Source organism: Hippopotamus amphibius, chromosome 5 (assembly GCF_030028045.1).
Source record: "Hippopotamus amphibius kiboko isolate mHipAmp2 chromosome 5, mHipAmp2.hap2, whole genome shotgun sequence".
Taxonomy (NCBI): domain Eukaryota; kingdom Metazoa; phylum Chordata; class Mammalia; order Artiodactyla; family Hippopotamidae; genus Hippopotamus; species Hippopotamus amphibius.
In genome coordinates, this window is record NC_080190.1 from 66694793 (window position 1) to 66826702 (window position 131910).

A 131910-nucleotide genomic window follows, 5' to 3' on the forward strand; every position below is an offset into this window, starting at 1 on the left:
TGGTGACTGCAGGAATGGCACATCTGTCCCAGTCCCCTGCAGACTCCCAAGCCTCCCAGAGAGAAATCGAGACCAGGCTGGCCCAGCCCCCAGGGCTCTGCCCTAGAAGGAAGAAAGTAAGGTGGGGGTGGGGAGGGAGGCAATGCCCTGCCCTGGGGGGTAAAAGGAAGCCAGTTTCCTGGTACAAGGGAGCAAGCCCTGCAAGGTTGGGTAGAGATTTGGAACCAGGAACTGCTGAGGGTCACCTTCAAATGAATAACCGGGGACTAAGAAGGCATCCTACCTCAAGGTTAGAAGCTGTCCTTTCTGTCCGTTAAGGAGGAAGAAAGTAACTCTACCCTTCTTTGCAGGACCGCCTTCCCCCACTAGCCTCACAGAGCCAGGCTTACACCCGCTCTTTGAGGTGCTCACCCCCAACCCGAGGAGGGCTAGCTCAGCGCCTTGCCCTCAGAGGGGCTGTCTGTCTCCCTCTCCCTGGCAATTAACCTCCGAGCCTCCTTCCCCACTCGGGTTTTCTTTCTGTTGTCCCCGCCTTAGTCCTGGCCTCTCTAGCTAGCTGCACTCTCTCCTCTTTCCAATCTTCCCTAGTGACACGCACACATCTGAGCGGTCCCTCTCAGCTCTCCCTGAGACCCTATGCCCCGCAGAGGGAGTGTGGAGCTCTCTGGGGCTAGCACAGCCTTTTCCGGGCTCCTGAGCAACTCTGCTGCCCCTCCCCATCCCCAACCCCAACCTGACCCCAAGCACTATGGGCGGCTCCTCAGCCACATTTGCAAACACTGAAATCTCAGAAGAAGTAATGACCTATTTTCAATTTTTCTCTCCTTTTGCCAGGAACTCTGGGCTGGGGGTCAGCAGGCCTGGTGCCAGGCCTGGCTTTGCCATTAACTTGGTTAGAATAGGTGGCATACATAGTATGACACACAGGTGTGAGGGTGACCCTGGCTGCAGTTTAGAACCACACGGTGAGCTTTAAATGTATCCTGATATCCAAGCCGCATCCCCGTCCAGTTAAGTCAGAATCTCCACCAACGGGGACCTGGGAATCAGTATTGTTGTAAAGGTCCCAGGTAATTTCTAAAGTGCAGAGATGTTTGAGTATCACCAGTCTAGAGGTAGTCATGAGTGTGAAGTGGTCAGCCAGAATTTTATCAGAAAGGTCACACTCCAGAGGGCACTCAGCTCTCCACTGGCGTGCTGGTCAATCTTTAATAACTGGCTCTCTGGTTGGGGGAGTGGGCAGACGGACCCAGTTGCCACCTTTCGGAGTGTAAATACTTCCACCATGTCTGAGATGTGCACACCCAATCAACCCAGCCCAGCCCTGCAGCTCTCCCCACCTCATCCTCATTAGCACAGAGAGCACCATAATGAATGCATCCGTGGAATTCATGGCTTATTAATTAGCACCACAGGTATGAGAAATAAGCTATGCTTTGGTGAAATTACTGCCAGCATACCTAAGGGATATTGTGGGTTGGGTTCCAGACCACTACACTAAAGCCAAAATTGCAATAGAGTGACGTGAATTTTTGTTTCCCAATGCATATAAAAGATATGTTTATACTACTAACACATATATGTGGAATATAGAAAAATGGTACAGATCAACCAGTTTGCAAGGCAGAAATAGAGACACAGATGTAGAGAACAAACATATGGACACCAAGTGGGAAAGCGGGGCAGGGGGGTGGGGAGTGGGTTGCTGTGGGATGAACTGGGAGATTGGGATTACCATATATACATTACTAATAAGAAAAAAATATTAAATTGTACACTTTAAATATATGCAGTTTACTGTATGTCAATTATATCTCAATAAAAGTTCTAAAAATAAATAACAAAAAAGATATGTTTATACTATACAATTGCCTATTAAGTATGCAACAGCATTATGTCTAAAAAAGCAATGTATATATCTCATTTAAAAATACTTCATTGCTAGAAAATGCTAATCATCATCTGAGCCTTCATCAAGTCATAATCTTTCTGCAATAGTAGCCTCAAAGATCACTGATCACCATAATAAATATAATAATGAAAAGTTTGAAATATTGTGAGAATTACCAAAATGTGACCCAGAGAGGTGAAGTGAGCAAATGCTGCTGGACTTGACAAAGGGCTCCCACAAACCAATTTGTAAAAAAACACGGTATCTTCAAAGCGCAACGAAGGGAAGTGCAATAAAACAAGGTGTGCCTCTAGCATTCAAGATGTGTAAACTGGCTAAATGACTGGGGGCACCACCCATTCCTTCTTCAGAGTAAAAAAAAATAAAATCTCACTTAACGATGATGCCCTGGGCTAAATCCTTGAGGAATCCCAAATTCTGAGGGATTCTGGTTGCCTGATGTGACCATTGTCTAGCTGAATCCTGTCTCTAGAATGTTGTATCTTTCTTGAGTGGACCCTTTATGCAAGGTGACAGGGCAACTAAAAGGACAGAGGGCTGAGCCTTCACTGACTTTACAGAACAGACTGTATAAACCAGCTTTGTGGTTATTTGCTAGTAAATACTTGTTGTATAGATATTTGTATGGGTAGCAGAATTTATTCTGAGATCTATTATCATGATAACCTGGCAGGGAGATTGTAGAGGGAAATAACTAGCGTCACCTTTAGTGGCTACTACTTCTTATGAAAAAGAAACCTACAGGTTGTGCACAAGCCACTTGGCTCACCTAAGTTTGCATCTGTACCTCCGCTTCCCCATCTGTGAAACCATAAGGCTGGACTGTTTCTCTTCTAGTTCTAGCAATCTTAGCTATAGTCCTCACAGACAAATCAGTCAGCAAATGTGCACTGAGCTTCTCCTATGACTCAGGCCCTGCCCCAGGCTCTGGAGAAATAGCTGTAAACAAGATAGACAAGAGCTTCTATTCTATTCTATCGGGGCATGGGAAGGGGTGGGGGAAGGGACATGCAACATGCATGACAACTACAACATGAAAAGGGTAATTTCAGGTACTGATATGTGCTAAAGATGCAGGAGAAGAGCTTCTAAATGGAAGAAGCAGCAGGTACAAAGGCTGTGAGAGAAGCAGCAGCTTTGAGAGGGTCCATGTGGCTCATGCAGGGACCCCGGGAGAGTAGAATGGGGCGAGATCAGAGGCATAGAAAGAAGCCTCACAGCTTTCATAAACAGTTTAGATTTATTTCCAGTTTTAGTGAGGGCCACTGGTAGGTTTTAAGCAGGGACATGATACTGAATCTGATTTAAGCTTTAGAAGGTTGTATCTGGGAACTTCCTGGCGGTCCACTGGTTAAGACTCTGAGCTTCCACTGCAGGGGGTGTGGGTTTGATCCCTGATCAGGGAACTAAGATCCCATATACTGCGTGATGCGGCCAAAAAAAAAACGTAAATTAATTTAAAAAATAAAGAAAGAAAGCTTTCCTTTAAAAAAAAATCAATTACTTTGGCCATTTAATTTTTTGAGCTATCTTTTCAAAATCCAGATGGAGTTGTCCAGGGAACTCAGAGATGAGGTTTAAGCTGGATGATATAAATTTAAGAGTCATCAGATCAATTTAAATCATGGGCCTATGTGAGATCATCTAGGGAGAAAATGTAGCAAGAGAACAGAGACAAAGACAGATCCTGGGGCCCTTACCTTTGAGATGAAGAGAGGTTGGCAAAGAAAACAGAAAGGGTACAGTAGAAGGAAAATGAGTCCGGAAAGGTAATAGGGATGCCCAGAGAAGAAAGGGCTTCAAGAAGTTAAGAGATGCTCAACAGGACTCAGTGTCCTGGGAACCCCCCTTAATATGCTGAAGCTTCAACTATGTCCTGGGGGGTGGGGGGGGGGCAGTGCAGAGAACTGACCATCAACTTTGCAAGATGTGGGTCACTGGTGACTTTGATAAGAGCCCTTTCGATGGTACAATGGGGACAGAATCCCAATTGGAGTGAACAGTGGAGAGAAAGAAAGGAAGAGAAGAAATGCAGAAGGCAAATGCAGACAACATGGGGAAGCAAACACTCGCAGACAAGTGTATGAAGCCATTCACATGGGCATGCATATGTGGACTTCTTCCCAACCCGCCAAACAGCCTCCCAGGCCAAATATACAAGAGTTAGCCCCAGTGTGGAAGAGTTTCAATGGTCATGAATTCCAGCAACTTCTCCATCAAGAGGTAGAATCTATTTCCTCACCTCTTGAATTTTTGCTGGCATTCTGACTTGCTTTCACCAACAGAATGTGTCAAAAGTGAGGTTGGTTGAGTTCCAAGCCTAGGAATCAAGAGCCTTGCAGCTTCTGCTTTGGTCCCTCTTGGAATGCTGCTACCACGGGAACAAGTCTGAGCTAGCCTGTTGGAGAAGCCACATGAGATAGAAACAAGGTTCCTGGCTGGCAGTCACCAACCACCAGACATGTGTGTGAAACCATCTCACACCATCCAGTCCATCCCCTGCCCACCACAGCTGATATATCTATATGAATGAGTCCAGGCACGAGCAGCTGAACCCAGCTGAAATGTGCAAACTTTGAGAACCTAGAGATTGTTGTTTTAAGGCACTAAATTCTGGGGTGGTTTGTTATACAGCAGAAGCTAACTGGTACATTCTTAGAGCCAAAATTTTTTTAAAAAACACAAACTCAAATACCCATCTCCTTTTTTCCTCTTCCTCCAATTCTTCCCTCAACATACTGCACTTTTGAGCCTATATATTTCTTCTTGAGGAGAGACTTTAGTTGTCCTTCAGGTTTTCCTTGACTGCTTTTAGTGCCATCCCGTGGTTCAGAATTCAGGCCACTTCTCCTTCCCATCCCAACTTAACTCTCAAGGATCTCCATTTATTCTCAACCAGTTATTTATTTAGTATCAGGCACTGAGCTGTGGGCTTTCACATAATTACCTCTTAATTCCTCACTACCAATGGAATTTGATGTGACGAATCCCTCTACAGAGGAGGAAACTGAGGTTCAGAGAAGTAAACTGATTTTTCTACAGTGGGAAGTTCAAATGCTCTGTGAGCCAGCAAATTATGTGCTTTCTACCAAATGCAGTTGTGGCCCCAGCTACACTAGAATGAAATGAGTTTATGTGGCTTAAAAAGCAACTAGAAACAATATACAACAGCTCAAATATGAAGAGTTCAATACTAGTTAGAGTTGAAATTTTGCATAGCATTATTGTGTCTTACTGCAAGATAGTAGTTCTGTGAGATTTTAAGTGTTTCCTTAAAAAAGATCTATCAAATAAGTCTGGGAAATGCTGCAGGACTTTTTCATAGCCTTTAGCATGAGAATGGATATTGTTTCTCTCCAGGAGGAAAGAAGGGGATGCAGCTTTTCCCAACTATATTTGACTGCCCAACCCCATTTTCCCCAGACACCAGCTGTTAACACCTCAATAACTAGCATCTATCGGTGGCTTGGGGCACGTGGCACATTCAGTTTTAAAACTGGGACAGTGCCTAGAAACTGCAACAGTTCACCTGGGACTGAGGGGTTTGCTGGGATCTAGGAGTTTTGGTGTTGAAAGCAGAAAAATCTATGCAAAACCAGGACAAGTTGGTCACCCCATTTCTTTCCACCCTTCCCATCAACTCACAGATGTTCAGAAGGGAGTGGCCAGTGGTAAGAGGACTTCAGACTGTGCCCTCAGAGAAAAAGTCAGAGAAAGAGGAAGGGAAGACTCGGGGGATAGGACCACTGTCTTCACTCTCTGAAGGTTGTCCTGAGGGAAAGAAAAAAGTCATTCTAAGGGATCCCTTGGGATAGGAGTGGGACGAAGGGGACCTGCTGAGGGTAATCAAGCTCCCTGAAGCAGCACAGCTTTGTGAAAAACACTTGATTCAGAGTCGAGGGGCGGGTCACATGTCAGACCTGCTGTGTGCAAGCCAACTCTGAATGAAGACACTGGGAACCTTAGTTACCGTCTTGGGACACCAATGCCATCTGTGAAATGAGACCCGTCAAGGTAATGGAATGAAATTATCAAGCACTGTACCTAGGACAAAGCAAGTCCTAAAGAACTGAGTCAAATCTGCCCACAGTTGGCCTGCCTCTCTCCAGTTCAATGGGGACCAGTAGACACAGAGGGGGCCAGACCTCGGAGACCACCAGAACCCCTTCCTTCTCCTCACAGCCCAGGTGCTGGCCCTGAGCCTGGCATCCACCCTCCCAGGACAGCTATCCTCTGGCTGGTTTTCTCCTTCAAAATTTTTGGAGCCACCTGTCAGCTCCGGGAGGTAGGCTAGGCAGGTGTTTGTATGCCCGGTTATAAATGATAAAAGAGTGAGGTTAGGATATTTCCCCCCGGTCTCAGAGGGAATTAGCAGTAAACCAAGGATGACAGTGGTGATTCAAGGAGTACCTGACCTGGGAAGATTTTCAGATATCATTTGGTCCACACCTCCCCCCCCCACAATGCATAAATGGACAGAGGAACTCAAGCTAAAAGAAGGCCAGCATCCTGCTCGCAGTTGTCTGCTTATGTTGTATGCCCTTTTCTATGTGCTATATTACACAATAGAAATGTTTTCTAAAAAGAAAAATGTTTGTAAATTTGCATATCCCTGATGATTAGTGAGGTCAAGTGTATTTTTACATGTTGACCAGCCATTTGTAGTTTTATAAATTTTCTGGTTTCATCCTTTGTATTTTTTTTCTTTTTTTCTTTTTTTTTTTTTTTTGCTGCTGCACTGTGAGGCATGTAGGATCTTAGTTCCCTGACCAGGGATCAAACCCGTGCCCCCTGCAGTGGAAGCGCAGAGTCTTAAGCACTGGACCACCAGAGAAGTCCCCTTTGCCTCTTTGTACATTTTAAAATTAAGTAATAGATTCTTTTAAGTGGGCAATGCCAAGGGCTGACAGGCTGAGAAAATACCATTCCCACCTCTTCTTCCCATAGGGGAGGGGCCCTTCTGGAGGAGATTCCAAGCTGGCCTCAGAGAGTTTTGACAGAGGCGGGGTCTCAGAGCCGGCCACCTGCAGGGGTTGGCCTTAGTGGGGCCCAGCCAGGCGTTCCGGGAAAGCAGCCTGGGAACACTGGCTGCTGGGCAAGGCCTGCATGACTCACGAGGAATGGCGGGTACCCAGGCATCATGGCTGCAGCAGTAGCTCCACCTGTCAGTCAGGAGAGGACATCTGCTTCTGGAAGGTTGGGTGCTACTGGGGGAGGGGCACCTCAGAGGAGGTGGCTGGGCCCCCAGAGCGGTCAGAAGGTACCAAGAATGGGCCTTGGGGGACACAGAAGTGGGGTCTGGACTTGATCTTATAGCTATTGAGGAAGGGGTATAAGACTTTCACACTCAGAGAACATACATGGATCTGCTGGTCTATGCCGGGAAGGTTAATAGGCCATAGCACCCTGCCCTGTGCTGGTTGCTAGGGGACCCCTTTAAGGGTAGACTGCCCAGTTTACAGCTGACAAAGTGCTTTCACCCACATATTAGAGCTCTCACCACTCCCAGATTTACTCAGCTATCACCCGCCTTTTCCACTGGGTTGTCGGCACCATGAGGCAAGGACCATCTCACCACCTGGTATCTGGGGGCTGGTGGGGTGCTGGGCACACGCAGCTGTCCATTCAACATGGAAGCCACAGGACAGCTCTCCCCTGCCACGTGGGCCGGCTCTGCCTGCAGCCCCATTCAGACTGCAGGTTCTGTCCTTCCCCGGGGCTTCCACCAGAAAGCAAGTCACACAGACATTTGATGAAATACTTGTCCTGGGAGGAGCCAGTTCTCTTCTCCCAGGCTTGCTGACTCCTTTCTCCTACTTCCCATATTTTCCCTCAGGCCATTTCAACTTCCTCTTTCCTGTTTGCTGAGCAAAGTCACATCAGCTGCAGCACCTACTTTCTGGCTTATGTTCCTAAATCCCTCACTCCCGGCTCAGAGAAAACAAAAGGGCTTCCATTAGCAAAATGCCCTTCTCCGTTACAAACGTGTTGACTGAAATGTTTTTTCCTTTTTCTGAGGGTCATCAGAACAGCTTTGTGTGGGAAACCAAACAAAGGGGGTTCTTCTTGCTTCACTCACAAGGAGACACAGTCTCGGAGCGTGCGCGCCAAATCACACAGCCCTTCGGGGTCCGTGGGGGGACTAGGACCTGAGGCTGGTTTCCACCTCCTGCTCAGCTGCCTCAAGCTTCCCTCCAAACGCTGGAGCAATGCTGGCTCCCTCTCTGCTGGGGTAAACGCCCCAAGCATTTCATGAGGACCTCAGAGAAAGAAGGCTAGCCTGCCTTCTGGAGGGTCAGGTTGGGGCTAGGGAAAGAACACTCTGAGTTTGGGCTGCTAAATAGTAGTGAGTTCTAGTGCATCATAAGTGCCATAGGAACCTGTGGGGGTTTTTTTGTGTTTTTTTGTTTTTGGTTTGTTTTGTTTGTTTTAACATTAGGAACCTGTGTTTAAAGTCAGCTGGGGTGGAGGGCGTCATGGAATTCTTCTAGTAAAGGATCTAATCCTCTTCTAATTTTATTCTCCTGTGAAGCCAAAACAACTCCCCGCAGAACATCCTCCAATTCAACACTGCTTATACATCTTTTTTGGGCTGCGCCATGAGGCTTATGGGATCTTAGTTCCCGGATCAGGGACCGAACCCAGGCCACAGCAGTGAAAGCAAGGAGTCCTAACCACTGGACTGCCAAGGAATTCCCCTGCTTACGCTTCTTTTTTAACATGACCCAGAACTGTATTCTACATTACAGCCCAATGTACACACAAAACACACAACTGAGCAAAAGCATGAAACAACCTCACCCTTGCCGCAGGGTGCATTCTTACATTTTCTATCCTATCCCTTTCAACACTAGTCATAACCCACTGTTTGAAATCACTAATTCAAACTGCTGACAAAATGCCTCCAGAGTAGCCCTACCAGGCCTGTGTTCGCAAACAGGTGAGTCACACCTGGACTGATACCATTTGTTTGTACAGAAAAGTACCCATTCAGCAAAAGCCAAACCTTTATCAAGTTGGCTCCAGTGAACCCTGGAATTGCCTTGCCTGAGCGCTGATTGCACATCCCTTCCCGCTTCCCCTGCCCGCCACTCAAGCCACTCACTCTCTGGGTGACATAACCAGGAAGCCAGGAAGGAGCACCTGAGGCTGCAGGGAGCCCCTGCATCTCCAAGAACAAGAGCAGGTTTGGGGGTCCACCCTCCTGTGCAGCTGAAGGACCACGGGTGGGAGAAGAGGCACAGCCTCCTTTCGCCAGCAGGTAGAAGGGAATTTCTGGTTCCCGGAGGTGACGCGCCGCCCCAACGCCGGCCCTCCCCCCCCCCCCCCCCCCCCAGTGGAAGCCTAACTCTTCTCAGGGAAGGGCTGCTTCTGCCTGCAGGTTGTGTGTGGTCCTGGGGGCCTGCCCCACCCAGCTGACTACCACGGGCCAGAGGGAACTGCCCTAGTGGACTGACGGATCCCAGGTGGCCACCGAGCATCTGGGGGTGCGTAGGGTGGAGAGCAGTGAAGGAGAGACTGTTTGCCAGAGAGCAGAAACTGCTGTGTCTTCCACCACTTACTGGCTTAGCCCTGCTCTAGACATGTCAACAGCCTGACCTCCAAGGGGACCAGGGGGAAAAAAGATGAGCAAGTAAAGAAAAATCACAGCTGTTTAAAAGGACTCAGTAACATAAGGGAGGAAGCCCTAGGTGAACGCAGAAATTAGAACTAGCAAGAAAGACAGAGAGGACTTCAAAGAAAGAAGAAAAGGTTATGGGAAGATGTAGTTGCAGCACACACACAAAGATTCCTGCAAACTTAAACATATGACTTTCAAATATAACAATTCAGGGAATTCGCGGGCTGCCTAGTGGTTAGGACTCGACACTTTCACTGCTGTGGCCTGGGTTCGATCCCTAGTGGGGGAACTAAGATCCCACAAGCTGAGTGGCGCAGCCAATAAATAAATAAATAAATAAATAAATAAATAAAATAGTTCAATAGAGACAGTCCATGCTGGTAATTGAGTCAGTGGTCTGGAAGACAAAGAGAGAGAATTATCTCAGAATTCAGAGGAAAAACACAAAGAGGTGGAAATCAGAAGAAAAAGACAAGAGATGTGGAGATCAGATCCAGGATGAAGAAATGTGACAGATGCCGCTGGCTGACTAACCCAACACCATTCCCAATCTCCTCCTCCCTTCTCTGACTCCACTATGGAGGCTGGACATGTGAAATACCTTTATTACCAGCTTCCCTTGCTTTACGATACCGTTCTGGCCCATGAGACATAAGCTTCCGGAAAGATTTTTGTCTTTCCTGATATAAAATGCATATGCAATTAGTGCTGCACTTTTTTCTCCTTTCTTCCTACCTTGACTGCAAACATGGTGCCTGGACCTGCAGCAACCTTCCTGTGACCACAAGAAAGAGGCCAAGAGAATTGAGATACCAGCCCAAACCTTGTCATCAAATGACAGAACCCAAGCCAGCAGCTGCCTACCCAGGGCCTTGTGAAGTGAGGAAAATATGCACCTATTTATTCAAGTCATTTTTTTTCTTTTTTGGCCATGTCATGTGGCATGTGGGATCTCAGTTCCCCAACCAGGGATCAAACCCAGGCCCCCTGCATTGGGAGTGTGGAGTCTTAACCACTGGACCACCAGGGAATTTCTCAAGTCATTCTTTACTCAAATGTTCTGCTACTTACACCTGAAAACATTCTTACATAATATGAGAAGAAATAAACTATAGAAGAAAATTTCCCTGTGAAGAAAAACTTGTTTTCAAACTGAAAGGACTCAGTGCCATATTAAAACTGATACTCTTTTATACACATGGTAAAAACTGGCAAAGAGAAAAAGCTACACTCTTCCAGCAGAGAGAGCAGGTTCCTTAAAAGAGTATCAAACAAACATTAGATTTTTCATTTTAAGCTCTTGAATCTGGACGACAGAGAAGCAACATTAATAGATGATTGAGAGGAAATAACCATACTCTACAAATCAATTTTAAATACGGTATTAAAAACGGGGTGTGTTCCACAGTCTCAAGGTCCCTGGCTAATTATTAGCCAAAGCTTCGGAATTTCAAACAGAAAACAGGTAAAAACAGGTTTTAAGTACTAAGAACAGACATCTAACACCTTTATATCTATATCCACATTTAAAGAGAAAATGTTTTCTTTTATGCTTCAAACACTGTAAACACATAAACTTCAAAAATAAAAACCTGGGGCAATATTCAAAATCATAAGATTAATAAAACTTACCTCTCATGTGAGGATTAGTACCATTCCTGTTCCCAGGGGAGGTTGTGAGGAAGGGGAGGTTGGCGGGGGTGGGAGGGAGAAGGCAGACATCTGAGAAAGCAGTACTAACACAATGGTAACGGTCAACAATGGGGAGGAGAAGCTGCTTGGATCTGTGTGTTCCAGGAAGGCTTCCAGGAGGCAGTGATGTTAGAGACAGTCCTGCCAGATTAAGTGGAAGTTGCCCAAGAGAAAGGGTGTGGAAGAGGGTCTCAGAACAAGGGAAGAGTAGTTCCCAAGCTTGGCTGCAAACTGGCACCACCTGGGGATCTTTAACAGTGCCTGGCTCCCACCCCCATACCTCCTGCCTTAATTGGTCTGAGGTGTAACATGGCATCAGGCGTTTCCAAAGCTCCCCAGCTGATTCTAATATGCAGTCAAGTTTGGGAACCACTGGTCTACACCAAGGCTTGAGGCAAGAGCCTGTGGCTCTCTGTAGACTGAACGGGGAATTAGAGGGGGAGGACAAGCAGTGGGAACGGAGAGAAGTGGATGGGTTGAGATTTAGGATGTAGAACGTACAGGAGTAGGTGATAGTGGGGGGGGGGGGCGGGGAGCGAGGGCAGAAATTGCTGATGGTGATGCCCAGGTTTCAGACTTGGGTAACTGGGTGGATGTGGTCCATTTTCTGGAATGCAGGAGAAAGTGGTGTGTGCGGGAAGACCTGCTGATTAGAGATGCTGCACACTTATTACAAGGAGGTTTGGCTCAATAAATCTTAACCTTGTCCGTCATTCACCATCACCATCACCACCAACACCATCATCAGAGATTGAGAGGCTGCTTGAACCCCTTGTGGTCACGAGGATTAAAGCAATGATGTCGCCCTCTAGTGTCGCCATCTGTGTATGGCACTCAGGCAGCCACTGACACACATGCAGGGGATGGACCCAGGACCTGGGCCCAGGTAGGAACAGGGGGTGGAGGTGAGAGACCAGAGATGATCTCTCTTAGTGCTCAGGCCAGGACCTCTCAGGGATCCCCGTGCTCACCCCAACTTGAATGAGGGTTTCATTTGGATGAGCCGCTGTCTCTGCAAAGTGCTCACATCATGCAGGGAGCCCTGAGCAGAGAAAAGGGCACTGGATGGGGAGTTTGGAGGCTGGAGCTCCAGGCACAGCTCTACTAGTACTGGCTGTCTGACCTGGAGTGAGTGCTTTACCTGGGCATCAGTGTCCTTACCAGGACTAGGTGCCCCTGGAGGGCTAAGATTGTATCTGCATTGATGACCACAACAGTGGCCAAGACTGACATTCTCTGCCCTCCGAGGAAGAGACAAGGGGCAGCTGTCACATTCTCCAGAAAGGCTGCCATGCGCCAGTAGTAGGCAAGTGTCCAGGGAGGCTAGCGTTCCATCTGGGCCCTAAAGGGATTAATACACAGTGTCTGTGGCAAGAGACCTCATGCTTGGGACATTCAGGAGAAACGTCACCTCAGAGAAGCCCTGTGGTAGGAGAAGAAAGGGTGTGGGCTCTGGAGTCAGAGAGATCAGGCTTTGACTGTCAGCTCCCCCAACTGCATGACCTTGGGCAAGTTCTTTAACCTCTCTGAGCATATAGTCCCACGTGTGAAATGGGGATATAATGAAATAACAACAGCAAACTCTTATTTGGCCCTATGGGCCAGGTACTGTTCTAAGCACTTTGCATGTATTAACTAATTTAATCCTCACAACAATCTTATGAGATAGGACAACTCGTCCCATTTGACAAATGAGGAAGATGAGGCACGAAGAGGTTATATAACGTGTTTAGTCACCAGGCACATGGGCCCGTGGTTGGTGCAGAGCTACTGCTGTGACCACAGAGATGACAGATGGTCAGTGGATTGTACTGGAACAGAAGAGCTCATTGGCAGAGCTCAGTCTCCTGGGCAGGCCAGTGTCCAGGAGAGAATTTCAAGAGATAGAAAGTGACATTCTCCAGCAAGCATTAAGGACATTGTGTGATTTGTGACCACATCATGATACCCCATGGTCTCTAGGACTTCCCAAATGGGACCACCTGGGTAAGGAAAAGGCAAGAGCTCTTAGAACTGGCTTCTTCCCACCAGCCCCAGTGAGTCCTACAGTGCCAAAACCCAGCTGGGTCTTGAAGAAGGAAGACATTTCCTCTCCCAATTTCCCATGTAGCTAAGGGTGGTCATGTGGTTTTGTTCTGGTCAATAATGTATAAGGGACATCTACTGGGAGCGTCCCTGGAAAGCTTTCCCTCCCTGACAAAAGAGAAAGACCTGGAAGGGGAGTTCTTTTCCTTCTTGCTCCCTTCCTGGGATGGGAATGCTGTCATGTAAGCATGTGATATTTGGAGCTACTGCAGCCATCTTGCAGCCATGAGGCAAAGGCCAAGAAAAATCAAAATTCCCAAAGAGCTTTGAAACCACTGAGTTGTTTAGCATGGAATCACTGACCTCCAGACTTCTGGTTAAGTGAGAAAAATAAGCCCCCATTTGTTTAAGTCACTGTTGCTTATAGCAAAAAGTATTCCTAATATTACACCCATGCTGTCTCATTGTATTCATTCACTTGCCCAATCATTTATTTAATCGCCAAATACCACTGAGTGTATACAATGTGCCAATCACAATGGAGGGAAGGGAAGATATGGCCATAATCAAGACAGACATGATTCCTGGCCTCAAGAATTTCTTAGCTTGGCAGAGAAAACACACTCTGAACAGATACGATGGGTCAGGGTGTTAACAAGAAGGAAAGCACAGAAATGCTACTGGAGTATAGAGTAAAGATAGTTAACCTGAGTAAGTATCAAGGAAGTTCTTGAAGGACAGTGTATTACGAAGGGTTAAGTGCTATAATACAGCCCAAATGCAGTGCCTTAAATATAAGAGAAGTTTGTTTTGTTTTCTTTTTCTTTTTCATGTAACAGCCCTGGGCTCTGCCAGCCATTAAGAGGGGGCTGCCCTCTCTGGATTCAGGATGGCAGCTCCTGTTGTTACCATTTCCCAACCAGTAGAAAGAGGGGAGCAGGAGTGAAGAGCAACCAGCTCCCTCTTTAAAGATGAGACCTTGAAGTTGTATGTATACATGTATAAATCACTCCTGCCCATTTCCTATTGGCCAGATCTTAATCATGTGACCACATCTGGCTTGGAAGGGAGGCTTAGAAATGTAATCATTAGCTGGGCAGCCAGATGACAGGTAACACTTGGGGAGGTTCTGATGCTAAAAGAAACAAGGGTAAAGTGGTCCGAGGGAGAGTCAGCAGTAACACCTGGTGAAGGAATGGGGCTATTTTCCTCTTAACCCAGAGTGCAACGGGGAGTCATTGAAGGGTTTCAAGCAGGCAGTGCTGATTTGTGTTTTTAGAAGATCTCGGTGGGGATTTCGCTAGTGGTAAGTGGTAAAGCATCTGCTTGCCAATGCAGAGGACACGGGTTCGACCCCTGGGCCGGGAAGATCCCACATGCCTCAGAGCAACTAAGCCCGCACACCTAGAGCCCATGCTCCGCAACAAGAGAAGCCACCGCACTAAGTAGCCCGTGCACCACAATGAAGAGTAGTCCCCGCTTGCCACAACTAGAGAAAGCCCACATGCAGCAACAAAGACCCAACGCAGCCAAAAATAAACAAATTAGTAAAATAAATTAATCTTTTAAATAAATAAATAAAAGATCTCAGTGGCAGAGGATGGAGTGGAGGGAGACAGATAATACAGGAGGTCGTGAGGAGACTATTGTAGGAAATTTAATGCTAATAGTGACCTGGACCCAGTGGAGATGGACAGAAGGGCACACGGATCCAGGCACATACTTGGCCAAGTGAGAATTTTTTTATAACAAAGTATGACAAGGACTAGATGAAATTCCAACATGAGTTGAAGGCACATAACACCTTTATTCATCCCTGTTTTCCATTGGTCATGGGGTCTTCTGACTCTCCTAGCCTCATGATGTAATTTTACTGGAACTAAACCTGAGTAACCCAAGTTGATATCAGGAGGGCCTGTCAGCTGTAATTTCTGGTAAAGCCAAGCCTGTAACAGGGTCAGGCTCTGCTCCCTTGCTATGAAGTGGGTGGGGGAAATATATTTTGCAAAACTGGGCTAATCATTGGACCACCTGCCTTGTTGAGAGACTCACTACAGGGTCCAGGACTCAGGCCTTTCAGCAGAAGCCCTGACCCTTTGTCACCCCCTCTTTCCTCACCTCATCCCCCCTTTTTGCAAATCTCAGGGTCAAAATCAATGGTCAAAAAGGCCATTTGGCCCAAAGAGCACATGCAGACGTATCCTCAAGGCCCTTGAGGGGTCCTTGAAGGACTGGTAGGGTGACTTCAGACAAGGTGTCCCTGAAAGGACATGCAAGGCTCTCCCCGTCAGCCTCCACTCTCCCTTTCTAGCCTCATCTCTAGAACAGGAGATCAATATTCCAATGGTTTTAATATGGAAACCTAGCTTTATTTTCTCCTACCTTTCTTTGCACACTTGGATGGAAAGCCAGTATTTTCTTCACTTCCTAGGAAGGTCAGAAGATTAAAGGTCCCCATGCCCTCGGGGAAAGCAGAATGGTTTTTTGGTTGTTAGTGTTATCAAAGACTCCATGAAGGAGCATGAAGGATGACGCAGTTTGGAAGAAGAGGCTGAGATTTTACAGAAGCAGGACTTCCTTGAGAGTGTTGGGAGGAGAGAGTACTGCAGAGCCAGAAGTGAGTATTCAGTCCCTCTCCCTGGCAGGGCCCTGGGAGGAATGACCATGATGGGAGGATGGGGGTGGGGTGGGCGGACTCTGGAAAGATGGATCTCTAGGAGCCCATTCTCCAGCTGAGCCCACAATTTCCAGATCCCAGAGACAATAGTCCCCTAACTTCAAGAACCTTGCAGAAGCAGGGAGAATTGGTACCACTGCAATGACCTGTAGGGATTAATGGCCAGTAAAGGCCCCACCCCAGATGCCTTGGCACCATGAACAGCCTGGGGTGGGCAGTGGGGCCCCAGAAGTAATAAGGTTGGATTGCCCTACCAGCTCAACGAGATGGGGACGCTGAGTCAAGATGAAGTTGATTTTTAGAGAATAAGGAAATGGGACCTTTGTTGCACTCCTGGGTTTGTGAACTGAGATCTATACTTGCTCCATCTCCCGTTCCTTTCCTGCAGGAACCCTCGGCTCCAGCCAGGCTGGTCTGATCTTTCTGTCAGGACCAGGGCTCATTCCCATGTTGCCTCCTCCATCACTTTCAGGAGCCATTCAAGTGGCAGCCACCCCCACTCCCTGCACCCCAAAAGGCCTCTCCCTCCCCCCTCTGAAGCCATGATGTCACCTATTCGACAAATAGGTATGGTGACTTCTCTCTGCAGTGCCAGGACCCAGCTCCCCAGCTTGGCTGGGAGCTTCATTCTTCTAACTCTGGCCTGATCATCGGACCACCTGCCTTGTCGAGACACTGACTGCAGGGCCCAGGACTCAGGCCTTTCAGCAGAAGCCCCGACCTTCTGTCACCCCCGCTTTCCCCACCTCATCCCCCCTTTCCTCACCGCAGCACTTGGGCCACATTTGCCAGCATCCAGGGCAGACACCAAGTCTGCTCTGTCTGCAACACCCAGGCTGCCTCTGAGATGACCCCAGGCATCCAACCAGCAAGCGGGTGTTGGGGTGCCCCCTCCGAGGGCCCACTTCCTCCTCTGCCTGCCATAGATGGGCAGATGTTGCAGAAGCCTGATGTTGGGAAATGAACTCATTTTGTGCTAAGAGCTTCTGAGCTCTGTGTACACCAGGACCACGGCAGATGTAAACACTCGCGGCCTCTCTTCTCCAGCTACATAAACTTCAGGCTTTCACGGGGAGGCATGGCCCCAGCACACTCACAGTGTTTAAAAAAGGTGTCAGCTGCAGCCCATGCTCTTGGCAGACAGCAGCTCTCCCTCTCCCAGTTGAAGTCCCAGATTCTGGGCCACTGATGCTCGGGCCAGTGGGCAGGGGGCCCAGAGCTGATCGCCTAGAGGGCACCGCCTGGGACCCTCTAGTTTGTAGACAAGTGGGGCTATCTGTGAGGAATAAATCCTGGAATGCTGCAGAGACCCTAACATCCTCCAAAAGCTCTGCCCGACCTATACAGACATTTTCTTTCAGTTTAAGTTTTAGATCCTGTGAAAATAAGAATGCTACTCCCATCACCCCTAACAGGGTGATGTTTCAAACTTTATCCATTATTTGTTACTCATGTATTCACCTAATATTTATTAAGCACCTACTGTATGCCAGTGTGCTAGGCTTTATACTGCCCTGCCCAAAGGTCTCCAAAATTCCACCACTAGTGCCAGTCCCATTAGTTTAAGGCTTTCATATCTATCTATCTGTCTGTCTATCTATAGATAGATAGATACATATGATATATATGGTATATACAACTTACCATCCCTCACCCGTGAGTCATATTTTAAATTTGATTCACCATTTTTATTCAATCAACATTTATAGGGCACCTGTGATATGCTGGCTACTCTCCTAGACACCAGACATAAACAAGACACAATCCAGGCCCTGAGGAGCTCTTGCCTGTGTGACAGGGAGGTAGCTTTGATGGGCCTCCAGAGAACAGAGGCAGGCAAAACAGTGCAGGCTGTGCAGGACAAAGGAAGCCATCCAGAAGTGGCCCCCCTCATGGGCCAGAGGCCCCAGAGCCAGCCTTCCCCTCTCAGGGCTCCTCCACATCTTCTCCAAATGAGGAACTAGATCAGGAACTTTGAATTTTATGGACCAATAAATTATCAAAAACCTAACTGAGGGAACCATACAGCTCACCAGCATGTTATTATTCCACTGGGTAAGGAATATTAGAGAAAAAAAAAGCAGGAAAACAACTACCGCCTGCCATCACCATTACTTCATGAGAGAAAGGACACTTTAACCCAAAAAGCAAGAAGGGCATAGTCTCAGAATGAAGTCTGATCCTTCAAACAGGATTCATTTACCCGAATAACAAGCTCAGTGCGTTGTCCTTGTCCTCATCTGCCCAGCCCAGGTGAACTTCGTGGTGACAAGATGACCCGCAGCTGCACGTGACCTGCCGAAGCCATGATCAAGCGGCCCAAGCCCAGCCAGAGACACGGTCAGGTGACTTCCAAAGGCGTCTCTGGGACACTGTTGGGGGGCACCCAGACCACAATGCTTCCCAGAGCCCCTGTTCTCTCCCAGCCCTCACCCCTGCAACGGCTCCCACCTTCTCTTCCAAACTCCCTGAGACACAATTCCTCTCCAGCTCTAGTCTTCAGGACTCTTGCCTGGAGGTCACAATAGCACAAACCATGGGGGTAGCTCTAATGGGCCATTCTAGCTCAGAGTGACCTGACCCGGAGCTGTCCAAGACCGCTGTCTCACCATCACGGCTCTACTTCCTCCTCTGCCCACCCCTGCTTCTTTCCCCTCCCTTCCCCAGGGGCTGATCCGATGAGCTCCTTAATAAACATCTTGCACTGTAAAGTCTGAACCAGAGTCACCCCCAGGGGTACCCAACCTGCACCATCAGCTCAGCCCATCCAGCCAGAACCAACGGGCAGCCTTCCCCTCCACTTCCTGGTGGAGGGAATTTCCCATACACATCCTCGAAGAGCAAACTGGAGACGTGATGTGTCCGCAGGAGCCAAAAGAATTCAGAATGCTTTTCTATTTTCACAGGGACCAGCCTTTAAGGCCATTGTCTAGCGATGGACTCAACAGGCCAGCTCTGAGTGCAAGGCTGATTGGTAACCCTTCTGTCCAGGGTGGCCCCCATACTCTCCTTCCACAAGGCCACGAGCACATAGTTGAAAAGCCGCAAGAGCACAAGATTTAAGGGGGAAATAAAACTCTTAGATTTCACAGCTCCACAACATAATCCTCACATATACAATGGAGGTGGCGGGACGCTGGGGGAGGAATGGGTACTGTTTTGGGCTTCTATGACAGGTGACACAGTCCTGGGTGTCCCAGCCCTGCACTGTGCTTACACCTGAATCTCAACAAATGCTGGCTGCCTGGAGTAGGAGGCAGAACCACAAACAGAGAAGGTTGCCTGCACTTACATCCTTATTTCTATACATTCTGCCTCCAAGACCCTGGTCAATGGGACATGAGACAGGCCCTAAAGTTGAGTGGCTGCTGCTGCTGCTGCGAACAAGACTTCAAAGGCAGAGGCCCTTCAGCAAAGAGCAGATACTCCAAACAGAGGCTGGTGGCCCGATCCAGACGGGGAACAGGCCTCTGCCCCACAGCCTGCTGAGGGCTGCAGCCAGTTGTGTCTGAAGCTGACTCCGGGAGGGCGGGAGGGCGGGAGGCCCGGGGCCCCACGGCACACACACCCACGAGAGCAGCAGGGGCCCCCACAAGCAGCCTCGCCTCAAGGAACCGGGCTGGATTGCCAGGACACCATGCACACACACCGTGCAGCAGCCCAGCAGGGCCACCGATGCTGGTGACTGAGAGCCCTCCTCAGCTTTAATGAGGGACACGCCCTGCCCTCCTGAGCCTGCCCGGCCTTGCACGAGTGTGCGTGTGCTTCCACACATCTGTCACACACACAGTCACTCAGACACAGCGCCGCAGCTTCAGGCAGCGCCCGACACACAGGTACACAGTCAATGACGAGAGCAGAGTCTGTGGGCAGCCGCTCGGGGTTTTCTGGAGCTCACGGGAGAGGCAGCGAGCCCTGTCCTTGTCCTAAGACAGTGGTTCTCAAAGTGAGGTCCCTGGACCAGCAGAGCAGCATCAGCAGCACCTGAGAACGTGCTACAAGTGCTTTGCATTCTGTCGTGGCCGGTGGAGCCCTGAGCTGTCTGGGGGCCTCCCACTGGGCTACAACTCTCTGTCACGCTTTTCTGTGTGTCAGCTCCTGTGCTAAATAGACTTCGTCTACATTATCTCATTAAAACTCAGCAACAGACTGTGAGATGCGCACCGCAGTGTGCCTGTGGTTTTCAGATGGGGAAGCCGAGGCTGGGAAAGGTTAGGAGACTTGCCTGGAGTCCCCGGGGCTCCCAAGCCCGTGCCCATAACCACGTTCTAGATGCAGCTCTGGCCCCGCTGAATGTAAACACCCTACCAAGGACTGTGCCCCCCATGCCAGGCCCCACCGCTGCCGCCCCCCGCTCCCCCCGGGTCTCTCCCTGCCTCAGCAGACACTGCTAAATCTTTCCTCAAGAGACAAGGCCAGACCATCCACGCAGGGGGTGGGACGAGGGGCGGGAGGCAAAGCCCCACCTCGTGAGCAGAAGGCACCTCTGCCAAGGCCCTCACCACCCAGCTCACCCCGCCCGGAGAGCACCGGGGAGGCAACCACAGGCCAGCCGCCCGGCCTGCACCCAACGCCTGGAGGCTGCTGCGCGACTGACCTGTGGACTCCAAAGACGTCGGCGGGGCACGCGTCGGATTCAGAATGTTCCCTGAATTGCATGAGGAGGGACCTGGGTTTGAGTCCTGACTTATCACCAATTTACTGTGTGACCTGGGCTGGTCCCCTCTTGGAATCTGTTTTTCCATTTCTGCAGCGAAGGGGCTGACTTATGATTTATAAGGATGTTTCCTGCTCTGAAAGCGTGTCTTGGATTCTGGATGTCCACGTGACATTGGAGAAGTCTGGCCAGGACATGGGAATCTGAAATGCCAATGGCTCTGGACCCGGCTCTCTGCTCAGCCTAACTCATCTTTGCTTGAGACTTGGGAGTGACCCCCAGCTCCCTGGACGTGCCTGGCTTTGCACCTACTCCTCTCACTGCCCCATACTCACGCACCAAAGAGGATCTGTCTTCTACAGCATACCCTGCAGAGCACCAGAGCACCAGAAAGAGCCAAGGAGCTAGACCTGTTGTCCCTGACCCAGAGGCAGCCATGGGGGCCTGTGCCATGGTGGCTGATGCCAACAGCTCATCTGGCCTTGAGAGCAACACCACGGGCATCACGGCCTTCTCCATGCCCGGTTGGCAGCTGGCCCTGTGGGCCGCAGCCTACCTGGCCCTGGTGCTGGTGGCCGTGATGGGCAATGCCACGGTTATCTGGATCATCCTGGCCCATCAGAGGATGCGCACGGTCACCAACTACTTCATCGTCAACCTGGCCCTGGCCGACCTCTGCATGGCCGCCTTCAACGCCTCCTTCAACTTCGTCTACGCCAGCCACAACATCTGGTACTTTGGCCGTGCCTTCTGCTACTTCCAGAACCTCTTCCCCATCACAGCCATGTTCGTCAGCATCTACTCCATGACTGCCATCGCGGCCGACAGGCAAGAGGGGGCAGCGGGGTAGTGGGGCAGCTGGGGGGAGCCAGCTCACTTTGCTGGGTTCAGACAGGGCTGGTAACTTGCCCGCAGTCACACAGCAAGTGGAGGGTAGAACCCAGGGAATTAACTGCCTCCTAACCTGATCATGACCCTAATCTATGCATCTGGAAGACAGGGCACTGTGGCACTGAAGCAGATAAGGTTAAGGTTAGACACAGGGAAGAACTTTGCACTAGATGGTTGTTCGAGGCTATAGGGAAAGAGCAACGGTGTTTTAGGGACCTTCTGGAGCGTTTTCCTCTGGAGCTGACCTTTGTTGTGTTGTCTTTTTTTACTAAAAGGAACTTGCTTATATTGTTTTCCTATTCCTAGATAGATTACATGAGGGGAAAATTTAACACGGCATGCAGTTACCATGTAATTACAAGGAGGCCAGTTACTTCCCTGATGCTGCTGTCTGGGGCCGCAGACTGTGATCCGCTGTGGGGGATGGAGGGGGCAGGAGAGGTGGAGGAGTGACCAGTCGGCAGATCTGAAAGTCCCCTAAGACCTTCTTTTCATTCGCTCAACTAGTACTTGAGGCACTGTTTCAGGTACTGTGGAATATACACCAGTGGCTAAAGAGTCCTGAAATCATGGTCTCATGGAACTGCCATTTTAAAGACTAGGTGGGAGCTGGATAGTATGGACTGTAGAGCGTAGGGTGGGAGCCAGGAGACCAGGCAGGAGGCTGTCGAACAACAACCCAGGTGAGGGAGGATGGTGGCTCAGGTCAGGATGGTAATAACGGAGACTCGTCCATTCATTTCTTCATTCATTCTTATGTTCAATGCCTATTATATACAGAAACTGTTCTGGGCATTAAGGGAAAAATAAGATGCCCGCCCTGGTGGGAATTTAAATAATAAACACGAGACTAAATAATTATATACTGTATTTTGAGGTCATGAAGTGCTATGGAAAAACATTAGGAAAGGGAAAGGGGATCCGAGGCACTAGGGTATGTGTGATGGGGTGGGGCAGGCTGTAGTGTTAGGTAGGGTGTCAGGATCAGCTTTATTGTGAGGGTGGGATTTGAGCTGTGTCCTATTGTCCTGGCCTTGTCTCAAGGTTCAGATTAATCCCAGGGAGGAAGGCCCGGGGGTCATCTAGGACCAAAGTCGTTTCTGCACATATAGGGCACTTCCTCCACTGCAGAAAGCTGGTGGGCAGCTGCTTTGGACTTTGTCCAGGAGACTGTTGGGCTCTGCTAAGGTTTCTGAACAGAAGACAGGCTGTGTGGCTGAGGAACTCATGAGCTTCAGGACAATGCCCCAGGTGGACTTCTGGTGTGGCCACAGCGCTCTCTTGTGGCCATCCGAGGGCACGTCCACGCTCAGAGGGAGGCAATGTGGTGGGGGGTGGGGGCAGACTGGGGTTTAGGGCTCTAGTGTTCTGTGTCGCTGTGGGAGAGTCACCAGCCCAGCTGGCTCTCTGCAGGTCACCAGCAGGGTGTGGGGAATGGGACCAGCGGGTCTGGGCCTGGAGTGGGAAGAGGGGATGGGGGCTAGTCTGATGGGAGGGCACCCACCACTCACACCACCCTCTGCTCACAGGTACATGGCCATCGTCCACCCCTTCCAGCCACGGCTCTCGGCCCTGGGCACCAGAGCGGTAATTGCTGGCATCTGGCTGGTGGCCCTGGCCCTCGCCTTCCCCCAGTGCTTCTACTCCACTATCACCACGGACCAGGGCGCCACCAAGTGTGTGGTGGCCTGGCCCGAAGACAGCGGTGGCAAGATGCTCCTTTTGTAAGGCCTTGGGGGTGGGGGTGCATGGTGTGCGCGCATGTGCGTGAGCACACGCATACGTGTGAGTACAAAATGGGTGTGCACATGTGTGCATGAACTGGGGATCATGTGAGTACAGTACCAACTAAATGAACACTTGGCACTTACTAAACATCAGGTTTGGTCTAAGCACTTTAGATATATGAACCCACTGGGTTCCCCTAACGACATGAGTATGTACGTATTATTATTCCCAATTTTCAGATGAGGAAACTGAGGTACTAAGAAAACTAAGTAAGGGGCCTAAAACCACACTGCTAGTACACGGTACATCAAAGATTTACATCCAGGCAGTCCTGCTTCAGAGCCCAATCTCCTCACCACTCTTACTTAAACAAGGGACATGTCAGGGCACCGAGGTAGAACGAAAGGGCAGGTACCAGAGCCTGGGATGTTTTCATGAGGAGTCTGAAGTGGGCTCGGCCTTGAGCTGAGGGGTGGGGGAAGAAAGCAGAACTCAGGCATGGTGCCGCTGCTGTGTGACCCCGGGGAAGTCCTTTCCCTTTCTGGGCCTCAGGCTGCCCAGTTCTCGCGGCGTGGCTTTGTCCCCAAGCACGGCGCGAGCTGGTAGCAGAGGATAAAGCACTGGCTGAGGTTCCGGAGACAGCAGCCAGGTTCGGAGTCCTGCTCTGGCCCCTGCTGGCCGGAGGACCCTTTGTAGTCACCTAACCTCTCTGACCCTTTGGCTCCTTCTCTCTCAGAGAGGGTTAGTAAGAGACCCCTGCCCCGGGGGGCTGTGAGCATACGTGAGAAAACGTACCTGACGCACTTAGCACGGTGCCTGGCACAGAACCGGTGCCCAGGGTGTGACAGTTTAAACGGCGAACGAACGAAAACAAACCTGGCAGAACTAGTCCAAGGAAAGCCCAGCTGCCCGAGCAGAGGGTGTGCTCGCTCTGAGCCCAGAGCCGCCGGGCCACCGCGACAACTCAGCCCCCTCCCCCGCCTCCTTTAACACCCCTCCCCCAACGCCCGCCCCTACCTGGCCTCCTCCCGTGCCGGGCCCGGGCCAGAAGAGCGCCACGCTGTGGCCTTCGGGGAAGGCGCCATTCCTCCGAAAAGCTGTTTCCAGGGCAGACCTGCTCAGGGTTGCTGCCCCCATCCTGCGCCCCACGTTTTCTCCAAGGGCGGAGTCCGCAGAGGGACGCGCCCCCCTTCCTGGCTCAGGGAATTGGTGGAGAGCGGAACATTTCGTGACTGGCCACTGGGGGGCGGTGTTTCTCCACCTTAATATGGAGGTTTTCTCCCTGAGGCCGGGAACTCAGGGTACCAAGAATCACCTTTCTGGGGATGGTGATTTCCGACCCTGATTCAGGCAAAAGGGGAAAACAGGAGGGCAGAAGTGGGCTAGGAAGGCTATACTTTGGTGTTACTTCGAATTCTGAGAGGATTGGGGGAAAGCCTGGTTTCTCGTGTGAGAATATATTATTCGTTCTGGGATTGGGGAGCTTCTGAGATTTCGATTGGGGGCTCCATTCTTACAGGCTCACATCCTGTGTGTGCAGGAATCTGATGAAATGATAGATGCCCTCTCCAGGAAAATTCACATGTGCTCCCAAAATCAAAATATGAAAAAGGCAGTCCAGGCTGTGAGAGGAGGCATCCCTGATTCTGGCAAGTCCTAGAAGATGGTCCCCAAAGCTCCTTGGCACTCCCCTCTGTGTGGAAACCTAGCTCAGAGTGAATTCCTATCCTGCACCGACCCAAGGAAAGAACGAGGCAACGGAGAGGCATCACTCATACTTGGAAAGGATAGTAGAGATTATCTCCTTGCTTTACAAATGGGAAAACTGAAGCTGAGGGAGAGCTCTGACCTGCCAAAGGTCATGCTTTAAATTAGAGGTTGGGTTTTAAATTAGAGCCCAGTTCTTCTGACTCCACAGGGCTGACCCTCAGTGAAAAGGAAATCATTTGGGTGTGAAGTCTGTATAGAGCTGTTTCACAGAACACAGACTTCTGTGCCTCTCTGAGCCTCAGTTTCCCACTCTGGATGCTGAGGCAGGTGGCCCTGCTGATCCTCAAGGTCTATCTAGCTTAGACACTCTGTGATTTCACAACGAAGGTAAGGTGAAAAGGGGCCTGGCACTCACTGCTCTTCCCCCCTTACCTGCTTCACAGTAGGACAGATGACGATCAGGGTGTCTAGGAGCCCCCAAACCTTTTGTAATTAGCATGTTTGCCAAAAGGGCAAGCAAACTGAATTCTAAACTCAGGCTTTAGGGGAGACATTAGCTGGAGCCACCTGCTCCCCTCCCTCCAGGTGTCACCACCTCTTGAAAGGGGCAAAGCTGGCACATGGGGAGGAGAGGAGGGGCTTGGGAATACCTCCGTTCTCCTAGAAAAAGCTCACATGACAGGGCCAAGGGTCTTGGGCCCATTCACCAGATGCTCCCGCCTAGGCTTTGTTGGAGAGAGACTGCAGCATCACTCAGAAACCAGAATAGGCAGCACGCATGTGCTTTATACCATCTTTCCAAAAGGAAATAAAAGGGCCTCAACAGAGCCCCGGGTGTCCTCCCCCTGGGAGACTGGATGAGTGCCATCAGTGCTGTTCTGAGCCACTTCCTCAAAGGTGGTGTGAAAGTGTCTGCTGATGTGAGCTATGTTCTCAACCAAATCCTCATGGTCAGGAAGAGGTGCCCCAATAACGTGTATAGTGTGGCCCGTCTCCACTGCCCCACTCCCTGCTAGGGATATTGGCGCAGGATCGAACCATATCAACTCCAGGAAGTCTATCCAGACAGACAGACAGATGCAGATATAGAAGATATACATAGTCTAGCTAACCCATATGTGCATATATATATACACACACATATAAACATGATTCTGCAAGGAAATATACCAAATCATTAATAGTGGTGGGGGTGAGATACAGAATTTTACTTCCACCTTTGTGCTTAATGGCATTTTTAATTTTAAACAAATGTATTACTTGGTTAACTTTCTTGTTCCTATTTATTTCCTTGTTTGGTAACTTGTCTGTCACTTGGAAGGACTCAGAGCTAATAGTGGTGTCCTTCTGCGGCACGCAAAGCTCTCATTGGGCATATATGCTAGCCAGTTTGCCTTTTTTTTTTTAAATTAAACCAAGGCCTTGGGAGGTGGCCCAGAGTGGCCTGCCAGGGACAGCTCAGGGGCGTCCGTAAGGTCCTGGGGACTGAGTGCTGGCGGATGCTGGAGTCGCCCCCAGGTCTCCGTGTGCCCACGCCCTTGACTCCCCTTCCAGCTACCACCTCGCAGTGATCGCCCTCATTTACTTGCTGCCTCTCGTGGTGATGTTCGTCGCCTACAGTGTCATCGGCCTCACGCTCTGGAGACGCACTGTCCCGGTGCACCAGGCGCATGGCGCCAGCTTGCGCCGCCTGCAGGCCAAGAAGAAGGTGAACTCTGGGGGCGGGGGCGGGGCGGGGGAGGAGAGGGGCGGGGCGGGGCCATAAGTTTAGGGGACAGCCATTCCGGGCCCGCCCGGGGGAGGGCGCCGCGGAGTCTAGACTGCACATGTAACTTGCTCTTGTCCCAAGTCCCAGGCCAGAGCCTTCATTCCTTCTTCCCGGGCGGGCGGACTTGCTTTGGTCCTTGGACTGTGGCAGACACAGACTGCAGGGGGAGGGGGACCTGGGAGCCTATAGCTGACATGGTCTCCCCTCAGGGTGGGGTTAGGAGTGAGAGCTCAAACACTCTCCAGGGAAGGGAGCTGCCCTGCTCTAAATGGGATCCGGGACGCCTTTTAAAGGTGATGGCCGTTGAGCTGGGCTTTGAGGAGCAAGGACTTCAAAGAAAAGACAGAAGTGTGGGCAGAGGACCCAGCCTGAGCAAAAGCCCAGAGGTGGAGGGCCCAGGAGTGTCTGGGTAGCAGAAGCTCTAGGGGACTGAGGCTGTGGAGGTAGACAGGGTCTGCTTATTGAGGGCTTCTCAGGCTGGCATGAGGGGCACTCTCATTCTTCCCCTCCAGAAGACTGGGGCTTGGGACTTCCAGGCTGAGGAGTGACCTGAGTCTCTCTGGACTAGTTCGTGAAGACCATGGTGCTGGTGGTGGTGACGTTTGCCATCTGCTGGCTGCCCTACCACCTCTACTTCATCCTGGGCAGCTTCCAGGAGGACATCTACTGCCACAAGTTCATCCAGCAGGTCTACCTGGTGCTCTTCTGGCTGGCCATGAGTTCCACCATGTACAATCCCATCATCTATTGCTGCCTCAACCACAGGTGAGCCCTCACCCCAGCCCCTCTCCTCAGCCTGGCTCCATCTGGACTGCCCTGCACAGCTTGAGCCTGTGCCCTGCCATCCCCCGCCACTGCCGCCTACCCCCCCGCCCCGCCATGGGATTGCCATCCTCACAGGGAGCCCCCAGCACAGTCCTCCCTCTGGTCCGGGCCTAGCTCAAGCCCCATCTCCTCCCCAAAGCTTTGCCCCAGTGCCCAGATCACAGCTCTCACGTCTGCCTGCTCCTGCTTTTTCTTCTGGGGGCTGCATCTGGGACAAGGAGAAGAAAGGAGGGAGGGACAGAGAGATGGAGGGAGGGGGAGAGAGGCAGAAGGACTGCCCGAGAGGGCAGAAGGAAGGAACCAGGTAGAGGAGGGAGGGACTGATGGTTTTAAGAGCATCCTACTCTGAGGAAGAGCTGAGGACTGTCCCTGGGTGAGGAGAACAGCACCAACCCCAGCAGAATGAAGCACTCAACCTGAGGCCTGGGGCCAAGACTGGAGGGGAAGCAGGTTGCTCCCCGGAGTATCACAGGAGGGGCTTTCAGGGCAGCTAGGAAGTGACCTTGGCAGAGACTGCCAGAAAGGAAGGAGCCAATTTCTCACTCCACCCCACCCCCCCAGCGCCCCAGTCTTTGTACTTCTAGACCAGAAGTGTAGTCCCAGAGATGGGCTGGCCTTTGCTCCGGGGCACTTGCAGAGGTGGGAGGTTCTGGGCCAGGAAGGAGCCCCAGCACCCAGGAGTCCTGCTTGCAGAGCAGGCCATTCAGCCTCAGAAAACCTTGATGGTGGGGCCAGGTAAGAGGGTGGACGCTGAGTCCTGGCCTTAACAAGGCAGTGATGTGGGTGAGGTTGGCCCTGGTTCTCTTTTATCAACTCGCTGTCTACATGTCCAGGCCACTCGCAATGCCAGTGTTGCTCAGACATCCCATTCACCTGTGGCCGGAAGGAAGTGAGAGACTGATTTTGTGTGTGTGTGTGTGTTTAATGGGTGCCAGAACCCTCCCTTGTCTCCTGAGAGGCAAGTATATGATGGGAAGGAGGTGTTATCCCCATTTTAGCCTCAGAAAGGAAGACTCTCCTAAACTCATAGAGCAAGAATTCCACGTGTCTCTGAGGCCTGTAATCTCATCCCTGCATCACACATTTCTCTTCATGCAGTTGTAGAAGTGAGAACTTGGAGACAGGGAAGGGCCCCCAGCCCTCTATGTCTGTGTGTTGGTTACCCTCCCATTACCCAGCGACACAGTCCCTGGGAGTCTGAACACCCCAAGGTGCTACAACTTCTGAATCATTTGGTATTTGATGACACCAGCTCTGAAGTAGGACTGATGGAAGAATATTCTCCTGGCAGAATATTTATTCTTCTGGAAAATGTTCACCAAGTGGCTCTGTGTGCCCGGTACTATTCCAGGCACTTGGGGTACCCCCGTGAACAAAAACAGTGAACCCTTTCCTCAGGGAGCTGACCTTCTAGTGGGGACGTGGAGATAGACAATAAGCAAGCATAATCAGTAAATGCATCACATTGTGTAGCAGGTGATAAATCCTATAGAAAAAAAGAAAAACTAGAGCTGGGTAAGGGAGGACAGGAAGTGCTGGGGGAGGTAATGGGCAAAAGGGCTGCAATTTTACAGGATGGTCAGGGTAGGCCTTACTGAGGGCTGTTTTGAGCAAAGACTTGAGGATTGAGTGGGCCCTGAGGCTGTCTGGACAGGAGCTCCAGGCAGAGGGAACAGCCAAGGCAAGGGCCCTGAGGTCAAGGTAAGGGCTTGGGCTGGTTCTGACATGAGGAGCCCTGTGGGGCTCTGAGCAGGGGAGACACATGCTCTGATTCCCTTTTAAAAGAATGTCTCACAGCCGTGTTGGAACTGGACCACAGTGGGGGAAGGGGAGAAGCAGGGAGATGGTCAGGCAGATGCAGTAATCCAGGTGAGAGATGGTGGGTTTAGAGTCTGGAGATTGCTAAGTAGAGCCAACAGAATTTGATAGAGGGGAAGTCAGTGATGACTCCAGGTTCTTGGCCTGAACTAGTGGAAGGACAGAATGGTCCATTGTCGGGAACTGAGACAAGGATGATGGTGGGGGGTGTGGGGGGAAGATGATGAGGAGCTGGGGTTTGGACATACTGAGTGTGGGCAGAGGCCATGAAGCCCCCATAATAAAGGGATTTATGGGGCTGCACCGTGGAACCTTTAGAGCCACAGGGAGAGGAACCAAAGTCGGGCCTGCTCTCCTGAAACAAAGAACCCTGCATCTCCTGGGAACAGGCCATACAGTTCTTTCCCTCCCTCCACATCACTCAGGGTCTCATCTATTTCTGCTCCTGGCAGGCCAGTGCCCTCTTTCTGGCAGCTCTTTCTCATTTCTTCCACTCGCTCTCTGCTTCCTCTGGTCCCTAATTTACATGTGGGCCCTCTGTGCTGCCATGGGAAAAGTTCACTTACTTTTTAAGCAAATGTAACAAAACTTAGTGGTTCCATGTGTATATTTTCTTTCAAAGCAGTCCCCTTGGGGCAGCACCCTTATTCTACCCAACATTGCCAAAGCTCCAAGTTTTTAAGACTTCTTTGCATACTCCTTTAGAAGCCAATTAACAAATCAAACAAGAAAATCTGTTGTGTCTTTGTATTTGGTTTATTTTTGTTTGTAATAACAAATGGTCTCATTCAGCTTAATCAGCCACTTCAATCCTTGGACTTAGTTCCAGATTACTTCTGGCTGTTTCCAAAAACCAGATCCACTAAAGAACGTGTCTCTCCAGAGACCCTGCACTCTTAGAAGCAAGGCAGTGACTTTCCTCTGGAGGAGAGATCGGCTCCTGGAGGTGGGGGCAGCCACAGAACGGTTTCCATAACTGTCACCCTCACTCCGTTGCTCGATGACCCTCCTTCCCCCAGGTTTCGCTCTGGATTCCGGCTCGCTTTCCGTTGCTGCCCATGGGTCACGCCAACCGAGGAGGACAAGATTGAGCTGACTCACACTCCATCCCTCTCCATGAGGGTCAACAGATGTCACACTAAAGAGACTTTGTTCATGGCTGGGGATGTGGCCCCCTCTGGGGCTGCCAATAGGCAGTCTGGAAGTCTCCAAGCTGGAGTGTCTGCTGAACCCTGAAGCCTTCTGCCTGGCTGCAAGGGGAGGCTTAGCACCCTGCCAATTGAGAGGAACACATCTGAAAGTTTGGCCCATGCTTCACCCTTCAATACATCAACGGAAAAACAAGATGGGGCCAGGAACTCTGCAGTGGGTGCTGACTCTCCCAGCCAGCCCTCTCAGACAGTGCTTCAGGGGATAAGACAGTATGAGCTAACACTTATCGAATCCAGGAGTTGCAAGTTCAAATGCCTTCCTGGGACATACAACATAATGAGTAAACTGAATCCAGTATAAGAGAAAAACTATAGAGATAATGATAAAAGGTAACTGACTTCCAGTGTTGGGGCAACAGGGAATGGTGGGGACTGTGGCAAACTGGAGGGCATAGGAATCCGAAGGGGACAGCAGCTGATCAGCTCTGGACAAACGCTGCCACGTCGCTGGGGGCACATTGTTGCCAGATCCTCTAAATCTTTCAAGAGAAGCCAGCGATCCAAATTTGCGAAACTTCCACGCTTGTTAAATTTGGCTCACATTTTTATAAATGTTGCAGAAACCGAACAGAACACACCTGTGGGCAGCACCCAACCATGACACTGACTCATTATCAGGCTAAAGACACAAGGAAAGAAGCTTCTTATTCGGCAAAGCCCCTAACCTGTGTGCCAATCTGGGACTTCTCTGCCTTAGCATCTCAGAACCCAGATCCACCCCAGTGCAGATGGCGGTTAAGAGTCAAAAGGAGCCTGCTGGGTGACCTCAGACAAGTCACAGTGACCTTCAGCCCCTTCCTCTTTCAACGGCAAAACTATCTCACAGGGATGCTGTGAGGATGATGGGAGTGATGTCTATAAACTGACAGGCCCAACACAGGTTAAGTGCTTCATAAACAGCATCTGTGACTTTTATTACTACCATGCCAGCCGTCACACGAATGCCTCCTGACATGAGGGCTCCAACACAGCCCTCTACTTCTGCTCACGAGGGTGGCAGGCAGAGAACACCAACTGTCCCATCTCCCAGAAAACTCCAGGCCCGGCCCAGTGCACAGCTCACCCTGCTCACTGACTCCCCCCACCCACCCAAGAACCACATAACACTGTAAATGCACACCTAGAGTTCAATGTCGTCTGTGTTCTCCACAAGATCACTGTGTCACAGGCACAGTGCCAAATAAAGAGACCCTGGTCTTACCAATCCAAGTGTGCATGAATCAGTCCTGGGGAAAGCCATCCAGAGGTGGGCACGGCCTGGGAGACCCACGGGGCACCCCAGTCACAGGGCACCAGAATGTGGACTGATGTGGGGCCCACTGACAGGCCGGGGGAGAAGCCAAAACGGCAGCCACAGAGTGGAACAGCACCCTCGAGGCTGTGGTGGGACAGGGATGAAAGGGTCGGACAAGGGCCAGTTTCCCGCTGAAGGGGTTCGTTCACACCGGGGCGGGGAGGGGGCGGATGGACAGACAGCAAGCCTGCTACCTTCAGGGCTTCATCTGGGCTGCTGCAAGGCTTCGTCTGCTTAGGGCAGGGGGTCTCTACTTCCACTGTCCTGGAGTTGGCGGAGAGGGTGATGAGCACAGGACCTGCTCGGGGATGGCAGGAGGGAGGGCCGGTGTTGCCCTGTCCTCTCGTGGGGCTTCCAACAGCCCCTGCAAGCCAAGCTGACTTTCTCTTTGTTCCAACTACAAGTAGGGAAGCCAGGCTATAGGAAGACAGAGGCCTTCCATCCCTTTACCTTCTGAAAGGTGTTGAGGTGGGGGCTGCAGGAGTCCCTCCCTGGGGTAGACCCCTAGGGCTGGAACAGGGAACCAGGAGGGCAGGTGCTAGCAAAGGGAGAGGCTAGTTCTTGACCCTCTGCAGGGAGAGTACAGAAGTCCTCAAGCCAAAAGAAGGCTATGCGCTGAAGAACACAGCCTTCAATTCAAGCTCTGCCCCTAACCTGGAAGCCACAAAACCCCCCAGGGTTTGGTTTTTGCCACATCCCCTTATGTCCTCCCCACTCCCCAGCCATTAAGCATCACTCGGGTCTTCAGATTGGTACAAAGTTTACTAGGTCATACAACATGGCTCACAAAAGCGATGGGAAATTCCAATGAGCGAACTGTTTCTTGATTGGTTCTTTTACCCGAATGGAGCCAAGACACTTTCCCGCAGGACTGCCCACCTCCCCTTCCCAAGACAGACAGAATGCAAGACTGTCACAACGTGGCTGTGACCAGTTCCATGGACACACAATTCAGTGGCATTGACACGCCCCGATGGGACACCAGACAGCAGTGGGTGCGGGGCCGGGAGGAAGCAGCGGCGGATGCACCCGTGGGAGGAGGAGTCCCGGCAGTGTCTGCTGGTGATAATACATTGCACACGGGGGACGCGTCCCCTAGGACGGGCTGCAGAGGCCCATAAGGCCTGTCAGATGGTGTGACTTTTCATCTTGGGCCAATAAATAACTGTTGGACGAATGCATAAATTAGAAACGGACACCACTAAACTTCACACGTGGGGAACGTACGACCGGGTTGAAATCGAATCATGCAGAGTGGCAGGGCAGGTAAGGAGGGATCTGGAGGTCAGGGAGGTTATCAACAGCACACACTCTATTTTGTACCCTACGTTATGCGCCATTAGTTGGCTTCTGTTTTCCTCCCCGCAGTGGTGCAGGAGGGCTCTGGCGCCGGTGTCTCTCAGCACAGCTCGCTGGGCAGAACAGGGGGTTCGCTGCTTGAAGAGAGAAGTGCTGGAAGGGCAGCAGGCTGCGGGTCCAAGACTCTTAGCTGCTCGTTTCTTGCCGGAGCCGAACGCCCACTGCCGTGATGAGGGCGGCTCCCTTGCCGCTACCGTCTTCGGATAAGAGGAAGGACACATTACACTTTGGTGACAGTTCCTTCACGGTTTGGTGCATGATTCTGGAGAAGCTAAAATGGACAAAAAACAGAGAAGCGTAGGTAGAGGAATATGAGGAGACATGCCGGACCCACCTGAAGACGCTGAAGCACCCCAACTATAAGGAGGGACGTGAGCTGGGAGGGCTGCTTGGAAGCAGCTGAGGCGTGCTGACAATGGCTGGGAGGAAAGTGGTTTTACAGCCAGTCCTGTTACAATTTGCAGCAGGGAGACACAACGGAAAATCCAAAACAAGCTACTCTGTACAGCTTCTGAGGGCTATGGCATGAGTGACACACCCAGACAGCTCCTATCCTCAAAGCCTGAGGCTCCTAGGGGACCGAAAACCAAGAAGGGGTGCTGGGACCTGGGTGTGGACCACTGAGGCGGGCCAAGCTGGTCCAACACTAGGTCAGCTCAGCAGGCTGCATGGAAACGAACATCACCCACCCGCAGCTGCGGGCCTCTGAGACCCCAGCCCGTCAGCACCTGAAGCTTAGAGAGGGAGCCTCCCCACCCCACAGTGAGGCATAATCTCTAAATGACAGATGATCTGGGTTCTTGCATTTTGTGCTGAAAATGAGAGAGGGCCAGGCTGAGGATGCTCAGGGCAGTGGGGCTCCTAGAGGTAACACTGACTGCCCTTTGTTGAGTATCTACTAGGTGTCCCACACTTTATATATGTACGATTCGTCCTGCCAGTGCTTATTATCCCATGAAGAAGAGGAGACTTGGCAGACACAAAGCAACTGCAGCTTCTAAATGGTGATGCCAGGGTTAAATCCAAGCGTGTCCACGTTTGGCTCCAAAGACTAGCTCTAAACCACAGTGACAACGAGGATGGCTGTGGAGGTGGACAGACAGAGGTGGGGATGGAGCCGGACAGACGGTTCCATCCCAAACCACAGCCACGAAGTAAGCAGGCAATGCCTACGCTGAGTTGGGTGAGACTGCTTTTAAGTAGAGTGGCATTATGGTCCGGTTTACCAGTGACAGTCCCAGTGTAATTTTTAGTAGCACTCTCTTGACTATCAGAAGTACCTCTGTTTCAACAATAATATGGTCACTCTATTCATATAAAGAGCCAAGCTTTGGGCCATGCAGTGGATCAAAGAGCAGATGGGCCCACCTATTGTCCAGCAGGGGGTGTCAGACACCTGACCAAAAGGAGGTGACATCCCACCCTGCTCCCTGCTACAAAGCCCAGGGCTCAAACTGCCATTGCCTCCCAAGGCTCTTGACAAACTGATTTAGCAGGTCCTCTTCCCCTTTCCTTCACTCCCTCTCCCTGCCTACCAAACACATGGCCAGGCTGATGGGTAAGTCCACGCCCACCCTTACCTCCTTTCCTGGATAAGAGGGGCCCAGGAGGAGTGGGAAGCAGGAAATGCCAGGCCGCTAGTGTGAGTTGGCCAACTGAAGTCACTTCTCCACACCCTCCCAGGCATCCCAGGTAAACTTCAGAGCAGCTCATTTCCTCATCCCAGACAAGCCTTGCCCTGACCATACAGCCAGCATGCTGGTTGTGTCCTGGAGAGGAACGTTCCCGGTGGGAATCACATCCTGATGTCCCATAACCATAAAGGGGCCTCGCCCGCCCAGGAAGCTCTGCCCATCCCCACCGGAAGCCCCACTTACTGCGGATGAAGCTTGTAGAGCGTTCCGTCCACACCCACAGTCACGTTGAGGTGGTCCAGTCCTCTGTTCTCGCGGATCTTATCCACCACGGCAGCCATGCCCGCGCCACACAGCTGCGCAGCCCTCTTGGACACCACCCCACACACGGTCTTCACAAGGATGCTGTCGTCGCAGGTGCTGTTCAGGCCCAGCTGCTGGAGGATGGCACGGACCTGCAGCAGCGCTAATCGGTCGCTGTAGGGGACGAAAGCCAGGAGGCTGCATGAAGCAGGACCCACGAGAGCAGCGACTCCAAAGGAGCCGGCCCCAAACCAGTGCACTTATCCACGAAAAGGGTCGTGGTGTTTTCTCTCCCCTTCAAAGCAACATTTATTTGTCTATTTTTTTAATGAGCTCCAAAGTATTACATGCTAATTTGTAGGAAAACAGGTAAATCTAGAAAAATAAAAATTGGAAAATTACAACTATAATCCCAACACTGGGAAAAATGCTATTAATGTTTAAATACATTTCCTTCCAATCTATTTTTCTTGATATCATTGAACAATGTCTCTTTTCTGATATGCAGATAGGCTTGTCCTTTATTTATTCTAAAATTTTTATTTTATATTGGAGTATAGTTGATTAACAATGTTGTGGGCTTCTCCTTTATATATGGTTTTCTTTCTTGCTTTTTTCATACTTCATACGTCTCAGCAAGTTCCCACCCCCTATCTGAGACCAGGATTGGAAAAGGCTGCCATACTACTCCATCCTGGGGATGACCATCATTTATTTAGACAGTTTAGAGAAAATTAAGTTGTTTGCAATTTTCTAGTACTATAAAGTAACACTCTGATGAAGTTCCTGTTTATAAGTCTTTGTGTGCAACTCAGATTTTTCCCTTAGGATACATTTCCGGGTCAAAGGGTTTTTGATACATGTTGCCAAGTGCCTTTGAGAATGCTGTATCAATTTACTCTCTCTCTCTCTAACTGAGCATTTGGCCTTATTTGTCCCCAGCGGAAAGGATCACTTCTAAAAACACTGGACAATTTGGTAAGACTGGCATCACACTGGTTTAATCCATACTCCTATTAGTGAGGTTGACTTTTTTGGTTTTGGTTTTTTCACTGGCCGTATGAGCTACCTATCATACCAAGACTCGTGTTCTCCCAGGATATTTGTCTCCTTCTCATTGAACTGAAAAAGTTGACAGTGACTGATGAGGAAGACGACAGTGCTGAGAGCAGTCAGCCTTTTCTGAGGACTTACTATGTGACAGGCACTTTACATACATCACCTCATTCCTCCTCCTAACAGCCAACTTGTCCACGTATGATTATTCCCATTTTAAAGATGGCGACGCTGAGGCCGGGAGAGATTAACTCACCCAAAGCTCACAGCCAGTGGGGTAGAGGAGGCCTCAAGACTAGACCTGCCAAAGCTCTCACCCACCCACCGTGCCATGCTCTGCATCTTGTCATATATAATGCAAATGTTTTCCTTAGTTTGCTGTTTGACTTTTAAGCTTGATGACTGATTTTCTTTTTAACTTGCAGAAACTATGCAGCCAAATTTGGCAATTTTTGCTTAATGATTTCTCTCTTTGCTATTACACTTGAAAAGACCTTCCCCAGCACTTCACACCCATCAGGATGGTTATTATTAAAAGAAAAACAAAAACAGAAAATAGCAAGTGTTGGTGAGGGTGTGGAGACGTTGGATCCCTTGTGATACTCTGCTTGTGGGAGGTAAAAATGGTACAGCCACTGTGGAAAACAGTATTGTAGCTCCTCCCCCCAAATAAAGAAACAAATAAAATAATTACGTGATTCAGCAATTCCACTTCTGGGTACACACCCAAAAGAATCGAAAGCAGGGACCCGATCGTGTATTTGCACACTCGTGTCCACAGCAGCATTATTCACAACAGCCAAGAGGTGGAAGCCACCCAAGCGTCCGCGGATGGAGGAATGGATAAACAAAATGTGGTATACACATACAAGCAATTATTCAGCCTTAAAAAGGAGGGAAATTTTGACACATGCTACAACATGGATGAACCCTGAAGACATTACGCTAAGTACAAAAAGCCAGATGTGAAAGGACAAGTGCTACATGATTCCACGTACATGAAGTCACCAGAGGAGTCAAATTCATAGACACAGAAGGTATCTATGAATATGCCAGGGGCTGGGGGAAGGGGAGTTGGGGAGTTAGTGTTTCATGGGTACAGAATTTCAGTTTGGGATGATGAAAAAGTTCTGAAGGTGGATGCTGGTGATGGCTGAACAACACTGTGAATGTACTTAATGCCACTGAACTGTCCACTTTCCAAAATGGTAACCATGGTAAATGTAATGTTACATATATCTACACAATTAAAAAAGGTTAGGACATATTCACTGATGTTTTCTTCTCATTCTTTTCTGGCTCCTATTTTCCACATTTGGCTTTTGGGTGAAATTAGAATGAGGAGAGAAAGAAGTAGGGAACCTGGTTCCCCATTACGGTGCCCCCTTCCCCACGGCTATGAAACGCCAACACTGCGCGCGCTCGAGCCCTCCAGGCTCGGCGCTGCGGGGCTCTGTCTGCAGCCAGCACTTCACCATGTGGATTCTGGTGGGGCAGTGAGTTTTACCTGAAGGTTACAGACCCAGGCCTGGGGGAAGGCGAGGAGCAGGCCCCAGCTGAGCCATCATCAGTGCTGCTATCATGACCTTTCTAAAATGAAGGTGGCTTTTGCACAAGCGCTTTTGCTGAGCACTCTTCCACCTTCTCTCACAGCTCACTGTGGAAGATGACAAAGGCACAGGTGAAATGTTCACTCCCCATGAGAAAAACAGGAGGAAGACAGAAAGCTCGCTGCGGGGCACGGTGGGTGGTCAGCTACGCAGCCCAGGCTGCCTTTCAGAGGAAAAGAGGGTGAGGCCAAACCAGCGGTGCTTGGCTCTTTTGAACTCAATGCTCCTTCAATATAAGCATCTGTGATATCCCTCTCCTATCCTGAAATGTAACCTACTTACACACAGGATGATTTAAACAAACCAATATAATGCCCTAACATACAGGATGAATAAAAGCAAATGATTTATAGTAAAATTATGGAACTTCAACATGCAACTGCTCAGGGCCTACTGCTCCAGAGGAAGAAGAAAACCCTCACGAATGGCCAAAACGTCCCCTTGGTTGCCTACCGCCCCCATCCCAGCCCCCATCCCACCTCTAACAGGGAAGGCCCTGCCCACTCACCTCTCGATCTGAGAGAGATACTTGGTCTGAAAGATGCCCCGAGTCTTCAGCGGCTCAGAGATCTGCCCTCGGAAGAGGAATCCCCTCTTGGTGAAGTCGATCAAGATGTTGCGGACGATTTCACCCAGGTACATGCCGCTGATCATCTTCTCATACCTGAAACCAGAGGAAGGGGCTGGGCGTCTATATGAAGCCTTCGGTCTCACAGTAACCCCAGGCACCTTACTGTGACTCACAGGCATCACCAACCCAGGCACCCAGCCCTCTGCTCCCCAGCAGAGGCAGAGCTCAAGACCGGGAAGGACTGAGGAATCCCCAACACTCCTGGGATCAGAAACGATGCCACCCGCACTCTGTCTTACTGCTGGAGCGTCCTCTTCCTCACCCGACTCCCTGCCTTTGCCTGGCAAAATCCCACTCCAGCTCTCAGTTCTCCACTCACCCGGCACTGCTCCAAGAGGCCTGTCCTCCTCCTGCCTAACTCAGCTCCCATGCACCCTCCCTTCTTCACAGCACACACAGGTCCTCCACCTCTCGGCATCCCTGCGGCGAAAGCCTGTCTTGCTCAGCTTTGAGTCCCAGGGCCCAGCATCGCACAGAGCTGCTCTCAGTCAAGTGCTCAATAAATACCTGTAGAACCCACACACAGCTTAAAGGGACAAGACAACAGGGGGGAAGTTCCCACTGGGTTTTTGGAAGGTTTTGCCAAAACCCAGAGTGCTGGTTAAGCACTCACAGAGTGATAAAACCACACAGGCTGGAGGACCCAGGCAGTCAACATACCCCTGAAGGTCACTTATTCTTGAGGCTCTTAATTCCTGCCCTCTCAAGAAATGACAAGGGATTTAAATGCTTCCATGCACACACCCCATCCCAGTGTCCCCAGACTGGGAAGACTCCACTGGAATAAGGATACTCCAGAAGATTTCAGGTGTGCACAGGAAAAACACAAAATAGCACCACTATCATCAATTCCCATCCAGTCCTTTTCGTTCCATGAAGGAGACATATCTCCTTGGCGCTGATAAGTCTGGTGCTGAGATGGCTCTAACTCCGTCCAACCTCTACTGATCTCCCTTTTAACAAAGGGGGTCTTCCTGTAGAGACTTTGATACGCACAGTAGCTAGGACTGAAATAACACTGTTCTTCACTATATCCATTTTATGGTAATATTGGTTTTCCTCCCTCATTAAATTTAAGAATACAAGCTGATTTAAAGAAAAACATTAAGCACAGGTGGTATTTGGAAAAGACAAACATCTTGAGGTTAGCTGGAGAATCACTGATGTTTGGGAGGTACTACCCCCAGCTCCTGGGGAAACGGCTTAGACCACCTTGTCTTGGCTATGGCAGAGGACAGCCCGATCCCTGGGAGCTTGAGACAAGGGGTCATTTGTCTCTACGCTGGCAAGGGTGGACACTGCCACCTCGGGGAGGGTCCCTGACACCCGAGCTGCAAAGCTCCAAGCAGCCACTAGGTGGTGCAGGAGGTCTGCCGTGGGAGGGATGAATGACGGCGGCAGCCGGCCTTTGCCTCACCAGTGACTGAGAACTCCCCGCTTCCATCCCCACTTCCACGGGCAACATCCTCATTTCCCTTGCCCTTTAACAACTGCAGGTGAAGGGTCTTCTACTTCCACTATACAAGGCAAAATCCTGCTGACCAAGAGCTTTCTATTAGTCTGACGGGGAAGAAACACAGAGCATTGGGAAGGCCAGAATATTCCAGGACAAATACGGTCACGGAAGGGAGTGGTGTGGCCGCTGCCACCCTGTCCCCAGAGGAGGCACCTGCACAGAACATCAACCCTGGGCCATCTTGTACCACGTGCTGCTGCCACCCCCGCCCCCACTCCCAAGTCCTCTGCCTTCCTTGGGCCAAAAGCCAAGGTCAGGGGTGAACCTGAGGGACCACAGTCTCCAGGCTCTGTGCAGACCCCACTCCTACTAGAAACTTCTCCCACTGTAACAGGCAGGATGCACCCACATGCCTCCCGTTCTGTCTCCTCCACCAGGCGGAATTACCTTTGCTTCCCAGCGTTTAGAGAATACTCATCCACCAGTTTGTCATAGATTGTTCTGATATCATCCAGACACCCGTTGTCCCCAAAGGCACCCCACTCCATGTTGATACACATCTGCCCCTCGTTTCCTTCTAGCGTCTCGATGTTCTTCATTTCTTCCATGTAGCAGGCATTGCTGCCAGTCCCTGAAATACACGAGGGGGGAGTGAATGGCCATGCCACCATGCTTAGTGGGGAAGGGGATTGCAACTAGGCCTGGGGCCCCACAGAGAGGGGTAGACGTCTGAGATGAACAAAGTAATAGCTTCACTTTCCCAATGTCTTCCAGGAAAATCTCAAAATATAATGGCAAAGTCAGAGTTAAAACTGCCCAGAGCATTTGATTAACTTACATTATACTAAGACATCAATACCAAGAGCCTCGTGTGTTTACCTGTCCACGCAGAGCTATGTTTCTTTTAATACAAGATGGTCTTATAACAGAGGGATGTATCTTCAATGGTGGAAGTTTAGGCAGCATCCAGATTAGAAGGATATTTCTCTATTTCTCTCTCCTTCTCTCTCTACACATATACATACATACACACACATACTACACACACACACACACACACACACACACACACACACACAAAATATCACACGGAGGGGTTGTCTACTATCCCACCATGCATGTCCACTTATCTTTGCTTATCAAACTTGGTCATGGGCTCTGCCTGAATAAACTCTCCGGGGTGCTCCACAACGAGGCCCGCAGTTAGTTCAGGGGAGGACAGTGTCCTGAGCCCCTCGAGGGTGCCCTTCTAAAGCAATGGTTCTTCACCATTTTCGTATCACAAATCTCTTTGAAATTCTGATGGCTCTCCTGAAAGAAGGGACATTTCCCTGGGTGCACCCACACACTGTGTACACACAACCTGACAAATGGCTTCCACGGGATCAGGAGCCTCCAATTTCCATCCCCGACCTCCCTAGGGCAGGGCTACTCAGACTGTGGCCCCCCCCCCCAAGGACTAGGGCTGGATTTCACCCAGGTTTTCATCCAGGAGGAGTCAGGGACAGATGTTGAAAGGAAGTGTTCTAAAACTTCCACAGCAGTTTTAACTGCCAGATATCCAAATTTGTGGTCACTGGCCTTCTCTCAGTGACTGGATGGGAAATTTAAAAACCAACCAACTACCAAGGAGTCCCTCACGCAGATATTTTAATATATACCGGAACCCCTGAGGAGCTGTTAAGATGGATATTCTGATTCAGGAGGTCTGGGGTGAGGCCTAAGACCCTGCATTTCCGACATGCTCACAGGTGGTGCTGGGGCTGCTACCCCAGGAGCACCATGGACCCACCCTGGGTGGCAGGCAGAGGCAGACGGGTTTTCCACATCACTAAGGGACACAAGGACACTGCTACCCGCTAGACAAGTCGGCTCTGGTTGTTTTACGCCCTTTGCAGAAACTTAAGTAGAATGCGCAGATGCTTCTGTCTGCGTAGCTGTAAGCAGATAGGGTGGGAGGTCCCCAGAGAAAGACAAATAGGCATGACTTTCTTGACATAAGAGGAACCATTTTGGCCTAAGCTATTTTGTGATCTAAGCCTGGCCACGTTGCTTGCTCTTGAACAGGTCTCAGTCCTAATGATCTTAAGGCAAGAGAAGTAACAATAGCACAGATAATAAACGAGTTGTCAAGACTCCTAGTTCTGTTTCAGTGGTAAAGATTAGCCTGAAGCACTTTCCTGAGCTGCTGTGCAGAATTTAAACCCCCTTGGGGCACTCAACCACCAGATCCACTGGAACCTAAGGGATGAGGATGTTGACCTTTTCTGACCCTTGTGACTTAAATTCACTGAAGCCTGAACTCTGTCGACCTTTGCCTCAATTCTATACTGAATTCTCCTCTGCCCAAGCCCCTTCATGAATATGCACATACCCTTACCTTAAAACTTCCCCAATTTTTCTGTTCCAGGAGACACTGCTTTGGGAAAGATCCCCACTGTTCTCTTTACTTGCTGCAAGTAATAAATCCTTCCTGATCTTTGGTTTTGAAATAGGAGGGAAGAGGGCAGGGCACAACTCTTGAAAGAATGACATAGCCCGAGGACATGACATAAACTGAGCAGAACCAGATGGGTCCAAGATGGTGGACAAGTCGACTTCCACTAGACCTTGAGCCTCAGTACAGGCTCATTGTAGCACATCAGCAGCTAAGTGACACCCCCACAGTCGCCATGACAGTTCCAAGGGTGACCACAAGGATCAAAAAGTGGGCAGTGGCTCAATTCCTGGAAATCCCCACTCCTTCCCAAAATAGCTGGAATACTCCCCCCACTCATTAGCCTATGAAATTACCCGCCGCTATAAAAACTGACAACCCTATACCCTGGTGCCTTCCTCACCTCCTGAGATGGCCCTCACTCTTCTCTCTAAATAAATCCACTTCTTACCTATCACTTCGTCTCTTACTGAGTTCTTTCTGTGATGAGACACCAAGAACCTGAGCCTCAGTAAGTCCAGACACCAGGTGAGTGACTCTAAATTAAAAGACTGTGGGTCCAAGTCCTAGCCGTGTGGGTTCGAGTCCCAGTCTGGGTTTAGGCTGGGTTCAAGTCCTGAACTGAGGCGAATGCTCTCAGTTTGGTTGCGTCTTTTGGCTTGACACCCATCAAGAAGCCAAGCCAGTTTTGGGGTAACATAACTGGATTATTTTTGTTTTCTCAGCTCCCTTTCACCCAAAGTGTAAAACAGAGAAGGAGCCCCAGAAATGGAAGGGGTACAAAGAAAGCCAAAACATGTAAACCATACTTCTTGCTCATGCGAGTTCTGAGCACCGAACAGTTGATGGCAGAAGGAAAGAGTGACTTTAAAGACAGCAGGAGAATCCCCCTACTCTCACCCCCCACCCCGCCCCTGCATTTGCAGGCCTGACCTCTAGGCAGGAAGCTGAGGTCAGGCCAAAGCAGAGAAAGTGTTGTGTCACTCCAGCTTTGCATTTCACACCAAAGTCCATTCATTAGCAGGAAGAGGGAGGGACCGGGTGGAGAAAGTGAGCTTTGCAAAAGAAAGGAAGAAACAGAGGGCCTCAGAGCTAGGCCCCACACAACCTTGCCCCGGAGCTGCTCCCCAGCTTTTTAAATTTCCACAGGAGCCAAAAGTGGTTTAACAAATGAAAAGGTCTTCCAGGCACAAGGAAGGCAGCCTGCTGGGGCCTTCTCCCAATCTCTCAGGTCCACGCAGCAGGGTGCTGAGTTAGCTAAGAAATCGGACCTTTTCCCAGCATCCCAGACACTAGGAGCAGGATCAGTTAGACAAATGGTTTTCTCGCAGCCTAAATCACGATGCTTCTGGAATTTTGTGCTTTCAAGGCCCAGACCCCTATTGTATGTGGATTATAAGGAAACAACCTGCAAAGCCAGCAGACAATCCCTCTGCCTGTAACCGAGCAGGACCCTATGGGGCCTTCTGGGGACAGGCCGCTCTCCCACATCCTCTGCTTTAGCTCTTTAGTACCTCCAGGTACTGATAATATCTAGGTATTATCAATACCTAGATAATAGTGTCTGATGCACTTTTCCTGAGTTGTTTTACAGATGGTAAAACCCCCACCAAATGGAAGCCGTTAACTACTTGATGACCTTGAGAACACAGCTCCCAGGCCTGCTGAAGTCTAAGGACTGATAATGCTAACCCCTGTGACACCACCCTGTTACCTGTGATTGACCAATAAGAACTGTGTATGAGCTCATCCCATACCCTGGGACTCCCCTCCCTCACCTGGCCTTTAAAAAGGCTTTGCTGAACCGGATTGGGGAGTCTGGGCTTTTTAAGCATTGGCTGTCCTGGACTCCTTGTATGATGCTTTACAATAAACTTTTCCTTCACCACAACCCAGTGTCAGTAGATTGGCTTTACTGTGCGTGAGCAAGCGGACCCTGATTTTGGTTCAGTAACATGCCTCCCACTTCAGCAGCTGGGACCACTGGTGCTGAAGGCAAAATGGCACCCAGGCTGCCCTCTGGCCCTTCTCCACAGTCAGGAGAGGAGGAGGCTCTGCTTTCTTCCCAGCCACAGGTCCTGGCCCTGCAACACCTGCCGGAGTCCCTCTCTACAAGCCCTATGAGTTGCCCTGCTAACCAGGCCGGCTCCAGGCACTCCCGCCCTGTCCACCAGGGCTGTGTAAGCCACCTGGGGGCCTCGCTCCTGGAAAGCTCCATTCCTAACAGTCTTCGCACAGTCAACGCAAGGCCTCGTGGGATGGGTGTTGGGAGGGGAAACCCCTGGAGAGCCCTGCAGCTCTCGGTGCACGATGAAACTCTGGAGCTGGTTAAGGGGACAGTGCTGACAGATACACTGTCTCACCCCGAAGGCTGAGCTGCTGGCTCAGGGCCCCACAAAACAGGAAAACCCAGCCTTTCCTGCCCCAGAAAAAGAACCTCCAGGACACTCACCTACGATGAGTCCAACCTCGCAGGTGGGCTCCTCATAAGCACAGGTCATCATGGTGCCCACCGTATCGTTGACCACAGCCACCACGTCCAGGTCAAATTCCTTTGGAAAGAAAGAGACACGGGTTTAGTTTTGGGGGTGGGGGGTGGGGGTGGGGGCGGGGAACGGCGTTGCCCAGCTTGAGTTCTGCAGGTTCACTCTGCAGTCACAAAGCTGCTGGTGCATCATCTGAAATATTTTCCTTACCAGCCTGTGAAAGGTAATGAAATGCTCCTTCACTAAACATCTACTACTAATGATGTACTTGAAGCTTGAGCTCTGAAGAAAGGAAGTATTTTACCCACTTCACAGATGGCACTGAGTACCAGAGAGGCAGCCCAGAGGGCGCTGAGGAATGGAGAAAAGGCAAGGGACAACGGCCAAGTAGCTCTTTCTCCTGGCAGTTTACTAAAGTACTACAGCCTTTCGGGGGCAACATGGAAGTACCAAATCTACATCTCAGAATCTGTCCTTTGGAGACAGACACGTAGGTATACAAAGGCACATACAGGGTATTTAGTGTATGACTTCTGTGAACCAGAAGGAGAAACAACTCAAATCTAGATCAAAAGGGGCTCTGTAAGGCCCAGTTTAGGCAAACCCTGGAATCCTATACAGCCAAGCAAGTGAATGAGTTTGGCCTCTATGTAGTCACATGAAAGACTCCTGTTTCATATTAAACAAAAGAAGCCAGCTGTAATATAGTATATATGGTATGACTTAAAAACGTGTGTATGTTGGTATATATACATTAAAGCACATTGGAAGAACACTCAACGTTGTGAAGTGGGCAAAAAGAGGTCATCGGGTTTCATTTCAATGAAATGTTAGCTCTTGTCCAGGACACTCTTCCAGGAATAACTGACCCCTCTTCCACCCATTCATTTCAGCCTTCCTGACTGCCTGTGTATTTATCTGCTCTTCTCAACTGAAGACATTTGAACAGGCTTTTTCTTTTCTTTTCTTTTTTAAATAAACCTCTTGCTGATTCCCTCGTTCATTAATGAGTTAAATAGAAACTTCAGCATCTTTCATTTTATATTCTGTCAGTGTCCTCCAGCCAAAGACCACCAGAAACACACCCGCAGTGGGCAAAGCTGGGTCTCCTGATTGGTTGGCTGCAACACAGGCAAACACATCCCATGGGGAGGCTCCGAAAGTGTTAGAAAGCACAGTTGTAGGATTTGAGCCTGTGCCAGTGGTTTCAGCAAGGGTTCTAGGAAGTGGGGTTTTGCTCTGGACTGGATGCTGTCAGGAAGCAGGGCCACCTCTGAGCGTGTGCCAAGTTCTGCCGTGACGACAGAGTGCTCTCTCTCTCGTCTGACTCCATCATGGTCGTGGAGTGGGGGCTGTGATGACAGCTGTGCTCTGTGGCGGTGCCAGGCTGTGCCCAGTGGTCAGGGGCTGCTTTTCCCTTTTTCAAGCTGGAGGAGAGCCATGATTTTACATGCCTTAAACTATCTTTGAAGAACACAAAACTGTGATGATGGGTGATGACTTAGAAGGGCTGGGATAGGGAGGGTGTCGAGGGAGGGAGGGGATATGGGGATGGATGTATAAATACAGCTGATTCACTTTGTTGTACAGCAAAAACTGGCACAACAGTGTAAAGCAATTATATTCCAATAAAGAGCTTAAATAAAATAAAATAAAATAAAATAAAATAAAATAAAATAAAATAAAATAAAATAAAATAAAAATAAAATGTCTAACAAGAACACAAAACTGTCCTGCTCTCTTTTATTGCCATCAGTGGGGGGACGTTAATACCCTTGTCACATGCTTCTGTGTCGTTTGAATTCTTTACAATAAGCAAGTACAATTTTTTTTTTTTGGCTGCCGAGTGGCACGTGGAATCTTTGTTTCCCAACCAGGGATTGAACCTGTGCCCCTTGCAGTGGAAGCTCGGAGCCCTAACCACGGCACCGCCAGGGAATTCTTGAGCAGTACAATTTTTATAACTGGAGAAAAACAGCAAAGATTTTTAAAAACATCCTTTTAATAGTTACCTCTCTCCTTTTTACTGCATCCCTCAGTAAGGTTGCTACGTCCTGCCCCACGCAGTCGGTTGCCTTAAAACCTTTCGTCCAGGTGATCAAGATTCCCTGCAACAGGAAGGGCAGCAGGAGAGTCCTGTGTCATTAATCCTTCTGGGCAGAATACAAAATCTCACCCCCTCCCTCCAGAGTAAATACGTGCTAAGAATTTACAGTGAGACGATGCTGGAATATCTGAGGAACAAACCAATAAAATACAAAGAGTCCTTGGCAGCCTGTCCCCTCTCACCGTCCTCATAGCAGTCTGGCTTATAATCCCCACTTCACAGATGGAGAAACTGAGGCATAGAAAGTTAATGGTGCCACCCGTGGTATAACCAACTAGTTCCCCCGAAGAATAATTTGCCAACAATGTAAGTGGAGAATTGCAAATTTTTGATAACACTGTTACTACCTAAAGTAAACTTTAGGTCTGATTGGACTGTTTATACACTTGCTGGGTGTGTACTCACTATGATGACGGTATAAGTGAACTGCTTTTAAAAATCACCAGACCTGGCAGAGGACTCAAATCAATAAAATTAGAAATGAAACAGAAGTTACAACGGACACCACAGAAATAAAAAGCACCATAAGAGATTACTACGAGCAACTATATGCCAATAAAATGGACAACCTGGATGAAATGGACAGATTCTTAGAACCTTATAACCTTCCAAGACTGAATCAGGAAGACATAGAAAATATGAACAGACCAATCACAAGTAATGAAATTGAAACTGTGATTAAAACTCTCTCAACAAACAAAAGTCTAGGACCAGATGGATTCACAGGTGAATTTTATCAAACATTTAGAGAAGAGCTAACACCCATCCTTCTCAAACTCTTCCAAAAAACTGCAGAGGAAGGAACACTTCCAAACTCATTTTATGAAGCCACCATCATCCTGATACCAAAATCAGACAAAGATACTACAAAAAAAGAAAACTACAGACCAATATCACTGATGAATTTAGATGCAAAAATCCTCAACAAAATACTAGCCAACAGAATCCAACAACACATTAAAAGGATCATACACCATGGTCAAGTGGGGTTTATCCCTGGAATGCAAGGATTCTTCAATATAGGCAAATCAATCAATGTGATACACCACATTAACAAACTGAAGGATAAAAACCACATGATCATCTCAATAGATGCAGAAAAAGCTTTTGACAAAATTCAACACCCATTTATGATAAAAACTCTCCAGAAGGTGGGCATAGAGGGAACCTACCTCAACATAATAAAAAATCACCAGGCCTTTAAAAATGGCAAAAACCAAGTTTACATGGATCCACCTGTTGAGATCCAGAAGAGTTTAAGAGGGAAAAAGCCCTGAGTCAGCACTGTGACTGGATTAACTGGCTTCCAGGGGCAGGTGGCCCTACCCAGCTTCCCAAGTGCTGCCAATCATATGCCTCAAACCCTGGCCTAAGGCCCCGTGTGACGTGATGCCAACATCAGGGCCTCCTCCCTGGCCATACCTCTACCTGTAAAACACAGAGGATGGGTCTTGCCTACGTGACTCTGCACAATCGGTTCCTTCCACATGGATATCCCCCCGCCCTGCCAATACCCCTAAGTGTGGTGCTGGAGCTGCTGGTGTAAGGACTGGGATGCTCCACTAGACTGAGGGCTCCCTGAGGGCAGGAACGGTATGCCCAGCTCTTAGTCCTCAGCAGGTGACCTTGAACCCTGTTTCATTCCATTTATTGAATAAACATTTATTAAGCATCTTCTCTGACAGCACACTGTGCTAGGGCCTGTGGTGAACACAGGTTCTTGGCTCAAGGAGCATACGACATCGCAGAAAAGACAGCAAAGATAACTAAAAACTGTGTAAAAAGTGCTATAACCAGGTAACATTAGAATGAACAGGGAACACTGAGGAGGGTGAGATTCTTTTTGCCTGGAGGACCAGAAAGCTTCCCAGAAGAGGTGAATGCTTTAAATGATAAAAGAAGAGTAGAGAAGAGTCTTAAGATGTACTGGAGGGTGTGACGTAAGGCCTGGGTCAACCCACTATGACAGCTAAGCTGTCCCAGAATCGAGGGATGACACAGAGGCTGGAGGAGGCTTCAAAGAGCTGACCCACACCGGCCAAGGGACAGTCAGCACTGCCCAATGTCTGATGCCTGGGAAAAGGAGACTCACCGCATCCAAGCTCGTCTGCTTGCAAGGAAATGAAAACGTGAAGCCCAGAGGCATTCTGGGGCCCTTGATGCCCATGTAGTCCAGGAAGTCAGAGATGCAGGAAACGATGTGGTCAAACAGCTTTAGGAGAAAAGAAGCGATTACTCATGCACCCTTCTGTTTCACACCCTCAGTGCACATGTACAAGTACACATGCACACACGCACACACTCTGACACATTCAGAGCAGCTCCCCTCCCTAGGATTGTCACAGCCCCCTGAGCATCCTAAGCCCAGCATGGCTGAACGTACCTGATGCTTTCAGGCCACACGGACACAACTGCACAGTGGCATGTATCACATGCAGATTCTGGGGCCCAACAATGCCACTGCCAGGTGTGTGACAGACACACATGCCACGGCAGTGTAAAAGCAAAACTGTCTCACCTCTTCCCCAGTGCCCTGCATGATTTCAGTGGGAATGGCATAGATCTTGTTGTGCATTTCCACAGTTCTCTTTTTCCCACTACGAATTTTCACCAGCAGGACACGGAAATTCGTTCCTCCAAGATCAAGGGCCAAGAAGTCACCGTGCTCTGTTGTGGTCAAGAACATAAAGAAGATCAAAGAAGAGTTGGTTTTACCTCCTGGCAGCCAGTAACCCCGAGACTTCAGACTTCCCAGGGAGGAAGCCCCATATTAAATACAGGGGAGAAGCTGTTAAGTCTTCCCTCAGTGCACAGCCCGGGCTCAAAGAGGGTGGGCACTACCTCATGACCACCACAGCCTCTGAGCCACACTAGAAGGACAAAAGGCCCCACGGATGAACCATTTGCCACAATAAACAAACTTTACCAGGCTACTAAAAAGCTTGGCAATAATGACCTGATCTTAGGGAACCTCATATAAAAATTAATAACGTATGTCAATGTGTAGAGTGTTTGCAAAAATGGCCACAATCATTCCTCCCCGTACGCACGCTTCTTTGCAAAGTGACTTTGCAGTTCTTCCCATCAAAAAATGGAATCTATTTCCTCCTCCCCTTGGATCTGGCCTGGCCTTATAACTTGCTTTGGCCAACAGAGTGTGGCAAAAGCAGAGCTGAGCCAGCCCCAGCCTAGGCCTCCAAGAGGGTTTGAGATCTCCCTCTCCCTCGTGGACCCTGCTGTTACCATGTGAACAAACCCGCGGCCCGCTGGAGGATGAGCCACATGGCCAGGCACTCCTGCACCCCAGCTGACAGACAAACGCTGGACATGTGAGGGAGGGCCCCCCAGGGACCGCAGAGGCAAGAAGAGTCCCGCGAAGACCAGCCGAGCCCGGCCCAGAGGAGCAACAACAAGCTGCTGACTCAGGGACCCGTGAGCAATGATAAATGGTTGCTGTTTAAAGCCACTAAGTTGAGGGTGGTTTGCAATGCAGGAGTAAGTAGCTTACACGTAGGACATACTCATATCACAAACAGTCATCAGCCTCCCCACAGTGGTCAGCTCCAACAGGACCAGCAAGGTCAGCAGTGCAGGTTGGATGCTGGGTTCCAATCTGCCCAGGTGTGAAATTCCCCAGGCCTCTGTGTGCCTCTCACAATCCACCAGGACCTAGGAAGGGGGTGTTGAGTGTTTATCCTTCTTCTGCTTTCCTGTGTTTATCAAAGGCCCTACAGCAATCTCAGGGCTTCGGGATCTGCCCCTCTGTTCTCTTAAAATCGCTTTCTAATTCAGAATAGGGCCGTGGTTTTAGAGACAGCGCCTGCCTGGGAGGCCGGACCAGGGGAAGCCAACTGCCTTGAGTCACACACGCAGCAAGTCGGTGGTAAAAATGGAAGAGAGAGGGGACTTCCCTGGTGGGGCAGTGGTAAAGGATCCATCTTCCACTGCAGGGGATGCAGGTTTGATCCCTGGTCAGGGAACTAGGATCCCACGTGCCTCAAAGCAACTAAGCCTGTGTGCCACAACTACTGAGCTCTTGCGCCTCCACTAGAGAGCCCACACGCCACAAAGTGCAAAGCCCAGGTGCTCTGGAACCCATGCGCCACTAACAGAGAAAAGAAAACCCACATGCCACAACTAGAGAGAACCCTGTGTGCCGCAACAAAAGATCCTGCATGCCTCAACAAAGATCCCTCATGCTGCAACTAAGACCCGATGCAGCCAAAAATAAAATAAAATAAATTTTTTTTTAAAAAATGGAAGAGAAAAAAAATTAATTAAAAAAAAAATGGCAGAGAGAGGTCTGAATTTCTAGCTCTTGTCAAAATCATGCCACCCCAGTATAAATGCGCCCACTGTAGAAGCCAACCTCCCGGCAGCCCCACAGTGACTGGGTCACTGGTAGGAGAAGCAGGAGGGGCGCGTCAGCCCCCAGCAGAGGTCCTCACCGGTGCCATCGGGAGTGCTCCGGACGAAGGACGGCAGCATCTTGACGACGGCCCTGTCGTGTGTCTGCTTGCCCAGCCCCAATTCCATCTCGGCCCGCATCCTCCTTTTCACCTCCAGCAGCATATCCTTGGTGAGGCGGAAGTGGGCCAGGGTCTCCTCTATCTGCCGGTGCTGCTCAGCCAGGCGGTAGGCCACCGCGGTCACCATGGCAGCCCCCTTGCCGCTGCCACTCTCCGAGAGGAGGAAACGTACATCGCAGTCGGGCACCAGGCGCCTCAGAGTCTTATGGAAACGCCGGGAATACCTGGGGTGGGGGTGGGGGGAAAATAGCCAGCCTGAGGCCAGACTGTAGGGACCTCCAGGACCCCTTTCTTTTTCCACACTTTAATTCCATTTTCTACACCTGCTTTTCTCATTGCTCCAGTCACACAACACATCCACTGCAGACAAGTTAGCAAATGCAGACAGGTAAAAAGGGAAAACTGAACTCACCCACAGTCACACATAAAAAGAGAGGGCTCTCGTTATTCCATGACTATCAAGGGACTTCCTAGGCAGTCCAGTGGTTAGGACTCCGCACGTCTACTGCAGAGGACATGGGTTTGATCCGTGGTGGGGGAACCCTATCCCACATGCCATGAGGCCAAAAAAAAAAAGAATATCGAATACAGAAAATTCAGGGTCCAAAAAACTGTTGCTGTCCACCATGACAAAGAGACAATACAGCACAGTGGTCCAGAAAGAGCCTAGCGTTTAAAAGTCAGACCAGGAGACAAGGGTGAGCACCCCCACCTTCCACACCACGGGACCTTAACCTTGGAGTCAACGCAGATGGCAGCATCTGGCTGACGGTGACGTATGTGGTGGGAACTCAGTGAGTTCATCAAATGCTTCGATGAATGACTGGAGCTGAGCAAGAGCTCAATCAAGAATCGCTCTTGTTTTTCATTTTCACTTGGCCCTTTCCCGTAGCCCCCAAGAGGCGGGGTATTTTTTAGTGGTTAGAAGAGGCCTTTAGGACAGGACTCAGTGAGAAACAGAACTTTCTCCAGGTTTGTGGCCTGCTGTAAGTATGGAAGGCTGCCTGCCAAAGGAAACTGGGAAACCGGAACCCCAAAATGTTAACATGGGTCAACTCCAGGGGATGGGATTAAAAATGCCTTCTATTCTCTTTGTAATTTTTTGAACTATCTCAAGTTTCTATACCAAAAATATGTTCCTTCTGAAATAATCAGTATTTAATCAAAGTTATGTTTTAAAATGTGATGTTCAGATAAAGAGTTGGAGATGATGGTGACGTGGTGATAGCTGCACAGCAGTGTGAATGTACTTAAATGTACTGAACTGTACACTCAAATAATGGCTAAGATGGTAAATTTTATGTGTATTTTACTACAAGTAGAAAATATTTTAATGTGATGTAAATCCCTAAGCTTTCTTGTCCAAAAATTAGCCAAGAAATTTTTTTAAAAAATAGCTAATTGCATTATCAATAATTTTACAAATACTCTAAGAATACAAAGAAGTAAAATTATGAACCTGGCAGATAATAACAGCTAACTAGCTCAAACCCTATCCCCTCAGCAATAGTGAACTATTTCAGTTTAAGTTAATCTTCATTTAATTGTTACTAGAACTGGGTATGAAGGCACAGTATCTGCAAGGCCACTTCACATGCACATTATATATACAATGGGAAAAATATCTAAGATCCTGTACAAAAAAATCACATCACAGGCAGTTATTGTTAAAACTCGATATATAAAGACTTAGAATTCACCTTTAGCCTTTTAAAAAGGTACAAGCCATGTTCTTAGTGGCCACAGAAGGCTTTTGATGCTAAGGTGTCCAATAGATAAGAAGGCAGCATGGGTGGGGACCACTTACAACTTAATCTCTCTCTGGCTCTCAGATGCAAAGCATCAATAAGTTGCCCATTTTTAAAAAGTACTCTCTGAGTGTTTGGGGGTGCTTTAGAAACCCACAGGAGCTTCTAAAACAGGAATGTGGGCACTACACCTATGACCCGAGCTACAGTGACAATGAAGGTCCCTGATGAAAAGCAGACAAGCAAGAGAATTCAAGATACAGACACATTCCACCCAGTGCTCCTGGCAGCTACAGAAATCTCTAACAAGACTTATGAAGTGAGGAGAGATGACAGTGCAGTGCAGAAGCAACACCAGCGGGAATCAGCTGAGGGCTGGATACCTTCCCAGGTGGGCAACTCTGACCCTTCTGTCCAGAACTAGATATTGTCTTGTCTGCCAGAAACCTTCACTGGGTGCAAAAGTCTGCCCTCTGGAAAAGGTCCTTAGCCCAGGCAGAAACTGAGTGCCAATTATAGCAAAGGGCAGACTCACTGTGGGTGCGTCTTGTAAAGAGACCCGTCGACACCAACCGTGGTCCGCAGCCTGGTTGTGCCCTTGTTATCTCGAAGGCGATTCAAGATGGCGCCCAGCGTGGCGGCCACCAGGTTGGCGGAGCGGAAGGAAATGATGGTGCACACGTGCTGGACCGAAATACAGTCGTCATCAGATGGCTCCACTCCCAGGCGGGTCAGGATTTCTTTGGCATTGTGGAGACCTTCCTTATTCCTGTGAGGTCAGAGGCCAACATTCGTGAGTTAAGGACCACAGCAGGCAGTGCAAAGCACTGAGGCTGGAAGGTCCTGGAGAGGTGAACTCATCATTCACCATTGTGTACAGCACAGGATGAAGGCAGTCAAATGCCTGAGAAAGGAGTCTCCTCCAGCAGAAGTCAGGAGGCAGCAGGAGGAAAAACTGCACTAGACTGGGTCATGACCCGTCAGGCACAGAGAGACGAGGAGAGGCCAGACCACGCGGGCTCTGGGCAGGTGGAGAAATAGCTGCTTTCACCCCAGGGCTCAGTGCCCAGGAGGCCTGGGGGAATCTCCTGCCCTTTGGGTCTGCTGAGTTGCCCCTGGATTCTTACACATTCTCCCTTGATGTTTTTCAGTCAAATTTTAATTTGATGCATATATGCTTTGTACATCTTTTGCTGGATTCATTCCAGGATACAGTTTTATTACTATTGTAGATGCTGATTTTTAAAAAAAAAAAAAGAACATAAATATATATAAGAAAAAGAACATATATATTCTTTTTCTTATGTGTGTGTATCTATACGCACACATATATATTTTAAATGTATCATATTAAGGTAAAATGCTAACAGTGGGGAAAACTGGGTGATGGATAGGTACTATGTTTGCAATTTTTTTGTAAATCTAAAAATATTCTAAAATAAAAGATTTTAAAATATATACATATTTTAATTATTGTCAATATACAGAAATATAATAAAGCTGTGTATCTTATCCCCAGACATCTTCCAAAACTCTCCTGTTATTCTCCTCACTTGTCTAGATATTTTTTAGTGTTCTATACAGACAAATACTATCTGCAAATAATGACAGTTTTACTTTCTCTTTTTCTGATTCTTATACCTTTAATTTCTTTTCTTTTTTTCTTTCCTAAAAAAAATTTGACTAAGGCTCCAGGACAACGCTGACAAGGAACAGGTGATACTGTCTTGCTCCTGATTTTAAAGTGAATGCTTCCAACATCTGCACTGGTAAGATGTTTTTTAACAGGTTTTTTTTTTGAGATAGCCTTTATTATAAGATAGATGCCTTCTTGAGCTAGTTCAAGTGGGTTTTGTTTCTCGGTAACCAAAGAACCAACACCAGAAATAGGCCCAGAGGAATGCAGGCACTTCCTGACTTTGTCAATGATTCTGAAGACAAGCCATGAGCCTCCTGCTCCCTCCCCTCCCAACAGCTGACCAGGAGACGTGAGAAGAGAGATAGTCTGAAACAGTACTGTGGCTCCCTACTGACTGTAGCGATGCGACCAATTGCCCCTGAAGGAGAGATCCTAGGACAAATGCCAGGACTCGGGTGGGAAATAAGAGTAAGTTCAGATAAACCCCTTTCCACTTATATCAGCATCTCTTTCCAGGAGTCAGAGCTATGATGCCACTGGCTCTGAATTTCTAGGACAACAGCAGGGGCAGGGGGATGACCACCTCATGCAGAGAGGAAAAGGCATTTCTAGTATCAAACTAGCCCTTATCCTTAAGCAGGTGGCCTCACACAGCTACCTGGAGTCTTCTGAACCAAGAATAGAACCTGGTGGCACACGGAACCAGCCACAGGACAGGAGCCCTTCAGACGTGGAGCCACCTGACTACATCAAACTGCCTGGCATCAAGTTCACCCAAGGCCTGAAAGTAACCGTCGAGACAGGGAAGTCTGGGTTTCTTATGTTGAGGCCAAAAGGTAACAGCCAGGTTGCTGGCTGGACTCTGTCCTTCTGTGCCTATCTGTCCTATCTCGTCTATTAACAGTGCTTTTCAAACGTGTGCTAGGAGACACGTGTGGCTGTGAACAAGTGAGGGAATGGTGGTGGGGGCAGGGGGACAAAGCAGGGAGTGGCGGGTGGCAGATGGAGGAGGGTGTTTCAGGCACAAATCAATCTGGAGAAATGACCAGTTAACCAAAGTGAACTGGGTTTTCTTTAATATGCTAATAAACACTTTACTTCTCTAAATATTTTCCAATCCTATTGTCCAAAGAACCCTCTTTTCAGGGAACACCTAATGATCTTGAGGTCACTAGGGTTTCCTGGAACATCGTCTGGAGAAGGTCCTTACATTCCAAGGGGGAATTAACCCAGGCCCGGGCTTGGTCGGCTCTTTAATGAGCTTCCACCAGGTGCCCGCAGAGAGAGCAGCCCAGGATGGGTGAGCTAAGGGAGAGGGGAGACGGCCCAGAAAGCCCTGACACTCTTGAGGACAAGCCCAGCAAACCAGGACTCAAGTGGTAACGAGGGACCCATCGTTCTTCTCTGCCCCATGCCCCCCCAGAAAGCCTTGAGGGTAGGCACCTACTTTTCGATGGCTGACACGTCACTGGTGTTAAACTTCCCTCTGGTGAGCAGCTCTGGGGTGATCCGCCCTTCAAATAAGAGGCCCTCCTTGGCCATCTTGACCAGGATCAGACGGACCAGCTCGCCCATGTACATGCCACTAACCATCTTCTCAAACCTGCAGGAGAAAAGTGCCCGGGCACTTGTCAGTCCCTCCTACGTACCCACCACGGGGGCAACTCATGAAGGGTGGGAGAGACACAAAAGCAGAGGAAGGCACAGCATCACCCCCCTCAAGTTTACAGTCTCACGGGCAGGCAAGACCACGCACGTGTGTGAATAAACAACAAGCAGACAGTGGGCGGGTGGGGGTCAACCAGACCCCACACCCACCCCCAGGGGAGGAAACAGGAGGAGAGCACCAAGGGATAGGAGCAGGCAGGGAAGGCTGCCTGGAGGCGGGGAAAACACAGGGATTTAGATTGGGGTTGACGAAAAGGCCCCCAGACAGAAATGAGCAGAATATGGTCATCTCTTACAAAACGTTCTGCCTTACATTTTATTTTATTTTATTTGGCCAGTCTGCATGGCTTGGGGGATCTTAGTTCCCTTGCCAGGGATCGAACCCGGGCCCCGGTGGTGTAAGCGCAGCATCCTAACCACTGGACCACCAGGGAATTCCCAATGCTGTACTTTTTAAACGGTTTCATCTTTATCCCCCTATCAGGGAGCTCTCCAGTTCCTGTGGGAAGGTGGCCAGGAAGTATTCTCTCCATTTCCCAGCTCAGAAAGGGAAAATGTCTTCCCCAAGGGAAGATGACAGGGCTGAAATGCAGCCTTTCCCCACAGGACCTGTCGTTGGTCACCTCCTGGCATCCATGTTCTCCTTGTCCAGCCAAAAGGACCAAGAATGTGCTTTGGGGAACTCACTCCTTCCCCCACGGACCTGCCCCTATCCTCCAGGAGAGCGCTCTGAGCAGCTTAAACCCAACCTGCTCATCCTACTGCTCCGGCCACATCCAGCCACAGGCCACTCACAGTGAGTGCGTTCTCCTGCCTCTCCTGGGAGGTGTGGTGGGCGGTGTGCTCTCTGACTGCAGCAGCATGTTAAGCCCAACACTGCAGAGGAGACGCCGCCAGGAACTGGGGCCCAATGTCATATCTGAGCCAGATCCAGGTCCCAGATCCTGGCTGACCAGGGGCCAGGAGGAAGGAAGCCCTGAGCAGGACAGATCGGAGGCAGGTCCACATCCAGGCGGCCAGCCTCTCCTCTGAGGGAGCTCAGCTGGCACACCTAGAGCTGGCTGTGACACAGCAAAACAATCTGTTCCATTCAGAGCCAGGCCCAGGAGCCAGGGATGCTGCTGGGACCTGAGCACGCGGCCCTCCCTCGCCCCAAAACAAGGTGCAGAGAAACACCAGTTCTCACTGTTCTGCTCCGGACAGGACCAGACAGGACTGCCCCAGCCACGCCTGTGCTGAGGAACCCTGGCAGGCGAGTGCCCTTCTGAGTCCTAGCTGCCCCGCCCAGCTGCTGGCTCAAACACCTGTGGGAACAGCCTCCGTGCAGCCCGATCTGGAGTCTCAAAGCAGGCAGGAGCCAGACTGCCTGGGCTTAACCCCAGCCCTGCCACTTCCTGTGCTCCTTACCTCTCTGGGCCTCAGTTTCTTTACCTGCATAATGGGGATTATGGCAGGGCCTACCTGAGGATAGGGGTTGATACAGGTAAAGTGCTAAGTGCCTGGCTAATGAGTGCTGTGGCCCCGGCTATGTGTCTCATACTTAACTAAGCACTTTATATGTATCAACTTATTTCACCCTCGTTACAACCCTGTGAGATAGACATTATCATTATCCCCATTCCACCGATGAGAAAACTGAGGCATAGAGGTTACATAACTTGCCCACTGTCATAGGGCTAAATGGCAAATCCACATTTCTCCCCCAACCCCTTTTCTGGGAGGGCCGCAGAGCATGCAGGATCTTAGTTCCCCAACCAGGGATCGAACCTGCACCACCTGCAGTGGAAGCACAGAGTCTTAACCGCTGGACTGCCAAGAAAATTCCACAAAGTCACATTTTTAACCCAGTTAAATCCGGCCCCAGATTCTATGCTCTAACCACTGTGCTGTTCTGCCTTGGTCTCATGAACAGTGTCATTAAATGTTACCTGCATTACGGTCACTCTAGCGGCCACCAGCCCCACCCCTAACCCAGCCTGTGCTGGTCCACCTCCAGCTCACTTCCCCCAGGCAGCCTGACCCCTGTTGGGCAAGTATGACAACAGGAAGGTTCTTCCCCCTTAAGATGAGCTACAATCAACCCCTCTACCCATTGCTTCTTGATCTGCCGTCTGGAGACACTCAGAATGATCTGCTCCCCTTTCTACACGATGGTCTCTTAGACACACAGATACTGCCAGGCCCCTTCCCAGATAAAGGAAGCCTGAGGCCAGGAGTCTGTCTCTTCTCAGTCCCTAGAGTCCCCATCAGAGCAGCAGAATGAGGAAATAGCACTTTTCATGAGCTTCCAGTGAAACCAAGCAAGTGATCTGCTTCTCAGCAGTCAGATGCCTACGACCACAGGCCAGTGGGCGGCACAGCCAGGGCTGCAGCCCACTGGGCCTGGGGGAGGCTGGGAAGGGTGGGCGGGGAGTCGTATTCAGACAGGAGAGCAAGGACTTGCACACCAATCAGGAGTCCCTTGGCAGCCGGGGTCTGCGCCACCGGGCAGCACAGGGACAGAGAAGGAGGACGAGGTCTGCGGCCACCTAATGAGGATTAGAGCTGCTGAGAGATGCTATGCAGCAGGCAGAGCAACAGTAAGAAAAGGCGTTTGGGGGAAGACTTGAAAAGAAGTGCCGTTACTCCACCACCATTCAGGCCAAAGAATTCCCCAGAGCAAATCTTCCTGCTGTTAGGATCGCTGCTGCTGCTGCTGTTTTGTGGGGCGGTGTCTCCTTTATTTTGAAAGATGTGAGAAGGAATCACAGAGAAATGGGATTTGAAATTTCAGACAAAACAAGAAAGGAGAAGAGCCAGAGGCCCAAGAAGACAGGAAGAAGAGATGGGGAATTAAAAATGAAAGAAGATGGGGCTGACACCTACAGTAGGAGACAGGTATGGGACCAGAACATCAAAGGCCCAGGACGGAGGGTGGCAGGGAGGAAGGCCATGTCCGATCCCTTTTAGAGAGAGACCTTCTAACTTGAGGGCTAGAGTGGGGGTCCTGAATACTCAGGCTGTTTCCCCGCAGGCCTAAAGCAGCAATCACCAACCAAGGCAGGAGCCACTGTTCCGATACCCTTCCTGTCAGCCTATATGGTCAGTACTCAGTAATTGCAAACTTCAATCAAAACAAATGAGAGGGTGCGTAGTGATCTAGAGCCCACCCGGGCACAGAGCCTTTACACAGAGCTAACATACTTCTGTTTTCAACCCTGGTTAAAAACTGGAATCACTTTTAGGTTCCTGAGGACAGGCCTCAGCCCAGACCAAGTGAATCAGAATTGGGAGGGAAGGTGGATAGGATGGGAGGATGCCAGGCAACGGTATGTTTTTTAAAGACCTCTATGTAATTCTTCTTTATTTTATTTTATTCTAATTTTTTTGGCCACGCCACATGGCTTGTGCAATCTTAGTTGCTTGACCAGGGATTGAACCTGGGCCCTTGGCAGTGAAATAGCAGAGTCCTAACCACTGGACTACCAGGGAATTTCCCTTTTTCTTGTTTATGTAATTGTAATGAAAAACATTCCTCTAGGGGACTTCCCTGGCAGTTCAGTGGTTAGGACTCCATGCTTCCACTGCAGATGGCACAGGTTCAATCCCTGGTCGCGGAACTAAGATCCTGCATGCCACGCGGTGCAGCCAAAAAAAAAAAAAAGAAAAGAAAACCATTCCTCTAGACCATCCTTGATTTTTGTTCATAAATGATGAGATGCCTCTTAGACATTCTGGAATTTCAGTATGAAAAACATGTACTTTCCAACAGGACAGAAAACCCCAAACTTAAGCCAGATTAAACCTCAACAAAGAGTCTTGGGCCAGCTTTGTCCTATCCCAGTAACCTAGTGCCTTAATTTCCCCACCAGTCAAATGGAGAAAACACCTTTCCCTTGTACAAGGAAAACAAAAGGACTTTGAAGAATTTCGCATTGCACAGAAGACATAGGGAAGACCCCCAAAATCAGGCAGAAACCTGGGAAACCAGGTAAATTTACTTTGGCAAAAAACCTCTGGCCAATAGCCTATTTCTTGGAATACTCAATACAACCCAAGAATCTGTCACCTCTTTGGAACTGTTCTTACCAAGACCTGACCCATGGTAATCAGTAAGCAGGGAAGCATACTGGAGATGGACTTTACCCCACCCTTCTCACTCTTTTATCCATTCACGTGTTTATCCACCCACCCATTTCCCAACCACACAGCCACACCTCTCACTCTCCATCCATCTTCCACCCCGCTATCCATCCATTCACCCATCTTTGCATCCATCCCCTGTCCATCCACCATTCCAAAAATGTTTATTGCAAGCCAACTGTGAGCCCAGTTCACAGTTCAGCCCGAGGATATAGTTCAGCCCTTCAGAGAAATTCAGAACTATGTCAAAATGGATGGCAGAGAATCCAGGTTTCCGTTCAAGCCATGTAGGAACCTACACGGAGGCTAAGGAAACAGACAAGGGCCTGGGCCCTATCTGCTCTGCTGAGATGGGATTAAGTGACTGATAGTAACAACAGGTACATAATTTCTTATCTGAAACCCGTGGGATCACATGTGCTTGGGAATGTGGACATTTGAGGATTTTAGAGATGTAATATGGTACATATGCCACACAGTACAGAATAAGCCCAGAGGTGCCTAAGGCAGTACTGTAATCAGGCATAGATCTCCAGTGACATGAATAAATAGGCACAGTAAATAGCTTCACGTCAGCTAGGGTCAGGTTTTAGAACTGGGGGTTAGGTCAATGGATTGAGGGGAAAAAATCTTTGGCTATCAGCGCTGGGGCTCTTTATTACCAAGCTGGTGCTTCAGCATGCAAAGCAGAACTCGGGATTCTCTCAGCGAGAGACCTCATTTATTCAGTGCCACGACCCCCAGTGGAGGGGGGCTGGCCATTCATGCAATTCCATTAACTCAGGTGGAAAGCCCAATCGGCCAGCCTGCTAATTTCAAAATGAAAAGTAAACTCCCCGACAGTGTCTCTCTGACATAGGATAAGGGCTGTTAAGCCAACAGGGGTCCATGCACATCTACCAGCGTGCTGACAGCATCCAACTCCAGGCTAAGGCTGCTGGGAGGGCGACCAAAGAGAACCGCAGCATGCTAGCATCACAGAAAAATACAAGTGTGCTCTTCAGGAAACAAGCAGCTCAAAGGAAGCAATGCCCACACCAGCCTGAATAACATCATTCATCCTTCTGCAGCCAGAGCTCTCCAAGGCCAAAATCCCCTTGCCCAAGTCTGATGCGATGTTCCTTAACAGCTCCAATCCATCTACCTATACATGACATGGAAGAAGGTCTCCCCAAGGTCTGCACGACTCACATGGCTCTCACCCATTCCTCTGTATGGTGGGTACTTGCATGTGTGATTTCCCTGCCCAACTAGACCTTAAGTCCAAGAAGGGAAGGTGCTACTTCATATCCCCAGAGCCTAGCACAGAGCTGGCACATCACAGGTGCTCAAGAAACGTGTGTGGAATGAACAGACACTCACTCTCCCTGGTCAGCAGACGCCCCGCAGGCTGCGTGGCCTCTCCCAACCTAAGTAGCAACCCTAGTGAGGACAGTGTATGGAAACATTTTTAAACCTTAGCTTTGTGCTAATGCCTCTGTGCTTTTAATTTTCAAAATGTTTTACAAGGACACAATCACAGTGTAATGAAACAAAGAGAAAATCATTTAAAATATGCTTTTCAAAACAGTTGATTGAACCTGGTGTACCCCCAAAAAAATAAAAAAATAAAAAATAAATAAAATAAAATATGCTTTTCAATCCCTGGTCAGGGAGCTAAGATCCCGCAAGCTGCACTGCGTGGCCAAAAAAAAAAATTTTTAAATACAAATAAAATAAAATATGCTTTTAAAGCTGCAGACTCCATGGCTGTGTATCTCTCCAAAGAAGTGACAGATAACACACATTTGATGGGCTTTTCCTTTTGTGATCACCTGACTTCCTTACCGTCTCATCTCCCACCCCAAATCTTCCGCTAAGTGTCCCCTAAGTCCTCTATATGTATGACTAGTTAGAAAGGGTGGGACTCACAGCTGCTTCCCGGGGTTGTGCGACCCCCGGTCTATCTCCCGGTCGAACTCGGTGCGGATGTCCTCCAGGGCCCCGTCGTCCCCGAAGGCCCCCCACTCGGTGTTGATGCACATCCTCCCCTCGTCACCCTCCACCAGATCGATGTGCCTCAGTTCCTCCATGTAGCACGCGTTGGTGCCCGTGCCTTGGAGAGAGAGATGAGATCAGAAGCTGGGACCGCACAAAGTCATGAGAGAGGTGGTGCCTTCTGCAAACACCGGTTTCAGGAAGGGACAAGGATGGGGTGGATATTACCGATGATGAGGCCGACGTCACACTGCTGGTCATCATAGCCACAGGTCATCATGGTCCCCACCGTGTCGTTTACCACAGCCACAATGTTGGCTTCATAGTCCTGGGGGGAGAGAAGGGGGTGTCAGTGTCCACTCACACGTGGAGCAGAGATCACAGCCTTCAAGACAGCCTGGCGGGAGGGCTCCTGTTTTCACAGCCGCCACTGCCCCCGCAGAGGGTGCTGCTTTCATGACGGCTGGCACTCAGATTCACTGGATTAGAGCACAGTGGTCACATTATGGAGATGGCAAGGTGCCCTTCATCATCTGGCTTAAGATTCTTTTCAGAATGGATGTTACTCACAGAGCCACAGCCCTGTGCAAACCACCCCACTGCATCCATGTGCCTGCTGCGCTTGATGCAACGCCAGCAGGCTGCACGCGACCACGCTGGCTCCCTGCACAGCTGCCCTCCTATTGGAAGGAGACCATCCCCGCCCAAGGGTGTGGCTCTTTGGGGCAGCACCTCGGACAGCTCTGCTTTGACCTACCCCTGAGCTTTCAGACTGTGGATCCTCACCACTCACCTGCCTGGGTCTTCAAGGACCACCCCTCCCCTCCAAGTGATGCCTCAGGCCATGTGCTTCTGTCCCCTGAAAGAGCCCTGGTCACACAGCCTTCTCCCCACACTTCCCCACCTCCGGGTAGTCAAGGCAAGTGGTCCGTGAGAAGTTACCCCTCGCTTTTTGATGGCTTTCTCAAGCAGCTTTACCACATCCGTTCCCTCCACTCCGCTGGCTTTAAATCTCTTTGTCCAGGTGATCAGGATAGCCTGCAAAGGAGAGCAGATGGGGTTGGAAGACGGCTGGGAGGCCTCCAGAACCCTCAGGTCCCTGGAGAGTCTGCTCAAGGACAGTGACAAAAGCGGAGGCCCAGAGGGGACAAGAGGTTCACTCGAAATCACACTGGGAAACAGAGCCAGACTCTGTCCTATCTCCTGTTTATCCACCCACACAATGAATTTCTCTGGGGGCTGCCACGGGGGAAAAAAACCTGCAGCTCATGCTCGAATGCAGTCGGTGGCTGACCAGTGCAGTGGCGTCACATGGCATGCAAATCTAACTGATGTCCACTGCACAGCCAGACTTCATTTAAAAATGAAGTGCCGGACTTCCTAGGTGGCGCAGTGGTAAAGAATCCGCCTGCCAATGCAGGGGACACGGGTTCGAGCCCTGCTGGGAAGATTCCACATGCCACGGAGCAACTAAGCCCGTGCGCCACAACTATTGAGCCTGTACTCTAGAGCCCGTGAGCCACAACTACTGAGCCCATGTGCCGCAACTATTGAAGCTCACGCGCCTAGGGCCTGTGTTCCACAAGAGAAGCCACTGCAATGAGGAGCCTGCGCACCACAATGAAGAGTAGCCCCCGCTCGCAGCAACTAGAGAAAGCCCATGTGCAGCAACGAAGACCCAATGCAGCCAATAAATAAATAAAATAAATAAATTTATAAAAAAAATAAATAAGTAAATAAAAATAAAAATGAAGTGCCATTATTATCTGATCACCTTTCTGTACTTTCAAACCAGACTTTGGTTTCCACAGCCCCAAGGAACTTTTGTCAGAGCCAAATTGAGAAGAGAAACAATATGCTAAGATAGTTCTTGGCTACTGAACTTCTAAGAGCCAGGTCCTGAGATTAAAGGATAATACCGACTACGTATGATTCATGCCTATTCCCCAAGTTTGGAACTTAACCCCTGTTTGTAAGCCTGACATTGCTATTTATACAATATGATCCATTTCTGTGTGTATATGAATGGAGAAACATTAAGGATAGACATCCAATGGTTATTCACTTGGGAATGTAGAAGGGTAGGAATTTTTACTTTTTGCTTTACACCTTTATGTTATTTCAATCGTTTTACATACTGCATCTGTATTTTTTTTTTAAATCAAGGATACTAGAAAATAAAAAGAATTGTTCTATTTGACTATTTTTCTCTGAGTGGAAAAAGTCGCTATAAATGCAGCAGGGTTGGGAGGAGATGCAGTTCAGGCCCCGAAGCCTCCGGGGTGACACAGGGACGGGGAGCTTGTCCAGATCGGGTTGCCCTGTGCTCTGAAAGCCACACAGCCTGCACGGTGCACCAGGACGGGCGAGCAGCAGCCTGCAGCTGAGCCACATGTTCCAAAAGCCCCTGGACACTCTGTTTTCTTCCCTTCAACCCTCAGGCCCCCAAAAGCCTTAGAGAGCGTGGTGCTGGTGCTGCGGAAAGAATGTGGGCTAGAAATCAGGAGATGGATCCTATTCCCACCCTTCTGCCCACTTCCTCGTGGACAGTTTCCCCAACTCTTCAGAGGCCCGCCTTGCTCATCTGTGGGAAAAGGCAGCTGGTCTAGATTGGGACAACCTTGAAGGTCCCAGGCAGCCTTGAGGAGCAGGCACAGGCCTCGGCTGGGTACGTAGGGCCTGTGACCCACTGGCTTCCTGGCAGGCAGCATGCCCAGCTTAGGAAGCCCTCCCTGGATGGGGATCAAGGCTGGCTCCCTCTCTGCCAGGCACATCTGCTCTGCCCTGTGGGGCTCTCATGCCCCTGAGGACATTCCCTCTCCACTTCTGCAACACTCTCTTCCCTGGAAGACTGCACCGCTGGGGGGCAGGCCCCATCTGCGTGCGGCTCTCTCCCAGGGCCTAGCCCAGCCCGCACAGGGTGGCAGTCGGGCCACAGCCACGGATGAACAGGCAAAGAGCCAGCACTGTTGCTTCATGTCCAGGCCATCTTCCACCTCTCCCGGCGGGGAGAGGGGTGTCCTACCCTGTCTCTGCCCAGGGAGTGTGGCTGTCAAGCCCCAGTTCTCAAAAGCCAAGGGAAGCTCGTGCCGACCACAGGCCTTGTGAAAGGTCACTAAGCCTACTTGGTTTTCCTTCACTTGCTTGAGTTTAAGAAATAGTTCTCTCTGCCTGATGGCCACAAATATCATGATTCGTCTCCAAAAATACATATATAACTAAAGCAATTGAAACATCAACATGATTATCATGACCTGACAATCATTTCTACAAATGTTTCTAAAAAAAATACAAGACACACTGGCCATCCTGTAAACAAAAGGGAAAAGTAGTCAAGGAAGAGTGCTTCCCCTCTGGGGCTTCTGTGGAGCCTGATAATCCCAGAATGTCTTACCTCATCTATTTTGGATTGCCGACAAGGGAAAGAAAACGTGAATCCCACAGGTAATTTCTTGTCCTTGATTTTTTTTTTCTCCATGAAGTCTCCCAGGCACTCAGCGACATGATCAAAAAGCTGAAGGAAGCACAAGAGAGCAGTCAGGAGGGAGGAAGGGGACTTAGCATTTCAGGAAAAATGTGAATGATTCCCTGCCCCAGACAGAAAGGAGCTGAGGATCCCCAGCTGCCCATCCCCAAGGCACCTGGCAGCTCCACTGCAGGGAGTGTGGGTTCAATCCCCGGTTGGGAAACTACGATCCTGCATGCCACACAGCGTGGCCAAAAAAAAAAAAAAAGAAAAGAAAAGAAAAGCCATGCTGCGCACGACTGGCAAAGAAGAGTCCCTTGAAAAAGAGTCTGCCTTGTGGACCAGCATGGCTTAGGAAGCCTTTTAAAGACTTCACATAGAACTGGCCTTTCGGTGGTCACTAAGATGTATTATCTGGGTACTGAGGACGTGTGAAAAATAAGAGAAAATCAGCTCATCCTCCATAACACACAGGCCATGATCACCAGCAGCCTCCCAGGTGGAGTGGCCATCTGGCCCTTTCCCTGTATCTCCATCTCTATCTCCCTCACTCTGTCCAGTTCCAGAAGCTCCACGAGCAACTCCCCAGCCTCTAGCCCACTTGAGTGATTTCAGGTTATCAAATTTTTACTTTTTACTCAAGTATCATATTCATGCCAAATAATGCACACATCCTAAGTGTAGAGTTCACTGGATTCTCACAAGCTGCACCCACCTGTGTCACCAGCAGCGAGATCAAGAAACACAACGTTATCAGCACCAAGACACCCCCCTTGTGCAGCCACTGCTGCTGCCACCCAACCCCACAAGGGCAATCGCCAGCCACCCTGACCTCCAGCACCCTCGATTAGCTTTGGCTGGTGGTCTACTACGTATAACTGGAACAACAGTGTGCACTCTTTGAAGTCTGCCTTCTCTTCCTCTACATTATGTATGTGTCATCCACGTCGTTGTGGGTCTCTGTAGACTGTTGGTTCTCACTGCTGCACAGTATTCTATAATGTGACTACCACAATTTATTTAGTGGATTGCAACTTAAGCTTGCCTGCTCCACACCATATTGCTGGGATATGTATACATATCTTAGACGCCACTAGAAAGAACCCAGAACACTGTTTCCCTAGCCTCTGCATAAATTCTGTCAATGACAGGAGGCTCACCATCTCTAAGGCAACATTTTGGATCTCTCCAATACCTCCCCTCTTTGAAACGTATCCAGAACTGAATATAATATTTCATATGCGTTCTAACCAAAAGGAAAGCTTAGCTGAATTAAGCACCTCCCTTTCCCTTAGTTCTATACCTCTATTAATGTAACCAAAGCATATATATGCTCTTTTGGCAACCATGGCACAGTCCAGGTAACCCCTGTTTTTGGGTTTTTTTTTTCACGTGGCTGTCATCTAACACTAGACCTCCCTTGTATATGCGATTGACACAGCTAATAGAGCTTCTCGAAGCCCAGAGAAGAAGGCAGTGTTAGCAGAGCAAAACTACACGGTCACAGGAAGCAACCCCAGCCCATGTTCCCAGACAAGGCCATCTGCCTGAAGGCTTTCTTTGTAGGGTATCCTTTTTTCTCCCCCATATTAAACTTATACTTTTATTCAGGCTTGATTTTAACAAATGTGTCAAGGAGAGAGCCCATAGGAAAAGGTGAAATCTATGGGGGTAAGTCCCTCCCAAATGCCTGAGGAGGGGGCAGGTCTTCTGCCCTCTCCTTCTCTTCCCTCCCCAACTAAAGGGATCTGGGGAGAGACACAGGGGAGGGGGCTGGTCCCCAGTCTGTGGGAGTGATGCTTGGGATAAAGGGCTATGGAGGAATAAAAGGGACCAGACCAGGGAGGAGTGGGGGAAGGGCACAAGGACCATTTGCCAGAATCCACAGCTTTCTGATTCCAGATTGAATTTAAAAACAAAACAAAACTAGACCACAAGCAGCACCCATTCCCTCTCCCTGACCATGGCTGTAGCTCGAGGGGAGAAGAGGAGGCAGCTTCACCAAGTCCATGGTTCACTCACTCCTGGCCAACCTGCCAGGGCTCCCTGACAGATTGAGGAGGTAGAGGAAACCAAAATAAAACATCAGATCGATTGTGTAGGACAGCTGGGCCGGGGAGGGGGAGCCTCTGCAGGCTGCGGGGAGGCGGGCGCTGCTGCCCCCACAGCCACTCTGCAGGGTCTCCTTGAAAGGAGGCCAGAAGTCATTATTCCTGTCCCCATCTTTCCCCAGATGTCCCTGACCCAGCTCTGCAGTCTGACTTTCCTGACAAGGTTTAGGAAAACTGGCCAGTTTTGACTTGGGAGCCTCTGTCCCTGAGTCACTATTACTCAGGCCATGGCTACAGCGGCGACGCTGACGGAGGAGACACATGACCCCCTTCCCTGCAGGAGCCCAGCTAAGCTTCCTGCGACCTACATTTCTGAGCAACATAAACCCTGTTATTAAGCCCATCAGCTCGCCCCACGTCCTCTGCACTCAGAAGCTCCAGGCTCCCCGAGGCCCTCCAGAGAGCCGGCTGGGCGGAAGCAAGGAAGGCCGCGGGCAGGAAGAGGCAGGGAGAGCTCAGCCGCGGAAGTGGACTCACAGGGCTGGGGCCCTGGAAGCAGCGCCCCCACCCCCATTCAAGCCAAACACATTCACCCCTTAGTGCTCTGTGAGGAAGGAAATGCCCGGGGGGGAATGCCCCCAACCCAGGGGCGACAAGCCTGCTGGAGGAGACAGGAAGCTTCCCCCAGGCTAACCCATGTCTGTGACCAACCAGAAAGGGAAGTTACCCAGGGGCTCTCTGCACTCAAAAACAATTTTTCTTTCTTTCCTGACAACATGCACATTTATTTAATTTAAATAAATTTAAATTATGTATTTAATATTCAACATCCCCAAAACTACATAAGTGACGTTTTAAGAAGGTTGCATTTATGCTTCTGAAATTATTAAAGCTTAAAATTGCATTGAAACTTTCGAGATACCTCGTATGTCTGTGTGTCTGTGTCTGTGGGGGGGGGGGAGGGGAAAGAGAGAGAGAGAAGGATAAAGCAAATAGTTAATTGGGAAATCTGGATAAAGGGTACAAAAAGCTCTTTGTGCTTATATTAAAGCTTTTCTGTAAGTTTTAAATTATTCTGAATAAAAGGTTTAAAAATCTATCAAAAATTCCTGCACATTACAGAAGATGAGAACACAACCCCAAGAATTCAGCAAAATTCACAGTCTATGAGTCTGAGTTGCTTCATGGGCAAAACGGGGCCCTTGGTTTACTAGAATATTCCACAGGTCAATAAGAGATCTCGGAAAAATAGGCCACCAATACTTATTGCTAGTCTCACACCAAACTTCTGGACAAAAGGTTACCGCTTCATCCCTATGTTTCAATTGCCAACCCTCTCCTCCCTCAATCACTTGGACCTTCCTCCTTGCCCACAGCCCTCACATTTCCACACCATCAAACATTTTTAGTAAAAATATAAATTAATTTATTAATTAATTAAAAACAAAGACAAAACCCAGCCTAAGACTGTCCCATGTTGCTAAAACTGTAGCATATGGAGCCCGACGGCCTGGGTTCAAATCCCAGCTCTATCGCTTATGTGCTGTGTGACCCAAGGGGCTGGTTACTTAACACCTGAGTCTCAATTGTCTCATCTGTGAAATGGGAATAATAATAATAGCCACCCCCTTGGGTTGCTGTGATGATCAAATGAGTTAATTCATATACAGTGCTTAGATCAATGACATACGTAACAAGCTCTGTGTATTTGCTATGATAATATAACATTATCGTTATTGCCATTATCATCACCAGCTTTCCTTTGCAGACTGCTTTAAAGAGGCAGAGGAAGAAACAGCAGGAAACAAAGTGATCCCAGGGCTGGGAAGATGGGGACAGAGGCTGGGGCAGACAAGGTCCCAGGGGCAGCAATAAGAAGGTCACGGGACTTCCCTGGTGGTCCAGTGTTTAGAACTCTGCACTTCCACTGCAGGGGGCATGGGTTCAGTCCCTGGTTGGGGAACTAAGATCCCACATGCCCCGACATGGCCAAAAAAAAAAAAAGAAGGAAAGAAGAAAGTCTCTGTGGAAGTGACGCAATAAGTGTGCACCTGAGGTTGGGGGCATCCCCTTTATTTATAAACCCTGCTCCTAAAAGGTCAGGACAAAGCACACAGGAGTGTCTGCAGCACAAGGGGTGAGTCCCAACGATGAAGGCAGGAGGCAGAGGTGGCTTGACCCAACGACCATGGGGAACAGAGTGACAGGTCAGTACTTGTTGGCAAATGAAAAGAGCAGGATGCCAGCCAGAGGCTGCTGGTCACCTGCACAAAGGAGCAGTGCAGTGACCACTGGGCAGGATGAGACCTACTCGCTGGCAGCCTTCAGGCACACCATGGGTGACTGAGCCAATCTCTGCAGCCCAGTAATGGAGGGATAAGCAGGGGGCCTTCCAGCAGGGCCATCAGATGAGTGCGGCACTGTTTCAGTGGCTGACTGAAAAGTAGCCCATCTGTCCTAGGGACAGTGTCCCCTTCAGTGCTCACTGTGACACGGTCTGAAAAGCTTGGAACACAGACCCCCAGCAGCAGGTTAAAGGCCAGAATTAGCCCTTTTCTCTCATAGAAGGAAAAGGCAGAGAATTTGCATCGGGTCCCACCCATGTTAATTAAGGAACAAAGTGGAGCCTAGAGAAGGCTCTGGGTCTCATCTCAAAGTCCAGTCCAGAACCAATAAGTTTTCTGGAGAACCTTGCCGTGAACACACCCTCCCTAAAGCAAATATTTGGCAAGCTCTGAATAATACGTATCCTGACAGCAGCCATGACTCAGGAGGCGAGCTCCACACGGAAGGGGCCAGAACATCTGCAAGAGATGGTGAGGACCAGAACAGGACCTGGACGTGACTGAAAACCTGACCAGGGGCTGCCCACACCCTGATCCCAGGGTCCCCGGTGAGCCTGCAGCCCACCACCCACCACGACCAGACGGGGAAGCGGGGAGGCTGCACAGGCCCTCCGGAGCATGCCCACGGACTCAGCCAGCAAAGGAAGGCAGCCCTTCCGTTGGCAGAGTTACAAGTGTGAGAGGAAGGGACGGTGACTTTCCACGCAAGGCCCTGCCCTCATTGCTTTCTGAGCCAAGGACTCGTAGGAGACTATTAAATCGGGTAGCCAGGAGCCCTTTATAACAGCCCTGGGGCTGTGAACTCAGATTCCTGCTGCGCTACAAGGTGACAGCCACAACCTACGAGGCCTGGGCCTCTGGTGAACTGGGTGAGGAGGACGATGACTTGGAAGAATGGTTTTCCCCCAAGGGCTCTGCTGTCCCTCTGCTGGGGAACCAACCTCATGATCTTCAGGGAATGGATGCAATTACCTGCTGGGCCTCCTCTTCATACCCCTCACCCAAAAGTCCAGAAGCCCCCTCCCATCCACCAGTTTACCCGCATGGCGGGGTCTCTTCAGGCCGTCACACCCTTCCACCCAAGAGTCCTTCTCCACATGCACCTATAACGGACTCCAGGGCCTCAGCACACCAGTGCTTTGGGGTCTGGCTCCTGGAGGTACCCTGGGGCCTTGTGCTCGGACCGCAGGGGCCGATCGGAAGGGAGCGGGGACCCACCTGGCTTCCACTGCCGTGCATGATGTTCTCTGGGGTGTCGTAAACCTCGGACTCCATATGAACAGTCTGCTTTTGCTCATGATTCACTTGTACCCGCAGAATTCGAAAGGAAGACCCGCCAAGATCCAGGGCAATGAAATCTCCCTTTTCTGTTTAGGGAGACAACAGTATCACATCAGATTCAAGTGCTCCGGGAAGGTCGCCTGCTTCGCCTGCTTCTTGACAGGGTCTGGCCCCACCACGCTGTGCTTTCGGCCAGAAAGCAGGAGTCATGCAGATCCCATCAGACCACTTGCCCCTCCTGGAAGAGTGGGCAAGAGAAACCCTCTCCCAGCCGGGCGTCCCTAGGCAGACAGCTTCACAGGGTCCCAATCACTCCCGATTGCAGGCGAATAAAAGTATGGACTTAAGTACAAAGCCCCACCCATCTTTCTCTAACTCCTTACCCTTTTTCACAAATGGCTCTGTTATCCATAAAGGAAAAATAAAAACATTTCAACTCAGAGAAAACCCTACATCTGAGGTCCATTGCATGCCTTGGGTTTTTTCCCCATCAGCTCAGACATCTATTCCAGCTGGTCCAGAGCTCTACTGATTCCCCAGGGGATTTTTTTTTTTTAATTGTGATAAAATGTACGTAACATAAAATTTTCCACTGCAACCATTTCTAAGGGTACAATTCACTGACATTAAATACATCCACAATGTTGTACAACCATCACCACCATTCCCAAAATTTTTCATCATCCCAAACATAATCTCTATAACCATTAAGCAGTAACTCCCTCTTTCCCCTGTCCCTAGCCCCAGGCAACCGCTATTCTAGTTTCTATTTTTATGAATTTGCCTATTCTAGATATCTCATGTAAGCAGAATCATACAGTATTTGTCCTTTTGTGTCTGGCTTATTTCATCTTGCATAAAGTCTCATAAAATGCTGTAGCCTGTATCAGTAGTTCACTCCTTTTTGAGGCTGGATGATATTCCACTGCATGTGTACACCACATGTGTTTATCCATTTATGTCACTGTACACTGTATTGTTTCTACCCAGGGAATTTTGTGGGTTTTTTTAAATATTTATTTATTTATTGGCTGCATTGGGTCTTCGTTGCTGCACATGGGCTTTCTCTAGTTGCGGTGAGCGGGGGCTACTCTTGGTTGCAGTGCGCGGGCTTCTCATTGTGACAGCTTCTTTTGTTGCGGAGCACGGGCTCTAAGCTCGCAGGCTTCAGTTGTTGTAGCATGTGGACTCAGTAGTTGTGGCTCATGGACTCTGGTGCACAGGCTCAGCAGTTGTGGTGCACAGGCTTAGTTGCTCCTAGGCATGTGGGATCTTCCTGAACCAGGGATCAATCCCGTGTCCCCTGCATTGGCAGGAGGATTCTTAACCACTACACACCAGGGAAGTCCCCCAGGGGATGTTTTTAACAGAAGTCCCTCTTGGTCAGATAGGAGTAAACTACCTTGATATGGTTACACTCCTCAAGACCAATGTGTGCGGTGATTGGGGTGGACATCAGTGGGTCAGAGAAAAATGATGGGACTATATGCTGAGACCACGTATAGCACCAAGGGAGGTAACCATGGGCCTGATTCCAAACCATGAAGCTACCATCTATCATTCTTTATGCTAGTTACCCTCACACATCCTCCTCCAAAATTGGTTAAAACCTGTTAATTTTATTTCTGATGTTACAGTTTCACTGTCTCACTAACTTTTCATTTTCCTGAATGTGACTTCTGAAGCACAAAACTTTTTAATTTTGATGAACTGCAATATATCTACTTTTAGCTTTTGTTGTTAGTGCTTTTAGTGTCATATCTAAAAATCCATTGCCAAATCTAAGGTCACAAAGATTTGCAACTATGTTTCCTTCTAAGAGTTTTATAGTTTTAGGTCTTACATTTAGGTATCTGATCCATTTTGAGTTAATTTTTGTATATGGTATGAGGTGGAAGTCCAGCTTCATTCTTTTGCACGTGGATAGACACTGTCAAATTCCAGCGCCATTTGTTGAGAAGACTATTGTTTCCCTCATTGAAGAGTCTTGGCACACTTGTCAAAAATCAAGTGACCATAAATTTAAGGGTTTATTTCTGAACTCCCAGTTCTTCCCCCCCCGCCCAGTTTTGAGATGTAATTGACACAGTGAACTCTCAATTCTGATCCACTGATCTCTATGTCTATCCTCATGGCCGTACCACACTGTCTTGCCTACTATTGAGATTATGAAACTGGGAAATGAAAGTCCTCCAACTTTGTTCTTCTTTTTCAAGATTGTTTTGGTGATTTTTGGTCCCTTAAGCTTTTTAACTTTTTTTTTTTTAGGTAGTGGGTTTTTTTTTTTCTGGTGTTTTGTTTTGAGCTTCTCTTTTATAAAGCTGATGCCATCTTTGTATTTGATTCCACTGAGCTTTAAGCTCTAACACACTGCTCTATTTCTAGAACTTAGAGTGGTTGTTTGGCATACAGTAAGAACACAACAAATACTTGAACTAATGAGGGTAGTAAAGGACCAATGAATGAACCAAAGACTTCTCACACTGAATTTGTTCTCACCCTCTCTAGCTCCTTGAAGGAAGAACCACAACTTAAGATTCCTTACATCTGCCCTTGGCACCCAGGACTGCTCAATAAATGCTTGGTAGCTGCTTGATCACAAGGGCTGGTGGCCCATTCATTCATTCAAGGCAGCCTGGCTTGTTGTGCATTAAACAGGAAGCAGTTATACTGCTGGTTGTTTGTTTGTTTTAAATAATAGCTTTATTGAGAAATAATTCACATATCAAATTTTATTTTATTTTATTTTATTTATTTTTGGCCATGCCACATGGCTTGTGGCATTTTAGTTCCCCGACCAGATACTGAACTCATGCCACCTGCAATGGAAGAGCGGAGTCCTAACCACTGGACCACCAGGGAAGTCCCTACATATCACATTTTAAAGTGTACAGTTTGGTGGGTTTTAGTATATTTACAGAGTTGTACAACCATCACCACTATCTAATTACAGAAATTTTTCATCATCCCCAAAAGAAACTCTTTATCCATTAGCAGTCATTCCCCATTTCCTCCCAAACCTCCTGTCTACCAACAACCACTAATTTACTGTCTGTCTCTAGAGATTTCCCTATTCTGGATATTTCGTTACAATGGACTCATGCAATATGTGGTCCCCTGTGGCTGGCTTCCTTCATCTACCATAATGTTTTCAAGGTTCACCTACGTTGTAGCATATATCAGTACCTCATTCTTGTTTATAACTGAGTTATATTCCACCGTATGGATATACCACATGCTGCTGCTGTTTTTAAGTTGCTTCTGTGGTCCAAAGGAAAGAGGCCAAGGGAGAATGCTGGGAAGCAGGTGTCACAGCTTTGTGGAAAATTCTGACTCTTGATGTTGCAGGTTGTTCAAATCAGTTTACAGTTTTCTTTGGGCTCCCATCAGAATCCTAACCCCTATGGTGCTTATACTACTACCGGGTTAAAAAAATGAATTCAGTACAGGGTGTTTCCTCTCAGGAGGATGAATGACTAGAACACTGAAAGCACTTTATTTTACCATCATTCATTGAGCCTTTCCGTACTCCAGTCGCTAAGTGCTTCATATGCCTCATTTTACTCTTAACCCTCTCCACCCTATGAAGTAGGTACTATTATGATCCGCATTCTACAGATAAGCAAGCAAAGGCTGGGAGGGGTTAGGTAATTTGCCCAAGGACACAGCCAGTAAGTGACAGAGCCAGAATCCGAATCCAAAGCCCAAATTCATAACCTTTGGCTACAACCGCCTCCTGGACAGACCTCGGGGACAAGGATCCCCAAGGACAGCATCAGAGTGAGACTTCAGCACATCAGGAACGGCCACACCTCTCTTCGGGGGCTCGTCAACATCCATGATTCTTTGCGGCTTTTGAATTTGTTCTTTTGCTTTGTTCTTTAGCGAAGATAATGAAAACTCCTCTTGGTAAACAATTATAAACTGCTCGTGCATAGGGAAATAACAGGCACAAAAGCAAACACCATGCAAGGATGAAAATACGGGTGCTTTTTATTTTGTTAACATTTTTATTTAATTAGCTTATTTACTGCTTTAATGTTTTGTAAAAAAAAAAAAAAAAAAACATTTATTTATTTCATGTTTTACACTGGCTTTCATCATAACTTAAAAAAAACAGCTTGGGAAATTTTTCAGTTGCCAGCCAGGTCAAAAGTCTCATTTTCAGTTGAATCAAAGGCCTAAGTAAAAGCAGGTTCTTGTGCTCAAGTTCCAGGTGATGGCGGGGGACATCTCCTGCTTACTGGCGTCAGTGACAACATACAACAGGTAAGAGCTTTCAGCCCTTCATTGCAGGAAGGGATCAGCTTTCAGGCGGCACCTTTGCAGGACCTGGGCTTGAAGTTTTCAAGCAGGATCAGTGAAAATGCTCTCCGCTGCCTCTAGGTCGGGAAGGAACCTGGCCTTAGGGTGCATGGGGCTGGCCCACACTTCTGCAGCTCTGCAAGATCCCTGCCCCATCCCAGCCTCCCACTGCCATTTAAAAAACAAACAAACAAACACCAAGCACAAGCCAACAGGGTTCTAGGGAGTTAGGGTAGAGAAGAAGACCAGAAAGGTGGCCTTGAGATGTTAGGACAATGCTGAATACTGGATACTCCACACACCTGCTAGTGTGAGTTGATGGATTTGAGGGGGCCTTTCCCTGAAAGCATTTTACAAGAGGTCACTATCAAGCCCAATGCAGCTCTTGATCCTCCCTTGAGCAGTGACCCTGATTCCAGGGTGCGTTTGTGATTGCTAAAAGAAACGGCAGTTGGCATCTCTTCTGTAAATCACATTTGCAGCTCAGGAAATAAGGGACAAATATTAACTCACCTTCTCAGTTTATGGATAAGGAAGCTCCAACCACACCAGGCAATGACTTGCTCATAGTCACACCTGCGGCAAGGCCAGGGCCCTTCCCTTTCCTCAGTCACTCATGGACTTGCAAATACTGGGATGCTCATTATTTTTCATGTACATGTCTTATCTTCCTCAGCTGGATGATAAACAATTTGAAGGCAAGGACAAATTTAACATGCTTACCTCCCTCCCCCAGTGCTGAGTCCTGCACACAGCAGGCAAATCAGTACGTGTTTGCTGCTAGTTCAGTAAGAACTACCTGGGTTAAGTACGTGGTCTGTTCAGTCCCATCCTCTGCCAGGCAAAGGACACCAAGGAATGACTTCTGGCAAGGGCGGCACGATTTCTGGTAAGCTTTGTTTGCTGTCTGGCGTCTCTTTAGATAACTACCCTTTCCATTTTTCATCTGAGTTGGGGGTGGGGCTGACGGCCTGCTCCAGCTCCAGGGGAACCAATGGGACCCAAGAGCATCCAGAAACCCCCACTTTGGCCATCATGATTGGTTCAGGATGGGCACGTGATCCACGCCAGCCAATCATGACCCTCTCCAAGACCACCTCTGGGACCTCTAGGTCTGAGGTGAGGTGTCAGCTAGGGCTGCCTGTGCTGTGTCTGCCACCTTAAGGGAGTGGTGGCCTGAGGCTGAGGCCAACACAGACACAGAAAGAAGAAGAGACAAATGAGTCCCCGGTTACAGAAGCCAACTTACAACTACACTTCCCAGTTATGTGAACCTAGAGTTCCCTTTCTTGCTTATACAACTTTGAGTTAGATTTCTTTCAGTTACAGCCAGAGGCTTCTGGGTTCAATATTCTTTAGCAGGGAATGAGTCCCCCAGACACCAACTCACGCTCCATAGAGGATCTACCCTCCCCTTTATATCAGTTGGTTCCGCCATTCAGAACTGTGGGGCCCAGTCACCCCGCTGTAGAGCCACCAGAGCAGCAGTCTGTGGGCTCACATTATGTACTGCAGTACCGGTGCGACAGCCTGCCTTTGCTTCCCCCTTTGTTCTGCCTCCTCCCCCATAACATCACAGGGATGCCAGTAAATTCTGACAAGCTCTGACTCCTCCAGGGCTAGACCTATACATTTAGGTCTGATGGGTGGGGGTCCTTTGGCCGCATCAGTTAGGAAGGGGCTTCCCAAAGAATTCCTACAAAGTCAGTTAAGTTACAATGATGATCAGGAGAACAATGCCCTGCGGTAAGTCTCATGGTAGTTTACAGCTTCCAAAGCACTTTCACCTGATCCTCTTAACAGCCTTGTGAGGCAGGCAGGGCAGGACCGTCACACCCATTTTACAGATGAGGAAATGGAGGCTTAGAGAAGTTAAGTGACTTCTCCAAGGTCGCACAAATAATAAGCAGCAGAGCCAGAGATTAATCCAGTGGTCTGGGTTTCTATTTTATTTTATTTTTTCCTTTAAGTTCAAGTTCAGCCTCTTTTTGCAGCAGTTGGCTTCCCTCTAACTTCCTCTTCAAATCTTTGGCCTCAACCTTCCTGCCTGCCACTGCTGAGACTTTGTCCCACATTTCCCACTTCCACTGAAGCCAGAAGAACTGCTCTTCTAGAGAAGGTTCATTAAACAAAACATCTGAAGGGCCCCTGGCAACTCTCCACTTTCTAATGACAGCCATTATTACCACCAAATAATGGAAAACAAACACGGGGACAGATGTCTCTCTTGAGTCGAGACCTGCGCTGGAATACAAGGCAAACAAAAACTCTGCTTTCATGAAATGCCTCCCTGTGCCCTGCTCCATGAATTAATGCTGTACATGAGACACAAAGCCTTCCCTCCTGTCCACAATCCAGCTGGTTGATGAGATCTTACACCTTCATCAAACCCAACCAGAACGCTAGAGGCCCAGGAGACTTCATGGAAGAAGAGAATTTCTGAGATAATCCAACCACCTTCCCAGATAAGGAAACAGACACAGAAAGGTAAGTGACCAGCTTGAATGCGGTGGAAAAAAGGAAATATTTTCCTTCCTTTGGCTGGAAAGTAGTATATTTTCAGCCCCCTGAATTTAACTGTGACCACATCACAAATCAAACATTTTTAACGTATCCTTTGTATAAAGAGCATGCTAGGAACCAGGCAGCAGAAACAAGGAAATGTTCGACTCAATATACCCTTGAGAAGTTTATGATCTAACTGGTATTTATTGATACAATATCCTGAGTGATACATGAAAAGAGGGGAAAAAAGGGAGGTTTCACAAGTGAGACACAGTGTCGGCCAGGCCTTCTGAGGGAGGCTGGACACAGGTGGGCAGCTATCCCCGGAGACTGGGCAGCTCTGAAGAGGGGTTTCTGTTTAGCCAAGTCATCAGCGTAAAAAGGCTTCAATATCTTTCTTCGTTATGTATTATTCATACCTTTCCCACTCTAAAAAGGATATGCAGCAGCTAAAAGCCACTTCAGGGTTTGCTTTTTTTTAAAACCTAATGTATAGATTACTGGAGAGCAATTAAAGAAAAACCACTGCCCATAAAAATCGTCAAAAGGGGAAAAATTAATAAAAATAGGCTGATAACATTTCCAAAAAATCAGTAGAGTTTCAAAACTTTGAGTCCAGTCATCAGGGCCAAGGTCAGCGGGAAAGGAAAGGTTTGTTTCTCCCTCTGACTTGGAAGTCACCACTTGAGGGGCAGGAGCATCTCTCCACCGCAGTGAGTCCAATTTATCCTTTGGTGGTTTGGGATTACCACTAATTCTGTCGCTGACTAATTACACAGTTGAAGTAGTAATTAACATTTCGAAAAGGGACTGGCACCATGGTTTACTATGAAGGAGACCCACATTCCAGCTACTCCAGGGGACCTTCTGGTTGGAGGCACTTCTGTCACAAAGGAGCAGGCACTGGACTGGGGTCAGGTATCCAAGGCCTTGGCATCAATGTCAATGTTTGTGTGGGGCTGTAGGGACCATATCAAGGGGAGTGTGGGCCCCTGGGCACATGACCTGAGCCCACCCATGAATATTAGGAACAGTCACAGGGAGAAGAGCTATAGGGTATATTATGGGTTGCACAGTGTCCCCCCAAAAGATATGCAGAAGTCCTACATACCAGGGTACCCTGGCTACCTGTAAATGTGGCCTTATTTGGAAATAGGGTCTTTATAGATATAATCAAGTTAAGAGGAGGTCATGAGTGTGGGTCCTAATCTGACTGGTACCCTTATAAGAGGAAAATGCCATGTGACAACAGAGGCAGAGATTGGAGAGATGCAGCTACAAGCCAAGGAACACCAAGGATTGACAGCCACCACCAGAAGCTAGGAAGAGGCAAGGAAAGATTTCACCCAGTGTCTCAGAAAAAGCACAGCCCTACTGACATCTTGATTTTGGAATTCTAGCTTCCAGAACTGTGAGACAATTCACTCTTGTTTAAAGCCACCCAGTTCATGGTACTTCATTACAGCAGCCTTGGAAACCAACACAGGGTGGAAGAAACAGTCACCAGGGAGGGCAGAGGTGGGCGGGGTAGGGGAAGGGCTCTGTGTGCGTGTGGGGGTGGTGGGGGGGGCCCAGGGCCTCATGCATAGGAGGGTGGGTCCTTGTGGTTCAGGCCTTTGGTTTCACCTCCTCCTCCTCCTCCTCCTTCTGTTCTCAGAACTGTTCTGTGCTCCCAAGAGGCCCTAAACATTTGGCCCCATCCACACTGGAGACGAGAGAGGCTCAAAAGGCGGCATGGGGTCCAGGCTGCTGGCGCCAGTTCCACAAACCCTAGGACAGTGTTTCCCAACATGGGCCTATTACCACATATGTCATCACTTTTAAGACACCATTGATTGTGGACACATCATTATTTTATGTAATACAAAGAGAGAAAAAAATGCTTTTGAAAATTATTTAAAGATGCAACTATTGTACAAAGAATTGCTGATTTCAGAGCACTCCAACAAAAAAGTATCTCAAAATACATATTCAACAGAGTAATAAATGTTGGGAGGAAAGATCAAACAGGTTTGGGGAAAAGGCAGGTCGCAGGTTAAACAGGTTTCTCTCCTGCAGGACTGCCCAGGGCCTGTAGTATGTTGGTGTCTGCTTTGAATCTCTACGAGGGGGCTACAGAATGTTGCTTTTCCCAAATGAGAAAGAGTTTGGGGCCCTGTTTTAAAGAGTAGCTAATGGGAACAAATGGCTAGATTGCTAGTATCTATGGATCACACTTTGAGCCCATCAACCCTGGAAACGGTATGTGACAGGGGGGCACCCCCTGTTGACACTTGGTCCTGAGAAGGGGAGCTGGCTTGCAGGCAGCATTCAGAAGGAAAGGGAAGGCATCTCTCATGGGATGTGCCAGCTCTGGGCCAATCACACAGGATCAGGTGCCCCTCGGGCATCAGGCATCCTTCTGAGCTCTCCAAGCAAAGCCAGAGCAGGGGCCCTGGGGGGCTGCCCACCCCACCTCACCTCCCCTTGCTCTTCTCTCATCTGACAGCAGGCACAGCCACACCTCTCCTATAGAACTTGGCTAACCCTATGAAGGCGCAAATGCTCCTGGATGTGGGTAACATTCGGGGCTGGGAGAAAGCAGGAGCGAATTACAAAGCCAGAGACATCAGAACAAACCCCAGGGGACACCATGGTCTGGTCACTTTGATGGCCAGAACCTCTTCGGCAGTCATAAAAAAACCCAAACTGCTGGTCACCAAGACCTCAAGGAAAACAAAAGGATAAAAGTGGAGTAGATTTTAAACCATAAGAAATATCAGAAATATAAGTACCAATGTGTGTGTGTGAAATAAACTCCACCTGTGGCCACAGGGCAAACAGAGCACATGCCTTTCCTAGGTGTCCCAATCTCATTCAGGACTTTAAAGGCCGGCTGCAGGCACAGCAGGACCTTCCCGCCGCAGCCAGTTGCTCCAACAAGCCGTGCACTCACCCATCCCTCATACACACCACCTGCAACAGCTGCAGTTTTCCTGATGTCCATTTTGTAGGCAGCATATCAGATGCCCCACATCGCAGCCTTAAATGAGCCTCCAGAGTAGGGAAGAAACACAATAGCAGGAGTGTTGTAAGGGCTATACTTTCGGGGTGTGTACTCACAGCCCCAAGAGAAACTTGACTTTCATAATCTCTCTCCCTCCCTATCACACAGCAGACAAACCCCAGCCTAGAGCACAGAATGTGGCTCAGAGCGGGATTCCTGTGCGTGCACTAAGCCAGGGCAGGCACAGCACCCACCCCATCCCTGGGTCAGCCAGACAGAAGGACCTCTGCTGAGCAGGCCAAGGCCAGACGGTGCCCTCACAGCCTCCACTCCTCCAAGTGCAGAGGCTGAGGCCACTCCTAGGGTGGGGTACTGACGATCCTCAGGGAGCCCCCAAGTCCCCACTGTGGGGCACGAGCCACGTGATGTAGACCAACAGCATAATTTTTTTTTTCCAATCCTATTCCTCTCGCCATTTCTCTGCTTGAGGGTGCTACCCTGACTCAGCATCTACGCAATTTGTTCAAATGGGAACTTAAATCTCTCCTCTGAGTCTGAGACCCACCTGGCTGCTAGGATTGCTACTTATCTGGGATACTAAAGGGAGGCCTTGGTGCCCTGATGGAGAGATGCTCCTAGTATGAACTCTTCATTTGCTCTGGAGTCTTTCATATTCTGGAGACATAAGAGTAATTCACACAGCATTTGTAAGATCCATAAACACTACACTTTCTTATCACAAGTCACTAGACAGTCAGGCCGATGAGGGCAGGTCAGCCTGGTCCAACCATGTCATCCCCTAGCACATGGTAGGATCTCAACAGACATACACTGGATTGATGGATGGGTAGATGAATGGATGGATGGGAGAACAGATGGATGGAATGGTGAATGGATGAATAATTGGATGAGTGAGTGAGTGAGTGAATGAATGAATGAACAAATGAATGAAAGTTAGAGGGATGGTTTCACAGAGCATTCAGCCCTCAGAGCCCAATCTCTGGGTGAGACACTCACCTGAACCATCGGGAATGGACCTTACAAACGTTGGCAACATCTTGACTGTGGCTGTTGGATTAAAATCCCTGGAGAGGCCATTCTTCATCTCCTTTCTGAAACGAGCCATGATATCTAACAGAGTTTCATCGGAGAGCCGCATGGCATAGAGATACTTGTCAATCTAGGGGAAGGATGAGAAGGAAAGAAAGTGAGGCCAAGGCTGAGGAAGGCTGTTTCAGCTCAAGTCTGGCTGGAGAAGGACAGGGCAGGCAGGGTGAGGTACCCGCCTGCCTAAGACAATCCCGCTCCGACGGGCACTGGAACACCCATGCTGGCCCATCATTCAACTGCCATCGACCATGTCACTCAGAGCAGGCTTGCAAATGCTCTGAGCCCCAGTTCCTCCCCTGTAAAATGAACCCGACACCTCCAAGGTCCCTTCCAACCCTTGAATATTATACAGAAGCTGCCCTTCAATTCCTGAGTACATGCCAGAGGCACCTTAAGCCTCCACATGACTCCTTCCCTTCATGAGAGGTGGCTGGCTCATCCTCACGTGAATGGCAACGCCACAGACCAAGGGCTCCAGAGACATCCACCTGGGGTTCAAATCCCAGCTCCATCACTTAAGAGCTGTGTGAATTTCAGTTTCCTCAACTAAAAAACCAAGATGATAAATAGCATCTAACTCACAGAATGCTATAACATCAAAGGAGACAGAGAAGCACTTAGAACACAGAAAGTGCTCAATAAACATCAGCTACTATTAGTACCGTGAGGCAGTGATGCTGGTGGGTTTCCTTAGGCCTGACTTGTACGTAGGTCAAAATGGCAGGCGAAGGGCTGGAGCCCTTCAGAACATGGGGCTGCAGACCCAGAGCACAGAGACCTTAACCTCACCACCTCACTACAGAAGGCATGGGACACCCCAAGTTCCCAGGCCCGTGTGCTGGGGCCCAAGTGCCCATACCTCCTGATCAACCACTCCCAACTCAACAGGACTGAACCAACCTGCTCCTCTTCCTGAGCTCCCCACTCTCCTCAAGGATCCCGGGCTCCTACCCTCAGGCCCCCTTGTTGTCATTTGTGGTTCTTTCTTCATACTATCTTCCTGCTGACTCTCTCAAAAAGTATTTACTGAGCGCCTACGACATGTCTGGCTCTTGGCTAGACACCTGTCCTCATGGTGCCTGACCCCGTGGAGTTCACCGGAAGTCTCTCGGTCTCACCATTCATTCTTTCTGGCACTCCCTGCCTTAGGAAACCCCAATAACCATGTGCCCAGATTCCTGACTCCTGATGCATTCACTGCAATGGTTTTCAATCTTCAGTTTCTCTCCCTTTCAAGCCATCCTCTACACCACAGCCACATTTCACCTTCTTAAACTGGGACCCGGGTTACTTCATTTCTCTGCTCAAAACCTTGCAATGCCTCCCATGTCCGAGGCGCCTACACTCTGCAGATGTGGCTCCAGGCTCTCTGAACTCCAGCCAAACCACCTCTGCCATTCCTGGGAGGCGCCCAGGCTCTCCTATTGAAATGTTCTTTCTTCTCTTCCCAGCTACTCCAATCTCACCTCCCCTTTAAGGTTCAAATCACGTCACCTCCTCCTGCAGATGTCCAAGCCCCTCAGGGTGCAGATAATGCCTCGCTCAGCACTGATCTCTCCGCATGGTCCAGCCTGGATCACTGCATTCTACACCTGTCACCTTGACAGTGTCTGCCCCATCCACCTTGACCTCCTGGTGCCTCACAAGCAGCCTCACACATGGCAAGCTCCCAGTGGATGGAGAGACAGATTTATGACCCAAAGAAGCTGAAAAGACCTTTAATGCTGATTTGCTTCTGAGAATGGCATCTCATGCTTACTTTTCAGGGTGGCTGGAAATGTCCGACTCAAGGACACAGAGTCCACAGTCCTGGGTCATCTCTGCATATTTTGGTCCTGAGCAGCCTTCTCGCTCTGGACTCCATGCCTCACGTTCCCCAGGCCCTGCCTGTCTCCTGTCTCACAGACAGTCGGGGCACTGGCAGGAGTCCCCCAGTGTCCTCTGCGGCCAGAGACAACCCTACCTCCACCCCCATCTCTTGTACCGCAACCACCTTTTCCTTTCCCCTTTATGATAGAGCAACACGGAGAAGGACAATCAGAAACCACCGAGAGCTGAAACAGAAATGGGCAGAAAACAGCTCCAGGAGGAGACATGCTCCGTGCTACCCCCAAGGCTGTCAGTGCCCATCAGCAGCCTTTGCTGTCATCACGCCCACGTGCTAGCGGGAGAGGCAGTCACGCGTGTGTGAGCAGCTACAGAGGCAGATTGGGGGGGGAGCTACTGAGCACAAGCCGGAGAAGGCCATGGGGGTGATGTCAGAGAGTGCATCCAGGAACAAGCAAGAGCATGTGTGAAGGCCAAAGACGAGGGAGGGCAGGTGGTCTGTGTGATGATGGAGCACACAGTGCAAGAAGTGAAGCAGCTGGAAAGACTGCCAGGAGCTAAGCTGTGCGGGGCCTTATAAACCAGGTGAACAAATTTAGACCCTAAATGTGACTCTGCTGAGTATTCACGGTGAGACGTGTTTCAGAAAGACCGAGCTGTGTGCTGGGGAGCGGACGGGTAAGCAGGAGCAGAGCAGTCACAGTCCCGGCGCTGCTCCGGCGTTTGGACATGTTTCCACTACCACACTCCTCACGCTACATCACCATTACCTGTCTACAGACATGCCTATCTCCTCTGATAACGCATGAGTTCCCCAGGGAAAGGAAACACGTCGAACAGACCTTTGGAACTGCCCAATCGCCTGGCACAAAAGAGGAATTTAATGAATGCCAGATGCTAGAATAATACTTTATATCAAGGTTTATGGTATATCAAGTGCTTTCACATCCAGTATGTCATTTAACCTTCAAAATGACCCTGTCAGGGGGACATTCTTAATCCCCATTTTACAGTTGTAGAAACTGAGGCTCCAAGAAGCTGAGCCATTACTTCAAAGCACACAGCCAGGGCAGTCAGGTCTCATACCTCCAAGTCTAACACTCTCCCTACAACCGTCCCCATCCTTTGGGGAAGGCCAGTCCCCACTGGTGTGCAGAGATCAGGCCCAAGCAAAGCTGCTGAGATTTTTCCAGGGAGAAGCTTCTAGAAAAAGAAGGGCTCCATAGCCAGCCTGCCTCCTAACTCAAGGCGCAGCTCAGCATAGGGACAGTGATCCCAGAAGCCCGACGTCTTAGAACAGCCAATCAAAGCCAAATAGAGCTGAGAAGCTCAAACAAGAAAGCAGGCTGGGGACATAGAAGACAACCTGGCCCCCAAGCATGGAAGGGAGGAGGACTTTCCCCCTCTGGTTCAGGTTCATGAGTCATCACGTGGTACAACTCCTCTCAGAGGAGACGTGGAAATTGCGGCCAGAAAGAGGGTACAGCTTAGGGCAGAGCTGGAACTCTGAAGTCTTCGACGTCTCCTGGATCTCAGATGCATGAGAAGCCGCCGAGGGGCACCCTTCTGATTCTGAGGAGCTCAGGAGGGGCCTTTGAACCAGCACAGATCCTGGGGCTGGGCTACAGGTACCCCCCAACACTGCCCAGCCAGGCAGGCCCACCTGGTGCAGGGCTCAGCAGACCCACACCATATGGACCGTGGCCCTTTAAGCAGACCAGGAAGCACTGGAGCAAAGCACACGTCAAGAGACACCTGAAGAATATTCCCAGGGGCCCAGAGTGCCCAGCACCTCCCTAAACAAGGGGCCTCTTTCCTCTCGTTCATCAGACTAGCCCTGCCTGGCAGCTGGCCGGGCTGCCCCGTCCACCTGGGAAAGAAGCTGGCAACAGGTGGTGGGTGGAGGGAGGTGGAAAGGAAGGGTGTCCTCCTGCCTGTTTGCTTCGGATCTCTGCAAGAACCCCAGTATAAGAGTGGCCTTTCCTACAGAAGGTGGGCCCAGAAGCCCAGCAGGGGAGACATGGAGGAGGCATGCAGGGCCGGGGGACAACTTCTGGCTTTGGGGGGTTTGCCCAAAGTCTGTGGTCCTTTCAGCATTTCTACTTCCGGCCCCTCTCCATGGTACCTCCAGATCTTTTCTTCCCCCCTTCTCCCTCCGTCTCACATTTCCACAATCCTTCCTCTCTTCTTAGGACACTGCCTCCAGACTCTGCTGCTCTGGCCCAACGCTGCTGCCCAAAGAATCCCACCTGTGCCTCCAACCCCCAGCCCGACATTACGGTGACAGGAGGGCATAGCACCTCTCCCGGTGGGCCTCGAGCTGCAAGCCTTTGGAACATCTGTTGTAGGATATCTGTCACAGATAGAGAGAGGCTCCCAGGAGTCTGTGATAGGAACCCCCTCAGCTCTCGAGAGCTCCCTTTCACACGTGGTGTCTGACACGAGCAGGCAGGGCTCAGTCAGACTGGGAGGGAAACGGAGGAGGTGCCAGGGTCCCAGACACCACACACTGAGCTGGGTCCCGCAGGCTCTCGGCTCAGACTAGACTGACGAGGCCCCTGTCCAGCCCCCAGGGCATTTTTCACCCCCCGAGGGGAAAAGCCTTTCTCCCAAGGGCGGGAGCCAAGTCAGCTGCACAGGACAGGCACTGGTGCCCTAATACTGGTCCTGGGCTGTCCTTCCTGCAGACCAAGCGGGCCCGGAAGCTCTCAGCAGCTCCAGAAGCAGGAACTCAGCAGAGGCAGGAGATGTCTGAAGAGAACACAGCCTCACCAAGCCCCGCTGGCCCAGAGCCCACCAGCCAGTGAAAGAACCCAGTTGGCCCCACACTGGTCTAAACTCACACATTTCTGTGCCCGACCCCAGCCCCACCTCCCGCTCCCAACAGACACGCACGAGAAAACAATTCAAGACTGGACATGCCCAAGTGGACAGGCCAGTCGTGGCAGGAGGCACTGTAACCACTGGTGACCCGGGCACTCTGACCCCCTGTGGGAGGGGGCACAGCCATGGAAAATTTTCACTCCCTCTCTGGTCCGCTCTTCTGTGAGGATCAAGAACCAGGCAGCGCGACCGGTGTGACTGCAGCTGCTGAGCACAGGCAGAGGAAACGGGGGAACTGGTGCTGAAGAGCTAAGAAGGGCTCGTAAGGGCGGGGCAGAGATTTCAACATCAGATTCACTTCTCTTTCTTAAGGGAGACTGACTCAGGAAAGACGAATGTTATTTTAGTAAGAGCTCACGCTTGCAGAGGGCCCTGTCATTTATGCGCATGACTTTCACATACATTATCCCATCTGGACACCACAGAAAGAAAAGAAAAGGGCTTACTGATGCCAGGTGCCTGGCATGAAGCGGGTGCTTAATGCGTTAAGTTCCCTTTCTCCTGGCACAACCACCCAGGGCAGTAGGCAGGAAAGATATCATTATCTCCATTTTATAGTCGAGGAAACTGAGACTCACACAAAGTCACACGGTTTTTGTTAGTGGCAGCTGGATATAGATTTCAGGTCTTATAACCCCTCGTTTTGGGCTTCTCCTTAGAGATTTCTATTCTTTCTCACATGGTGGGAAGAATACAGGGCTGCGGATGAAGAGAACTGGGTTCAAATCTGGGATCTGCCATTTATTAGCTGTGTGACTTTGGACAACTTACCTAACCTCTCTGAGTCTTGACTGCCTCACTTTTAAATGGGGATAATAACTTTCACCTCAGACAGCTACTGGGGGAATTTTAATAATGTGCCACGAACTTTTCCCACCCTCCCATCGAAATGACCAAAAGGGAATCCATTTCCCTCACTCCTGTAACTTATAATCACATGTCCCTAATTCATTTTTACCTAAATACCTAAAGAAATGCATTGATTACCAAATATTATTGACCCATTTTGCAGTAAAGAAAACTAAAGGCAGGTGGTCATTTGCCCGAAACCATAGCAAATGAAAGATTCTCACAAAAGTCCTCTGAAACATTTGGATTGTTTTGTTCGTTTTTGTTTTTTTTTTAAACTAACAGTAAGTTATGGTAACAATAAGTAATATACACTTATTAAAAAATTCAATCAAACAATACATAAATGCATAAAAGTAAAAAACCTGAGTTCTTCCCTCAATCTCCCCAGAGAAATCCCTGCTAATAGAGTTTTATGTCCTAGCACAGTTTTCCTACCTAAACATTCATACACACAGGGTTGGGTTTTTTGTGTATTTCATTTTACAAAAATGGACTCATAAACAGTTTCTCCCTTGAACCCTCAACGTCACCTCTTATTTCCTCTGAGAACTACCCCTAAGACTCACACTAACAGCCACACTTAGATTTTCTCAGGACCCTCCCGGCTCAATGATGCGGCATGGCCTGGGCAGTGCAGACACCCACGTCAGACTCCAGCACCCATTGAGGTGCTGTCCTGTAGGCACCTCAGTCTTTCCACCTGAAATGTGGGCGTTTTCACCTGACTTTGACCTATGAAGGCCTCTCTACTTTGTACAGCACTTTCACATGCTGGTCCTTAAACTATCCTGTCCAGAGAAGCAGGGCAGGTGCCATCACATCCAACGCCCTAAGGAAAAATCAGAGGCCACAGAGGTGATTCAATTGGCCAAGGGGACCACTGGTCAGCAAGAAAACTGGAGTGAACACCAAGTTCCTGGTTCTGTGCTTGGTAGCTTTCTTGCTCAGCCCAGGGCGAACCCAGGCCCAGGGCTTCCAAGAGCAGGGAGATGTGAGAACACGGGTGGCATTAATGCCACCACTCCATCCACTGCAGAAGCAGCATGGCTCCCTCGCCTTGCAGAAAGCACGCCACTCCAGACTGATTATTCTGGAGGCCTCGTTCACCCTCCAGCAGCTACCAGCGATCTGAACTGCTCATTTCCCCTTTCACACGGTCCTGGGAAGGAAGTACAAGGTCATAGCGAGTCCAAAGAACCTGGCCCGATGGGACCCTCTGCTGTGGTGGGTGCCATCCTAAGCCCTCCTCCTGCAGGTCCAACCCTCTTCCTGCCTGCCCAGCCCCACCTCACTGCTGAGGGTGGCAACCCCAAGGAACCTACCTTTCTATTCTGCTTTTGGCTGCTGGTCCCTGAGCAGGGAGGGCACTGGCCACAAGGAGAGACATTCTGGAGCCCATGGGTTCCCTACCAGAATCATCTGCTCCCAGCACCCTCCTGCCTTCTGCACCCCGACGGTCCTTCCCCGCAGATCCACCTCCGCTCAGCTGGCTTGGCCTGTAACCGCCTCTCCACGCTCCGCTCCTTTCTCCACACTCACCTCCTCTGAAGGGTATACCATGATGCACCCGCCCAGCACCAGCTGCCGCTCTCCTCAGCATCCCCTCAGCCCTCATGCTCACTACGTAGGAGCAATCTGCCAGGGGACACGAGGCGGTATCAGAGTCCTTCCTGGGCGCTGCAGCGACACGTGCATGGTGGATGCCTCCAGATAGACCGTGAGGGCCAGGGGTGCAGGGGCCATGCTTCCAGGCCCCTTGTGGTCCCTCCATCCCCCCACCCCCACACCATGGCTGCTCTCCTGGGCGGGCGGGGAGGCCCCTGGCAACGCCTAACCCAGGAGGTCTTCTCGGAAGGGTCTGCTGGCTCAGATAAGGCTGGAGACTCCTGTTCCCTGAATGACCCAGCCCTCTCCAGCACCAGCCCCTGCCCCTCACTTCAGCCTCATGGTGCCCTGTGTGGAGCCAACAGCCCCTCCCTGAAGGATGGAGTGTTCCAGGCTCTCTCCATCCCCCACTTCCCCTCACATCTGCATCTCAAGGCCCAAGGGGACATAAACGCTCTACTGATAATCAGGAGACTCCACTATTCAAGGCTCCCAGAGATTGTGGAATATCTGAAAGAGGAAACGTGTTTGGGAAAATAAATTCCACTTTAGAGGCTTCTGAGTGAAAGCTGTATGTGTGAATATCCCCAAAGTATCAGGGGTCCCTTCAGCGCGTTGAAACACCGTAAGGGGAGGTTCCCTTTCCCCGTCTCTTTTTCAAGATTCAGACACAGCTCTCGGTGTCTTATCTATCATTTTATTGATGCTTCTGAACTATTAGTTCCATTTCAGTGAGCATGGACAGAGCATCTATTAAGTACCACGGACTGTTCATACAACACTTCTGTTTAACCGCAACAAATCAGGAGGAAAACGGGATCCCCATTCTTGACGAGGAAACTGAGGTTCTGCGAACTGAGATGTAACAGTCAGCAAGGACACAGCCTCTGTTGGGCACTTCTACCTGCCCTAATCCAAGCTGCGCACTTGCAGGGGAGTGTTATCAGCCCCATTTTACACCGGAGGAACCCAGGGCCGTGCAGTCAAGGGAAAGGCCCGAGCTTCCAGCACCCAGGGTGGCTCTGGCTTCAGACCCCAGCCTCGGTGCTCCTTCCCTACCTCCCCAGGCTCCTCTTGCTAGGGGGACCACAGAAGGCCGTGAGGTCATGCCCAAGGTATTCCCGGTGACCTTGGCTCCTGCTAAGAGGCACTGTCTGCTGGTGAGTGACCAAGCCCTTGCCCAGGACAAGAACAAAGCTGTCACACTGAACTAGCTAAAAATAAAGGAGGTACCCGGTCCCTCAAGGGGAACATAACAGCCCTGGAATGTGGCGGGACAAGAACAACAGGCTTCATTCTGGGCCTCATGGTCTATGGTTTAGGCCAGGGCCAGGCTCCAAACTCACAGTTCCCAGTGTCTCAGGTGCCTCCAGACAAGAGGGAAGAGAGGATCCGGAGTATGGACAGCTCTGCTTTCACTATGACCAGCCAGACCCCAGAGCCAAGGCTCACAAATTCTGCAGTGACAGGAGCAGACCAGGCTGGAAAGCGAAGGGCCTCAGGCCCGCTCCGGCTACACGGATTCCTTCTATAACCTTGGGCAAGTCACTTCCACCTCTGTGTTTTTCCATCAGTAAGATAGCAACGATGAAAACTGCCCTCTGGTCTTCACACATGGTGGGCACAGGAGCTCCATGACACCGTGGATTCCTCAGAACACAGGCTTTTCTGAATCCCATGATGGCAAAGCAGAATGGTACCCAGGATCCCTGCCCCGGCTTGGGGCTCTGGCCACCTACCTCCTGTTATCCAGGAAGCTGCACTCCCCCACCATGCCTCTGCAGGTGCCTACAGGTGTGTTCTGGGTGAACAACGATGGTCACATCTGGCATTTGTACAGTTCTGTACATTTTCCAGGTGTTTCCATATCCACTCTCTGATTTGATAAATAGCCAGATAATGAAGCAGGAATCATTACCTCATCTGAGAGATAAGGAAACAGGCCCAGAGAGCTTGATGCCCAGCTAGCTAGAGGGATCCTTGAGAGAGAATGGAGTCCAGCCTCCTGGCTTTATAGATGAGGAAATCGAGGCCCAAGGACTGCAGGAACCCATTGCTTTTTTTTTTTTTTTAATATTTATTTTATTTGAGTGGGCCGGGTCTTAGTTGCAGCATGCAGGACCTGCAGTTATGGCATGTGGGATCTAGTTCCCTGACCAGGGATCGAACCTGGGTCGCCTGCATTGGGAGCGCAGTCTTAACTAATAGACCACCAGGGAAGTCCCAGGTACCCACTGCTTTAAATGCAGAGTGCCTCTGTCCAAACTTCTGAGCCATAAAATTCCCTGTCTATCAGAGGGCTTCCAGCAGGAATACAATGCAAGCCACATATATAAGTTAAAATTTTCTAGCAGCCACATTAAAAAAAAAAAAAGTGAAATTAATTTTAATAATATCTAACCCAATATATCCAAAATAGTATCCCCACATGTAATTAATATTTCTTAAATTTTCAATGAGCTATTTTATATATCTTTGTCTTACAAAGTCTTCAAAATACTGCATTTTATGATCAACAGCAAATCTCAAACCAGACTTGCCGCATTGCAAGTGTTCAAGAGCCACATGTGGTGGTGGCTTCTGTTCTGGACGCAGGGCTCTAGCACTCCAATCACATCTCCATCAGGAGCCCTGAGTGATGATTTCCGCTGCGAGCCCACTGCAATGCACACTGCTTTGGAAGCCTGAAGCCCTGGATCAAAGTCCTGGATCTGCAAGCACACTAGGAGAGCTACCTGCTAGTGTCAGACAGACCTGTGTCTTCATTCCAGCCCTTCTGTTCTCGGGCCACCAAAGATCTCATCAGTTCCACTTCCTGAAGCTTGCCTGTCCCACATGTAAGATGCAGGAAGAAATATCTACATCCAAGCTTGCCAGAAGGACTCCACTAAATGAAGCATGTAAAAGTGTTTTGAAAGTGGAACAGAACTTTGCAAATGTGAGGTGAGGTCTTTTTTACAATGATGGCCTGGAGTCTCCTACTCGACTCACCCCACCCACCCAGAGAGGGTCCCAGAAGGCACCAAGAGACATTAGAGAAACGAGGTCAGATTGAATAACAAGGCTGAAGGGAAACCCCACATGTCAATCAGTCAAGGAAATCAGCTGCTTACAGCAGGGCCAGGCAGAGGCTGGGAGAGAAAGCTAGAATAATAATAATGCCTTACAGGGAGCGTGAGGAGGTCTTGCAGGCAAAAGCACTGGCCTCCCCAAGTGTCCTCTTTTAAATGCAAACAGGGTGGAGGCAGGGGGACAAATGAAAAGGGTACAGAGAGAAATCTGAAAACCAGAGAAAATCCCTAACATTCACTATAAAAGACTTTATTGGGTCAATTTCCTGCCCAAGTAGAGGGAGTTGGTCAACAACTGAGCAGCTTGGGGGTGGAGGGGTGGAGGGGTGGGGATGAGCAGGCACAAGCCAGTATGCTCCTGCTGGGGAGGATGGGGAGAGAGGGGAGATGGGAGTCGGGGGAATTTGGAGGGTCCTGGGCCCAGCTCTGCTCTACCCGCACACCCCTTCTTTCCTTCCTTGAATCTGTTTCCCTAAACAGCAAAATGAGAGGTGGATGTGGCAAGTCACTTCACCACTTGGGGGCCTCAGTTTCCTCATTTCTAAAAGAAGATGCTGCCTTCCTCAGGTGGATGGAAGCGGGGGCTCCCCCAGCAATTCCACTGCTACACACATACCCAAGAGAAATGAAAGCATATGTCCACAAAGAGAAAACCGTTCACAGCAGCATTATCATAGCAGCCGCAAAGTGGAAACAGCCCAAATGTCCCTCGACTAACAAATGCATAAACAAAATGTGGTATATAGACACAACTGAATATTATTCAGCAAGAAAAAGAACTGAAGTAGTCACACATGCTTTAGTATGAATGAACCCTGAAAGCATGCTAACTGAAAGAAACCAGACACAAAGGCCACATATTATATAATTCCATTCATATGAAATGTCCAGATGAAGCAAGTCCATTTAAAAAAGAAAGTAGATTCGTAGATACCAGCATGATGGGAGCAAAGGGGAGTGACTGCTTAATGGGTAGAGGGTCTCTTTTGGGCATGATGAAAATGTTCTGAAATCAGATGGTGGTGATGCTTGCACAACCTTATGAATGTACTAGACACCACAGACTTGTACTCTTTAAAACGGTAAGTTTTATGGGATGTGACATCTCTCAATTTAAAAAAAAAAAAAGCAGAGACTCTGCCAGCAGACCTGATGGGTCTGAATGCTGGCTCTTCTGTTTATATCTGAGCCTCAGGGTCTTCATCCAAACGTGGCGATTATAAGAGTACCCACCTCACAGGGGATCTGTGGGGATGCAATGCCTTTGCTGCAGCAAATGTGACAGCCATTCATGTTGGCTTCAATTAGTATTGTTACTACTGATGATTAAATAAGACCCATTTAGGAAAGACAGGCCCCTAGTAACATTCAATGCACCCTTCCCTCCAAGCTCCCCTCAAGGCCTCAGCGTCTGAAAGCCTGTAACCAAGCATGGAATCAGATAAACGTGATCCGACATTTTCTGCCTCCGCAGGGACCGCATTTGCAAAGGGCTGGGCTGCAGACTTCACATCGCAGTTTCCCTGCCGCGGGGGGCACCAGCCACCCTCTCCTTTTACAGAAGATAGTCTGAGAGAGGCTGCCGGCTTGAGCTTTCTCTAATAAAGAAACGTTTAGGGGACTGATAAGCCCAACCCTGCCCGGGTCAGATCTACAGGAAGACAGTGTGTGTGGGCAAAAGTGCACGTGTGTGTTTTACTTCCCAGAAAAGTTTAACAGATTCACGCTAGAGCACAAGGGGACACAGAGAACCCCCACACGCCTGTTTCTGCACTCCCCCACCCCCACCCCCTCCTCACTGTGCAAACAGCCAGTGGGGTGGGCACTGCTCACAATGAGCTGTCAACCTCACTCAGTAATACTTGGCAGTAAGGGCTCCCCTTCGTAAAGTAAATTAGGAAATGACTAATTTTAAGCCAAGTTCAAATGCTGTAACGTGAATGGAAATGGCTGGGAAGAAACAGTCTCTTTAAAAATTACCAAATTTTTTAAAGGTTTTAACCTACCAGGGGTTGGCCATGGAACCATAGGAACCTGTACAAACTTCTGACTGGACTGGGAACTGGCATGACCACGGAGGCAATTTGGCAAAATCTTAAAAATGGGAAGATGCACACACTCCTCCAATGAGCAATTTCAGTCCTAGAAACACAGCCTAGAGCAACTTATATGTGTACAGGAGGATCACTGTGGCACTGTTCATAATTTGAAAAATCAGAAACTCAAAGGCCCACCAAAAGAATAGATAAATTAGTTTGGTGTATTCACACATGCAAGAGCACACAGCAGTTTAAACCGATGAAACAGAGGTACATGGATCAACACGGAAGAATCCCAAATATACAAGGTTGAGCTTAAAAAAAAGCAAGATGCAGAAGGATACAAGCAGGATCACACCACTTACAAAAGGTTAAAGCCACGGGGATATGTGTATAAAAACAGTTGATTGAACTTGGTGTACCCCCCAAAAAATAATAAATAAATAAATAAAATTAAAAAAAAAAAAGGTTAAAGCCATATAAAGTATCACTACAAACTGTTTATGGATACATGATATGTAATAAAAATATTAAAACATGAAGGAAATGACTCAAATTCAGGACAGAGGTCACCTCTGGGAGGAGAAACGAATGGGACTGAAGATAGGCACAGAAGGGGTTTCAGTTGAGCCTGCAATGTAAATGTAGCTGTGTCTGTTATTTCTCAAGTTGAGTACTGGATACACAAGTGTCTGTTACATTAGTGTTAATATTTTTTATGCACCTTGAATATTTCATAATAAAAAATTAACTCATATGTATTGATTGTGGGGGAGATATTTAAAATACAGATTCCAAGTTAAATTATTAAAAAAACAAAGATAGGTTTTTCTCCTAAAGGAAAGAAGCAGGGGGAGTTAGAATGACCCTCTGGACCCCATTCCAGACTTTCTAAGAGCTTGAGAAAGTCACTTATCTCCTCTGGGCCTCCAGTCAGTCCCTGTTTCTAAACCGGGAATAAAATCTCTGCCCCCTGTCCATACAAGGCAGCAGGATGTCCAGGGGAGGAGCTGCAAGGGGGAGGGAGCTGCCCTGGGACGCTCAGGGATAATACTTCCTGTCCTGACAACCTCACTGAGGCTTCTGAAAGATCCGATGAAAGCATACACATGCATGTTAGTGTGTCTGTGTGTATGGTTAGATATAGACAGGTATATATATATGTACACATATAGCTACACACACAATTGATATCTGATATGGTACGCAGAAGGTGTTCTGGGATGCTCAGTGATAACAAACCATTACAAAAGGAGGAAGCAAAACTACATTTTGGTAACTATCCATTTGACTCTCCCTTACGAAGTTTCTAAGTATAATATTTCCACTTGTATATTTAGAGTCTGATTTTTTTTTCTTTTTTCTTTTTTCGGCTTAGTTCCCTGACCAGGAATCAAACCCAGACCCTTGGCAATGAAAGTGCTGAGAGCTAACCACTTGACCACCAGGGAATTCCCTAAGCCTGGCTTTAAGCAACTCTTAGGCTAGTGATTTCCCACCCAAGATCTGAGCACTGGCCCCTATAGCTCTCATAGCACTCTATCTCATTGCACTTATCTTAGGACAGCAAATGTTTATACTCCATGAGACTAGGGTCTATTTCTACCATGTTTATAGTCATCACCCCAGCCTAGCACAATACTCAGCACATAATGAAGGACTCAAGCATTTTCTGAAGAAACGACTGAGTTCCCATGATCAGATTTGATTCCAAAAGGCCTCAAATCAATAAGCAGGTGCCAGCCGTCTAGCCACGACTGCCTCCTGGATGCGGAGGTGTATGGCTGCCTCTCTATCCAGCATCTCCTCCAGGGCCTCCTCAGGCATGTTCAGAGCTGACTCCAGTGGCTAATTCCATCAGGCAGGAACCCCTGACTGCAGACACACATGGAGACAGTTCAGTCCTTTTAGGAGAGAGCTGCCCATGCCTTCTCCAGAAAACAGGAGGAGTGTGGGAGGACAGCACAGCACGGCCAGATGTGAAAGTCCCTTATACCCACCCGCTTTCCCAGTTTATTCCCTCACGACAATCCCAAATTATCAAACCAAATGAAGTGTTGGGGATTTTCTTGGGGGGGGGGGGTAGAGTTGGGGGTAGAACTCCAAGGAACATCCAAGGTAGAGGGGGACAAGGATTATGAAATGAAGATTTCCCCAGGGAGTGAGGCTTTTACTGGGTATTTGTATAACACCACATCAAAATGTGCAAGTGAGAGTTTTCACAATTTTCTAACGCTCATCTCTCTCACCCCTGAGCAATAAGGAAATGGGCATTTTTTCAATGCTTGCTTTTGCTACTGGGATACATGGGCTCCAAGGAAATAGAACTTGGTAGCCATTTAACTGCTAAGCATACTCTCCTCTGCCTTCCTAGGCCAACCACCTGAGGACTCTGGGTTCAGCCACTGGACAAATCACACCCGTTGCTCATCTGCTTATGCGAATTCCTTAGGGCCATGGGGATGCCTCCCAGAGAAAATCCACTGGCATTTGCTAAGCATTCTGAAAAGCCTGGAGGAAAGGACGTCTAGTTTTTCTTTAGAGGCCAAGTTGTGACCTTGCTGGACCCATCTTCCTTTCCTAAGAGAACAGAACACTACGTGATCCTTCACCCTCCTTTGGACTCTTAATGGCTAACCCAAGTGGAGGAAGCAGGTGAGATGAGAGGCATGTTGAAAGTTACTTGGAGGTCAAAAGACCCAGGCTCTAGCTGCAGAATTGACAGATGTCTGAGATTCTGATGAATGGAATCTTTTACAAGCACACACGTGCATCCTTTTCCTCCTAAAAGCACTAGAAGAGTAAAAGGGAAGTCTATGTTTTGTACTTAACTTCAGTCTAATGCCAGGACACCCCTTTCACCACACCCCATCATCCAACATTATGCAGACCTAGTCTGGAAAATGGGACTCCATGCTGGGAAGTCAGATGCTTGGCTCGTTTCAACCCAGGATATATTTATGAAGTTGAATTATTGATGTGTCTCATAGGCAATGGGGAGAGAAATGATACCTTTTCATGATCACTTCTGTATCCTGAGCAATCCCACAAATCTTCCCTGGCACCATCCCCATCTTCCCTCTTCCTACCCCCAGGCCAAAGGGCAAAAAGATGGGTGAGGATTAGTGGGGGATGCCAGAGCTGTCTCCAGAGCTCCAGAGGCTGCCTGGGCCTGCAGGGCTGAATCATCATGGCTGCCCACGCTGGCAGGTGCAGCCAGGGTGGGGGCTGTCTTCACTGGGTCCTCATCAGGTTGCAGGTAGGGCCCAGTTCCTGCAAGAAGAACAGGGCTTGGAGTCCTGCAAGTGAAGGACTTACCTTGGAGTCCCAGGGTAAGTGGTGGGTGGGAAAAGCTGGTCTCTAAAAGGCCCTGAGTCCCAGGAGAGCAGATGCAGTCTCCCAGGATCTGCATGAGTCGGGGCCAGGAAAACTGACTAGGCCATCAGAACAAGTGCCCACTATTATGTTCAGGAGGCCCAGGAAGCTTCCTGAGGACCACACTCATGGATGCAGAGTCACAGAGCCCATCATGAAGGCCAAGGTAACCTCCTGGCAGGAATCCACATACTTCCCCCATAAAAAGCAACCTGAGAACTCTTCCACGAGGCATAAGAAAGCCAGCTTGTTTTTAAGACTCTCCTTGACCAATAATATTATCTGGTGGAAGCTATGGCCTCAAGACCCTCCTCTAGCAAGGTTCTGATGCCAGAGGAGGGTGGGAAGGAAATTTTAGAATGCCAATCTCAGAGGAGGGACTTGAGGATCAATTGATTCAGAAGTCACAATCAGATGCCTACAGGAGCCTGGTTGCTAGAAGGTGAATCAAGCCACCCACAAGGAGTGGAGGGCTCTGGAGCCACACTAGACACCGCATGCCTGATAAAATAGGTCCCACTGACGGCAGTCCAAACCTCAACCCAACTTGGCCCCTGGCAGCCACACAGATGTTGGTGGGTGTGGAGGATGCTGGAAGCTTACAAGGTCATTCAGGTCCCCACCTCAGTGATCTGCTGTCTTGAGCTACAGAGGGCATCAGTGCAGGGAGACGGCAGTGAACTCATCTATGCCTTAAATCCCTCACTGTGAAATGGGAAGAACATCAGTGATACACAACACCACTGAAGAAAACTGGTGAAATGCACAAGTTGGCATGCACAGCTCCCCAGTCTCGGCGGCCAGGAGGCTCCAGGGTGTTCCACGGGAATGAGCAGGAGTCCCATGGTTTGACAATTCCATAGTCATTGCCACTTGTAGCCATGAGGGACCATGGCAGATTCCCAGGCCTGTCTCCTAACTACCCAACTCTGGTCCCCACTCAGTGCAGGATCCAGGATCCAAGTAGCATCCCCAAGGCCTTTGTCTCTGCACCACCCCCTCAGCTGACTTCCAGGAGGAGCCTCTGTCAAGTTCCCAGCGGAGGGAGGCAGAGACCTGGGTCCCGCCCTGGCTTTCCCTCTAACTCCTCGGGTGACCTTGATGAGGTCACTGCCCTTAGCAGACCTATTGCCTATTGTGCCAGAGGAGGGAGCTGTCTTGGGTGGTTAGGAAGAGCACTGAACATCCTGTGGCTGCAGGCCTGTGGTTCCTGCCTCTCACCTGTAGGCAGTACTCCCCTGTTTGAACTCCAAAGTCAGGTTGACTTTGCTGTCCACCCCAGCTTATCCTAGCAATAATGTTACCCATTCTGGGTGTGGGTGGGTCAGGAGACTCTGTCAAGCTTGGCAACGGGCATCTTTCCCTACAGCTGTTTCTTAAAAACTTGGTGCCAAAGCTGGTATAAGGGAGAGATACACCTTTAACACCTGCCATCAGACAGTATTTTATGTAAGACAGAAGTTAAAGACAGCAACACCTCAAGGTAGGGAGATGTGTCCTTGTGCAAGTACACACATGCCACAAGCACACATGTGAAGGCCTCCATCCGACTCACAAGACCAGTCTCTTACTTGAGCTTCCTGCGCTGGCTGGAAATTACAGCTTAAGAGAGCGGTCACGCAGAGGGATAAAAAAATTCCATTCAGACATACCGCTCCAGACCTGAGGCCTGTGAGCAAAGTTTCCGGTGGCCTCCGCGCTCCTCCCTGTTCCAGGAAGCCACACGGGTCGCCCCCTCTTCAGATTAAGGAGCAGCCACAACAATTGGGAGAGCCGGGGTGACAGCTTTCCCGGGCACCCTACGCCCTCCACGGGGAACCCCAAATATGGGATGCCTGGCCTCCAGCCAGCACCCCCGTCTGCTGCGCGCTCACCTCCCCAGCATCTCTGTGATCGCTCCTCCGCCCACGACGCTCGGACCGTACCAAACAGGCCCTGCGGACCAGCCCACCAGCCCCCACCTCCCCGCATGGCCCAGGGGCCCATGTGACATCCACAGCCTGTTTCAAGGACACTGCAGCAGGCAGCCCAGTCTCGGGGGTCTTCCCCTCACCCCCAAAACACACACACATACGGCCACGGGAAGAATCAAAGGGCGAAGCCTTCCCCACCGCCCTGCAGTCCGACCAGTGCTGGCCTGGAGGAGGCTGGGCGCGGGAGGATGGAGGCGGCTGCGGCGGCGAGCGGATACCGGAATGCAACGCTGCGGGCAGAGCGCCGGGCGGCGATACCGGCGGGGGCTCACCTTTTTGACTTGGTCATCCTTCAGTTCGGTGAAGTAATAAGCCAGGAGCTGCGCGGCGATCATGTTGGCGGTCGGGGTCGCAGGGCTGCAGGCTTGGGGCCGGCGTCTGTCCTCCGCAGCCTGGGCGAGCAGTGGTCCTCGGGCGGCAGCTCCGCGGCTCCTCCTACTCCTCCGGCGGCTCCTCCCCCACGACCCGGGGCGCGGCGGCGGCTTGCGCGCTCCCAGTCTCCGCGCTCCCGTCCCCGCGAGGGTGACAGCCTCCAGTCGGCCCACCTCCTCGGCGCCCATTGGCTGCCGCGCGCCTCTGCAGCGCCGGGCGGTGGCGGCCGGGCCAGGGCCGGGGGGGCGCGGTGGCTGCTCCTCCCCGCGCCGGAAAGGGGGCGGGCGACGCTGCAAAATCCCCCGCAACCAGGCATCTCCCTGCACGTCCCCCACGTAGGGCGCCGGAGCGGGGGCGGGAGGTTCTGTCACGCGTGGCGGCGTCCTGCTTGGGCGGGACGCAGGCCGGGAGGCGCGGGACGCGGGAGGAGGCACCGCCCGGCCCGGCTTGCTGTCGAACTGGGCCGTCGGGGCGAGGGCGGGCGGTCCCCTTCGTCGGATATTAGGGCTCGCCCCTGGGAGCTCCGTGGAAGGGGAGACGCCGGGAGCGGGCTCGAGGAAGTGGGCGTGGAAAGCGAGCGGGGCTTGTGCCGGCGGAAGAGAGCCCCGGGAGGCTTCGCGGTCCTCGCAGCGGGACCCCGCGCCAGCCGGCTCTCGCGGGCCCAAGGTGCCGAGCGCGAAGCCCCATCTGGGCCCTCACCGACGGGGCATCACCCCTCCGCCCTGCCCCACCCTGGCCCACTCGTGCTGCGGCGCCTCCAGGCCTGATATCCGGCTGGCGGATTTGTATTACTAAACCAAGAGCGACGCCCTACAGCGTCCGCCCCTGAGTCACCGACCCTCCCGTAGGGCGCACGCCTCTGGGCGGGATTTGAGCTGCAGGCCCTGGCCTGTCCCTGTCTCTCTGGGCCCCTGAGCTCCCATGCTCTCAGGAGTCTGGGGGACAGTTTAAGTGCCCCTCTTAGGTGCAACTTTTTTCACTTCCCGGAGGAAGTTAGCGGGCCAGGAGGAATCCCTAGAAAACCATTCGGCTGTAAAGGGGGGAAGGGAGGTGAGGAATCAGAGGTGTTTTTGCTGCTACTAGGACTGATGGCGGCCATAGAATTCTTAGATTAATTGCTTTTGTGTGCCAAACACCACCGGAGCTTTACTGCCTTACAAAAGGACATTTAATGAGCTCGAAATACAAAGAAGTGGTTGCTATTCTGATTCAACAGGTAAGCAAGTGGAGGCTCACTGAGGCCATGTGTCTCGCTATACACCAGAAAGCTGTAAACCCAGGATTAGACTTTGGGTCTGTATGTTTTCAAAACCACTGCTCACCCTTGGGTTTTGCTGTCTTCCCAGTCGTAAGTAGCTTCTCTGTCTAAGTAGACCATGATACTTGAACCAAGGCTGCACCACATGGTGCCCTGAGATGGTCAGTGTCCAACCCCATAAACTCTACCCCAGCCTTGGATCATGGGGTCCCCTGGCCAGGCCTAAGGAAGGTACAGTGGAGTCAGGAAGGGGTAGTTTAGGTCCAAAACAGCCCCCAGAAACCTCAGGGCCATGGCTTTTGCCATCACCAATTGAAGAGGATCTCAGTTGTGGCCCTTGAGGCCTGAGTCTTCAGTACAGAGCACAATCCCTGCCCCCGGCTTTATGGCTGTGGCATCCAGAGTCACCTCTCTGAGCCTGCTTTCTCATCTATAACATGGAGATACTAATGCCCACCTCCCTCCCTTGGTTGCTGTGAAATATACAAATAAAATACCTGCTTATAATATTAATAAGTGATAGGTATTATCCTAAGATTGACTGGGAAGCTGATGAGGTTTACACTTCAGGGCTTCTCACTTGCATTCTCCCGATTCTAGGCCCTGAGAGGGCCTATCAATTTTATATTTGTAATTTCAAGTTATTTTCCAAAGAGGCTCCCCCAAATTATTTAAGCTTCAAGCCTCACAAAACCTGGATCTGCCCCCTGCATAGTATCATTATAAACCAGGAACAGAGAGGTTTCCTGGCATCCATCAAACACTTACACCACCTGCATGGCCATAAAGCAAAATTGGGTGAATGAGAACAATTTGGCTGTTCTCAAGTGCCATTTGAGTCTTGCAAATGTGATTCCACCAGACTCACAAGGATCAAGAACGGTACTTTGTTAATTGCTCTGTCTCACACTCAGCCCAAGGCCTGGCACTCGAAGGTGGAAGGAGCCCAGTGCAGCGATTAGGAGCACACATACCCCTTAACCCAGGCCCAGCCAGCATCATCACCAAGCCCCCATTACAACTGGGATGTCTTATCTGCACTGGATCCAGGGAGAAGCTAACCCTTGCAATGGCCAGGCTACCCTGAGATGTTCTGTTTGCAGGCAGCGAGGCTGCCAGTGCTCTCTCTTCTCTGCCTTTGAGAAACTGCTTCTTAAGGTGACTCACTCCTCCCCACCCCCTGAATGCAGCATATCCCAAGGCCTATCAATATTTCCTGAGAAATCTCTCTGGGCCTGCCCCACTGCCTCCTCCCAACCCTCAGTCCTCATCAGCCCATGCCAGAAATATAACAAGAGTCTTCTCGCTGCCCTTCCTGGTTCTGGGCTTCCTGCCATCCAAGTCGTTCTGAGGTCCCAGCTACATTATTCCTGCTAAAAAGCAGCCTAATCACACTGTAACCCTGCCTTAAATCCCTTGATGGCCCCTCCTTCCTGATGGAGCCAGTTCAAACATCTGTGCCTGGTGTCTGAGGCCTTCTGTAATCTGACTCCACTCTTCTCCATTTATCTCTTCCTCCACCATTGGCCACAGTGAGGCCACTTCCCACTGTGCTTGCCCCATCCCAGGTCCACCCTGTTTGAGCCCCTGTTCATATTTGCTTGCTTGCTCGGCCTTCTCCACTCACCTCCACCTGACCAGCGTCCCTCTCGCCCAGCTCTCCCACCCTCCCCATAAAGCCTTCCCTGACCATGGCTACTCACTGCAGTCTCCCAGGCCTCAGCACCTCCACAGGGCAAACTCGGACTGTGCTCAGAGTCCACCTAGATCTAGACCAAGACTCTTTTTCACAGACTACCTACATGAGAAGCAGCAGGTGGGCCATTTTGTCCAGCATCAGATGGTGGTAGAGGTTGGAGCTGGGACTCAAACCCAGTTCTGATGCCCAGCCGGTGCTCTGTCCATCATTCCCCACCACCTCACTGCAGCCTGGTTCTCAGATGAGTAACACTGAGTCATAACAGTCTGCCTGATATTGTTGACTGTTTTCTGTGAGGCAGCCTTATCTGCCCCAATCAGGCAGCTTCCTGAGGCCAGAGCCCATGCCACACTGCTGTGTCCCACGTGGGGCTCAGAGCTGGGCCCGTCTCCCCTTTCTGTCATGCCAGTTATCCCCCCTTGCATTTCTTTATTATTCTGCCTCTTTTTTGCTGTCACGTATCTCTTGGACCCCAGCCAAGTCCCCTTGCAGATTACTCCACAGACCCTAAGGGAGAGCAGCAGAGACCTGGACCACGGGAAACCTAGTTCCCCAGGTCTCCCCTCTCCCAGAAGTACCCTGGGTTTCTCTGTTCATTTACAGGGCTTCCTCGTGTATGAGTCGGGGTGGGGGTGGAGGGTCAGACAGCGCTGGGCTACCAACCCACAAAACACCCCGGCTGGTAAGAGAATGAGGGCTGCAGCTAAGTCAGAATGAAACAATTTGCATCAGACCCATGGCACTAGGAACTTTACTCCAGAAGTTCTCTGCAGCAGATCAAAGCTGTACCCCAGCATCTGGCAGCACACTTGGAACAGCAATGCTTGCATAATACTGACAGTTTACAGAGTAGTTTCTCATTTATTGCCTCATTTCTCCTGATAACAGGCTGGTAAGGTTAGAAGGGCAAATATTATTATCCCCACTTAATCAGTCAATGAGGGTTATGGAGTTTAAAGAGCTTGCTTAAGTGCTCAAAGAGAAGGAGAAAGAAAAAGAAAAAGAAAAAAGTAAGGCCAGTGCCCTCACCAGGGCAGCATCTGGAAATCCTGACACAGCAGAGGGGCCTGTTGTACACAGCCTATTCTGAGAAGAAGCACCAGGAATGGAGCCTGACCCAGTGTTAGTTAGTTCTGTGGTGTTCAACCTGGTTGCATAAAAGAATCACCTGGAGGGAATTCCCTGGCGGTCCAGTGAGTTAGGACTCACTGCTGTGGGCCCAGGTTCAATCCCTGGTCAGGGAACTAAGATCTCTCAAGTCATGCAGTGCGGCCAAAAAAAAAATCACCTGGAGAACTTTTACAAATGCTGATATCCAGACTCCAGCCCCAGGGATGATGGATGAATTGATCTGGGATGCAGTCCAAACATCCTTTTGAAAGTTCCCCAGGTGAGTTCCAGGGACTGCCAGGAATGAGAATGACTGATTTACACCCTAACTTTCTACAGGGACATCTGAGGAGGAAATGTCTGAAATGAATTGACAGGTAATATTTTTAGCAGTCTCTCTTAGACTATGCCGACCGGTGGTTCCTCCAGGGTCCTAGTGGTCCTACAGATCCGGAGCACACTGAGATGAAAGTTCATCATGCCTTTCTCATCAGCTTTACACAGTTCTGCTTCCTGCATGAGAAGGCTGGTGAGGAGTGGCTGGCGTTGTAAAATCACCTCCGCCTGCCTCCTTTCCTCTTTCATTTCTCCAAAGTGCTGCCCTCCAACATTATAACAGAGGTTATAAATTGGCAATCACCAGGCTAAATAGACCCACCTAATGTTTTATGAGCCAACACTTGAAAATTAGGAAATGTCACTTTTAAAAGCCAGGTTTCTGGCATCTAAAGTCTAGCCACACAGAACCCAGTTTATCATTGGCAATAATCAGCTGGCACTGAGCACCACTGCCCCCTTCAGACAAGGCACGGGTGCTGCAGCTCACCCCAGGCCCCACCCTGCCCATCTGCTTCACTGGTACATACAGCTGACTGGCCCCGGTAGGCATTTCAACTTTCAACTGATAACAGACCGAAGGCCCCAGGTATTAGGGCCGGGACAGAGGTGAGGCAAGAGAGGCCTTGCACCCTAAGCACCTCTCTTGCTTCACCCAAGTCCCAACCCTCTCAGGTATCATTAAAGTCTCTGCCTGCCTGCCCGTTGCTCAACCCTGACCTGTTTACCTGGCTCAAAAAGTGGTGTGATACCCCAGAGACACCTTGTTCAGCTTCTGTCCCCCAAAAGTCTTCTATTCCCCTTTAGGGGTGACAGTCCCTCAGGGAAGCCAAGGAAAGCCCAGTCTGGTCCTGTCAATTCCTGGACATTCCATCCTCATTCCATTGCCTCTGAAACCTGACGAGCCTCCTGTGCATAAGAGAATAACAGCCTGGAGGAAGAAGGGTTAACCAGCCCTCTGAGGCCTGCCTGGCTTCAGCCTTGCTCCTTATCTGAGGCCAGCTCCTTTCCCAGAGGACGCCCATATTGTGTTGGAACAGAGCAATCTTCAATCACCCTCCTGGTTACCCTGAGTTTCTGGGATAGTTCTCCCCAGTGCCCACACACAGCCACCCTCACGGGTCCAACACAAGGTTCTCAATCCTGCCCCTTAGAATTAGCTCCAAAATAAAGAGGGAAATGCTCACGTAGGAGAGTCCATGTCAACACCTGGGCAGGGTTCCCAGGCTGTGGGATTGCACAGGCCAGCAAATTAAACATACAAACAAAACCCAAGCAACGGCTTTTCATTTTGCTAAGAAAGGATTTTTTTTTTCATTGTAATTTCCAACTCCTACCACCATAATTTCCTAAAGAAAAAGATATTTTAACCCAGAGAAGTAAAAATAAGGGCTGCTTTTTAAATGAAATACTTTGGTTTTATCATAATAATAGTGCTTAGGTAGGACTTACTACCTACCAGGTATTGCTTTAAATTCTTTACTTACATTAATTTGCTTGACCCACAGAACAACCCAATGTGGTAAATTTATCCCCATTTTATAGATGAGAACACTGAGTCACAGGGAGATTAAGTGACTTCTCCAAGGTCACAGGGCTACTGATGGAAGAGCTGGGATGTGAGCCCAGGCAGTCTGACTCAAGACCAGCCTGCTGCTCTAACATGGTGAAATATTCATTTTACCATATTGTCCTTATTTCTCTTATGTCACCCAGGCACAGTAATGGCTCAGTCACAGATGGGTCCAAGCACCTGAGTTGGGAAGCTTCTCCCCTAGTGTACCGAGCCATTCTTGGTTAGATTTATAAAACATGGCACATGGATCCTGGCTCTGCAGAACACTAATAATAGGGACAGAGGAAAGGGACAGAGTAGGTAATTAAATAGTTAATCCCACGAGGGGATTGTAAGTAAAGAAAAAAGTATGGGAGACCCCTGTAAGTTAATGATCACTCAAGAAAGCAGATTTGCTTAACCACAAAGAACCACAAAACCAAGCAGGCTTGCTTAGCAATAAAACCTTGCAACAGAAGCATAAGACATGGCCCTAAACAATAAAATAATGGTGGCCCGAGACCCACATCCTGCCCAGTGAGCTCAGTAAGTTAATGACCCCTAGGATATGCTCTCTGCACACATAAAAAATAATCATTTATGGAAATGTGGCATTTCAAAGTGAAAGACCCTCGCTGTACTGAGACCTGAAGTAATTTTTCCATAGTGCCATGACAGTCCTGGCTTGACCATGGGACAAGAAAACTCCCCCACCCAACCTGGAGGAAAAGCTGATGATGGAAGCATGACATCTACTCAAGAATGAGGAAGAAGGTGGTCTTCTCCCCCTCCCCACTTTTCCTTTGATTATAAAACTGTGGCCCACTAAGTTTTCAGGGCACAGCATCCTCTCACCCACCCACTTGTAAGCCTCACAAGCGTCCTATTCTAATAAATCACTTCTTATCTATCACTTTGCCTCTCACTGAACTCTTTCTAGGCTGAGACATAAAGGACCGGAGTGCCTTGGAGCCCCCTGAAACACCATCTAGCAGTTTCACTCTTATGAAGGTCATTTTCAAACCAAGTGGTGAGGCTGATCCCAGGACAGAGGGGCCTGTAAGGGAGGTAGGGAAGCAGTTGCCCCTCCCAGTGCAGTGGGGGTGGGGCATCTAGTTTGGTGGATTCAGCTGAGCTGTCTGAGTGTTCCCTCCTCTCTCAGTCTTCTGTGGGTCCATCCCAACATGCCCTACCCAAAGAATCACTCTTGTCAGGAGCTGCAGCTGCCACCTCTCTCCTGAGCCCCAGACCTATATTTCCAACTGCCTGTAAATATCAGCTCCTACGTCCCTGAAACTCAATTTCTCTCCCATCACAGTGATTTCTTCTTAAATTTATTTTCTTCTAGATTCCTCCCCTTGTCATTTCTTCACTCAATAAATATTTGTGAAGCACTTAAGGTGCCCTGCACTTCCTAGTTCACTAGAAATGTGCAGGTGAGCAAGACAGAGTCTCTGCCCACATTCTGTGGGGAGAGACAGACAGTAAACAAATCACAGATTAAAGGTACCTTAGGTCAGGTGCAAGGAGGAAAAGCAAAGCGAGTATAGGCGATAGCTGCATCCCACAATTTCCATTTCCCCTTTGTCCCAACTAATAAATGCTTTAATTTTTAGGAGCCTAGCGCCCCCCCCCCCCCCGCCCCCGCCATAAAGACCAGCTGTCCTTGCAACTAGATATGGCCGTGGGACCAAGTTCTGGCCAGAAAGTAAAGCCAAGTCCCCCTAAAGCTGAGTTCCCCGCCTAGTTTATGATTAAACTCTCTATGTACAACTTTATTCCCTTTCTTGTCCCGCCCGTTTCCCTGATGACTGAGGAATAGCAAAGAGAAGGGGGACCGAAACTGAGCAGGTACAAGCCCCTCCATGCTCCCCCCACCCCTTTCTTGTTTGTCCTTCCCTGAGTTCCAAAGAGCAGTTAATGGTTAGAACACTAGTCACAGGCCTCCTAGTTCCTCCTAAAGGGATACAGGTAACACCTGAAACATATGCATATCTTTGAGTGGTTCTGCAGAAACTAAGACCCCCACTCAGTGGAGGGTGGTGACTTGCTGACCACAAGCACCCCAGACTGACTGGAACCAGAAGGCTGATGAATGAGATTCTCAAAACATTACCCTGTTACTTCACCCCCAACCAATCAGAAGGATGTCCGCTAACTGATCACACACCCTGCGACACTTACACCTAACGCTCCCTTTAAAAAACCCTTGCCTGAGCGTCTTTTGAGCACAAGCTGCCCCTTGGAGCCCTGCAGTAAATGCTGTACGTGCTGTACTTTGTTCACTGCAACCGGTGTCAGTAGATTGGTTTTGCTGCACATCGGGCAGGAGGACCCAATTTTGGTTCCGTAACAAGAGGAAAGTGAGTGTCTCATGGGAGCTTCCGAGAGCCATTCCTAAGACTGTGCAGCTTTCCCTCTGCCATCCCTCCTTCTTCCCTCTTGCTGGTGAAGTACAGACAGACAGGCTGGAGATTCAGGAATCATCCTGGATTTGAGATAAGCTTGGGAATGGCAGCCATACCAAAAAAGCAACAAAATAAAATAGAAAGAGCTTGCGTGCCTGTCACCAAGGTGCCCCCATCAGCCCCACACTGACTACCTCCAGATTACTAGAACTTGAGAGAGAAAATTTAAATTACAATAGAGAACAACAGAGAATATGAGTATCACTTAGATAGGATGGATAAAGGAGGTCTCTCTGAGGATGTGACATTTGAGCAGAGACCAGAATAAAATGAGGGAGTATGCCATGCCTGTGCTTCCTCTTCTCTCTTGGGAAAAGAGTGTTCCAGGCAGAACTGTCTCCCTGCCACCCAAACTGGAAACCTAAATACCATCCTTGAGCTCCCTCCTGAATGCCCCACATCTAATCTCTCACCAAACCCCATCAAGTCTACTTATATTTGTGTCTTGAGAACAAACACAACATAAATCAAACCTACGAACTCTCTTGAATCCATCTTCTCCTTCTGATTCGTTCTGCTACAACAGGACTGTAGTGGGTTGAATGGCACCCCCCCCCAAAAGAGATATGTCTTAACGCTTCCAACCTGTGAATGTGACCTTATTTGGAAAAAGAGTCTTTGCATGCGTAATTAAGTTAAGGATCTCAAGATCATCCTGGATTACTGGTAGGTCCTAAATCCAAAGACTGTCCTGATTAAGAGGCAGAAGAGAAGACATAGGGAGGAAAAAAGAAATTGTCATGTGAAGGCAGAGGCGGATGCCACGTGAAGATAAGCCAAGGAACGCCTGGAGCCCCCAGAAGTGGAAGAAGTTCCTTAGAGCCTGTGGTGGGAGCACAGCCCTGCTGACACCTTGATTTTGGTCTTCTGGCCTCCAGAACCGTGAGACAATACATTTCTCTTACTTTAAGCCACCAGGTTTGTGGTAATTTGTTCTTGTGGCCCTAGGAGATGAATGTAATGCCTTTAGCACAATACCTACTCTCTCTTAGCCCCAGGTTACAGAACTTGACTGTTCAGAAACCCCTGTAGTAAAAATGTTTTGATCATGTATCTCAATATATATATTAATTTACAACTATCAGTGCATACTACTGTACTAACACGTTAGGTACGTCGTAAAACACACCTAAGTGTCTATGTTAGACATGAAAACAGATGAGACAGATGGAGTGTAAAATGATACGACTTTGGAACTGTTTGGCTGTTTCTAATAAAGTAAAATACACACAGACCCCATGACCTAGCAATTCCATTCCTGGGTGTTTGCCCAAGAGAAATTAAGGCATGTGTCCCTACAAAGATTTGTACACAAATATTCATAACACTTTATTAGGAATAGCCAAAACTAGAAGCAACCCAATGTCCATGAGTGAGAGAGTAGACAAATTGTAGTATATCCATACATATGTCATACTTCTCAGCTATAAAAAAAAAGAATGCTTTTTGAGGGATAATAATTTTATTGAGTATAATTCACTACCATAAAATTCACCCATTTAAAGTTTGAAATTCAATGATTTTTAATACAATTGCAGAATTGTGAGATCCTCACCACAATCAACTTTAGAATATTTTCATCGTCCCAAAAAGAAACCCCATATCCAATAGCTGTCACCTCCCACCCAAACTCCCACACTCTCCAGCCCTGGGCAACCACTAATCTACTTTCGGTCTCTACAGATTTGTCGGTTCTGGACACTTCGTATGGATGGAATCATACAATCTGTGGTCTTCAGTGATTGGCTTCTTTCATTTAGCATAATGTTTTTAAGGTCCATTCACGTATAGTACATATATGAACTTCAGTCTTTTTTATTTCTAAATAATATTCTGTTGTGTGGATATACAGTTTGTTTATCCACTCATCAGTTAATAGACAGTTGGATGTTTCCACTTTGGGGATTCTTTTGATATTGTATTAGTTTGCTAGGGCTGCCATAACAAAATATCACAGACTGGATGGCTTAAACAACATAAATTTACTTTCTCACAATTCTGGAGGCGATAAGTCCAAGGTCACAGTGTTGGCAGCTTTGGTTTCTTCTGAGGCCTCTCTCCTTGGCTTGCAGATGACTGCCTTCCTCACGTGGTCTTCTCTCTGCGTGTGTGCACACATTCCTGATGTCTCTTTGTGATCCAAACTTCCCCTCATAGAAATACCAGTCAGAGTGGATTAGAGTCCACCCTAAAGATCTCATTTTAGCTTAATTACCTCTTTGAAGACCCAAACTCCAAATATGATTACATTCTGAGGCTAAGACTTCAACATTTGAATTTTGTGGGGACATAATTCAGTCCATAAAGTGTCATATTAAGAAAACATTGCCTAATCGAAGGCCACAAAGATTCATACCTAAGTTTTCTTCTAAGAGTTTTATAATTTTAGCTATTGCATATAGGTCTTTGACCCATTTTGAATTATATTTTCTTACGGTATGAGGTAGGGGTTCAACCTCCTTCTTTTACATGTGGATATTGTCCCAGCACCATTCATTGAAGAGAATATTCTTACCCCATTGAATTGTTTTTATATCCCTGTCAAAAATCAAATGATTGTAAGGTGTAAGGACTTGTTTCTGGACTTTCAATTCTATTCCATTGATTTGTATGTGTATCTTTATGCCAGTACCACACTATCTTTATAAGCTTTGAAAGTAGGAAATATGAGTTCTTCAGCTTTCTTCTTATTATGAAAGGTGTTTTGGCTATTCTGAGTCCCTTCCATTTCCATATGAATTTTAGGATTCTCTTGTCAATTTCTGCAGACATTGTTTTCTTAATTTCATTTTTGGATTTTCACTGTAAATGTACAAAACTACATTGACTTTTATATACTGATTTCATATCCTGCAGCCTTGCTGAATGTGTTTATTAGTTCTAATAGTTTTGGTATGTGTGTGTGTGTATCTTAGGATCTTCTATACACAAGGTCATATAGCAATGAATATATGCAGCAATATAAAAACATTAAAGCCAGATGCAAAAGAGCACATGTGTATGATTACATTTACATGAGGTTCAAGAACAGGAAACCTAACCTATGGTGACAGAAGTCAGAGCAATGGTAACCTCAGGACAGAGGATGGGGAAGGAGTAACTAGAAAGGGGCATGAGGAGACTTTTGGGAGTGAGGGAAATGTTCAATATCTTGAACTTCGTGATGGTTATATAGGTGCATACATGTGTTCAAACCTATTGAGCTGACACAGGATTTATGCATTTATGCATTTGACTGCTAGTAAATTATACTTTATTAAAAAATAAAGAGATAAACATAAAATAAATTATTTTAAAATGCAGTGTCCTAATAGCATCATTAGCTAATTATCTCAAGGTCTTCTTTGTACCTAGGGATTAGCTCATCATAGTGATATACAAAGTAAAGCCCGAATTCAAATAGCCTTGCTTGCTTTAATTTTTTTGGCTGATTACTTATTATATCTGATCAGATCTTTTATTTCTTTTAACCCCAAGACGTGCCTGATGATTAGCTTGTACTAGGAATAGGAAAATAGTCAGCACTCTTATTTTCTCACTGTTCATTAGCTTTAATCCAGTTTCTATGTAGAAATCTTTCTCAGCCACTTGCTTATTCTGTAAGAGTCAGTCTAATTAAAGCCAGATAATATCATGCATAAAACTTCAACCAGTTTAAGTTTGGAATTATATAAAAATAAAACATTACCCAGAAAACTGAAAAAACAAACAAATGAACAAACAAAACCCTTCAACCAGGCCGTTCTAAGATGGTAATACCTCGTAATATGTTTAAAACGGCCCAGGAAGCAAAGGAAGGGGCCCCTATCAGCCACTTCTCCTCGTAAGAGACGCTGGGTACAGGATGATACTAGTAACCATCTGAAAGGCTGACAGAGCAAGGTTACAAGCATTGATTAGTCTTCAAAACATCGATTACAATGGAACTTGCAATATTTTCTTCCCACTCTGAGGTGGATTATCTTGCACACACGCCTCTGGAGGTCTCTCTATATATATCCCCACTGCCCAGCCTGGTTTCCTAGACGCCCAAGACTCATGCTTCCTGCCGCTGCCAGATAGGACACCATGTAATCACATGATGCCTCAGCCTAAAGATCTTCTGGACCCCATAGAGTTCCTTAACCGGACACCCGATGCCAGCCCCACCCAACCTCATCAGCCTCGCCTCCTGGCTTCCCCACCAGCATCAAGCCAGTCAGCCTCTCCAGCCTTCTTTCCATCCTTTATAGGCTCTGCTCTCTCTGCTCCGAATGTCCATCCTGGCCTTACATATCCCTTCCTCAATCAAGACCTTCTGCAAATCTCACCTCTTCTATTCAACCCTCCTTCTCTCCCCAAGACAGGGTTGATTCCTCCCTCATCTGGCTCTCCAGTCACACGTCACCCTCTGTTGCAACTTTTTTCTTTTTTGCAGGTTGAACTTCACCTCTCAGCCGTAAGTCCTCAGAAACAGGAGACTCTTGTTCATTTTGGAAGGAGCAAAAATATAGCTGTTCAATCAGTGGAATGAGGGTAAGGGCAGAGGTGGCTATGAATGCAGACCCAGCCTTGAGCCTCACCTGGCTAATGGACTAGGTAATGGACCCAGATGCAGGAGAAATCGAGAGTTACTCTGCTTTTCTCTTAGCAGGCTGGCTCTTAAAGACTCCACCTTACCACTTTTGCATGAAGCAACCCACCTCAGATACATTCTGCTGCAATTTTTTTTTTTTTTTTTTTTTTTTTTGGGCCGCACCAGCTTGGCTCGCAGGATCTCAATTCCCCGACCAGGGATTGAACCCAGGCAGTGAAAGCCCAGAATCCTAACCACTAGGCCACCAGGGAGCTCCCCATTGAATTTTAAAGACACTGTAAAGTGCCAACTTGGGGAACGGGAGGAAGGGGTGGCACTACAAACGGCACAGAAAATTCTGTCTTGGAACCATATGGGAAACGCCAGCAGGGAAGACCTGAAACCTATCCATGCTTGGGTGCAGGGGGGATGGGCACCAATTTCCTGGCATGCCTGATCCTGCACATTGGAACAGACAAGAGAGGGGAGAGACCGTTCCATCCCCTCTCCCAGGGTCTCTCCCACAGTCAGCATGCCACGCAGCTCCAAGGCTGGAGAGTCCTGTGTTTAGCTCTGATGCTTAGCATTTTGCTTCCAAGAAAGGGCTAAGAAGGGAAGCTAGTAACAAAGGCCCCTCAGAAAGCCCCTGCCCTGTGGTGGTGGGCTGGGCCCAGCGGGAGCAGTTAGAGGTAAGTGCTCTTCCTCACCCTTGAATCCACTGCAGGGCTGCTCACTAAAACCATGATCAGAATTCCCAAATTGCCATACAATGTGTCTCTTTTACAGAAAACATTACAGAAGGAAATGGAAAGAGCATTTAGGCTTCTTACCTTACTTTTAGTAAGCGGGGGCTGGATTAGAATTTCAGATGCTGTACCCTTCAAGAGAGGACAAGATAAGGTGTTATAAAGGCATGCAACTTGCATTCACAGCATATTGGTGCTTGTAAGTAACCAACCATGCTCAGAAAGCAAAAGTAGTTACAAGTAACCTCGAAATACCTAAGCAAATTCTACAATGATAAATGATTCTCTGGAAGAAATGCAGCAGAGCTCAGAAATGGTCAATTCATGAATTTATTCACATCAACATTTATTAGGTTCTTACAAATGTGCCAGGTACTGTGCTAGGAGGTGGCACAAAGATGAAAAACAAACAGTGGCTCTGCCCTCAGGGAGCCCACGGTCCACTAGACAAGACAGATGTGCTATCAATAATGAAAGCACAGCTGGCTGAACTGCTAGAGAGGAGAATAGCGGAGCTGTGGGAACACAAGGGTCTGTCTCTGCTGAACCACTGGCCCTGCTGCGTCCCCAAGATTGCAGAGTGAGATGCTTCCCAGATGAGCATGGAGGGAATGTGGGCATCAAGCAGCGACCAGCGTATTTAGCATCCTTGGCGAGTTAGCATCCCACCCTTTTACAACTTCCCCTGCCTCACAGATTTGGGGAGCTGCTGCCAATCAAGAGACAGGCCCATGGGGATTTCTTCATGATGGCAGCTGAAGGGATAAGGAGGATATAGTAAATTGTTTGCAAAAAACAGCCACAACAGTTCACCTCTCTGTACCTATGCTCTCATGTCGTCTCCTCCCACAGTGACGTTGGGTCTGGCCATGTGACTCGCTTTGGCCAGTAGGACAATATCAACAGGATGCAAGCAGAGGCTTCAACAATTGCTTGTGCTGGGGCTTGCCCTCTCTTGTTCTTGGGACTCTTGCAAACACCACTCTCAGTGGGTGAGAAGGAATGGAACCAGAGTAACAAAGCACAAGAGGAAATCCCACTTTACAAGGAAGGAGACCGAGGTTTCTAGAAGGTTGCATAGCAGCCCACAGACACGCAGCCAGTCCCTGTGAAAACTAGCAGTAAACCATGCATCCTCCCTGAAGGGCAGCCCCTATCTTTTCAGCACTTCTTGTCCTGCCTTGCGTAGAGTAGGTGCTTAATAAATGTTTGCTGTTCATGAACTGAAAAGCCATGCCCTCTTCTAAGCAATCCCCAAATCAAAGACACTCCATAGAAATCAGGATCCTGGGGAAGCTAGGAAAGCAAGAAAAGGTATCAAATGACCAGGACAATCCAGGCAAGTTTTCCACATGCTCAAGGCCCAAGTAGTCTAGGCTTCACACTGATACCCCATGAGGGCAAACTTCCTGCTGAAAGGGCTCTCATGAAGACTGGCAGATACTTACAGGCCTAGAATCAAGAGTAAGGTGACCGTGAAAAATACTGTCTGGGGCTTAGAATAGCCAGGGAGCCAAGGAGAAAGAAACTGAATGGACCATATAATTTTTGGCCCTTCCTTAGATTAAGAGCGGGAATTAAATATTCAAAACACAACATTTCTAAGCTTGGAACAACTTGAAATATAACTGTCCTAAGGAAGTTATGGTCTGAGTGGCATGCCTCACCCCGAGCCTTGAGTTTGTCATGGAGATAGAAATAACACAGGCTAGGAGTCAGGGAGATCTGAGTTTATGTCCTGGATCTGCCATTGACCAGCTGTGCAAAATTAGGCACATAATTTAACCTAAGCCTCAGTTTTTCCATCTGTAAAATGGGAATGATACCTACTCTGTTGGGCCTTTGTGAAAATTAAAGGAGACCACGTAAAGCAAAGTGGTTGGCATGGGGTACTGCTCCTGAAATGGCAGCAGCTGCAGGAAAGGTTATGGATTTATACGGAGGCACAGGGCAAGAATGCCAACTTACACTGGGCTGTTTGACAGGTCAAACCAAGTTCCAACTCATCGGTTTCCAGCTTGTGTCTGAGATCCCAGAGCCCATGTTCTTCTCTCTGGACCCCCAAGTACCATGAAGGACCAGGCTTAGACCCACAGATTGACCCTGAACTCCAAGTGCCAGTGCCTCAGACACGGCAGCTTTGTGCCATCTCTCTGAGACTGGCCTGATCTGCTTTAAAGTCTTGGTGGCATTCTGCCTGGGGCTGACAAAGACAAGCAGGGGCACAGGAAGGGGACACTGGGGACCAGGAGAGGTGGTCGTGACATCCCAGACAAACCTCCTGGTTTGGAGGTGCTCCTCCTTCCCCAGAATGGGCAAAACTTGTCTTGGTTGTGGAGTAAAGAAGAAGAGAAGGAAGAGGCGTCAGAGGCCGGGGACCCGCAGAGAGTCTCCCCACTATAACCAAACAGGCGCCTTGGATTCCACGAAAGAGACTGAGACTGAGCTTCCACTTAGGGGTTAGAAATGGCATCGAATCCAATTCTTTCAATGCCCTGTGAAACAGGAAGGATGTGTCTGGGCTACACTTTGCAAAGCCCTTCTCAGAGATGCTAAAGGGGACATTTTAAACCAGTCCTGCACACCACTCACCTGGAAGCCAAAGCAGCTCCCAAGCTTGCACCTGCTTTCCACTTTCAGACACTATTTGGGAACTAATTTGACATCCAAGTACTGACCTGGGGAAAGTCTTCACAAAGCAAACAGGCTAGGCCACAGCAGTGATTGAGAGGCTGGTATGAGAGAGCTCTGTCCCCAGGGCACTAGCCCTGCGTTTATCCATTGGGCTTAAACCCCATTGTGCCTCTATGTCCCTAACTTAAAAGGGAGCAATTGCAGTTCTTGCCCACAGGGGCCATCTGCAGTACAGGTTAATTTAAAATGAGCCAGCCACTCAAAACATAATTTATCCTGTAAACATTTTCCAGGATGTGTTTCAACATCCAGAGAAGCAAAACTCTGTGTAAGAGGCAAGAATGGGCTTCAGCTTTTACATGGCAACATAGAATCTAGCCAAGGAAGGTTTCTCTTAGAAAAAGCCACACTCTTATTTTCATCACACGTTTGTGACTTTGCAGCATGACTGTCTAAGAAGCAATTAACCAAAAGGGTTATGTGAATGATCCTCTAGGCCCACCTTTGTCAGGACCTTTCTGGCCCAGGTGCAAAAATGCACAGAGAGTTAGAGGCCGAATCTGAGGGGGCTCCTGACTTGTTTCACAAGATCCCTCACTTGTTCCACAAGGTCCCTGGGGCTTCCCTCCTATAAAATGGACCCTAACATAACACCTGCCAGAGAGAGCGGGCTGAGCCGGCAGGGGTGCACGTAACCACATGAAATTAGAGAAAAGCCAGAGGAGATCTTACGCATCGCTGGCAGCTCTGCCCCATGGTGGGGAGGTCACCTGCTGTGCCTAGGTCCTTTCTTCTCTTCCGTTCTCAGCAGCAGGGGCTATGATGCCTGGAGAAAAGCAAAGCCCAAAGGAGGCAGTGTCAGGGGTTCATCGGCCTCATTCCTGCCCTTACCAACTGGGAAACTAAACATCAGATACTGGGGACCAGGGGCAGAGTGCAGGCCCTTGTTTCCAAAAGGATCTGTAACCCTAAGTAAACTTTCATAAGGTTTCTGGCAGGATATCATCCCAGAAGAAATTCCCAGGAAGCTAGTCTGCGGGTGGTGCCTCATCCCAACTACAGCCTCCTCTGCTTACAAAGAGGTCTGGAATTGGGTGCTACTTTGGGGAGGAAATGGAAATTAGCCAAGACAACTTTGAAAGGCCAACATTTCAGAAACGCGCTTCATCACGGTGTCATTCTTTTCCCGTCTAATTTAAACAGGGTAGGGAATATCTCTGGGTAAAAAAACAACTTTCTAATTATAAAAGCCATGCACACTCGTCACAGAAAAGCCAGAAAATACAGGCAAATAGTTTAAAATTTTAAGTTACCTTTAGTCCTGTAGAAACAAGCTCTATTAACATTCTGGTACATGTCCCTTCCTTATATTTTTCTCCAGATAACTACATACCAATAACAACATAAAAATGGACCTATGCTATAATATACTTTTAAAATCTACTTTTTTCTATGGAATAAGACATTATTAAAATCTTTTCATGTCAATTAATCACTATCTCATAATTATTTATCTCATCATTTATTTTATTACACTGGGTAGAGATTTTAAAATCCACATATGGAAAGGCTAATTCAAGAATCCTTATTCAATAAATGTCAAATAGCCTAAGTCAAAATTCATAGCAATTTTATTGTCTCTACATACCATGAACAGCTTACAAATATGATGTGATTTGCCTAACAAGTAGTGTGCTGTGGCAAATCCAAAAGCCTCCTTACTATTTGAACCCTTTTCAGTTCTCAGAGAGTAAGCCAAGAGTCCAAGCTCGGCGTAAGCTGGGCATCCAGCCACTGAATCCCAACAGTTCAGGGTTTGTGAATTCTGCCAGAATTGGTCTTGGCAGGATACCTGGCACCCTGACACCCTAAAGCCTCCCTAGCCTAGCTCAGAGGCATAAAAAAAATGTGCGGGCTTGCTTTGTTATTTGTGTACTTAAACAAAATTTGATGTAAAGTTTATACTTAATTCCTTCATCCCAAGAATTTCTGGGAGAGAAAAGACACAGATCTTGGCTGTGGTGTATCCTTCAGAGAACTTAGAAATATCAGTATTTGTCTGATATTTACTTGATAATTGCCCCCTCTCCCACCAGAGGACAAGCTCCCAGGGTGCGAAGGCTTTGTGTGTCCCCAGTTCTAGGCACATAGTCAGCATTGAATGCAGCCTCGAGGTCAGGCTGTTTGGGGTGGAGCCCTACTCAACCACATAATATCCTTGACTCTGGAAAAGTTACTTAGCCTATCTGAACCTCAGTTTCTTCAACTGTAAAGTGGGGATAATAACTATAATAATAGAGCCACATAGTAATGAGGGATGTGTACATAAACAGAGCACTTAGAATAGTGCTTGGCATCTAGCACGCATTCAAAATATGTTGTTAACCATCATTCTTGGTGGCTGATTAGCAAATGTACTGAAATTCAAAACAGTTGTGAAAGCAAAAAGGGCTTTTACTGAGAGCCATAATGGCTTATAATTGGAGACACAGCTTGTTCAGAGGCGGTTTAAATAAGTGACTCCACAGGGAGAGCACAAGACAACTTGTAGGGGTGAGGGAAGACACTATCAGAAATTTTATTTAAGACTTTTAAAATCTCACTCTATAACTTTTTTAGGCTATTCTTTATAACGTGTACTTTATTTTAGTGCATTACTAAATATATATAATTCTTTAAAAACTTAGATATAATTCACATAACAAGAGTCACATTTCAAAGTATGTATGTAATTTGGTGGTTTTAGTGTATTTGTAAGGTTGTGCAAACATCACCACTATCTAATTCCAGAACATTTCCATCACCCCCAAAAGAAACCCTATAGGGAATTCCCTGGCGGTCCAGTGGTTAGGACTCCATGCTTCCACTGCAGGGGGTGCGGGTTTGATCCCTGGTCGGGGAAATAAGATCCCAGAAGCTGAGTGGTGTGGCCAAGAAAGGAAGGAAGGAAGGAAGGAAAGAAAGAAACCCTGTACCCATCAGCAGTCACTCCCCACTCACTAACCCCCAGCCCACAGCAACCACTAATCTACTTTCTTCTCTACAAATTTGCCTATTCTGAACATTCCACATATGTGGAATCATACCTGCATATAATCTCAAAATAATTAAAATACATGCATTTGGGAATGTGTCTGCAAAAATATTTTACTGATAGAGTGCATGACCAAAAAGGTCTGGAGAGACCTGGCTGGGAGTGTAAGGCCTGCCTGGTTTTATCCCTGGCTCCTCTATTAGTTTGCTCCACAGACACTGACAAGAGGTAACAGGCTCTATCAACCCAGTGCTAATGAAATTCCAATCACTGGCACAGTCCAAAGCAGAATATGATCTAAGGATAGCAAACATTTTGCTTTGTTATGATTTAACTTTGTTTTTATAAAAACATATTCTCCTAATTATGCTAGATAGGCTAACGGTCAAAATAGAAATGCCGCCTGGGACCTGGGCTCAATCCTTGCTCCACCACTTACTGAACTTCTCTAAGTTTCCTTGTCTGTAAAGTGGGGGTAATAATAGGTGAGAATTAATAACCTTTTTCTACCTTTTTTTTTTTTCCGGCCTCGCAGCAGAGCTTGCAGGATCTCAGTTCTCTCACTAGGGATTGAATCCCAACCACAGCAGTGAAAGCCTGGAATCCTAACCACTAGACCACCAGGGAACTCCCCTTTTTGCATTAGAATGTGGCCTTAGGTTAGTGCTCTAGCTCTGTTCCCCTGCTTACCTGATAAGGGTAGTATGTCAACTATATTTCTGAGCAACAGCTCCTGGGATAAAGATGAATCTGATTTGTAGATTGCTTCTGGGTTGGAAGAGCTATAAATACTAGATGGAATACTGCAGCTTTGGGCTTCCCTGAGAGAGGTGACTCTTGTCTGCTGCAGGAACCCTGGAAGATGTCCCTATGGAGTTCTTACAAGAGAATTTGGCTCCTGTAGGGCAAGAGGCTTTTAAGTCGAGAGGCATCTTGCACCTGCCCAGTGAAGATCTTGTCTCATCCCATCTGTGGACCACTGCATGGACTCCCTCAGAAAAGAAGAGCTTAGCCTTGACCTGCTGGCAAGCTGTGGTTCCTGTCTTTTTTTTTTTTTAATATTTATTTATTTATTTATTTATTTACTTACTTATTTTTGGCTGCATTGGGTCTTAGTTGCAGCACGTGGGCTCTTCGTTGCAGCTCTCGGGCTTCTCTCTAGTTGAGGTGCAAGGGCTCAGTAGTTGCGGCACAAAGACTTAGTTGCCCTCTGGCATGTGGGATCTTAGTTCCCTGACTAGGACTTGAACCCATGTCCCCTGCATTGGAAGGTGGATTCTAAACTACTGGCCCACCAGGAAAGTCCCTGTAGTTCCTGTCTTACAGCCTTACATGCAGAATGGGTGTCCTTAATAAGCAACAGCTATCAGTACTAAATAAATGGCCATTAATATTATTAATGTTTTGTTTTATCTACACTAACTGATAGTGGGCAAGAGATTATTCTAACCCCTTGAAGCCCAGGTGGGGGTATCAAGCTATCAGATATAGCCCCATTATGAAGCATGAGAAAACACCTCTCTGTATTTCTCAAAAGAGAATTTATACAGATGTCTATTCACCAAGTATTTATTTGTACTAGATGTTAGGAGTACTGTAGTGGAAAAGACGGACATGGTCCCTGCCCTTGGAGAGCTTATAACAATTAAAGAGCAATTATAGCGCATTGTGATGGAGGAAGAGTGGGGAACTATATTTTGAACTACATATATTTAGGAATCCAAGAAGACTTCTCAGAGTAAGAACACCAACCCCTGGCCCCTGGCACAGAAACCTAAATTGGATAAAGATTAGAGCCCTGGGGGTTTCCCCTGGTGGCAGGGTGGTTAAGAATCCGCCTGCCAAAAAAAAAAAAAAGGAATCCGCCTGCCAATGCAGGGAACAGGGGTTTGATCCCTGGGCCAGGAAGATCCCACATGCCTTGGAGCAACTAAGCCCATGCTCTAGAGCCCGTGAGCCACAACTACTGAAGCCCTCACGCCTAGAGCCCATGCTCTGCAGCAAGAGAAGTCACCACAATGAGAAACCCACACACCACAACAAAGAGTAGCTCCCGCTCTCCGCGACTAGAGAAAGTCCGTGTGCAGCAACGAAGACCCAGTGCAGCCAATAAATAAATAAATAAATAAATAAATAAATAAATAAACAAATAAATAAAAGATTAGAGCCCTGGCACTCACTTCTCCCACTCATCACTGTACACATGGTAGATTGTTGCAACTGTAGACAGGCCTCTCTTTATCCGGGCCCTTGGTTAGTCTCTATCCACAAAGAACTGGGCTTAGCCAATGACCTGCTTTGGTCAATTGGACAATAGCAACTGTGCCACAGGAAAAAACTTGAAAGGTGCCTACCCATGAGGGGCTTACTCTCTCTTGTTGCTCTTGGGAGTCCTACCAGTGCTGTCATTGGAAGAAGCCCCTGCTGGCCTACTGGATGATGAGAGCCTACAATGGGGCAAAAACAACCATCCCCGTTGAGTGTCTGAGGTCAGCCAGCCCCCAGCCAAGCAGGAAGTTGACTGAAATGCAGGAGTGAGCCCAACCAAGACTAGCCACGCCTGCCTCAGATCTGCAGAACGACTGTGATACTGTGATTTACAACAAGAAATATATATTTGGTCTTTGCCCTGTTCCTGGCACATAGCTCCTAAAACCCTTGTAATTTCCTGAATGATAAAAACAATGGGAGAATCTTTTGTTATAATATTTGGTCTTTTGTCCTCAAATAACTCCAATTCCTAAAACAGCTCAAGTGATAAAGGGGAGTGTCTTATTACTCATAATGAGCCCCTTTCAACCACATCGGAGTTTATGATAATGCAGAGAGGGCTGGTTGCCAGGGGAACCAATCCTGTGATTTGAGGGTTGGAATTTCAGCCCCATCCCTGTCCCACCCTCACCCCACCTTGGGAAGGGACAGGGACTAGAGGATGAATTAATGAGCAACGGCCAATGATTTAATCAATCATGCCTATGTATTGAAGCCTCCTTGCACACTCAAAGGCTGTGTTCAGAGAGTTTCCAGGTTAATGAATACATGGAGTGCTGGGAGGGAGGTGCACCCAGAGAGGGCATGGAGCTCCCTTCCCACGTGCCTTGCCCTATGAATCTTTTCCATCTGGCTGTTCCTGAGTTATATCTTTTTATAATAAACTGGTAGCCTAGTAGGTAAACTGCAACCCTGAGTTCTGTGAGCTGCTCTAGCAAATTAATCAAAATTGAGGAGGAGGCTGTGGGAAACTTTGATCTACAGCCAATTGGTCAGAAGCACAGGGGACAACCTGGATTTGTGAGTGGCATTGAAGTAGGGGTGAGGAGATGGTCTTGTGGAACTGAGCCCTTAACCTATGGGGTTGATAGATGGTGTCAGAACTGAGTTAAATTATAGGACATTCTATAATTCTGGTGTCACAGAATTGCTTGGTTTGGGAAAGAAACCTCATCCATTTGGTGACCAGAAGTGTTCAGTGTGAGTAGGGAGAAGGAGAGACACAGATGAAACATTTCTTTACAACCACCCAGCTGAGCCCAGCCCAAATTGCTGTAGCACAGAATCATGAGCTTATTATTTTAAGCCTCAAAGTATGGTTTTTTAACTCAGCAATAGATAATCGAGCCCTCCAGGAGCAGGTTGTAATAGAAGAGTTCTAAGCTAGGAGTCAGTGAGTTGGCTCGTTCCAGTCCTCGGTCTACCACCTGTTACCTAAATGGTCTCAGGGAAGATGCTTCACCCCTCCAAGCTTCAGTGTCACCTGATATCAGTTGCTCTCCTGTCTACCTCAGCGGATCATTGTGAAGATCACCTACAGCTACTTGGATCCCTCAAGGGAGCTATTAGCATGGCCTGTATGGCAGCTGGCCATAAAGAAACTTTGTTGCCCAATAATCATTGATAATGCCTCAAGAAGAAAGAGTTGCATTCGCACTTCTTACCTTTTCACATTTGATCCTGGTAACACCATTACAAAGGGGATAATATGATCCTAAGTTATAAATGAAGATGCTGACATTCAGAGGGGTGCTGTAACATGCTCAGGGTCACACAGCAGGACATGGGGAGACAAGCATGGGTGCAGCTCTTACAGACTCCAGAGCGCTCTTCCCACTCCGAGAGCTGCCTCTCCTCCAGACTCTATGTCATGTCATCCACCCTTTGTCACGCCTCAGCCTCCTGAATGCTGGAGTGGGGGTGAATCACATGTTCCCCAGCTCCAGGCCCTCCACAAGGAGAGCCTGCAGGAGCCAAGCTGCCCACTAGCATTCAAAGCAGTTCATCAACAAATTCCACATGCACTCTTTCTGATACCTGGGCAGCTTCCCAAGTCTAGTTCAAACGTTGCCCTGGATCCCCAAGGCAACCTAACAGAGAGTGAACTTATATCCTTCCCATTGGAATTTATTTCTTAAAGAGCCCATGGGTCTGCTGTATGACAGAGATTATCTTTCCTTCTCATCCTCTTCTTCTCTGACTTCCTATCTGCTATTACCCAAGAGATAGGAGTGAAGGGAGAAAGAAATCCTCAGATTGGCCCAGGGCACTCAGTTTGGAGGTCATTCAAAGCAGTGTTGCTTTTTGTCAAGAGACTGCTCAGCCCAGAGTTCTTGTATAAATTGGTAGCATTTCCACTGGCTGGCCATGGTTGCTTCTGCATGCACACCCCTCTTCCTGCTGGGAGCTGGCATTCCCCTATCACTTGAGTCCCCTGGGAGCCCATCGGTCCTCTCTCTGGGACTCATACTGATCTCTCTACAACTCCATCCTCAGAATTTAAAGCATATGTGTAAACTGAGTGTTGCCTATCCCCCAAAATCTGGCACAGTCACCATCATAACACAATTTCAAAACAGATGCTTCATTTCTTATGTCATTTACCTGAATTTAGGGATCCTGATATCCAAGCATTTTAATAACAAAAAATCCACAATTCATTTGCATCTTCCAATGGCTGGATTCCTTGTTGGTTTCAAGCTATGCTTTCTTTGTATCGTTTTAGCCTCTTTATCAGAGAGCATGAACCCCCTAATCAATTGACTTCCCGTCTTCCCCTTTAAGCAACTCACTTGGAGATAACGGTAACTAGCAGTTATTGAGGGCATATTATTTGTCTGGCATTGCTACAGATAAGTCAAGACATTAATTCACAAGAACACATCATAAGTAATATTATCCCATTTTACAGATGAGGACACTGAGGCTCAAAGTGGTCAAGTAACTTCCCCATTTCGCAAAGCAGGTAAGTAGCAGAGCTGAGACTGGCGATCAGGCTGGCTCCAGCTCCTGCACCCTCTACCCCTGTACTATACTCTCCCTCAACAGCAGAGCATCAGCTCAGACACTGAGGTTAATAAGAAGGGCAAATGGTACTCAGGGGAGAGAGGCCTTTTGTAGTTTATTAAGCTATAGTGAATACCAATACAGCATTTACCTTCAAAAAAAATTGCACTGTAGATATAATTAGCCCAGTTATTTCAAACAGAAAGACCCAACTAAAGTGAGTTTGGGTCCAGTTAAAAATCACTGTGTTACGGGGATATGTGTATAAAAACAGATGATTGAACTTGGTTTACCCCCCCCAAAAAAAAAAAATCACTGTGTAAGTGACAAGAACAAGGATGCAGATACAGAGAATGGGCTGGAGAACTCGAGGTATGGGAGGGGGCGGGGGGTGAAGGGGAAACTGAGACGAAGCAAGAGAGTAGCACAGACATATATATACTACCAACTGTAAAATAGATAGTCAGTGGGAAGTTGTATAACAAAGGGAGTCCAACTCGAGGATGGAAGATGCCTTAGAGGACTGGGGCGGGGAGGGTGGGGGGGACTTGAGAGGGGAGAGTCAAGGAAGGGAGGGAATACAGGGATATGTGTATAAAAACAGATGATTGAACTTGGTGTACCCCCAAAAAAATAATAAAAATAATAATAATAATAAAAAAAATCACTGTGTAACCCTGGGAAAGTGTTCGTCCCTCTCTGGGCCTCTTTAGTCAAGTAAGTGGGTTTAAACTCCAGGATCTACCCTTTGAGATCATTAGACTTGAATATCTATTTATTCATCCTATTTTATAGAGAAGGACAGGAAGCTGCCTAATGCAAAGGTCAGGGAGTGTGTGGCTCGGGGAGGAGTGAGACCACCAGGGTCTGGCTGGCCACTCACTTGCCTTGGGATGACTTGAGACACCTCTACTGGCTCTTCACTTGGTCTCACTTTTGTTTTTCCAAAAGGACAACATATGGTGCCTTACAACCCAACTGTAGATTCTTGGCACGAAGCAGGTGTGGGTGGGTCTTTGGCTCTTTTCTTCCTTGGGAACAATGCTCTGGGTAACAGTTCTTTAGTTGGTTAGTTGGAGCCCTGAGAACAGAAAGGGACAAAAGATGCATTTGTCACCATATCAAGGATCACCAAAGACTGGAAGGAGTAAAGCCTGCTCCAGCATCCTGGGAAGGAAGGGCATGGGACTTGTTTCCAACAAAGGGGATGGTGCTGCATGCAGCCTCGTGGGCAGGGGTGGGGCCCTTGACATTCAGAGGCTGCTTTATGGTTATAAAGTGCTTTGTCCCACTGGGACCTCACAGAAGCCGTGGGTGGGGAGGATAGGAGTAATGGCAATGGTGAAGAGGATGGTGAAGATGGTGATGACAATGGTAGCCTGTGTACACTGAGCCCTCGTGTGTGCCAGGCACTGTGCTAATGACTTCTGGAAGCTTCCCAACAACATCAGGAAGTAGAAACCATTTCCTTATGCCCGGGGAAGCTGAAGCTTACAGAGGCTAAGTCAGGTGCTCATGGAAACGCAGCAGAAGCAGAGCCAGGTTTTGACCTTGGATCTCTCCTGCCCTGGGGCTTTACTTTCTCATTTTACAGGTGCAGTTGCTGAGCCTTAGAGCTAGCAAGTAGCTCAGAATTAGTAAAACCAACTCAGGTTTTTATTTTTATTTTATTTTATTTTTAAGTCAAGTGTTTATAATCTAAAGTATGTGGAAAGAAAACATCCTGTAAATAACAGGATCAAGCATGAGAAACACATAAGTGAATATGTTTAAGCTAAATTCAATAAAATATTCATTAAACAAGTTCACAAAAATTGAACCATAAGTTTCAAAACTTGTTTAAGTTTCATTCCATTTCTTTCATTTTTTTAAATTTTTTTTTAATTGCGGTAAAGTCACATAATATAAAACATACTATTTTAACCATATTTAACTGTACAGTTCAGTGGCACTAAGTACATTCACATTGTTGTGCAACCCTCACCATCATCCATCTCCCAAATTTTTCACCTTCCTAAAGTGAAACTCTGTTCCCTTTAAACACTAACTCCGCATTCCCCTCCCCAGCCCACCCCCAGCCCCAGCCCCTGGCATCTACCAGTGTACTTTCTGACTCTATGAATTTGACTATTCCAGGTACCTCGTATAAGTGGAATCAAAGACCAACTCAGGTTTTTAAGTATGGGGAGGTATGGAATGCCCAGATTGGTGGAAAAAATAGAGAAGATAGACCACGTTTATTGGTGCCAGACTGTGCTGGGGTGGACCTGAGCCTAAAGTCCTAGTGACTGTCCTAGGTCACCTCCTTCCTTCCTCCTCCTGTCAATAAGCACTTCTTTCAGGACAAAAAACCCTGTTTTTCCACCCTTTCCCACAAGCCTGGGGGTGATCTACTTCTGTCCCTCCACCTCTTTCCTACTGTTCTTAAATCCTGCCCTCATGGAGCTTACAGTCTCTGGAGGAGAGGGAGGTTAATTAAGAAGTCACATGAGGGAATTCCCTGGCGGCCCAGTAGTTAGGACTTTGCGCTTTCACTGCTGAGGGCATGGGTTCAATCCCTGTTTGGGGAACTAAGATCCCGCAAGCCATACTGTGTGGCCAAAAAAAAGGAAAAGAAAAAAGAAAAAAAAAGATTTAATATGGCTTCCTCTGAATGGAGTATAGCCTTTAAAAATGTTGAATTGCCATTTTGTACACCTGTAACTTATATAATATTGTACATTAACTATATTTCAGTAGTATAGTTGTAAACAATAAATAATTTTTAAATGAATAAATTAAAAAAAGCAGTCAGGAATTCCCTGGCAGTCCTGTGGTTAAGACTTGGCGCTTTCACTGCTGGGGGCCTGGGTTCCATTCCTGGTCAGGGAACTAAGATCCCACAAGCCATGCAGCACAGACAATCAATCAGTCAATAAACATTAAATCAATAAACATTAAAAAAAAAAAAGAAGGGACACGAATTGTAGTTACAAACTGTAATTGGGTGTGGTCACCATCATGAGGAAGTACAGGGAGGCACACCACCTGATCCTGGAAGTCATGGATGGCTTCCCAGAGGAAGTGAGTTTGGATCTGGGATACATCGGTCTCGGTCAGAGTTTCCTTTGAGGCCCCTGAGCCAGGGAGAAGTGAGCCTTGATAAAAGAACAAGTGAGAAGGACAAAGGAGGAGGATGTACCTTAACACTTATTAATCCATCCCTCCAGATTTGGGCCTTACTGAGAATGGGCTGGCTTGGGTCTCTAAGGCAATGGTTCTCAAAATCTGCTCCCTGGACCAGTGGTAGGGCATTACCTGGGAACTTGTTAAAGATGCACATTCTCAGGCCCTGCTGCAGAACTATCAAATTGAAAACTTTGGGCACAAAGCCAACCATCTGTGTTTAACAAGCCCTCCTGGCCATTCTGCAACCTGCTGAAGTGGAGAGCCATGTTCCAGATGCCTACAGTCAAGGAGATTCACCCACTAAAAGAATGATAGGTCCTGGTTCTCTCCCACTCTCTCATGTGCTCCCCATGAAAGAGGAATTCACAGATGACGTTCTGAAAGTAGGCCTGATAGGGGTCTGCAGCTGTAGAGAGAAATGGGACAAGTTGTTTGATGGGGTTGATGATGGGGGATAAAATACAAACATCTTAGCAATTCAGAGATTCATTGCCCCAGGCATGAGACACCAGGAGGTAAAAGCATATTCTTTGAGAACTGGAAAGAACCTGGCATGTCATATCCTATTCCTAACCCCATGCAAGACAAGACCTGGATAGGTGATACCTTACCCTTTAAAGTAGCCTTTTCCGTTGTTGGCTGGTCACGTCTGAGATGAAATCTACCTCCTTCTGACTTCATGAGCCTTAGTTCTCTGGATTCTTGCAAAGAAATCTTTCCCAGGACCTCCCAAGGATGATAATCATGCTTATGCAAGGTTCTTAGTGAACACACAATCCGTGACCAACCAAAACCTAAGACCCCAGACTTATAAATGTTTTTATTAAAGCAAGAGTGAACATGATAGAAACAACTTGAAATACACATGCCCTTCAGCTGGGCTGGTTGACACAAGCGTGGCTTTGCAGACTGGCCCACATCTGGAGAATGTTCAGCAAAGGTTACAAAGATCTGATTCCTAACTCTGGCCCAAGCTTCCCATGTTCCCCAGCTCATTGACACCTCTAGCATGTGGTTTATTTCAAGTCCTGCATTCATGACTTGGCTGATTAGGAAGAAATTTTTGGACTATATATTTAAACTATCAATGTTTATGGGTATTAACTACTTTACAGCCAGGATCTACTTAGTGTCTGGAAGAAACAGTCCTCAGGACATGTTTCTTGTGTCACTCTGAGGTTCCTCATCACATCTAACCAATTGTATGTTCATTCGCACATTCATTTAACAATCTGCATATCCAATCCCAGTCCACCCTCCTCAGTCTACTTGCAATTGGGCAGTACCCCATTTCTTCTCCAAATTGAGAAACCTAAGAAAATCCTAGACAAGTTCTACTCCAAAGACTATGTTCACAAAAGATCCAGAGAAAACAAAATGTGGCAGAGTGTGAAAGAGCAGCTTTAATTCTCTTTTGAACTTGTACTCTCATGCTCTCCCAACATCCTTCGCAACACGAGGAAGAGGGCAGAGAGATGATTAGCCCAGGGGGAGCCAGACTGAAGCCCAGGAAGAAATACAACACAGGGGCCTGCCTCTAAGCCTGGTCATCCCACCATCACTCAGCACCTCCCAGGCCTGGGAAGACTCTCTGGACACCACCATCTGGAGACAATGTCAGTCCTTGAGTGATGATAAGAAATTTATCATCAACCAAAATAAAACATCAAAAGAAACTTACTATGAAATGGGGCTCTGACATTTCTTGCATAAAGATGGTCTTTGGAGAATCACATCGAGATAAAAGCTCTGGTTTCTGAGGCTGGAATCACAGCTTCTCCATGCTCTTGACAATGTCGGACAGAAATGTGACCACATGCTCTTAAGCTGGCTTTCCACCAAACGCCAGAGAGACAGCTCATTTGCCCACCACCTCGTAACAACTGGAGCCAAATCTCTGTCTCATTTTTACCGAAAAAGAAAAAGACTCTATCCTACCACAACAGTCCATTGAATTCAAGCCTCTACACAGAGGAAGCAAAAGGCTTCCTAATCTCAAGCAAAAAAATGCCAGCTATGTGCTCCCACAGGGTTCCAGTCCGCTGGAGGCGCAGGGCCCAAGGGCTATCACAATAACCTCCCAGCTGATCCACATTCAATTCTCTTTTGTGCAAAACTCCAGACACTGTGCAACCATTCACATCCAAGCTTCAATCCCTGGACAGTCCACCCTGTGCTCCCCCCAGAAGCCTTCGCTGGCCTCACCAGCAGACTCAGAAATCTAGATAGACTAGAATCTGGGTCCCAGAGACTGACCACGTAGCTCTAGCCCTCTTTCAGAGGAGAGATGGATTTCCAATTTCACCCAGTAAGTGCTGCCTTCTATGTCAGGCACAAGAGGGAAAGGGCACGGGTGAGTGGTGGGGAATGGGAGGGCAGAGTAGACTATGAAGCCCTCAAAGAGCTGATAGAACCCAGATGAAGCACACAAATACCCAAGAAAAATGAGCAAGCAGCCACCATGTGAGCAGTAACTGCTTTATGCTAAGTGCTTTAGGTGTCAGAGGAAATGCTGGGTGGTTCCAAGAAGATGGATTTAACCTGGGACATTGGCTAACCTGTCAGTTTCTCTGGGAAATGTCAATCTCCTTCCCTTTGCCCCCTCAGATTTATTTGTGTGCCCAGCTCTGTCCCGTCCCTCCACGGTTCACTATAAAACATACTGCGTTTTTACCAGCACTGGGGTACCTGGTGATTATTATTTTATTTAGGCTTATTAGGAGCTATAAAAAATGACATAAATCATAATCGCTATCCATGATGTATTGTTAAACCAAAAAAGCTAGATACAGAGTAATGTGTAGAGTAGAATCCCACTTTTATTACCACTGCTACAAACAAAAACAACCATATCCATGTGTTTCAATTGTACCATATGAAATGTCTGTTTTTATAGGTGAAAAATAGTGAATGTTAGAGAAGAGTTATTTAAAATTTGCTCCTGCCTCTCCCCACACGTGACCTAAGACAATTGCTTCCTGCTCCTTCACTACGGGCAGGAATATCTCAGACTCTAGTACAGGGGTCCATGGAGTAAGATCAGGGTATAAGCCCTGCTTGGGTTAAGAGCTGGAGAAGCAGGTGAGGCTTCATTAGCCTCAGGCATTTCCAGTTCTAATAAATTGTCCTTTCAAAAGTTAAAGCAAAAATTGTTAGACCTAGTGGAAGAATCTGACAAATCCACATTTTAAGAGGAAATTTAAATATATTTCTCTTTGTTGTTAGGTCAAGCAAACAAACAAACAAAAATCAACAAAGGTATAGAAGATTTGAACAACATAATTAACAAGTTTAATAAATAGATATAACTATCAGAAAATATATATTCTTTTTAAGCACACATAAAATATATATATAAAACAAACCTTAATAGATTTCTGAATATAACATAAACCAGGGGTTAGCAAATTATGGCCCGCAGGCCAAATTCAGC

General features: G+C 48.6%; 2 protein-coding genes and 1 long non-coding RNA gene across 4 annotated transcripts; 2 read left to right on the forward strand and 1 right to left on the reverse strand.

Moving 5' to 3' along the window:
- The first annotated feature begins 16360 nt into the window (after positions 1 to 16360).
- Positions 16361 to 19440, forward strand: LOC130853578 (uncharacterized). The gene is made up of 3 exons (XR_009053813.1): positions 16361 to 16494; positions 18176 to 18267; positions 18834 to 19440. It is a non-coding gene; the product is annotated as an uncharacterized LOC130853578 (long non-coding RNA).
- Positions 19441 to 19483: 43 nt separating this feature from the next.
- Positions 19484 to 31717, forward strand: TACR2 (tachykinin receptor 2). The gene is made up of 5 exons (XM_057735691.1): positions 19484 to 21412; positions 23005 to 23199; positions 26468 to 26621; positions 27250 to 27446; positions 30344 to 31717. The coding sequence occupies exons 1-5, from the start codon at positions 21021 to 21023 to the stop codon at positions 30558 to 30560; spliced, it is 1155 nt and encodes a 384-aa protein (XP_057591674.1). The 5' UTR covers positions 19484 to 21020; the 3' UTR covers positions 30561 to 31717.
- Positions 31718 to 32577: 860 nt separating this feature from the next.
- Positions 32578 to 100871, reverse strand: HK1 (hexokinase 1). 2 transcript variants are annotated; one of them, XM_057735681.1, is made up of 18 exons: positions 100538 to 100867; positions 82548 to 82710; positions 71672 to 71820; positions 65986 to 66105; positions 63534 to 63629; positions 62820 to 62919; positions 62526 to 62709; positions 56272 to 56427; positions 53721 to 53954; positions 51357 to 51661; positions 49427 to 49575; positions 49001 to 49120; positions 46814 to 46909; positions 44768 to 44867; positions 40326 to 40509; positions 38300 to 38455; positions 35066 to 35299; positions 32578 to 33459 (listed from the first exon to the last, which is right to left on the reverse strand). In XM_057735681.1, the coding sequence occupies exons 1-18, from the start codon at positions 100823 to 100825 to the stop codon at positions 33315 to 33317; spliced, it is 2979 nt and encodes a 992-aa protein (XP_057591664.1). In that variant the 5' UTR covers positions 100826 to 100867; the 3' UTR covers positions 32578 to 33314. The 2 variants fall into 2 exon arrangements, 1 of the variants encoding a protein (XP_057591664.1); XR_009053812.1 differs by lacking the exon at positions 32578 to 33459 and adding an exon at positions 36876 to 37838 and having other exon boundaries at positions 35166 to 35299; positions 100538 to 100871.
- Positions 100872 to 131910: the final 31039 nt, after the last annotated feature.

Excerpts from the sequence above, each read along its gene's own strand:
- TACR2 (XM_057735691.1), top strand. The coding sequence starts at position 21,021 with ATGGGGGCCTGTGCCATGGTGGCTGATGCCAACAGCTCATCTGGCCTT. Across the intron at positions 23,200-26,467 it reads GGTGGCAAGATGCTCCTTTT|CTACCACCTCGCAGTGATCG; the intron begins GTAAGGCCTTGG and ends CTCCCCTTCCAG. Across the intron at positions 26,622-27,249 it reads GCCTGCAGGCCAAGAAGAAG|TTCGTGAAGACCATGGTGCT; the intron begins GTGAACTCTGGG and ends TCTCTGGACTAG.
- HK1 (XM_057735681.1), bottom strand. The coding sequence starts at position 100,825 with ATGGGCGCCGAGGAGGTGGGCCGACTGGAGGCTGTCACCCTCGCGGGG. Across the intron at positions 46,910-49,000 it reads AGCAGACGAGCTTGGATGCG|GGAATCTTGATCACCTGGAC; the intron begins GTGAGTCTCCTT and ends TTCCTGTTGCAG. Across the intron at positions 38,456-40,325 it reads CTAAACGCTGGGAAGCAAAG|GTATGAGAAGATGATCAGCG; the intron begins GTAATTCCGCCT and ends CTCTGGTTTCAG.